This window comes from Hemicordylus capensis, chromosome 5, assembly GCF_027244095.1.
Source record: "Hemicordylus capensis ecotype Gifberg chromosome 5, rHemCap1.1.pri, whole genome shotgun sequence".
In the NCBI taxonomy this organism is placed as follows: Eukaryota; Metazoa; Chordata; class Lepidosauria; order Squamata; family Cordylidae; genus Hemicordylus; species Hemicordylus capensis.
In genome coordinates, this window is record NC_069661.1 from 221,386,531 (window position 1) to 221,530,709 (window position 144,179).

General features: G+C 45.1%; 2 protein-coding genes across 10 annotated transcripts; both read right to left on the reverse strand.

The window, feature by feature from the left end:
- Positions 1 to 369: 369 nt before the first annotated feature.
- TOM1 (target of myb1 membrane trafficking protein) lies at positions 370 to 48,387 on the reverse strand. 2 transcript variants are annotated; one of them, XM_053257698.1, is made up of 15 exons: positions 48,230 to 48,387; positions 38,535 to 38,619; positions 36,707 to 36,785; positions 31,256 to 31,405; positions 30,060 to 30,194; positions 28,905 to 29,051; positions 26,116 to 26,232; positions 25,744 to 25,877; positions 25,606 to 25,639; positions 23,892 to 24,006; positions 22,631 to 22,751; positions 14,214 to 14,289; positions 5,479 to 5,538; positions 4,323 to 4,362; positions 370 to 2,156 (listed from the first exon to the last, which is right to left on the reverse strand). In XM_053257698.1, the coding sequence occupies exons 1-15, from the start codon at positions 48,279 to 48,281 to the stop codon at positions 2,002 to 2,004; spliced, it is 1,500 nt and encodes a 499-aa protein (XP_053113673.1). In that variant the 5' UTR covers positions 48,282 to 48,387; the 3' UTR covers positions 370 to 2,001. The 2 variants fall into 2 exon arrangements, with proteins under 2 accessions (XP_053113673.1, XP_053113674.1); XM_053257699.1 differs by lacking the exon at positions 48,230 to 48,387 and adding an exon at positions 47,655 to 47,784.
- A 3,295-nt stretch (positions 48,388 to 51,682) lies between these two features.
- Positions 51,683 to 76,937, reverse strand: HMGXB4 (HMG-box containing 4). Of its 8 annotated transcripts, XM_053257009.1 has the most exons (12): positions 76,127 to 76,818; positions 72,985 to 73,130; positions 71,254 to 71,375; positions 70,897 to 70,975; positions 69,315 to 69,659; positions 68,196 to 69,244; positions 67,119 to 67,200; positions 57,471 to 57,535; positions 56,815 to 56,920; positions 55,720 to 55,889; positions 54,137 to 54,259; positions 51,683 to 53,715 (listed from the first exon to the last, which is right to left on the reverse strand). In XM_053257009.1, exons 6-12 carry the CDS (start codon positions 69,153 to 69,155, stop codon positions 53,671 to 53,673), a joined length of 1,551 nt encoding a protein of 516 aa, XP_053112984.1. In that variant the 5' UTR covers positions 69,156 to 69,244; positions 69,315 to 69,659; positions 70,897 to 70,975; positions 71,254 to 71,375; positions 72,985 to 73,130; positions 76,127 to 76,818; the 3' UTR covers positions 51,683 to 53,670. The 8 variants fall into 8 exon arrangements, with proteins under 8 accessions (XP_053112984.1, XP_053112979.1, XP_053112977.1 ...); XM_053257004.1 differs by lacking the exon at positions 76,127 to 76,818 and adding an exon at positions 76,829 to 76,937 and having other exon boundaries at positions 68,196 to 69,659; XM_053257002.1 differs by lacking the exons at positions 69,315 to 69,659; positions 71,254 to 71,375; positions 76,127 to 76,818 and adding exons at positions 73,726 to 73,831; positions 76,829 to 76,936.
- Positions 76,938 to 144,179: the final 67,242 nt, after the last annotated feature.

Sequence of the window (144,179 nt, forward strand, 5' to 3'; positions counted from 1 at the left end):
ATTTTCCCAGCACTCAAAGCAACAATATTTAGGTGCTGGAAAATCTCATTTAATCCCCTGCTAGCAGTTATTAATTGCTTTTGGAACTGCTGTGAGGAATACAATTGTACAGATGTCAGGCACCTGCAAGACAGTGACTCCAACATCATTAGTGAGAACCAACAGGACTCATTCAGGCACATGCCATTCTATGGATAACACTATTTTTGATTAGCTTAAATCTTTCAAGACTCAGCAATTTCCCAATGCACCATCTAGTTCTTTGAACACAGCCAATTGGAAAATACCATGCTTCAACCATTTCGTGGTTTGTTTATACACATTCCCAATAACAATGACCGGGTTTCTCAGAAAGCACACATTTTCAAGTGAAATCAAAGACTTTTTTTTAATACGGAATATAAAAGGCATGTCTCCCAGTTACATGGAATAATTCAGCATTTCATCTCCAACAAGCTTCTCACCCATTAGCCTTTAACCCAGTGAATGCCATTTCCTCAGTGTCTCTGCTAATGCACTAAGAGAGTTCGGGCCCAAGCGAAAAAAGAAGTTATGGGGCGGACTTCTAGGGATAAATTATAGTGGGGGGAAAGAGATCATGATCCGTTTTTTATTTAAGGAGAGAGGAAGGGAGGATTTTTTTTTGATGTTTCAGCTTTGGGCTCTCCCTATCTTGGAAGAACTTGGTACTGTTGATAAGTGTTTGCTGTATCAGGAATTCCCAGATGATGTTGACTACAACTCCCAGCATCCCCAGCTGCAATGGCCTTTGGCTGGGGATTATGGGCGTTGTAGTCAACAAAATATAGGAATCCCTGTTACACGGAATCCTGCTGTTGAAGATGCCACACACTCCCTTCCCCTGCATAAGATGGGATACCTGGATGGGCTACAATAAGCTTGCTTGGCCTGCAGGTAGAGTTTTCATAAGCAAGAGGAGTCCTACAAGAAGTGCTTACTGTGAACTTGTTTCGCCTTCAGGCAGAGTTTTCAAAAGCAGGAAGGCTCCTACAGGAAGTGCTTACACAACAGGGAGGGGTGTAAGAGAGGCTTTTTGGTGCCACTGCCCTGCTTCCAACAGCAATCCCTTTCTCGCCACTGCAGATCACATTCTTGATTCCTGTTCATCCAGGAGAGGCCAAAAATATATAGAAGAGTGGAGATGAGGTTTGAGGGTTGCTGCTCAGCATTACAGCCAAAATGCAGCTGCTTGTGAGACGGATAGGAAACAGAAGGCTTGTTCACATGACTGCCAGCAGGGTAAGAGAAGTGCCCAGCCTGGGTAGGAGAGCTGGGTGTACTCCCGATTTTTGGTTGTGTGCTTGCAAACATTGAGGAGGTAGGGGAGAAAGACCGTGCGAGAGGCGGCAGCTGTGTAGGATGAGCACACCCTACCCAGATGACAGTTTTTTATGGAGAGAGGAGAAAAAGTAATCCTATCTAGTTGACACACACAATCATTCTCCCGCCACCTACCTTAATGTTTGCAAGCACACAACTGAAAATCGGGAGCACACCTGGCTCTCCTTCCCAGACTGGGCACTTCTCCTACCTGTGGGCACTCGAATGAACAAGCATTCTAGATCTTAATGAACAAGCGTTCTAGATTCTATATGACCAGTTTCCAGCCTGTTATGGTCATTTCATTGGAGGAAAGGGGGGGAAAGGGGTGGGGGGAACTAACGGAGAAAAAGTTATAGCTTGTCTAGACCATGCAGGAGAAATCCCAAGTCTGTCAGCTCATCTGGCAACACATTTGGCAGCTTTATAGCCTCTTCCCGCCACTTGCTTCTCTCTCTCAGGCTCCCAAATGCAGCAATGATTAACTTAATCCCAAAGCAGCCTAGAAAAAGGAGGTAGGAGGGGAAGGAAGGAAGGAGGATCTCTTCCTCACTCACACCCCTCTTGCATCCCACCTCCTCCTCCACCTCCAAGGAGGGAGGAGAGCAGTGCAGCACACAGGTCCTCTTGCAACCACAGCACACCAGTACATAGTAGAGCTCATAAAGCAAACATCATGTCCTCTCCTTTGTCCTTCTTCCGGTGGGGGCCAGAGTTGGAGCCAGTGGGCGGGGAAGGAACTCCGGTCGGGGGACTAGGAAATGTGGGCAGCTGATCCGCTACCTTTGCTCGCTCTTCCAGAAACTTGTCAAACTCTAGCAGGGAGGAACAGAGGAAAGGTTTTAACAGAGAAAGAGGAATACAATCAGACCAAACCTCTGCTAACTGAGCAAACAGGTAATTTTAAATGTGCCGATTCTCTTATATTTAGCAAGGGGAGAGCAGCTGTCCCTATCCAACCCCAGCACAGCATCTCTCCAGTGGTTGTTGCTGATGCCCACTTTATGTTTCTTTTTATTGATTTATTGTTCAATTTCTATACTGCCTTTCATAAGACATCCCAAGGTGATTTACAAAAGTTAAAATACAATACAACTCCATAAAAATCACATTTGAAATCAGTTAAACACCACAAAACACCATAAAAAAAGAAGCAAGAAAGCCGAGACCCAGCAGCACCTAAGGGGTAAAACCCTGATTTTTAGATTGGGTACCTTTAATGAAATGCTTGCACTCACTGAGTGCAAACCTCTAGCTCTTATGCATTGCTACTCCCTTCAGTTTTCTGTTTAGTAAAAAGTTGCAAGTCAAGTTTTGGATGCCTTGCACAGCTTTGTAGTGATTGGCTGGGCCCTGCCCCCAGGAGTGCCTGTGTCCCAGGAAAGGTTAATGGAAGAGAAGTAGGAATCCGTCTGCCTGGTGGAACTTGGAGGCTCAGTGTGCAGTCTGCTTTGACTCCTGAATCAGGCCACAAGCCTCTGATACTTCAGGCTAGTTAGTTTCTCTGTTTTCTTTGGGTTACTGTGTGGTGTAATTTCTCTTTCCCTCATTCCTTTTCAAACTCAGTTCTTCCTTTCCCCTTTCTAAAATAAGCCACCTTTTGGTTTTGTAACTGCTGGTTTGTGTCTAGTGTGTTAAATCCTAAAACTCCCCATGGCCTAGCTGTGTGGGGCACACTGGTGTAAACAAGGGAGTAGCTCTGGGGTTAGCCATCCTACCTTGTCAGGAGGGTAAGATGAAACATCTTATTTATGATTTCCCCATGTAAACTGCTTTGAGAACTTTTGTTGAAAAGTGGTATATAAGTATTCACACTACTACGAGTAGATCTGGAAGAGCCTACGGGTTGGTTATGGTTTCCATAGATGGGATTATTATTATTATTAATTACATTTATAAACCGCCCCATCCAGAGGCTCTAGGCGGTGTACAAAAACTTAACATAAAAACACACAACTCAAAACACAGTGCTAAAACAATATAAAAACAATTCAAACACAACTAAAACCATTTAAAACCAATTAAAATGCTTTTTAAAAACAACCACACTTTGTTGTTGCATTCATTCCAGGTAAGCTGGAGACTTTATCTCTCTCCAGATAAATCTTAGAGATGTATGGGAGAGTTGTGTGCATAACTGACTCCCCGGCAGACATATGGTCTGCTGAGGGGTCAATTGCACACATAACTCCCTTAAACGTGACATTTCTGCATATGCAGAGATGGTAAAAACACGGAATGTTTGGAATCACAGTTATGCTGGGTGCAGAACACCCAGCAGGGGCCCAAAGGATGCTTCTCTGCCTGTGGTGCTAGAGTATAGAGAACTCATCCCATCCTTGGCCCCAGTAGGCACTCTCCACCTTGCAAGTTCCCCTAACCCTACCTTGCTTGTGTCATAGCTGCCCCCTTTCCCTCAAAGGTAAGTGCTTAGTGGGAAGGGATGACCTTGTCTTATGCCAGGCTCAGCTGGAGCACCCAAGCTGAGAAAAACTGGAGCCACTTCAAACTTCACTGCTCCCATCCCCAAACTGGTTTCTTTGGCGCTCTGCTGCCTCTTCACTTTCCCATCACTGGGAGGGCTCCTCTTTTCCTTTTTCTGTCCTTCCTGAGATACCTCATGGCTCCCTCACTTCTCTCTGCTCTTGTCACTTCTGTAGCTGAAAAGCTTCCTGTGCTGACTCGGGGATGCCAAAATGCGGACCCAGCAACTCTGCCTCGTTTCTAGAAATCGAATTAATAATAATAATAATAATAATAGTAGTAGTAGTCACGTTTCTATCTGGGCAAGCCGGCTGCACTGTTGTGCCTCTACGAGGGCAAGCCGGTCCCTAGCACTGGGGAGCTATCTGCAAATATTGCTTCTTCATGTGATGGATAGTATAACGTTCTTGTGTGTATGTAGACATGGGGGCAATAGCTGGGGAGCCAGAATTTGCAGAAAATTTTGAATTTGCAGGGCAGGGGGCAAGGCAACATACCTTCACTGGTGACACCCTTTGGATCCTCTGTCTCATTTCCCTGAAGAGAGAGAACAAATGGCAGTGTGGAAATCAAGGAAGACTGAATCAAAGTATATGGGGCACAGATTTATGTGGCTAGTGAATTTCATTTGTATTGACACAAGAATCATGGCATAATTTTTTACATTTATATGTCGCTCTTCCTCCAAGGATCCCCGAGGAGTGTACATGGTTAAGTTTTATCCTCACAACAACATCCTGCGAGGTAAGTTAGACTGAGATATAAGTGACAATCTCAGAGTCACCCAGTGAATTTCATGGCTGAATGGGGATTTGAACATGGGTCTCCTTGGTCTTAGTCCAACACTCTAACCACTACACCATGCTTGCTCTCCAGTCTATAGAGGAGTTGTTGTTTCCCCCCATTTGGGTTGTATCTCCCAGACCAGTAGAGGCAAAGAGCATTCCCTGAAGAAGTGGGCTGGAATATATGTATCAAAACTCTGCCATCAAAGACTACCATTTAGGCTACAGTCACTTTGGGTCCCCAAAGGGACAAAATGCATAGAGGCAATGGCCAGGAGTACTTTCTATCAGCTTTGGTATGCCAGCTGCATCCATTTCTTGAGATAAATTATCTCAAAACAGTAGTGTATATGCTGGTAACCTCAGACTTGACTACTACAAAACACTTTATGAAAGGCTGTCTTTGTATGTAGCCTGGAAACTGCAATTGGTGTAAAATGCAGCAGCCAGGTTGGTCTCTGGGTCATCTTGAAGAGACTATATTATTTTTATATTAGAAGAATTACACTGCTTCCAGGCAAAATACAAAGTGCTGGGTATAACCTATAAAGCCCATGACTGGTCTGTGATGATGCAATACTAAGCTGGAAAAACCGGAGTAGCCCATTGAAAATAATAAGGCTGAGCAAATCAGCCCTTAATTTAATACACTGCAAGGACCAATTTACATTTAAAACTGGGAAGCAAGGAGAAAGTGGAGGGGCACCACTGGGTATTCAGAGGCAGAAATGCCAAGAGGTAGACTTACAGCGTTATAGACAGAAACTGTCCAACAGAGCATTATGGATCCGTTAAAGCTCCCCAAAGGCCTGACAGGATGTTCAGCCAACCCTTAGTAATGTTAGAGTGCTTCTGCTCAATCACTTACCACATCAGTGGAGAGCCACTGCTCAATATCCTCCATGAGGGCAGCCTGGGGGACAGGAATCTGGCAAGGAACCAGCAGAAAAAGATGAAAGCATGAATTGAACCCATCCTTGCAGAGACACCCTTTATATCTTGTGTCATCATTAACAGACTGCTGTTTCCAAAGCTACTTGCAGTATCTTCTAACTGAGCAAAGAGCTAACTGTTAACTGAGCAAAGAGACGCCTTTTAAAAAGTGGCAATTATCTTTATTTAGCAGGGGGGAACAACTGGTCCTATCCCTCCCCAGCATAGCATCCCTCTAGCGACTGTTGCTGGTGTCTATCTTAGGTTTCTTTTTTAGATTGCAAGCCCTTTGGGGATAGGGAGCCATTTTATTTATATCAATGTAAAACACTTTAGGAATGTTTGTTGAAAAGTGGTATATAGATATCTGTATTAATATTACTATTACTAATAATAATAATAATAATGGAAAAATAAGCCACTGCATGGTCAATATTTGCACAATATAAGTGGAAAATCAGACATCACCAAGACCTGGCAATGGCTTAAGAATGGCAACTTGAAGAAAGAAACAGAGGGTCTAATATTGGCTGCACAAGAACAAGCACTAAGAACAAATGCAATAAGAGCAAAAGTAGAAAAGTCAATAACAAACAGCAAGTGCCGCCTTCGTAAAGAAGCAGATGAAACAGTGGACCACCTAATCAGCTGTTGTCAAAAGATCGCACAGACTGACTACAAACAAAGGCATGACAAGGTAGCAGGGATGATACACTGGAACATCTGCAAAAAATACAAGCTACCTGTAGCCAGGGACTGGTGGGACCATAAAATTGAAAAAGTGGTAGAAAATGAAGATGTAAAAATATTATGGGACTTCCGACTACAAACAGACAAACATCTGCCACACAATACACCAGATATAACTGTAGTCGAGAAGAAAGAAAAACAAGTTAAAATAATCTAGCAATACCAGGGGATAGCAGAATAGAAGAAAAAGAAATAGAAAAAACAAAATACAAAGATCTACAAATTGAAATTGAAAGGCTGTGGCAGATAAAGACCAGAATAATCCCAGTGGTAATTGGTGCCCTAGGTGCAATTCCAACACAACTTGAAGAGCACCTCAACACCATAGGGGCCACAGAAATCACCATCAGCCAATTACAAAAAGCAACTTTACTGGGAACAGCCTATATTCTGCAACGATATCTATAATAACAGCAACAACACTGATAATAAAATTCAGCCATCCCAGGACCTTGGGAAGGACTCGATGTCTGGATAAAACAAACCAGTCAATAACACCTGTCTGACGGTGTAAATAAATAAATAATAAAATCTGTGGTTTTTAAGACCCATCACTTAAACAGCCTGCTTAAAATAAATAATAATAATAATAATAATAATAATAATAATAATAATAATAATAAATAAACATAGTAATACCAGGGGATAGCAGAATAGAAGAAAAAGAAATAGAAAAAATCACCAAATACAAAGATCTACAAATTGAAATTGAAAGGCTGTGGCAGAAAAAGACCAAAATAATCCCAGTGGTCATTGGCGCCCTGGGTGCAGTTCCAAAAGACCTTGAAGAGCACCTCAACACCATAGGGGCCACAGAAATCACCATCAGCCAATTACAAAAAGCAGCTTTATAGGGAACCTTTACCTATATTCTGCGACAATATCTATAACAACCGACAATAAAATTCAGCCATCCCAGGTCCTTGGGAAGGACTCGATGTCTGGATAAAACAAACTAGTCAATAACACCTGTCTGACTGTGTAAACAAGAAATAATAATAATAATAATAATTCGATTTCTATACCGCCCTTCCAAAAATGGCTCAGGGCGGTTTACACAGAGAAATAATAAATAAATAAGATGGATCCCTGTCCCCAAAGGGCTCACAATCTAAAAGAAACATAAGGTAGACACCAGCAACAGTCACTGGAAGTACTGTGCTGGGGGTGGATAGGGACAGTTACTCTCCCCCTGCTAAATAAAGAGATTCACCACGGTAAAAGTGCCTCTTTGCCAAGTTAGCAGTTAGCATTTCTCAATATGACTTGAGAAAGGTCAGATGTTTGGCAATTTGACTCCTCAAATGGCTTGAGTCTACCTTCTGAGTGTGTAACTTTGAAATGACATGTGTATGAACTTTTCTAGAGCCACACCAACATGGTCAAAAGATCTGTTATCAATTAAGCAGAAATTTCACAAGTGATACTTGAAGATGATAGAATTGTTCAGCCCCAAGCAAACAGTGCAAATGTTAACATGGAAAAATGGCGACATTCTTGATTTAGAATTTCATTCTGAAATTTTGGTTTTTAACATGCAACATCACGAGGGGGGTGGGGAAGGAAAGTGTTTTCATATAGTATTAGACAATTCGGAATTGCATCAAGCTGCCTATCAACAAGCTGGAGTGTTTGCCAGTAAACCTAAAATATTCACAAATTGTGTAGCAGGCTCCCCTAGGTAACAACCACCACCTGATTACCCCATAATTTTCAAGACCCAAGTATTGTAGGTCTCTGTTTCTGGCCATTTCAGGGCACATCATCATATTTTCAGGCTCTCTTTCAGAAGCAAGAGGGCTAGAAACTTCCAGGTTTGAAAAATGAAAGCAGAAATACCCACATGTTGAACAAGAATTCCCAACATAAAGAAGCATGCCTCTGTAGGCTTATATTTTGCCACCATTTCTTGATGTCAGTGCTAGTATTCTCTCTCAGCAGTCATTTTTGTATGCACAGAATTATTAGTGTCCAATTGAGATCTACCATGTCAGTCTGCTGGGGTATCTTTATTCTTTGACCTCATTCACACAACTGTTTGAATCTAGGGTTAATGTGTGATTATGTGAACATCAGTGTGATTATGTGAACACACACTAAGTGGTTTGCGGCCCAAGATGAATTCTCAGATTCTTGCCTTGACATGGGTTCATACAATTATACTAATGTCAATAATCCACATTAAACCTAGCTTTGGACAATTGTGCGAACCAGGCCATTCTTTCCAACCATTCACAGCTTTAAAAGGGCGAAATTCACTAAGGATGCTAGCACAGGTGTTACCTGGAGTTCCCCTTTCATATTCCTACTTAAGAAAAACATTATATTTACACTTCCAGTTGATGAAAACTTTTGAGCAGATGGGCAAGCCCTATATTGCTTGTCAGGAACGCAGGGTTCTCCTTGCCTATCTGTGGGTATTGATTGCCTTCTCCAGAGGTATGTCTTTGAGGTTCCGTTATTGCATGACTGGATCTTGGGCACTTGAATGTCTCCCCAACTCCAGCATGCCTCCTTCAAGTTGCTTAGACTGATTCCTGGAAGACAGGTGGATGCTGGCGACAAAAACGGCAGTAAATAACCATCACCTTCATCCTCTGCTTCTGAATTTCCAGAAGCAGCTGGCTGCTTTTGGAAACAGAATGCTGGATTAGGTGGACCTTGGTAGGATCCAGGAAAGCAATTCTTATGTTTCTAACAACAATAGAAAAGCAAGGCCACGCTTAAGCACCCTGGTGTTTTAGGTCATCAACTGTGCTATTGCTACAGAGTGCAACCTGTATGTGTTGACTTTGAAGATATTGAGTGCACAATCAGTCCTATCAGTCTCACAATCAGTCCTAGGCAGGGCTAGCCCACGTAAAGCTGGATGTAAGAAGCACCAGGATCACTATCGATCTCACCACTCCTCCCCAGGTAGCCTGCTTTTCTACCCAGTCTAAAAGTGAGGTGGGAGGATGAGGGCGCCCCTCCTACCTCAATCCCAGGTCGTGTGATTGCTTGGGCTGCTGGCAGCCGTCTTTGCCATTCAGCCATGGTGGTGGGGAGAGTGGCCTGGCAACAGAAACTTTCCCAATGCACCAAGGTGCATTGTGGGATTCCTGGCAGCCTGGTTTCCTTCCCCCTCACTCCTGCTCGTCACACCTCTCATCTGGTCCTGTGGATGGTGGAGCCCTGTTCGAGTTCTGATCATGTGGGAGAAGGCAGGTAGGCTCCTGCCTCCCCCCGACTCGCCCCAGCCACTTTGGTCATGTGAATGAACTACATTCATGACAGCCTATGCACTACATTGGATTGTCAGGAATTATCATTCCAAGAAGTAAGGAAGAGGTAAATGTGAAAGGGGGCGGGGAGGCTTCGATCCCACACCGATCCCTTCCAAAACCAATCATTGTGCCAAGCCATGCCGAAGGAAAAGGTTTAAGGTGGAAAAAGTGGATTTAATTCCGTCGTAAGAATTTTCTTTTTTTTACTATTTCAAGAGTTTTCTTTAAGACAGTGAGATCTTTTTTCCTTGAATTTTTTTAAGCATCCAAGAGCTACCACAGGTCTTCAGACTTTACAGAGTAAAGGGTAATTCCTAAATAGCTTAATAATAATAATTTTAAAAAAGCAAAAGGAAAGAGCTAGAAACCCCAGTAAGTTACCTTAAAGCAAAAAGTAAAACCAAACAGGTTCTTGCTATTTAGTAAAGGAAAGTTTGAGGACCTTTTGCTTTCAAATCCACAGAAAAGGAAGACAGTAAGAATAAATCAACAGGATAAATCTTGCTCAAGAAAAGAAAAGATTTCTTCAAGCCGCGACCCAGCATCTAAGCTACACCTGCTGCACTCTCTTTCCTCTGCCAGGGTAAAGCTCTTCTTCTCTATCCTGCCCCCACTGGACTAATTATCATAAACAAGGGGGCTAGGATGGAGACACAATGAAGATGCGGTGGGGGGGGAGCAAAACATTATTTGTTCTCAAATGAGCTTTCTGGAACAGAGGGAAGAGATTTACCCAAGCCAATTTGAACAGCATGTGAGGACCCCTAGGCCAAAGCACCTTGGCAGGGGTTTCCAATGTTGTGGCAGTTTCCCTGGCTGGTTCAACTACATGTGGCGAATTTGGAACCTCAATGAAGATGACAGGCAGGATGCTACTGGTGTTAAGTTCTCCCTGAGCTGGCATTTTTATTTAGGGGTTAGGGAGAGAATCAACTGAGGCAGCAAAGTCCTGGAAGGGAGTTTGATAGTAGACGATGGTATGGAAAATTGCTTGCCATTTTACAAGTGCAAACCCCTGTCTATGGTATGGAAGCCTAACATGTGGGTCACTCCTGACCCTTCCTCGCTCAGCTGATGATCTTTCTTGGTGGGAGAAATGTCTAGTGCAGGGCAGCAAGGGATCACTGAGGCTATTACAGGTTGAATATCCCTTATCCGGACATCCAAAATCTGGAATGCTCCAAAATCCGGAAACCACCATGGCACGCGCCGTAACAAAACAAAAAACACCTCAGCTCACTCGCTCGCAGATTCCCAATTTTTCTGCTTTTAAACATGCAGTCAAAACTTACTTATTTCAGAAGGCTGTTAGTGACAGGGGTTTTCTCTGTAATTCTCTCTAGTTGTGGCTCTGTTTTTATTGTGAAGCTTTTAAATGTTTTTGATGTTTTCGCTTTGGCACTAGAGGGAAAAGGGAAAGCCCCCCTCCTCCACTCCCTACTCAGTTTGGCGCCTGCTCTGTTGGACCTAAAAAAAATAAAATACAGTAATCTTGTGTGTTTAAACTTGGATCCCATGCCCAAGATACCTCATTATGCAAACATCCCCAAATCCAGAAAAAATCTAAAATCTGGAACACTTCTGGTCCCAAGCAGTCCAGATAAGGGATACTCAACCTGTATTATAATACTGGTATAGATCCCTAGCACATACTTGTGCTAGCTGAAGAAGCAGAGGCATGTGCTGAAAAGCAGCATATAAATATCCAGACTAATGCTCATATTTATAATGTGTGATCAGATTCAGGGACATCACCTTCATGCCTTGCTTGTGGATCCAGAAGCAGCTGGCTGGCTGCTTTGGGGAGCAGAATGCTCTTAGATGGACCTTGATAGGATGCAGGAAAGCAATTCTTATATCCCTGAAAGGAACAGAAATGCAAGGCCATGCTTAAGCACCCTGGTCAGCAACTGTGCTGCTGCTACTGGGCATAACCTGTATATGCTGAGATGTCTCTGTTTTTAGTTGGCAGGCTAAAGACATTTTTAATCTTACTGAGATCATGAGAATAAAATCATGAACTGTTTTGCTTGGATTCCTTTTGGTGTACTGACTCTTCTCCAGCCCACAGACCCTTCAGAAATGTGGATGTTAGAACCAGAAAGGGCTCCTCGACTTTCAGCCCAGCCATGCCACTTTGTCGGCGGTGCATCCTCACATGCTGTTCAGCCAGCACCACACCCTTGCTTAGCAGGCTCCGAAATCTATTTTTACGCTCTCCCAGCAGTGGCGTTTTCTCACCATTCCTTGCCGCACCATCCAGTTTGAAATCGGGGCTCCATCAGTGGAAGCACTGGGCTCCAGCTGGTTGAGAGAGAGTTTGCTTTGAAAAAGTTGGGAGATGCAGGGTAGGGGAGAAATGAAAGCACCTTCCAGGAGGCAATGCTCGTGAGATTAGCAGGGAGACCAGCCTCCCCACCTTTCTACAAATAAAAGGATTAAAGGTTGAAAGAAGTTTCCCTTCTATTTCTTGGAAAGACCCATGAGGTGAGGGGGAAACTCCAAACACAATTTAGGGCAAAGAACATAAAAGACAGGATAGCATTGCCTCTACAGATACAAAAGTAAACCAGTTCCTTTGCCTGTGGAAAGGACGGTCTGGGTGAAGGAGGATGGCTTGCTAGCCTGCCAGTCCAAGCCTTGGAAGGCAGCACTGCTGGGACTAGACTCGGTCTTTAGCTTGGGTCCTTATAAAGTCATTCCAACCTCATAAGAACATAAGAACAGCCCTGCTGGATCAGGCCCAAGGCCCATCTAGTCCAGCATCCTGTTTTGCACAGTGGCCCACCAGATGCTGCCGGAAGCCACAGGCAGGAGTTGAGGGCATGCCCTCCCTCCTGCTGTCACTCCCCTGCAACTGGTACTCAGAGGCATCCTGCCTGTGAGGCTGGAGGTGGCCCACAGCCCTCCGACTAGTAGCCATTGATAGACCTCTCCTCCATGAAGTCATCCAAACCTCTCTTAAAGCCATCCAGGTTGTTGGCTCAAGAAGATGAAAAACTTAAAAGAGTTAAGATCGTCAGCCTGCAGAGTAACCATTCCTGTGAAGTGTTACACCTCATTTGCTCTTTCCGTAGAGGTTTGTTTTTGTTTGTTGTTTTAAAGGAGTAATGCTTTCAGCTTTTATTGTTCATGGGAAGGCTACGTGACTTTAAATGATCACATTGCCCTTGGGTTGCCAGGTCTTTACATTGACAGGACTCCCGTAGCTTTAAGAGCGGTAGAGCAGAGAGCATGTGGCTTCTCCCATCACTGCAGCACTGAAATGGGGAAAACTGCACCTGGTGGTCTTCTGTGCAATTCTCAAAGCAGGTTTGTATATAATGCTGCTGATCTTTTAATCATGGTTAAGTGGAATAGCAAATTCCTTTCATGGCGAATTCCCTCTTCCCAGCCTAATCATGGGACCTCCATCATCATCATCATCATCATCATCATCATCATCATCGTTTGAATCATATTTGCAAATCCTAGTGAGTGGGGAACCCAGTTAATGCTGCCTGTGGTTAGAACTAGAGCAGATATAAAGATAACCAGGGCTAAGACAGAAAAAAGAAGAAGGGGAGATTTGCACAGGAGAGGGAAGGACAGCATGCATGTAAGAGTCCATGGCTACTTCTGATCTCATAACCATGGTTAAGATTTAGCAGTGCTGTATCTGCAGTGGGGCTTCAAGTTGCAGGTGTCCACACAGAATCTTGACTCAGCAACCTTATCTAAACTAGCACCTAGTTGGGAAAAGCAGACACTGGCTCATGCCTTGAGAGACAGTGTGGTTCAGTGGATAGAGAAGTGGACTTGGATCTGGGAAAGCAAATCCATTGCTGACTTGGAATCACTATGTGGCCTTAGCTAAGCACAGCATCTCAGGCTCAGCAAAGACTTGCTTTACCAGGCTGTTGAGGGGGCAAATAGTAAAAGAAGAAAGAAAGTCATGTTGCAAATTAAAATAAAATCTGTACAAACAACAGTAATAGCATTCTGCTGGATGTGTTGGAACCAAGGATATTGTAGTTAATGATTATGATTGCTAAGAACAGCTAATTAAAATGATTAAGAAGAACTTCAAATGGATAATTGTGAATCCAAGATGAATGAAGCAGTTATGTTGAACACACATACAGTTTGTTATTCACATATTAGGTTCAATGCACACACAGCAATATACTTCCTATCTATATCTTGTATTTGAGGGGGCCTGTACTCAGGTTCTCTTTTAAAATGAACACATATACAGCCATTCACACAAAAATATGTACAGGCAACTGTTTGCATGTACAACATAATGTTTGAATATGTCTTGAGGGTGTCACACTTCCTCTATCTAGAGCACACCATTAACATCCAAAGTAGGGATTCATACATATCCCCCATTGGAAGATGCAAGTGTTGCCACTGTGGGGCACAACACACTGCAGAGATATGTGACCCACACTTTGGATGTTAATGATACATGGCAAAATGCCGAAAGTCTTACTTACTTGCACTTCCTCTTTGCATGCATATGTCCCAGCTGCTCCAATATGAGTGAGTGAGCAATGTTCTAAAAGGACCTATAACTGCACTTGCATCTTCCAATGGGGGACATGAACAGGAAGAGGCTGCTCTATTACAGAAGGAGCTCACGGAACACCTTTACAGGTAAGCTACTCACCGCTCCTGTATTCTGCTGCCTGGCATCTAAGGCGCCTGCTAGTCCTTTTGTGGCCAGAGGATCTTCATACTTGACGCTGGAAAAAAGAGAGAACCAGGTTACAGGGAGCACATCCAAGCGGAGAATGAAGCTGGCACCTGCATTTGGCACCTTGGGCAAATCCCAGGGGCCCAGCAGTCGTTGGACATGTCACTTGCAATCCACTGGGTCTTAACATTTTGTTTGCCTGTTTACAGTTGGCACACTGGAGCTGCTATGTTGATCCCCGCCCCCCAAGTAATGTTACACTGGGGGCATTGTAGGGAAATTAAGGTGGCAGCCCCAGCTGCACCAGGCCCACCTCCACAAGAGGGGCCATCAAAAAAGGTATGTTGCCCAGGGCTGCCTCAAACCTCCCGTCAACCCTGGCAAAGCAAAGATTACAGAGTTGGGTAGCTATTTCAAACCATAGCTATAAATATTCACATCTCCAGGGGTCTTGCTTTTCCTATGTACATAGCATTATTATTTATCATTTAGCATTATTATTTATCAACCTCTGCTAACTAAGCAAAGAGGCACCTTTTGAACATGGTGATTCTCTTTATTTCGGAGGGGGAGAGTAACTGGCCCTATCCACCCCCAGCACAGTACCTCCAGTGACTGTTGCTGGTGTCTATCTTATGTTTCTTTTTAGATTGTGAGGCCTTTGGGGACAGGCATCCATCTTATTTATTTACTATTTCTCTATGTAAACACCTTTATTAAAAAGCGGTATATAAATATTAGTTGTTGTTATGTTACCTGGAATGTGCAAAATTTGGTGAACGTCAACATACACACACATGTTGCTAAGAAGATCAAGCTGAAGGGGGGCATTTCATAACACTTTTAATAAAAATAGTATTCTTAAAAAAATTATTTGAGGCTTATTGAGGCTTATTTGAGGACCCTGATTGGGTAGAATCACCTGCATACAAAGCACTTAATCTGGGATTGACCTTACTGTAAATGGGCTTCCTTTGCACTTAGTGATGTCACATAGTGCATAGCCAAATCTGACTGGCTATGTGGAATTGTGATATCATCTTGTCCAGTATGTGATCACTGATTGGCTAGGATCACTTGAGATCGACTTAAACAGGATTGCTGCCCCAGCATCAGAGAGGAAGCAGTGACTTGAATAGTTGTAGACAGCTATTAGATAAAATAGGATTACAGGATTTTTATCTCCCTCGCTGTGCTGCACACAATTAAAGCAGTGTTCATCTGAAGAGGCAAACACTGCCTGTAACCATGATGGGCATTGGTCTAAATCAGGTCCTGGATTAATAAAATTCCTATATAATTTACAGTTATTTCTGTACGGATTTGGTACGATAAATAACTGTGTAGCCATATAAGTATTTTTTTGTCTTATCAGAATGATGTCTTTTAGTCCGTCCCCTCCCCCCCAAAAAATCTGCTTTATTTTTCAACTAATTACCGATATGTTAAGCCTGAAATTTAGTCTTTTTTTTGGTATTCAGAGGCCCCTCGTAATGTGAGCCCTAAGTTGTAGCTTGCTTAGCTTGTGCCTAAATCTGGCCCTGTCAATGACTTGCCGAAACATACCCAATGAGCATTCAAGGTGAGCAGGGATTTGAGCATGGTTCTCTGACATGTACACTTAATACTTTTTATACTTCATCTCACTGGTTCATTTGTGTGCATATGCCTGGTTGAAGAGCTCACTGCAACTAAGTCCAGTTCTAAGGCTGCACTAATACCATGTGACAGTTCTAGTGGAATTAATTACAGATTTGGGAAAGTGGTCCAGCAGCACAAGTGTCAGCCTTGGTCCTGGGATCTAATCTGAGCTCAACCATGTTCTGAGTGGTTCTAGGCAAGCAATTTCTCTTCAGCCCCAGTTCTCTGCAGCATAAAAAGGGATCAACCTTAGTGAGTTGGCATAATATATAATTCGATAAGGCAGTCCATCTGTCTACCTTGAACTCTAGGGACAGGCTATACATCAAAGTTACAGCATGTACATATTAGGAGACCCAGCCCTCACAAACCGTTCCTTGCAAATATGCATCCAGGGCTAGAAAATAAATAAAAGCCTTTATCCAGGCATTCCAAATACTGCACTAGGGAAATACAGATTTTTCATCCTGGATATCAATGCAACTCAACGGTATTTATATAATTTATATTATGTTGCTTAATTTATCCTGCAATGTTTGCTATTGTGCATAATTTATTCTGGCGCTCATGGCTGTGAGGAGAGGTAAAGAATTACTAAGGAAACCAAAGCCCTGTCCCCAGCTACAGGAAAAAGATAGCCACTGCACTGATTTCTGAGGTTTCTGCACCTCATTGCCCACATACTTTCAAGCATAGCTTTGCAGCCACAATGGTTAGAATTATGGCCCGCACAGCCTCCCCCAAAACAAGCAAACAGATAATCATGAAGCTGACTTCTACTCCCAGAATCACATTCTGCACTTTCTTCCTGGGCACCTGAAGAACTGCAGCAGACACAGCTCTGCATAATTCTACCAGGGAGTCGAACGGAACATGAAACTCCCCAAATGGTTCCAAGCAATTTTTCCCCCAGTGCCCCAGAAAGAACTGAACCTGAACCCAAAATCTCTTAGGTACCTTGAACCTGAATTGAATCCCTAAATATAAGCAGGAACTGGTTCAAAATAAATGGTCCAATAATTAGACATTTAGCTTGCAAGTGTAGGATTAGGATTCATTTTCCTGCTTTATACCCTGTTGCATTTTGTAAAACTTAAAGAATAATAATTTTAAAAAACTAAATATTTTTGCTCAAGTTAAACAGCTATAAAGTTAAAGTGTGCCGTCAAGTCAATTCCGACTCCTGGCGCCCACAGAGCCCTCTGGATTTCTTTGATAGAATACAGGAGGGCTTTACCATTGCCTCCTCCCATGCAGTATGAGATGATGTGTTTCAGCATCTTCCTATATCGCTGCTGCCCGATATAGTACCAGCGGGGATTTGAACTGGCAACCTTCTGCTTGTTAGTCAAGCATTTCCCCACTGTGCCACTTAAGGTGACTTTAAACAGCTAAAGTCATATTCATTTTATGAGTTACAGTGCAAGCTAAGAAGTCTGACATCCTTCACGAAATGCATCTAAATCAGTTCAAAGGGTCTAAACTCGTTAGGTTACTGAACCATTTTTTAAAGTCAGTGTCTGAACCACAGATTTAAGGAATGCTGATGAGACTGAGCTGGAATAGAAACCACATTTTTAATGGTTCAATTCCTGAGTACTTACCTAAACACACAACCTCAATACACATTCTACATTTCTGACATTTCTACTTTAATACATGAGGTATTGTGGGCAGATGTATTACGGGTTGCAACTGGACTTAGCTGTTATCAATAACCAGAGCATGCACACAACTATAGCAACACCTCTGCACCCAGATATCATCTTGCAGAAACCAACCTGTTTCCACTGGAACCAGGAGCTCCATCTCCTGCCATATAGGATGCTCCTCTGCTGACCAGGCCCCACCTCTTGCCCTCACCCTCCCACCTATGTAGATGATTTCTTACATGGGAAGAACAAGGCTCTCGTGGGCAATGATGTCCCAGGAGTGAGCTCCCCCAGGCCGTGCCTCCACCCCTCCCATGGTCATTGGGAACTGTTCCCTCTCAGGGCCAGGGGGTTGGGCCACCTTTGCTCAAACTTTTCAAAGAAGTGCTTGTCGGTGAAGGGCCCACTGTGCACGATGGCGTCAATGATGAAGAAGAGTGCCACCACCATGCCGCTAACGAGGCAGAAAGGCAGGAAGGGCTTGAGATGTTGCCAGAAATTCTGCACGCAGGTATTCATGGGGTTCTGGAAAGACACTCAAGTCCAGCTACTGCAGCAGGCGCCCTCAAAAGATGCCTTGATCAGTCGGCAAAGCCACAGGAAAAGGCAGGCATCGGAGTGCGTGAGGGCTGTAGAACAGGCAGTCCCAAGTTCCTGGCAAGAGACTGATAGTGGGAGGCAGCGAGTCCAGCTGGAGAACGAGGAATAAATAGAAGGTGCCTCTTTATTGGAACGATCACGCCCGCCTTGGTCACAGGAGGATCGGGTTGTCCTGGAGAAGACACACTGCCCAGCTCCTCTATGGCTATTCGGGGTAGGAGGGGAGTGCCCAGAGTGTGCGTCAAGAGGTTGGGTTTCAGCACATCAGCTGCTTCTGGCTCTTCCTCTGCCTTCTTTCTATACAAATCTGCTCCACACTCTGCTCTCTGCAAACGGCACCCTTTCTACAGCCCAGTATGTGTACAAAAGCATCCACATTCTTTGCCTGGTGTCTTCCCTTCAGTTGGTGAACCAGCCAGGCTCTGAGAAGTCAATCTCGGAGTCAAGTATTATAAGCTTTTCAGCAGCAGTGAGAAGGCTGATGCCACTCACATCTAGAAGCAGGCTGGCACCCAGCCTAGTTTTTGCTAAGTGTAAGGTGGGTGTATTCTGTGCTCCAACATAAACCGCCCGTGCCCACAACAAAACATCTGTTTCTAGCATCAGCAGAGGTCACTCATAGAATTGGTGCAGGCATATGCTGCACAATCTGGGTCTTCTCCAAAGACACAGCTGTTGCTTTTGGAAACACGGGCTGGGAGGGACTGTGAGATTCGCCAAGTAGCATCGCAAGACTCACATCAGTCTCCTGAAGTCTATCAGTGCTTAACATTTCTACAGGATATTTTAAATTTGAATTTTGTTAATGTATATTGTTTTACCCGTTTTACTAATAAGGCTGGTATTATGACAGGAAGCATGAAGTGTCCCCTTTGCTAAGCAGGGTTCACCCTGGTTTGCATTTGGATGGGGGACTACATGTGAGCGCTGTAAGCTATTCCCCCTAGGAGATGGGGCCATCGCTCAGTGGAAGACCATCTGCTTTGCATGCCGAAGGTCTCAGGTTCACTTTCACTCCCTGGAATCTCCAGGTAGGGCTGGGAGAGACACCTGCCTGTAAACTTGAAGTGCTGCTGCCAGTCAGTGTCGACAATACTGAGCTAGATGGTATGACTTGGTATAAGGCAGTTCCCCATGTTCCTAGGTATGTTAGTCACCCCGAGCAGTATTGTACTGGAGGGATGGGAAATATTTTATTAAATAAAACAATCAGAATGTGTGCCCTGCCTCTGAGCTAGTTTGGTAGGATGTTCCTTGAGCATCTCGTGTGAGTACCTGAAAGGCACATTCAGGCCCTTGCTTGCTTTTTTGTTCTGTATGGCTCACAGCTGCAAAGCCTCCTTCCATGAACCCAAATACTTCTGCAAGTGGTTGGGCCTTCCATATGCAGAGTGCAGCTGGGAAGATGGGGCTCTGATCAGCAAGACTTTCCAGCACTACACTGACAGCTTCAGCAGTAGGAACAAAACTAAAACTGTGTGTACTTGGGACTGCAAAGTTCACTTGTTTCCTCCTTTTCTCTCTGTATCTTTGATTTGGCGCCAAATTTTACTACTTGCAGAATTTCTATCCAACCTTAGAACACTAATAAACTTTACTCAAAATAGTAATCAGCATACAAATGACAAACCCAAAACTATAAATAACTAGCTGATCCCGCACAGAGCATCTGTGCGGCAGTACACTCCCCCCACCTTCAGGCCCAGTTTGTTCTCCCCACAACCTTCTGCCCAAGTTAGTTTTTGCCCCACCCTTCAGGTCCAGTTAGTTCTCAGCTTTCTCTCCCAGTCTCCCCAGCCCTCCCGCCACCGTCGGCCCCATTCTACTCCCCACCTCCTGCTCCAGTCTCCCCCCCCCTTCTGCCCCAGTCTCCCCCCCCCTTCTGCCCGCCAGCCCACCCTCCTCCTGTCATGCTCCTCAGGGAGGTGGGGCTTCGCTCACCACCCATCCTCCTCCATCCTGGCCCATCCTCCTCTGTCCCAGCACTCGTTACTGGTGCATGGGTCAGCGTGCTGGAACTCTCGCGGGATCTCGCGAGAGTTCCACCACACATCCACATGCATTCTGGCTTAGAGAATTAATTATATAGATACTTTGTTGTCAAAAACATAACCGGACTGCTGAAAATATCATTTTTTATTTTCCTCAGTAACCTGCATCACTTTGAACTCAAAGTCCTTTTCACTTTTGCAGTTTACATGGGTGTGTCTTAAAAAATCTCTCTACACATATAAAGATTCTGACTTCATGATAATCAGCCTTGAACTGTGGATTTCCTGGCTTACAGCTCATGCTCTTAGCTATTACACCAGGTCTCGTATAACCCAGATTACTGCATGCCATAAGAAGGCCAGCAGGAACAAACAAGGTGCATGACTTAAGGAATAAGCAATGCTGCACAGAAAGCAAATGCTCCTTTCCCTGCAGGAAAATTCCTTCCCAGCCAAATATACAGAGATCCATGCATGCATGGCAGCTTCTTCAGAGGTGTGTGAAATTTTTCCAGAAGCACTAAAGGGAAAGGTTGTCCTGTCGAGTTGGTGTCAACTCCTGGCAACCACGGAACCATGTGGTTTTCTTGGCAGAATACAGGAGGGGTTTACCATTGCCATCTCCTGCGCAGTAGGAGATGCTGCATTTCAGCACCTTCCTATATCGCTGCTGCCCAATATGGGAGTTTCCCACATTCTGGGAAACACACCAGCGGGGATTTGCCAGTAGAGGGGTACATTCCAACAACAACAACAACAAAATGAAAACGAAAAAAAAAAAACCTACAAAATTCCACTCCATTCTATCTCAGAGGTACTGCAATATAAATAAGGTGTGTTATGAGAGGATGGTTTCCCTCTCCAGGCCAGTAGCAGAGGCCACCATGGGAAAGAGAACACAAGACTAGCTGTAACACAAGCCTTGGGTTGAACTGGGCTTGTCCTACAAGATTGGCCAGCATTCTGTGAGGCACCAACACACAGCTTTGCTCTGCATTTGGCAGATGCGATTAAAATGAATTATCAATTTCACGGCAGCTGCAATTCCGGGAGACCATTAGAGAATGAGATCAGGCCAAAAACGAAAAGGGGCAGGGGAAGCATATATATACATATACATATATATGAATACATGTTAATGAAGGTTGAAGTCCACCTTGACTAGTTCTGTGTGGGGAAGAGAAACACACAACAGTCTCCAAAAGAATTTCCTCTTGAAGTTTGGAACCCCATCACCAAAAATAACTCGAAGTGGAAAAGTAAAGATGTCAGTGAAGCTGAAGAAACACCCCTTCCCTGCAGTCTGTGCAAAATGCAATGGAAGCTTGCAAGAGGGCAATGACAAAGATATGGGTGTAAAACAAGGTTTCCTCCGCCCCCACCTATGCAAATAAGGAACAAGCAGTTGAGCAAACACAATTTAACATGAACAAGGGTCCTGACAAGTCCCAGATGCCAGCTTGCAATGGCGCCTGGAAATTTAAGTGCAGCACCTGAGTCAGGAGAAGGATGAATGCAACCAGGAGGAGGAGTGAGCAAGTAACCTGGTCACGTAGGCCCATTGCTTGCAATAGTGAGACAGATGTGAGGAGGAGTAAGCAAGCCAGGTGGGGGCAAGCAAGGCAGAGTCTATCCCTCCATGGAGTGGAAGGGATTAAGCCCATCTCCCCATGGAGAGAGGGAATAGCTGGGGGCAAATGATGAGTCAGACCTCCCCACTATGGAACACAGAGTAGGCTGATCCCTACATTTTCGGACTGGCTCCTACAGCCAAAGAAAATGTGTTGAGACCTGTACTAACACAACACAACCATAACTATGCATAGCAATGCACTGGAAATAGAAACCACACTTTTCCAAATCTGCTCGTGAACGGGGTCCCATGTCTCTAGGGTGTTTTATCATCACTTATAGAGATGGCTTGCCTCTTCAGTCCTTTTGCCATCTCTTACTAAAAACTTCTCCATCCCTACAGGGACACTCGATTTCAGTTTCTTGGTTTCTCCCTTTCTCTCTGCTTATGACACACTGGAATGTAGGACACAGCAAATTGCTTAGCCACATGGAAAATATATCATGCAATTGAAGGCCACAGCCTTCTGGCTGAAAAAGACCTGTATGTTTAATACGACTACTATGAATATTTATATACTGCTCTTCAACCAAAGTTCTCAAAGTGGTTTACATAGAAAAATAAATAATACATAAATGAGATGTCCCCATGTCCCCAAAGGACTCACAACCTAAAAAAGAAAGATAGACACCAGCAACAGTCACTGTAGGGATGGTCTACTGGGGGTGGATAGGGTCAGTTGCTCTCCCCCTGCTAAATATATTATTTAATAATAATTTTAAAACCCATATTTCTCAAATTTTTGTACAAAGATCAAATTCTGCATCCACAAAAGTTGAATCCTGCAATTTTTATACATTAAGCAAATATTTATATTCTCTGGCACTGTTCATTGAATGATTTGAATCTATTACAGCAGGGGCTGCTACTCACTCTTTGCGCTGCTCAGCCAGTGAGCTGCCTCGGGTCAGTGCAAACATATCAAACTCTTCTTCCAGTTTCCCAGAATGGTCCAGCGACTGCAGCCCTGCACTCACGCTGCCGGAACCCAGATCTGCACAGGGTAAGAGACAGGAGTGGCGTAAGACACAATGCCCATTAAGGACAACCAATCATATGCCAAGATGTTGGTCTGAAAGTTTGACAGGAAGCGCAAAACGACGATAAAAACAACTATATGAAGGGTCAGATATACCACGCTGCCCACCCATCCAAATGTTGCTGTGATAATGAGGCTGTTGCCAAGAGGAAGGCTAAGGCAGCCAGGCCTGCTCTTGTGTGCTCATGAGAAGCAGCAGGAGGCAAGGGGCTGCCAACGCTGTGGCAAACCTGCCTGCAGCTTAAATGGGGCTAAGGGAGCAAGCCTTCCCTTAGCCCCATTTTTAAAAAATTGTCTGCCAGCCCTGGCTGCTTGCAGACTGCGGGGTGCCTGGCCAGTGCCGGGGGATACCCATAATACACTGCGCACTCAGGCAGTGCATTATGGGAGTCCCGGGGGTGGGGTGAACAACGGGTTCCAGTCCCTGACCGTCCACGCTGCTGGAGGTAGTGGAGGATCATCGGGGTACACGATCTTCTGCGGGGAAGGGAAGGTAACGAAACCTTCCTCCCCACCGCCTGCCAAGCCCTTCTCACAAGGGCTCGATAAGTGATGAGAAGTACCCCAAACTGCATATATTTGCTGCTTCGGTGTGCTTGATTCTGCTACCTCCAATTCAAATTTGAACCACCTAGAGATCTTTTTGTTAGGCAGTACAGAAATGCAAGTGAGCATGAGTTGTCCTCTTTGCTAAGCAAGGTCTGCTTTGATTTGCATTTTGGGTGACTACTGGTGAGTGCTGTAAGAAATTCCCCTTTGGACAGGGCTGTACAACTTTGGACCTCCAGCTGTTTTTGGACTACAACCCCCATAATTCCCATCAGTGGCCAACAGTCGGGGATTATGGAAGTTGCAATCCACCACCTGCAAAAGGGCGGGAAAGACTCTGGCCTGAAACCTTGGAAAGTTGCTGCCAGTTAATGTAGACAATACAGTACTTTGCAAGGTGGACCAATGATCTGACTCGGGATAAGGTAGATTCCTATGTTCCAAGCAAGGACTGAGGAAACGGAGGGAGAGGTAGACTGCAGGTTTAATGGCTGGAAAACTGAGCCATGGGGCTGCACAAACAAGGAGCACAACTGGGTTACTCACTCATTCCTGCAAGCTGTGATGAGAGGGTGTTGGTGGCTTCAGGCTCCTTCCCCACTGGAGCAGCACGAAGCTCCACGTCAGGCACGTTGCTTGCATTTTCTGCACTGCTCGGTTGCTTTCAAGAGACATAACATTTACTTGCCATTCTTGCACTGTTCTCAACAGTCACAGTGTTTCTGCCCAGATGTGGTTCTGTTTAGGAGATCATGTGTGTTGTATGGATGGTGAAATCTAAAATGCCATCCATTAAATACAAGCCTTTTAAAAGCATGCACCATAAACTAAAGTTCTGCTATGTATAAGAGACCCAGCCAGTGAGCTTGACCACCCAGGGTCGATTTTTGGTGGCCCTCACTATTTACTGGAAGGCCAAGAGCACTATGGGCACAATCCAGAGAGCGCCAGGCCATCTTCAGTTCCACTGCAATCAAGGAAACTTGAATGCCTAACTGTGTGCTTCAGTCCCCATGATTCAATGGGATCCAAACACAGAAACTTGCATCTTATGTAACTTTACCCTGGTAACTTTACCCCTGCTAACTGGGCAAAGAGGTGCCTTTTTAATTTGGTGATTTTTATTTAGCAGGGGGAGATTAACTGGCCCTATCCAGCCCCAGCACAGCACCCCTCCAGTGACTGTTGCTGGTGTCTATCTTATGTTTCTTTTTAGATTGTGAGCCCTTTGGGGACAGGGAGCCATCTTATTCATTCATTCATTCATTCATTCATTCATTCATTCATTCTCTATGTAAACGGCTTTGGAAACTTTTGTTGGAAAGCAATATATAAATATTTGTTGTTGATGTTGTTGTTATGACTTCAGGTTTGCACATGTGGTTTCAACTTTGCTTTGCAAGGAGGATTGGCTTTAGCACATCCACCCCCAATTCCATCTAAATGACTCCAGACACATTTTCTCCTCTGCTTATGGATACTTACAGCCTGAGTACCAACTCAGATTAGGACTCAATAATCCTTTCAACTGAGCAGGATGAAAGGGACGAAGTATTTACCTGTTTGCAGCCACTCCAAGAATGCTAACCATAATGATATAAAGGCAAACTTAGCAAATGAACAACCGGAAAACAGGTGTGTACTTCTACACTAAGGTGGCATTGGGCAAGCAATGTATGAATCTCCAAGTCATATTTTGTGACCCCCGAGAAGTGAAAGATAGTGAAGATCTTTTAAAGCTGCTGTGAAATGCATGTTGCACAGTAGACTGTCATGGAAAGTGGACAGAACTGCAACATATATGGCAGATATGCAAATCGCCTAGCACAGAGTGCAGATGAAGGAAACATGGCCCATTGGCTGCTCGTGCAGGCCAGACCCCGATTTCATTAAAACAAGGCTCCCAGAATTTTCTTTTGTCTCCAGTCAAGACAACAACAGGATGGGTGAGATACAAGCTTCAATACACTGATATCAGTGAGATGCCAAAATGTATCTGGAGTTAGAAATTCAGATGTATGGTTATGGTATGTCCATAACGGAGTGATTTGATTTATGTCCCTCCTTGATATCCCCAATCCTCAGCTGCTATTTGATGTAATAATGGAAGATGCCTCTCTGAACGCAATATCAAATACTTGAATTTCCCACACAGAGGATTCTGAAGCGTCACAACAGCAGTTGTCTACAGCATCATATGAATCTGTACAAGCGATAAAACATTGTTAGCATGCTTTAAAGGAAAAGAGTGCTGAATCACCTTTGTGGACTGGCCAGATCGGAGCCGCTCAAACCTACGAGAAAGAGGGAGATGAGCGTCAGTGGGAGGCAACGGGCTGCTCTGTTTGTGCAAAGTGGAGGGGGAAAGCAGGGGACAAAAGGAAGGACTTAGGGATACCGTTCATGGCGCAGGAAAATGTTGTTGAGGTTGTCATTGACAATGAGAAGCTCCTCCGTTAGTTGTTCATTGAGGATACGGGGGATCAGCTCCAGCACACGCTGCTGCATCGATTTACACGTCCGGTTCAGTTCCTATTTGTGGCGAGAACGTAAATCATGACCAGTGAACCAAGGGAGCTCGGTTAAGAAGCAACAGCCAATAACTGGCCAGGACTAAAAATCCATTCTTACCACTCAGGTCACTGATACGATGAAGTTATTTTTGCTGCATTGCTTGCATCCCAGCAAGCCGCAATGTTTGCTGGAGTGTATCAAGTCAAGTCCCCGCTTACAGCAGCAATGGCAAACTTACATTCCAGCCAATTCCTACCTGGAGCAGGTCAATGTCGGAGGCTTCAGCCTGGCCCGGAACCAGTTCCGTCAGCATCTCAGACATCACTTTTACATTGCCATTCACCACTTCCAGCTCACTGCGTAGTTTCCCGATCTGAAATCACAAAGGCATGCATTAAGCTAAACTTTTCATTACCAGAGTAGGCGAGGGGAAAGGGGAAGTTAGAATTTCTGAACATCTGAACCTGCCTTGTACAGAATAAGACCACTGGTCCATCTAGCCCAGCACTATCTACTCTTGTCTCTCAGGGATCTCAGGAAGGAGTCTTATTCTACCCTGTTTCCCCAAAAGTAAGACCTACCCCGAAAGTAAGACCTAGCAGTAATTTCTGATGTACCGCTAATTGCCCTAGTGCATTTTTTGGGGCTAAAATTAATATAAGACACTGTCTTATTTTCGGGGAAACACGGTATGTGATATCTTCATTGGAGATGCTACGGATTGAACGCAAGACCTTACGTAGGCAAAGCCTGTGGTCACAAGGTTCTTGACTTTAAATACAATTACTTTCTAGGACGCCCTTTAACATCATATAGACTTATGAAACAGTGATAAACTTGCATTTCTCCTTCCCCTGCCGCCTCATATTAATACATCTTGTGTTTGTCCATTTTATTTGGCAGACATGATCAGCAATCATACGGATGGCTGCATTTCGGGCGGGGGGGAAACATAACTGATGGACAGAACATACAAGTCCAGGTTCTATGGCTGAACAGGCAACTGGAACTTTGTTCCAATGTTATGTTAATGCCAGTGCTCAAATTGCAGTGGGGGGTGGGAGAGAAAGGGCCACCTCCCTTAGGTTTTATTACAATTCCCTTAGCTACTGTTTTTAGAAGGGGGGGGAGCATGTTTGGCTAAAACAGGTGAATCGGAAAGTGGAGCTTGTGAATTTCATTAAAGGCCACCATATCTTTCCCTCCATATCCTGAATACAGTTTACATCACAGAAGGTGTACCACAGAGGCTAAGAGAAAGAGCCAGAAAGTTACCAGTTCAAATCTCTCATTTGCCATTAACTTGCTAGATGCCCTTAGGCAAGTCACTCTCTCTCAACCTAAGTCCTTCATCTGCAACATAAGGGTAATACTACTGACCTACCTTACAGGGTTATTCTAAGGATTACTGAGAAGTGCTTTGAACTCATGAAATGTGCTATATAAATGCTATGAAATAAGCAGGGTAGATTCGCTTGCCACCTCATTTATGTTTTGATGTGATAAATAACATAAGAAATACTAGCTGAGCCGGGCGCAGAGCATCTGCACCTCTAGATCGCCCACCACCACTCCCCCCGCCCTTGCCACTGCTTTTTTGCCCACCCGCTCACCATCTTCTTCCCCCGCCAGCCATCTTCTTCCCCCAACTGCCCCAGCCCTGCCGCCATTGTCTTCTTTGGCCTGCTGGCCAGCTGCCCACCACCATTCACCACAGTTTTCTTTGCCTGCTGGCCACTCAGCTACCACCACCACCATTTTCTCCCCTGTCCCTAACCGGGCAACTGCTCACAAACTCTTGCGAGAGCTGCAATGCATGGGATTAGCAACGGGTATGCCTTAGAGAAATATATATAAAGATAAAGATGTTGTGACCTCAATATGAAATCTGATACCTGTAAGGAGTTGGACTAGAAGATTTGTGTGGTCACTTCCAACTATAAATTACATGACCCTAGGATTTTATGGCCAGGCAAATGGGCAACATGTGCAGTTGCCAGTGAACTCTCTATACTACTAGAAAAAGCCACCTCGCAGAGAAAAATAATGGGTTTTGCAATGAATTCCCCAACAAACCTGTAAAGGATGGCTTCCTGCACTCATCCATGTGTTGTTGTTTTGATCTGCATGTTTATAGCATTAACATTTCTTTAAAAGCAACAACTGTAAAGTAACCTGGCTCATGCAGAAGGAGTGGTAATCTCTAGACAGTGGCTTATATACTGCACAGTCCGCATCATTCCAAGCAAGATGCATACAGAGACGTGAGTTTGGGGCGGTATACATTTGTGATAGATAAACAAACAAACAAACAAAACAAAACAAAAATAAACTAAATTAAAAGTGTGGGGACGCTGATTGCGGAGACAGGGCTCCTCTGTGCCCACTAAGCACTATGTCATCACTGTTCTGATGTCGCTTCCATTTGGAAGAACAGAAGATGCATTGGTACCAAGATGACACTGTGCTTAGAAGCCACAGAGGCACTCCACCTCTGCAACTGGAGCCCAAGTGCTTTTGCACAGAATGCTGCAGTTCATCCCGCTTAGAATAATGGGGGGGGGGGACTGCATGGTATGTAAGCCACTGAGACTAAACAAGCAACTACAAATACCAAGCTCCTATTTGGAAATATAATCTTTAGAACAGAGCACTGCTTGTAGAGCCTAGCCACAGAAGCAGTATTTATAAAGGGATGCGCAGGGGTGGGCATGGAGAAAAGTTGAGAGCAAGGCACCATGGGAAAGCAAAATGACTGAAAGCACAGGGCCAGGGATCTACCCATCTATATCCCATTCTATCATATGTTCCCACCTCCATGGCCTGTCTGGCACTACATCACATACCTTTTCCAGGCACATAGGACCACTCTGACAGTGCTCCCTTGGACACACTGCCATTTGGAGATTGTAGAACTTGCAAACATAAGTTTTCCTTGAGTGAGACAATCTCTTTTATAAGTAGGGCGTCTAGTGGTTGCTAGAATATAGAAAGTTTCAGGCAGGGTGTACTCCAAGAACAGCACTAGGCTCACGTTGCTTTTACCTGCTCTGATGTTGGTGTGATGGGGGCATCTGTGGAGGCTCCTGGAACACCTGGCAGGGACACAGGATGCAGAATAGACTCGATTGTCTGAGGGGAGTCTGCTGCTGGCGAGTTCAGTCCTGACGGGGAGTCTGTGCTATATACAGTCTAGAAAGGAATCCACAGTAAAAGAGAAGTTATTCTGTTATAGGCAAGCCTGCACAAGAAATCTGTATGGATTCCCACTCAAAGAATTTATTCCATGCAGATTCTCTTTCTCTTATCCACTCTGGTCCTTGAGGTTCCTCTTTGTAATGAGCTATGTGTGCAACGTATAACCTCTCTTATGTTTTCTCGACAGAACCTTAACACTTTCCTATGGTTTCCAGATAGACAACACTCACTCCTGCTTATTCCAACCAGAAGTCCTGGTATGCTGGACGTAACCAGGGTCATGCATGTTTCACGTCTCTGCATGTGTTGTGAGGAACCTGGAAAATTGGGAATCGCTCTTCAGTTCAAAAGCCAAACAGTATGATGCTAGTCCTTGTATATATAGAGAAAAGGTTGGACCTACACAGGCAGTTTCTGTTCAGAAGTCAAAGTAAGTCTTGGGCAAGGCTCATAATCATTACAAAGTGAGACTCCAAAGCTCCAAATAGCTCCTATGCTCTGTTCAAGCATGGGAATAAAGAGTTACAAAAATCTATGTTTCATCTGAAAAGACAGTTTATGGATATTGACCTACAAGCCTTTTCTCCATTCAGCCTAATGAACTTTCCAACCTAAGGCTTATTTCTTAAGAGAAAGACATATCAAGTCTGGATTTGTATAAAACACAGCAAACTGAGCAGTATTTTAATTTAAACTAATACTATACATTTAATCCAAGATAAATTTAAATCTTTCCAAGAATCCATATCTCACTACATTATGAAATAGTGCACAGGAGGAGGAAAAAAGAAGTATGCCATCTTTGAAATCAACAGCAGTTTATATACCATTGTTGATAATATGCATAATTTGCATACTTTACCTTGATAATAGAATTCCACGCCCCAAACTAATTTTTATTTTGGTGTTCCAAAAATCTCTGGCCCTTTGTCTTCCCTAGTATGCCCTTTCAAAAAACAGATTTTAAGAAGATCTGTGCACAGGAGGTGGCATTAACCTTACCCTCTGTGGTGTATGGATGGGTGACAGCATATCCAGATCAGTCATGGGAAATTCCAGGCCTTTTCTTCTCAAGTCCTCATAAACAGCTACGACCCCCGTCAGGTCTGGTGTACTGCGGAATGCATCTGCCCAGGACTGGAAAGACAGGAAAAGGTACCATCTCAGAATATTATAATTCACATTGTTCTATATCTAATGAAAAGAAATAACCAGGACTGTGTAAATGCCATGATTCCATAAGAGTGCAGAGAGAGCACAGAATTCAGGTGCAGAATTAAATGTCCCAGATCTCTCTCTCTCTCTTTTAAAAACAAGTTTCTACCCCTTCAAGCAGTGAAGATATGCTTAGAAAACTGAATACAATGCCAGCTAACATCTCAAGTGCCAGAGGGATGGCTGAACAAGATTTTCATTCGTTGGATGTAGGGCTTTAGTGGCCTAGATCAGAGGTTCCAAACCTGCTGGTGTTGCTGAACTGCAAGTCTCATCATCCTCAACCACAATTTACTGTGGCTGGGAATGATGGGAGGTGGAGTTCACCAACATCTGGAGGACCACAGTGTGGGAACCCTTGTCCTAGATAATGCCTTGCTCCTCCCCATGCCCAACAGTATCAGAATAAATTAAATGCAATAAGAGAAATGATAGGATAGAGTCAATTTGCATAATATATATAGGTTGCAGAATTCAGCTTCTCTTGGCAGATTATTTGGATTGCATCAGTGTTCCCTCTAAGGCGTGCCCGCTCACAAGTTTTTGAATGTCTGTTCAGTTAATTTTAGATCCCGCTCAGGTTGAATCAGGAAGGCCCCATTCTGAATGCATGTGTGCACACACTGCCTTGATACTGCCACCCAGAACAAAACTCATTCCGCACACAGATTAAAAAAATTAGAGAGAACACTGGATTGCATAGAAGTAGAACTTTTAATTTCAAGTATGGCAGACACTTAACCCTGAAAATAACTTGAGCTTCAGCCATAGCCCTTTGTGGTCAGAATTTAATTCTCATCGGCCACTCTAGCACACAGCACAGGTGGGAGTACTCCGAGAAACAACCACAAGATGAAACTTTGAAACATCCGAACTTCATTTGACTTTCCTTGCTCCTCCTTGTCCAGCTCTTTGCCAATAAAGGAAGACCTAGATCTCCTGGATAGGCACTTGCATGTGCAGCTCATTTCATGCACACTTACCTGTATGAGGGTCAGCACCTTGTCATGAACAATGGCAGGTGGGTTGTTTTTGGGGAGAATGATTCGCACCAGCACACCTTCTACAAAGTCCTGGCTAGCCACCAGCACATGGAAGCGGTGCCCACAGTTTTTGACACAAGTTTCAAGGACCTGTAGAGTCAAATAAAAGGTTAGGGATGGTGCTTCTCTGTCCCACTCTGCTTGCTTTCCCTCTAGCCTAGGGAAATTAGCAATTTAGATGTATACACATGCCACATGGAGACTTTCCACTCAGAAAAATCCAAGGCTGCAGGCACTGGCTTACATACAGCACAGCGCACTGCTTCTGCAGCAGTTGAGAAATTGCCCCCACTGTTATGGGGCTGGGGGCTGCTGCAAGCCCACTAAGCCATACCATATTTACCCAAATAGAAGGCGACTCGGAATTTAAGAATTCATTAAAAGATAGAGATTAAATACAGGTTACACCTGTATTTCCCCCAAAAGAAAGAAACCTGCCCCCAATATTTAATAGGAAAGAACTGGGGGGAAACCTCATCTTGGATTCGGATAAATATGGTACGTTTTTGCCCCAGTTTAGCTCCTGCCACTTAGTGCACATGCGGCAGCCTCTATCCTTGCTAACAGTGGGGATGAGCACTCAGATGCTGTGGGAGCCACAAGGGTGCATGGCCCTTCCACTGGTGGCATGCTATTTATTTTATTTTATTTCTATACCGCCCTTCCAAAAATGGCTCAGGGCGGTTTACAAAGAGAAATAACAAATCAATAAGATGGATCCTTGTCCCCAAAGGGCTCACAATATAAAAAGAAACATAAGATAGACACCAGCAACAGTCACTGGAGGTCCTGTGCTGGGGATGGATAGGGCCAGTTACTCTCCCCCTGCTAAATAAAGAGAATAACCACATTAAAAGGTGCCTCTTTGCCAGGTTAGCAGGGATAACAGCTATGCTGTATGCAAACCGGCAAATTCTTCTTTATTTCATTTTCTGCCAACTAAACATTAATGGCATACCTGTTACAGTATTTTGGTGCTTTCCCACTACTTAATCCAAGACTTAACATTCCAGCTCTGAGGTTTATTTAATATTTACAGGCTGCTTCTAGCCTCCAAAGCAGCTTTCAGTTAGAAATACATAACAACCACAAGACCAAGAAAACAAGAAACAACAGTAAGCCCATACTAGCAGGGCCGGCGCGTCCATTAAGGCGAACTAGGCAGTTGCCTAGAGCGCCAAAATGGAGGGGGCGCTGGCGCCAAAAAGTCCCCCCGCCGGGACAAAGCTCCTTCACACGCTCCGAAATGCTCGTTGCCCCTTCAGCGGCGCACGCCCTCCCCCATACCCCTGGGCCCTCTGCACGTGCTCAGAGGCACCCCTTCGCCCCGAAGGAGCCTTGCCCTCGGGATCTGGATCCGGGCACAAGAAGAGGCTGGCTGGGCCTCCCGTCCCGTCAGCCCAGCGCTGGGCGGGGGTGTGTCCTGTCGGGTGGGATGGGGAGGGCGCCACCTCTCCGCCTTGAAAAGCCCCTCCCTGGCCCCGCCGCTGCCAGAGCAGCTGCCGCGCGATGAAGCCGGGCCCGAGGAGCAGGGGGGTGCGCGGAGGCGGCGGCGGCAGGAGGCGCCTGGGACAGCCCCGCCAAGAGCGCCCCGCGGCGCAGTGAGCGGCAAGCCGAGGTGAGCGGGCTGGGAGGAGGCTGCTTGGCGAGAAGAGGGCGCGCCGGGGGAGCCCCATCGCGGAGCCCCCGGCCCACCGTGGTCCGCTCCCGGTCCAGGAGGCGGATCCGCCGCCGCGCGCTCTAAACTTCTTGGCGTTGGGGAGTCGTTCCGACTTCCCAGCGTGTGCAGAGGGCCTTCCCCGGCTCGGCTCGGCTCAGCTCCACTGCAGGCAGGCAGCCCTGCGCAGATAATAATAATTTTTAATTATTTTTAAAGCAGATAATAACCAAGCACTTCTGATATGAGAGCTGTGTTGCACTAGAAAAGCTTTAAAGAAAAATTAATAATATGGTACTAAAATCAGTCCACTTGGATATAATTCATGACCTTTATTTAGTGTTTGATAGTCATTGATTGATGACTCTCTCCCTCACTTCCTATCATCTATCTATCTCTTTCCTTCCTTCCTTCTCTCTCTCTCTCACTCGCTCTCCCTTACTCCTTCACTTCTTGTCTAGCTATCTGTCTATGTATCTATCTCTTTCCTTCCCCCTTCCTTCCTTCCTTTCTCTCTCTCTCTCTCCCTCACTCTCCCTCACTCCTTCTCTCTCTTTCCTTCCCTCTTCTCTGCCTTTCTTTTTCTCTCTCTCTCTCCCTCACTTCCTATCATCTATCTATCTATCTATCTATCTATCTATCTATCTATCTATCTATCTATCTATCTATCTCTTTCCTTCCTTCCCTCTTTCCTTCCTTCTCTCTCTCTCTCTCTCTCTCTCAAGCACTCGCTCTCCCTTACTTGTCGTCTATTTATCTGTCTATGTATCTATCTCTTTCCTTCCCCCTTCCTTCCTTCCTTCCTGGCTATAAATGTTTGCTTTAAGTGAAATGCAATTTGATGTTTCTTTACCTGACTTGGCTGCTGGCTTGTTGGAACACTGAGAAGGGGGTACAGAGGCTTATTGGAAAGTTGGTAGCCCTGGTGTGGTTTCTTGTGCTATCAAGTTGGTTTTGACTCCTGGCAACCACAGAACCCTGTGGTTTTCTTTGGTAGAATACAGGAGCGGTTTACCATTGCCTCCTCCCACACAGTATGAGATGATGCCTTTCAGCATCTTCCTATATCGCTGCTGCCCGATATAGGTGTTTCCATTCGAACCAGCAACCTTTTGCTCCCTAGGCAAGTTACTTCCCTGCTGTGCCATTAGGTGTGGCTTGTATTCCTTGTCAATCTAGGAGTAGGCAGTTGTGGGGTGTGTGTGTAGGATCTTGATTATGGAAGTTGGCTGAGTGTCAGGATGGGACAGGTGTCTTGTGTGTGTGCTGCAGTAGTATTTAGGAACATAGGAAGCTGCCATATACTGAGTCAGACCATTGGTCTATCTAGCTCAGTATTGTCTACCCAGTCTGGCAGTGGCTTCTCCAAGGTTGCAGGCAGGAGTCTCTTGCAGCCCTATCTTGGAGATGCTGCCATGGAGGGAACTTGGGACCTAGATGCTCTTCCCAGAGTGGCTCCATCTCCTGAGGGGAATATCTTCCAATGCTCACACTTCTAGTCTCCCATTCCAATGCAAACCAGGGTGGACCCTGCTTAGCTAAGGGGACCAGTCATGCTTGCTACCACAAGACCAGCTCTCCTCCTCCACAACATAGGAGTATATACTGCATGTTGGCATCTGATGTAGGAATCTGCTTATGGTGGGCAAACATGTGTTATGTATGCACAGTATGTTGGGGGTGTGGCGGGGGCGCCAGAAGGTGATCTCGCCTAGGGCGCAAAAAACCCTAGCACCGGCCCTGCATACTAGAGCAGTAGCAACAAACACTACACAACATAAAACCAGTCAGATGCAAACTTTATGTCAAGCCAGATGCCTGACATGTCTTAACATTCTGTCAAAAAACTGACAGAGGCGGGATGGGGGTGGGGCTAAGTGGACTTCCAATAGGGGTTCCCCAGCCTTGGGGCTGTCATCAGAACATGTCACCACCAATCACACTTCCAACCACAGCAGGACATGGAGCAAGGTCTCTGCTGATGATCTCAACGTGCAGACAGGCACATAAGGTTACACCTCTTGTCCAGAGACACCCCGGACACAGCCAATTTCTAGAATGTTCCAGTCCTTTACTCAATTACTGAAGTCAACTGAGTTGTGCTGTAATGACAGCTGGTCTCATCAGCTAAAAGGTGGTAAGAAATAGACATATGACTGGGGTGGGGGAAAATGATGGCTCTATGTTAACTGAAGAAGAATCAAAATAATGCACCAATATAGAAGCAACAGAAGCAGAAGCCTCAACGGTAAACTGAAATGTGTGGGTTTAAAAAATAAATAAATAGCAGTAGTAGTATTGATTTTATTTGCATTTAGTCCTCAGACCATAGCAAAACAGATGAAACAAAACAAAACAGATTATACAATCATACCAGCAAACAGCATGCAAACTAAAAAAAAACACCCACCACCCTAATAAAAATACAATAGTCTAAAATCCCATAAAAACCAATTACCTAACACATACAAAGAATATAAAATACAGGCCCTATTAAAACTGCAACTAAAAAGATTACAACTAAAATTCAGAAACCCCCCTGCCCCCATTTGATTTGTTGAAGACCCAATGAATTTCTTCTTCAGGGTAGTAATGGAGCAAAGCAGTCTTCTATATTGTCTCAGAGGAAGGGTCAAACCAGGCATTGCAAACACATTATTATGACCAGTGTACTTGTTTTTTATGCAGGAAATAGCAGCTGGACTGTCAGGGAGAGGGGCTTGCCTCTCCCACAATCCCAATTGTGCCTGCCCACATGGCTGCTAGCTGTCTCAGAAAAAGAGCTCCTGTTGACACCAAACAAAAAGCAGGTCTGTGTGTGTGTGTTTTCTGCACTGAAATCACGTAGGGGTTAAGCCCCCTTCCACATGATCCTGATCCGGCTGCTATTTACTGGATAAGAAGCAAGCATGTTATCCCCAATCATATGCTTAAAATAGTGTGTAGATCGATTCTTATTCTACTTTGAGGTAATAGAGAAGGTTCCTTTGCTCCGTCACTGCCCCAAATAGGAATGTGCACAGAACCAGTGGGGGCCGGTTCGAAGATGGGGGTAGGGTAACTTTAAGGGTGGGGGAGGGTGCCCCCCCATACGTGTTTTCCCTGCTGGCGCTCACCTAAAAAGCGCTCTGGCGGGGTGGCAGCATACCTCTCTGCTGCACCGTCCTCTCCTTGGACCGGAAGTAGACCGTGAGCATATCGGCATGCACACGTGCAATGTGCGTGCACATGTGCCCGACGTACACATGGACACGGGCTACTTCTGGTCACTTCTGGTCCGAGGAGAGGATGGGGCGGCAGGGAGGTACACTGCTGCCCTGCCGGACCACTTTTAAAGCGAGCGTCGGCAGGGGAAACAGGAGGCCTGTAAAATTCTCTTATATTTAGCAGGGGGAGAGCAACTGGCCCTATCCAGCCCCAGCACAGCATCCCTCCAGCAGCTGTTGCTGGTGTATACTTTAGGTTTCTTTGTAGACTGTGAGCCCTTTGCGGTCAGGGGACCATCTTATTTATGTATTATTTATTTTTCTATGTAAACCTCTTTGAGAACTTTGGTTGAAGAGCAGTTTATAAATATTTGTTGTAGTAGTAGTAAAAGGGCCCCTGAACAGGTTCGTGCACATCCCTACCCCTGAAGACTAGTCTGCTTGAAATGTGTTGGGCCTTCAGTGAACTATATTTCAACCTATCATTAAGGTTTCCTCGTTTATTGAGAAAGGGGCCAGACTACTCACTGTCAAAGCCAGCATCACTTCATGGAAGTTCTTATTCCCAACGATCCTTTTCTTTATGGCTCGGAAGGCATCTTTGGGCCTGAGGGCCAGAGAAGCACAATTAGAAAAGTGATCGCACTGGCAAAACATATAGCTGCAGTTTGCCAATACAAGCAGTAAGGCTCGGCCGGCTTTATTCCTCAGACCTTGCCATTTTGAAATCACACAACCAACCAAGTAAGCTAAGCTATAGCTTCCCTTGATGCTAATAGCGACTGTTTTTAAAATCCACATATTTCATTTGCTTGAGTGAGAGAAGTGTATGTATTAACAGAGCTAAGGAGTGCAAAGAGCAAGATAGGCATACAGTGAGATGCAGGACATGTGCAAGAAAAGGTGCTATTTCTAACTACAACTGGGCAAAATCCAAGGGTGGTGGTTGGTTTGAAGTGAGAGGGAAGATTTGTATCCACAGTCTGCCAGAAGGGGACAGCAGCTGAGCAAAGACAAAGCAGCCGACTCACAGGAGAATATCTTGTTTTCAAACAGAAAAGATATTCTGCATCTCGAAATAAGTTCCACTGCTTTCTCTATAGGTGGTGTATGTGCTACCTGTTGCCAGGAGTCTCAGAGCATAGTCTAAGGGCACATGATCAAGCTACCTTGCTTCAGCTAAGGAGGTCTTGATGTGGTCAGTACCTAGATAGGAGACCCCTGTATGCCACCTTTGGGGCTATAGCTCAGTGGCAGAGCGTACGACAGTTTCAGTTCCTGGCATCTCCAGGTAGGCCTATGAAAGACTCCTGCCTGAAACCCTGGAGAAGCTGCTGCTAGCATGTGTTGACAAAACTGAGCCAGATGGACCAATGGTCTGCCTTGCTATAAGGGGGAGAGGGAGAGTTTTGCTGCAGAGCTAAGCCAGGTACACACTGGGACAGAGACACAGGACTGGAACGGGGCAGGGCTATCATTTCGATATCAAATATTGTTGACTGAAACAGATGACTCCACTTCAGAGTTCACGAGAATGAGAAGTACTAGGAGGCTTCCCTCAGAGTGCATGTATTAGTAGCAGTCACATAACTGCTGCTTTGCATTTCACAGAGCACCACTCCTGTTACATGCTGTTATTACACATAACTGAGGTCACCAGCAAACCCACCATGGGTTATTTATAGGGTCCAGAATGAATGGGTTTGGCATTCCTCCGATTTCTGGGTTGTCTCAGTGTTGTGTTGTCAATGTCTCTTTCCCTCTCCTTAGGTGTATAGGATGGTGGTGACGGGGGGGGGGGAGGGGGGATTGAGGCGGAAGCTTTACACTTCCCTATTGCATCTCTCTGATTTTACAGTATTATCAATATACCTGAAAGAAGAACCCTAGCACAAATGGGATAATATCAGAGCACTGAATGGGTCAGCTGAGATTTTCCAGTCTCTTAAACGCCTGAAGCAAGCGAGCTAGCTTTAAAGAAGGAATATTCCGCAACAAGCTGCCTTTCATGAGAAAGGGGCAAGAACAATCTTGAATTAAAACATTTTAGAGAAGGGACAACAGCCTGAGTTTATCCCCATGCAACCAATTATGGGTAGCAGCTAATGGTGTATTTGGCAAATGGTGCAGCATGTTACAAGCAATATATTCCTCCGCTGAAAGTGTCAAGGGACACAGGCTTTGGCTTTTAAGTTCAATAACTCACAATGACTCCCTGGAGAACTTTTCCCCCTATACTTGATATACAGAGTGTGCCTGCATTTGGGAAGACCCAAGCACAGCAGACCTGTACAAAATGCATTAGTGAGCACGTAGATAACTTCATCTGCCCTTCTAATACTATCAGCAAACGTACCCTTCCTCTGTCTCATTAATGATGTCGCAGATCTCCATGTTGAGAGCCCAGTCTTCGCTCTGCAGGGAACCATCAGTAGCTTTCTCTGGGGGAAGAAGAAAGAAAGAAAAATAACCCACAAGCACGACAAGATTTCTAGATGCGTTTTTGAAGCATGAAAGACTGCTACAAAATAACTCTCCTAACCTCACATCCCAACAGAGAGGGGAAAAATGAGGGGTGGTTGGTTTTTTTTTTTACATCTTCTGTCAAACAGACAAAAAGAACCTCCATGTGATCAGAAGCAGCTCATGACACCATGACACTGATGGCAGTGCATGGCACACAATATTCAATAAGAGCTAACACCCAGAGATGAGGGTTTTCTGGAAAAAAAATTCTGGAAATTTCCCCCTTGCAGCTTTTTTCTCATTTGCATAAAATATACATTATTTTTCTTCAGAAAATTTTACTATGCAATTTTCCCTGAGGCCCTAAGATTGTGGTCTGATTTTGCAAACTATGTTACCCATTTATTTAGTAAACAAACAAACAAACAAACAAACAAACAAACAAACCCCCACCATACTGATTTCCCACACTGTAACTCAAAAGCTTTTCAAGTAACCAAGTAGTTGAACTGAAATATTTTATTGGCAGGAGGGGAGAACACTTAATGTGATTTAGAAGTCATACTGAAACAAATTCAAAGCTTTAAGAAAAAAGAAATTATTTTTATTGAAATACTCAAAATATATGTACTCTCTCACACACTTTGTAGGGATAATCACTTGAAAAACATTAACTGCAACTTTGAAATGGCCAAACATGCCTAATACTGCACTGGCACCCATTCACTGTTACTAATAGATGTTATTTAACAAAGACTAACATCTACACCACCACTCTATGGGCAGAGCAGTGAAAGTTCCAGCTGTGTTGTTGCCCTGTGAGTGAAGGAAGGGGCGATTTTCACCGACCTCACTGTTTCCCACCAAAATATGTCCAGGAGGGTCACACAGCTCTCAGGAACGTACTCTGGTGATGCACAATGGGCGTCAGATGAAAAAAAAGATCAGCAAGAATCACTCCTTTCCTTGCTCAAGTGACAGTACGGCATTAGTCAGGAATGCATACTGCTGCACATGTGCAGTGCTAGTCTGGATGTTAGCCAATTAATGCTTAGAAATGGATATGGTAAGTTGTTAAAACAGTACCCCTCATTTCTGCTAACATCCTCAGTCAAGGTGCAGAGTTTTCCTGGTAGCCTCCTGCAAATCAGCACTAATCAGAAGTCTTTGACTATGGTAACTGTAAATTGTATACTGCCCTGAGATTTTATAAAGGGATGTATAAAAATATGATATAGAAAATAGAGAAATAAAAAATAAACTGCAGCAATTCCGGTTGCAACAGCTGCTACCATCAGCCAGAGAGCCCCATTTCACCTCCCACTCGAGGCCACTGCTAGACCACTCACTACCCTCCAGGAGTTCAAGGATTCTTCTTCTTCTTTTATCTGTTTAATTTGATTCCCACATCAAAGTGGCTTACAGTAAAACAAAGACACAAGATCACAATAAGACAGTACCATAAAATGCAAATAAAATTATGGGATGGTTAGCAAGGGCCAATCCAGTCCTCCACTGAATGTGTCCCCATTTCAGTTAGCAGTTCCTGCATTTGACATGACATTACTCTTGGCAGTGCTGTACAAGCTGTTATTAGCAGAGTTACCAAGTGTCTCCACCCTGTAATCAGCTCAGCCTCAAACCCTTGTGCCAAAGTGAACTGAAAAAGGCCAGGCGAGAGCACTGCTAGGCTGCAAAGGGAAAACTGATACCAGACCAGCAGCAGGGACAACTGGGAGTGGACAAAACGAAAGACTAAAAGGATAGAGGAGGCCAACTCAATCTACTGTTCATGGGAACATTTGCAAAAACTAAATGGAGTAAGTCAAAGGCTTTGTTCAGAAGTACACAATAGGGTTGCCATGTTTTTCCTGGCAGTGCTCCTGTGCCTTTGCCGGATGATAATGAGCAGAACTTCGACGTTTCAAGCCTTTCTCATCAATGCATCACAAGGAAAAGCTCTCTCACTGAAATGGGCTTGTTGTTGCTTCAATCTACTAGCCACCTCCTACTCACTATTTGAAAGAACATCCAAATGTGTCAATCCCCAAGAGATGGCAAAGCCTGAATGTATTTGGTACCAAAGAGATTTGGCAACAGTAGACCTGGGAGGGTGGTCTTGCTCTGTGAAAAGACCATTGTTCTTACTGCCTACCTATTTCTTTTAATCGGATAATAAACCTGTGTTAGTGAAGTGTGCTACTCTTCATTTTGGGTCTGCCTTAGTCACATGCTTTTGGAGGCCTAGGACTGCTCAGCCCTTCTAGGGAGGGGTTTGCCACCCCACCCCCGAAAGATGGCCTTTGGCCATTGTGGCTGGGGATTATGGGAGTTGAAGTCCAACAACATCTGGGGAACCAACCAAGTGTGAGAATCCCAGCGGCAACTGTTTTTTAAAGCCCTGATGCTAAATTCTGGCTTTGCTGCAGTCCCGCAAAGAAGTATTATGACTCCAGGCCATAGCTCCTACTAGACCCAGATGGGGAGGGAGGAGTTCACTGGGGTGAATCCTTGATTGTAAGGGATTCATACTAGGCTGCCACCATCCACTTTATTTTGATGTGGGAAACCCCACTCTCAATATAAGATTTCTAGGGTGGGTGGGGTGGGAAGAGCAAAACCCTCCCGAGAAGGGCTGAACAGTCCTAGGCCTCCAAAGGCATTTGACTAAGGCAGACCCCATGGGTAAAGGCCATTGTGCCCGGAGATTATGGGAGTGGAAGTCCAAAAACATCTGGGAACCCAAGTGTGAGAACCCCTGAGTTACCACATTTATGCCCAATAGGGACAAATGCTGTAATGCTGCTTGTGCAGCAGCTGGTTTTTAAAAGCACTGGGACCATCTTCGGACTTTGATGCAGCCCTGCAATGGAGCCCTATGGCTCTGTGAGTATATGCACCACATCAGCCATTTTTAGCCTACTTTCCAGTAGGCTTATGAGATCACCCGACATTCTGGGTGTGTGCCCCGCCTCAATCAACTTTGCAAGACCTGGACCAATATGAACCAAATCAGGTATAGATATAGGGACACATAGGGACACCTCAGTGGCATAGTTTGTGATGATGTCATCCAACCCAATCCAAGATGGCAGACGTGTAGACAGTTGAGGCGCAAGTGGGCTAACTTGTGAACCGTCTAACTGATTTGAACCAAATTTGCTACAGCTCTAGGGACACATAGGGATGCCCAAATGGCGTGGTGTGTGATGATGTCATCCACTCCAATTCAAGATGGCAGCCATGTGAACATCTGAGATGCAAGTGGGCTAACTTGTGGACTGTCTAACTGATTCAAGATGGCAGAAACATTAACTTTTTGAGGCGTAAGTGAGCTAACTTGTGAACCACTTAATCGATTTGAACCAAATTTGCTACAGCTTTAGGGACACATAGGGACACCTCAACAGTGAAGACTGTGACAATGTCATCCACTCCAATTCAAGATGGTGGACATATAAACTTTTGAGGTGCAAGTTCACTAACTTGTGGACAGTCTAACCAATTTGATCCAAATTTACTACAGCTGTATGGACACATAAAAATGTCCCAATGGTGTTGTTTGTGATGATGTCACCCACCCCATTCAAGATGGTGGACGTGTGAACTTTTGAGTCACAAGTGAACTAACTTGAAGACTGTCTAACTGATTTGAACAAATTTGGTACAGTTGTAGTGAGTGACACACAGGGGCACCTCAATGGTGTCGTTTGTAATGTCATACACCCCAATCCTAGATGGCGGACACATGAACACTTGAGGTGCAAGAAATCTAACTTGTGGACCTAGACTGGAACAAAATTTAGTCCAGTTGTAAAGGTAAAGTGTGCCGTCAAGTCGATTTCTACTCCTGGCACCCACAGAGCCCTGTGGTTTTCTTTGGTAGAATACAGAGGGGGTTCACCATTGCCTCCTCCCACGAAGAATGAGATTATGCCTTTTAGCTTCTTCCTATATCACTGCTGCCCAATATAGGTGTTTTCCATAGTCTGGGAAACATACCAATGGGGCTTCAAAACAGCAACCTTCTGCTTGTTAGTCAGGTATTTCCCCACTGACAGTGAAAGGAAAGTAGGCTGATTCGTTCTTTCTAGGACAACTTGTATTTATTGCTGACATGTTTATCCTGCCCTTCTTCCACAGACCTAAAGGTGATATATGTCTGCATATGTCCTGTCCACATTTTGTCCTCCTAACTGCTGAGAAACACTCAGTGAAAGTCACTCACTGAGCTTTACTAGAGAACAGCGAATGAATTTAGCTCCCCTCAAGTCTGTGCAACAGTGTCAACTACACTGTGCCGACTATCTTATCAAGCTAAAGAACGGCAGAAAAACATTCACCCTGTGCTCAAGCCAAAAGAACTCCCAGTTATTAAGTCATACTTTTCAAGGATGAACTCTGGCACTGAACAGGTTCTTCTGAGACAAAGCTTTGGCTCAAACTAAACCTCACTCAAGTCCCCAGCCTGTAAAAAAGAAGGCAGCTATTCATTCACACTCCATTTTCCTCAGTCTGAGTTTTACAGCAACTTTGCTAACCTATGCCCCAATGCAAAAAAGAACTCTTGTGTAGGTCCCAAAATATTTACTTTGCATAAAGGAATGCAAAGAAGCTGCACACACTCCTCCGGCTGCCTGGAGAGAGGCCTACTAAGACAAAGAAAATTCTAAGGAGTTATATCCTGCCAAATGGCTACAACACAAGGCAAAGGCTATTAACCCACCAACAGGGAACCCAGTTTCACCAGCCAACAGCAATTTTAAAAGGTGTGTGTGTGTGTGTGGGGGGGGAATCCTAGTACTTCAATGCACATAAACTACAACCAGAAAGCAACTCCTTGGCAGAGGTGCACCTAGGTAATTTTAGAGTCTGGACCTAAAGGTCTTTGGAGCCCACCCCTGCAAGTCAAGCATCATTTTTAAACACTTAGGTTCTTGAGGGCACAAACCACACCATTCAGAACAGAGTAAAGAGGATGGGGGGGCAGGGGTGTGTGGAGGCCCTGGACTTCGGCCCCCAAGTCCAGGGGTAAGAGCACCTCTGCTCCTTGGAGCACGTGGTGAGAGAGGAGTTCAAGAAGGAAAGAAACCCAAGGACAAGGCTCAACAGTATAAATGCAGGGCTGGGGATTTCCTTTTCTCCAAGGGACAGGATAGAAAATCCAGACTCCTATCTCAGAATAAGATTGGCATATCTGCATCCTGCAAATTGATTGCTACACACAGATTTTTTTTTTTTACAGTATTGAGACTATTTTAATGAAAGCCAAGATTCAGTCTAAAGATGTGACTACACACAGCTCTACATATGGATGTGACAGGTGTAGTTTTACAGCCAGTGGCTAAGAATCTCCATTTCAAATCACGCCTGAATTGTGAACTCTCTAAAGTGACTTCGACAAGCCAGTATCTATTAGCCTCAGTTTACAATATTTACAACAGAAGTGGATCATAATATTGGGCTACTCTGCAGGGCTATTGTAATAATTCTTGAGATAATGTATGTTATCTCAAGCACACTGAATTCAAGTGCTCTGTGTTCCATGTTGATATTAATATTTATATTTAATATTTAAATGCCACACTTTTCAACAAAAAGTTCTCAAAAGAATAAGAAAATGGTTCCCTGTCACAAAGTGCTTACAATCTAAGAAGAAGAAATGTAGACACCAGCAAGAGCCACTGGAGAGAAGATATGCTGGACTCAGTAGGGGCAGTTATTCTCCTTTCACCAAATACACTTTAAAAATATGCTTCTTTACAGATGCAGAGTATTTAGCATTTAGTCTGCTGTTGATCCTTTTTTATAGTCTGTTTCTGTTTTTATTTTTGAATTGTAACTTCAAGGTTTTCACTTTATTGTTTTATTTTTATCGTTAGTTACCCTGAGAGTTACTGAACAGAAAGGAGGGATATCAAATTTAGTAAATAAATAAAACATTCAGTTCTGGGAGGAGTTAAATGCAGTAGAGCAAAAGAGGATCTGTACATGAAGATGCGGGACAATGGATTTTGAGAGGCTGGGCAGCAAGCTACTAGGGCTGGAGTTTGTAGATGAAAGGATGGAACCTGTGCCATGGTTGGTGCTGAGAAGTACAACCTGGGACAGAGTCCGGCTGCCAGCCTGGGAAGAGGATCGCCATCAGATTTCTGCCATCAAAGCAGCCATTCTTTCCTTCCCTGGTGGGCTGGGGACACGGTTAGGAGTCTTGTATCCTTGTATTTTCAATACAAGGAAACACAAGACAATTTCAATACAAGACAAGAAGTCTTGTATTTTCTGAAACACAACGGCATCATATCCCAATGGGTGATGTAGGCTTGCCATCCCATGAAACTCTTTAATTTAAAATATTATTTAATTTAAATACTGCTTTTCAAAAGTTCTCAGAACTTTTACATAACAGAAGAGAGATTAGGAGTGATATATAATTTCTCTCTCTCTCACGCACACGCGCGCGCACACACAGAGAAATCTCATAGCTCTCATTTTCCTTTGGTTGTGGGGATGGACAGATGAAAATTAAAGGATGGAAAAAAAGGAGGGACCACTGGGAGGGACCCTAAAAATAAATGATTGTCTCAATGAATCCCTACCCCAACCGTGGAGAATCCGGTAAAGAAGTGGAGCGCACTGAAGCTGAGAGTGCATTATTGAATGGGGATGTTGAATTGCCCCATATCTGAGCATTCAGATTTACTGAGGCAATTGCTCTCCCTCCCCCCACTGGAAGTTGAAGAACATGTGGTGTAGTGGTTAGAGTGCTGGACTAGGACCGGGGAGACTCGAGTTCAAATCTTCATTCAGCCATGATACTTGCGGGGTGACTCTGGGCCAGTCACTTCTCTCTCAGCCTAACCTACTTCACAGGGTTGTTGTGAGGAGAAACTTAACTATGTACACTGCTCTGGGCTCCTTGGAGGAAGAACGGAATATAATTGTTCAAACAAACCCCAAGCAAGTAGCACCAGTCTGATTCTAGCCTATTCTACAGGCCTTTTGGACATTGTGATTGAGCATTTTAAAGAGCACCCTTTTATTTCACATACATCCAGGCTGAACACTTCAAAGGGCTAGAAATTTTACCTCTGCCTAACCCCCCAAATAATGCTCTTACTCTCCTAAATCCATGGAACAGATTGTGAATTAGTGATGCTTAGTATATGCCCCTGCCCCCCACTTTAATATGAATAAAGGAACTTCTGGACTTTACTCCTTTGATGGTTCCCCCCCCCCGCCCCATCACCAGAAATACAAAGGCTATTCATTGGTCACATGAAAGATCTGGACGCTGGGCTCAGTTTCGGAAGCTGTAATTAGAACCATCCACCCCTCCTGAAATCTAACCCAGGCCAACAACATGGCTTCCACACAGAAGGGTGACTCAGAAGGCACAGCAGCACCAATCTCACTCAGCAACAAGTGTTCCAGATTATAACTACTGGTCCGTGGACCAGAGACTAAATTCATCTGGCAATTTGAACATTGCTCCACTTGACAACATGTGTGGAGCGTCTCTGGCAAACTTCAAAGGCAGTTCAGAAGGGTGTTCGTCTGCCTCCAGGGTGTGGTGGTGATACTGGCAGTTTGGCACATAGCACTGAAGCATTATGTTTTACAGGCTGGTCAGGTTATTTCAGAATTTGAGGGGTTCTGGTAAACTCTGACACTAAATTGTTTACCCATGGGCCTCAAAAGGAAAGTGACAAGAAAGATTTCAGCCAATATTTTGAGTATCTTAAGCACTAGAGTAGTCCAAGTACAAAAAAAAATCTCCTTTCCTTCCTTTCCTTTCCTCTCCAGCAGGGACTGAGCATCAGAGACTAGAACATTCTATTAATGCCCAGTGCATTACTTAAATGTTGCAGCTTTAAAATATGGATTTTAAATAGCACTTTAACTCTATCTGTCCACTGTGAAAGGGTGTTCAGTTCCGATGAGATGGATGTTAATTTATGTGCTTGAATTAAGCAAATGCCTTTAAATTGCTTCCTCAAATCATAGAATATTTTATTAAACTGGCACTCATTTCAAAAATATTACATATATTGAAACACTGTATTTCAGTTTACTTTGACTTTACTCATTTTTTAAATTATTAATCATCAAAACTACGTGGCAATAGTTCTAATTAGTGAGGCTGCTTCAAATTAGTTTTTAATAGGAAGGTCTTTGCATATATGGGGCTAGCGATCTCCCAATAAGCTTATGTCAAAATCAAATCCGCGTGAAATAATTAAGGAAACTACAGACAAAAGAGAACTGGTGTAACACATGCTAACTCATACTCTAATTTTAAGTTCTGAATCATCCTTTAGTAACCAGTTGCCGTCCCAAGGCCAGTCATCATTAAAAAAAAAAGTCTGAACTTTTTTTTTAACCAAACAAAATATACATTCCTTTTATTAAACAGTGTTTATCATATCCTCTCAAGACATCTTGAATCGAGTGATCGATCCCCTTCTGTGAATCTATGAAGTGGGCTAGGGCATCACCACATGTGGAAGGAATTTGCATGCTGCAGGAGTAGGTGACTCACGCAGAACATGATTTTATCTATGTATATATCTATGATCACACACACACTTTTATTAGAAACAAAAAAAGCAAGGCTCTCTAGCAGCAAACAGTGGTTCCGAAGCAAATGCTTAATCTCCTCTCTTCCCGTGCAATACTTGGCACTGGAAGGCATCCGGATCAGTGAACCGTAATCCTTCTTGGGCTCTTGCCTTAGAAAGCACCTGGAGTGCACCTTCTATGCAAGCCCATGAATTGCTTCTGGGATTAACTCCCCCACCCCGCCCTTACATGTGCAGACGGGGCTATTCTCTCAAAACAGTTTACATTATTGGAAAGGAGATTTTCCCGCTACCGGGAACAACAATTTCAGAGTGGTTTTTAGAAACAATGAAACAGTTTTATCTCCACAGTCCTCCCAGTCACTAACTAGCTTTCCTGTTGGACTATTTCGAGAAACGAGCGAGAGCCGGAAAGCCACTGCCAGCACCTCAGTCTCCACTCCCTCAACCGGTCTGCCAGCAAATTCTCTTGCAACGCACGCTGTTTTCTCCACGCCTCTTTTTGTCTCTAAGCCAAGAGTTTGGGGGGGTGCTGAGGGGAGTTGCATTCTTTTGGTGCCTCCAAAACACTGTCACCTATTGTAGGATCACCTCAAATCCTTCGGGGGTGGGGTGGGGGGGTAGAATGAGCGGCAATTAAAGTGGCCGGTCGTTCCATGGAGCATGATACTAACTTAAGTGGGCGCGGCTCCTTTAAATAAGCAAACTTTACCCTCAGCTCAAGACCCCTCCCGTTCCCTAGCCACACTGGGATTGGCTGAGAGGACAGCCCCAAGAGGCTGCCTCTTTGCCCGGTCTCCATTGACAGACATAGCCTGTCAATCAAGGCAATCTCACGTTTCCATTGGCTCCGGTACCCTTTAGCCCGCCTTTGTGAGCTAGCAGCACCGCCCACCCCAGTAGCCCCTGGCTGCGGTAGAAACCTCAGTTAAGCAACCGCAGAGTAGCCGAATTCGCGGAGTGAACAAAGCGAGGGGTCCAGTGAGGTTTGGCCCAGGCTTACCTATACGCTGCCCCACGGGAGAGCTGAAGGGGTTACCCAGGAGAAACTCCATCGCCGCAACAGCACAGCAGGGATCAGCTGACACGGCCGCGAAAGTGCGTCACGTGACCACCTCGGGATCGAGCTGGCGTGTCCTGTGCCTTCCCCCTTTGCCCGTGACGTAAATCCCTGGCGCGTTCCATATAGAAGTTAAAAGGGCAATGCTGATAGTGGGAGTGAAGCCATGTGGTGACTCAGCGGGGCCAGAGAGAAGGAACTGCTGATCTCAAGTAATCTTACGCTAGGATAGAGTAGGGGCTAGAGTGTTGGACGAAGACCAGGAAAACCCGAGTTCGAATCAACCATGAAACTCACTGGTGACTCTTGGCCTTTCATGTATTTCTCAGCCTAACCTACCTCACAGGGTTGTTGTGAAGGTAAAAATAAGCATCTGATAAAAATGTAATAAGTAGTATGGCCACATGTTCAGTGCCGCCAAAAGCAATTGCAGCGGGAGTTAAGTTTTTCTGCAATTGAACCCACTCGGGGTTCAACCCTTTGAAGCTTCATAACCGTATGCTACACATCTCCTAGCCTTGCCTTACTTAGGTTTTTGGTGCCTGCCAAACCATGAAGGAGGGTTTCCTCCATTTCCTTTTCTTGCCCCAAACACAAACATCCGGAATAGTAGTTGTCATTAATTTTGTGTGCTACTTTGGCACCCAATTTTGGCTGGAAAAGCACACGCTAAATATTTATCTCTTGTTTACACAGCCAGACAGGAGTTATTGAGTGGTTTGTTTTATCCAGTCATACCACCCTTCCAAAAATGGCTCAGGGTGGTTTACACCGAGAAATAATAAATAAAGAAGATGGATCCCTGTCCCCAAGACACCAGCAACCGTCACTGGAGGTACTGTGCTGGGGCTGGATAGGGCCAGTTACTCTCCCCCTGCTAAATAAAGAGAATCACCACATTAGAAGGTGCCTCTTTGCCAAGTTAGCAGGATTAAATATAAGATGGGTCTCTGTAACCTGCGTGCTATACTACTCAAGAAGAAAGGCAAGGTGCTGGGTAGTCTGACACCAAAGGATATAAATGTGGAGAGGCTGGTTTTTGTATTTTGTATGATAAGGGGTTTTTAATTCCTCCCACTTTCCAGACTGCGGGACAAACTGGTGTAAAATCCCACAGCTTTTATCCTCATGTTTTGAAGCCATGGGGATTTAACACCATCTCTGCCACCTGCAGTTGCTGAGGCACAATTGCCCCATGTGTCATCATGGGGTGTCTGTGTGTATGTGCACGCTTGAGCTTGTGCAGAGTGCAATTGCAGACAATACTCCCTGCACATCAAGAGACTAGAGGAAAGGACTAGGGTGTGGGTGGTGCAGTACAGAGTTCTTCTGTTATACTGGGGGTTGGGGTCTTGGAGTGCTGGCCCTCCCCCCACCCCAATCAGGGGAGAGCATGTGTGATCCGTTGCTTGTGTCAACAACTGTTACAAATGGTTTTCTGGGTGTGTGTTGGAGTGGGGGCAGTGGCTTGTACTTATTCTCTGCTTCTGTTCAAGCCAAACACCTTCCCCATCAAATAGAGAAACAGAAATAAATGTGGAAACAAGTCTAGTACTTAACTATGCTTTGGGAAAGAAAATACTCTCATCTGTTTTTTGCAAGACACCTTCTTTCTTCTTCTCATTTTCCTAGCCTTCCTATTTCTCTTAAGTCCTCTATCCATTCTCATTTTCCCTTCCCTGGTTTCCCCCCTCAATTAGAAATAGTTTGGGAGACACTAACATGTTGGGGATGGAGAGAGAGAGAGTGTGTGTGTGTGTGTGTGTGTGTGTGGAGGCAGGGGCTGCAAAAGCCTCTAGGTGATGCTTAACTTGCAGCATGGAGGTGGGGCTCCAGAGGCCTTTAGGTCCAGGCTCCAAAATTACCTAGGTGCACCACTGGTTGCACAAGTTGTGCAACATGTCAACATCTTCTTCTAACACAAGAAGTAGCCTGGAACAAATGTTTCTTTCCAGAATATCATTGCACTATGTCCTTGTGCTAGTGTGACAGCATTACGCAAATTCAACACTAGTTTAGCTTGTAGGCCAATATTTTGAGCACTGATAAGTACTTCAACCAAAGTCTGCTTTGTTTGTCTAGTACAGCAATGGGAACAGCAGAATTTCTTGGCTAGAAAGAGAGATAATTTCTTTTTGCATAACATTACATGTTTAGGTTTCAAACAATCTGTTTACCTAAAGCAATTACCAGCTTCACACTCGATACAAGACAGCACCACATCAGAATATTGCCATTTCTTGTTCATAGAGGTATTTTACTCCAGGAATATGGTACCAATGATTTTTCAAAATTGTCATGTCTATGGAGTTGAAAGTGAAGCCCCCCACCAAATCAAGTATTCCTCTTGCTAGAGCTTTCCCCCTAAAAAACAATACAAGCGGTGTGTTTGCCTGGTATGTTGAAATATCCAGGAACAGAATTTTCAGTTTTAAAACCATCTCCCTCAGACAGGTTTCATGCCATTAATAAGCAAATAACAGAAGCGGTTAATGTATTGCATTCTGCAGCATCATGCTCTATTGAGAAATTGCCCATACATCTGCTCCATGGTTATTTGCTCAAGTCTGCAGAAAATGTAGGGATGAATATAAGACTATTTGAAGCATGATACAGATGCTTCTGAGCCACCGTTAGCTCAGTTTGCTAGAAGTGGCTGCTAACTAATCTCCAAGTCAATGAGGCTTATGTGGGAATTCTACACAAAGCCAATTACAATAGGTTTACGCAGCCACCATTCCTAGTAGATCACACTCCTTGTTTACAGTCTTAAGAAACCTGTAGTGAAATAAGTGAAAACAAGGAGGAAGTCTACAGACTAATGAATGCAGAGGTCCCAGAGGCCAAATAGTACTCTTTGGGGTGGGGAGATACAATGGGAACATCCACATGACCAGGCAGGGGTGGGAAGCATGAACTCACCACGCCCCCCTTGCCATCCTGTGCCATGCAGCACGGAACTCCAGAGGCCGGGATGACACAGCCTGGCCTCCAGACATCCCATAATGCACACCATGGGTTGACAGGATCCCCCATCAGACAGGTGCTCTAGGTGCCCGTCTCTGTGTCTCATCTGGCTTCATGCAGCCAAAGGGGGGAGATAATCCCGGCAGCTGGATTAAAGGAGCGCTTGCTCCCTTAACCTCAGCTAAGAGCCGGGCTTAATGGTGGGGTTAGGCTGGGCGGGAGCACAGGGATCCATGTAGATCCCAGCACTCCACACAAGCAGCCTAGCCCAGCCTAGGCTGCTCATGAGAACAGCCTCAGTATATAGGGAGACTGTGAAGGAGAATAATTCTTCCACTTGTCAGACAATGCAAGAGGAGAATTTGCTAATTTCACCTAACTGTGTGTAGATGAAACAGTACAAATTACAATGTGAAATGAATATGCAAGTTTCAGTTTTTTAAATAAAGTTTATATATACATTAGCAAAAATTTATACAAGCAATTTGAACTAAGAAGCAGGAGATAACAAATGTAAAAAATTGCTAGGGTCTAAGTCCACAGCTCTTCAGTACTAAACGCCACAAGTTACAGATTATACAAATGTGTACAAATTTTAAATAAAAAGTACAGGAATAGTTTTTGCGTGTGTTTAAAAACTTCAAGTTTGCCACAGTGCAGATGGCAAAACTGAAGCAGATCCCCTTTGTTTCATCTGAGATCGACATATTATGTCTCTCCATAATTAAAATCTGGCATCTAAGCCCAGTCTTCCAAGTGTCCTTTAGCAATAAAGATTCTGATAACTGTCCCAGTTTAAAGAGGATCACCAGGAATCTCCCCTACCCCCCATGTTGCTTCAGACACTGCTCAGACAAATAGGATTGGGTTTAAATAGGCTCTTTAAAAACCAAGATACTAGCCGAGGAGTGGCCAACCAGAGGTTCTCCAGCTGTTAGTGACTGCAACTCCCATAATCTCATGCCATAATAAATTGTGGTAGTGGAGGATGGTGGAATCTGTAGTCCAACTGGAGAGCCTCTAGCACATGGATTTGTTTACAGACTAGCTTGGCCTCTTGGATTTACTGGAGGGAAAGAGAAGGCTTCTGCTATCTAAATGCTGTGAAGAAGAAAAAATGGTGGAAACTGTTTTTATATACTTAAATATTGCTTTGCTAGGTGCCTGGAAAGAGAGAGCAGAATTAGCCTGCTTTCTGCCACATTTTAAAATACTCAGCTTCTAAACGGCAAGGGGTCTTGGGCCACAGATTTTTCCACTTCTGTTTCCATCAAGAATCCCATTGCTATTTCCTCTCATTTTGAATCTATGCTTGATAATACAGATAGAGCTCAATTCTGTCAGGGTATCCAGGTGATAATACTAGTTCATGTTTTCTTACACATTGTTAGTGGAAAGAAATGTATGTACAGAAATATACAATATAAATTAAGCCACTACACACAATCTGCAAATGCAAATACACATGATTAAAACAATATATGCCATACTTAAGCCCATGTGAGAACAAAGTGCTTCCCCAAAGAGGATCAGGCACCCAGGACACGAAACCCTGTGTCTGGAATATAGGATCTGTCCAATCAGTGTCTCCCTCTCAGCAATAAGCCCTTAAATGTCACCTTAATCACTGCCTCTAAAATATATACATCAGCACCATGACAAGAGGATCATGTCCATTTACTGCTGGTGATAAACAATGGTACATTCTACAATTCACAGAGTAATTACAAAATGGGAAGAAGCAATGAATGTTTCTACCACATTTTACTGCTCATCCACACCAACAGACCATTGTTTCTCCTAAGGATTCGGGAAGAAGCTCTTCCCCACATCTTATTCTGCATTTAGCCCCCACACTTAGGGGCAGAGATTCAATAATTTCTTCCTTGAGGACTTGTGCTGGCACCAGTAGTCTTCAATATCATTGCTGAGGACTACTGGTGCCAGCACAAGTCCTAAGGAAAGAAACCAACGTTCTTTCCCAGCATTACTTTTAAACAACGTGCATGCCAGCATTTTAGCCAGTGGCCTTCTCTATCCAATGGACTTCTCTCAGAGAAGCAAAATTTAGCTAAAACATTGTTAGAAAAGGGAGTGGCCATGTGTCTATGACACTTGTTTTGCCCTAACTTGTGTTCCAAAGTTAAACCAATTTCATTATTTTTTTGTCTTCCATGTTAAGGCTGATGTATCAAAAGATTTCATAACTCTAGTCATAGAGCAGCAGTTAGCTAAATCATGGATTATCAACTTCAGACCTCTTCATAAAATCAAGTGAAAGAGTTACAACTCTGTACATGTTACAGACAGAAAAATTTAAAACTCTATAGGTTAAGCCCTGAAGAATACCAGTACAGTACATATGTACACGCATCAGTTACTCAGTAGCAGGTCACTTCCCAGAATAGTTTTCCCAATCAGAGTCCAGGCATGATGTAGGCAATGTTGTCTAATGTGTTTGACTAAAAGGAGAGAGAAAAAGTTATGTCCAGATTTATTATTTATTTATATACCACCTGATATGTATATCTCTAAGGTGGTGTACACAATTTAAAATAATATATATATAAATATAAATATTTACTGTATCTTATAAAACAAATATGCTTTGGGCATTCACACAGTAGAATAAGTGAAGGGTTTGTTTATAACCAATTATTTGCACTAAAAATAGTGCAAGTGAAATCCCAAGCATACTTCTCAGAAGGAAAGTCCCATGGAACTCTGTGGGACTTGCTTCAAAGTAAACATGTTCAGAACTGAGCTTTAAAGGAACTAACAAGTTGCAAGGCAATGCATGACTGCACAATGGTAAGTAGTAGTGGCAAGCTACTGTAGAGTTTAATGCCAGAACTTGACATTCAATGGTAAAACAGAACTCACCAAAACATGTTTGGGACAGCCATTTAGTTCAGGTAGCTGGGATGTCAGGCAGGCTAAAGGGCCCAGGGCACAAATAATCGAATCCAGTAGCACTGACAAGCTTCCTGATACAGCCACCATCCCCTGGCAAGCAAGCACAAAAGACAGACTTGTTAAGAGAACAGTGTCAATCTATTCTCTTTGTCTTAAATCTGGAACACACTGAGCCTATTCCCACGACCATGGAAAGCGGGCTAAGCTTAGCCTGCTTTCTGTTGATCGTGGGAACCACCGGGCTCACGGGTGAGCCTGGTGCTCCCAAGGCGACTAGCCCGCCTAAAACACCCTTAACCTTAAATGAGGTTAACGGAGCGAGTGCTCATTTTATTGCTTGTGTCTCGCCGTGGTGCGTGGCGACACATGAGTAGACCCCCGGCCGAGAGGCTGCAAACAGCCTCCCGGGCTCGGGGTGTGTGTGTGTGTCTCTCCAGGATCCTCAAGCTTCCGGGGGCTGGCCTGCTTCCGATCCCTGCCACTCCTGCCAGCTCCGTAACGGAGCCAGTAATTGTGTGGGCGGCCGATCCGGCCACCCAGGGCTCTGGGCAGGATCGTCTGCAGGGAGAGCGGACTAAGCCCGCTCTCCCCGCAGATCCGAAAGCTCTTCTCACGGATTGTGAGAAGAGCTTCACTATCTTGGGTGCCTCCTTATAGATTTGACAATGGGCCGGTTCAGACAAACTTTGGCCTCAGCATGATGTGATCAGGACAGGACCTCAGCAGGTCATGTGATCAGTTCACGCCAAAGTGGGGCCGTGAGTAGAAAAAATAAATTGAGCAAGCTTACTCTTCAGACAACAAGCTGTAGCTGAACCAACAAATGAGTGTAGAATTGGTTTTGGTAAATTATTCTTTCATGCTACTTTACAAAATAAGAGCTTTTCCTTCGTGATGGACGCATCATTTTAGAGCGAACTATTTGGATAGTTTCATTAGTGGTAATAGAGAGCTTGTTGTCTTGTTGAGCACAGCAAACATCCCAGAAAGCCACTATGAATTTGGGGTAGGGGTGGGTGTAGGGAGAGAGCTAATCTGTATAATGTAGAATTTTAAAAAATGCATGGATGCATTCACAATTTTCATCTAATTTTCTTAAATGAGGCAAGAGCTGGTGTTGCAATTAGTTCAAAATAAATATATTCTGCTTTCTTTTTGAGAGCTCTATTGAAAACTTGGTTGAATCAAAAAGTTTGATGTAGGATTAGAAACCACTAGATCTTTCTCCTCCTTTTCTTAGTTTCATCATTTTTGAGTCTGTGTGTTTTAAAAAAATAATGGGAACTCTGCAACGATGTGGGTGGAAAACTAATTTAAACTATGAAAACTGAGACTTTATAGACTAACAAGAGCCTTTATAGACAACAACATAGAAATTGCTCGATGCCACCTATTGTTGTAGTAATGAATGTAGTATGCAGAACAATGGCCTACACTTTCACCTATTCAGCTTATTCCAATTTGTCATCTGAACTTGGTACACGCTACAGCAACTACATCATTTATAAAATGAAATGGCTACATTAGTCAATGAAGGCTCATACACCTACCTCTGTCTCCTGTAACCTGTGGCCAATGAGACTTAGGGATTCTCCCAGCAATTGCAAATGTGCCGCTACATCAATGGGATCAGTTTCAGGAACTTTGACTGGTGAGGAAGATAACACTACAGTACTAGATGGGGATTTCTTATGGGGTGATAGCGTTCCTGTTAGAGAAGCTGAAAAATAGGAGAAAAAACCCTTCACATTATCTTCTGAACTTGTAGTCTGGTCTTTTCATATGAGCAAAAAATTATATTCCTAAGCACAGCTCTTACATATCCACCTTCTAGCAACAAAGGTGATGGGAATTTCCTTCCAACTGAGATACCAAACCTGCATTTCTCTCACTGTATGTAACCCCTTCACCCAATTTCCCTCCCTCCTCTCTCATTTTTGGGCATATTCCACTTATCCACTGTCCATTGAGATCATCAAGAGAAGTTCATCTGCAGTTGCCACTGGCTCTTCTGGTGGCTACTCAGGGACGGGCCTTTTCTGTTGCTGCCCCAAGGTTTTGGAACGTGCTCCTTGCTGAAATAAAAGCCTCCCATCTCTTACAACTTTTAAAAAGGCAGTCAAGCCACATTTGTTCACCCAGGCTTTTAATTAGATACTGTTTTAATAGTTTGATGGTTTTTAATAATTGTAATGTTTTAAATTTTAAATTATTGTAATATTTTCACTTTTGTTGTTGTTGTCTTGTTTTGTTGTAAACCTTGCTCCAGTTACTCTTGCTGCCATTGGTAGTGACATCACATGGTAATGTGAGTCATTAAAAAACTTGCAGACTTGGCCTGAGGCAAACTAACATTAAGGGGGTATGCTTTTGAAACCTTAGCATTTGAATTCCAAGGTCCCTGAATCCAGTAATTCACATCGGTTTTTCATGGGCTTTTGAACAACCACTTGATGGTACAGCTTAAGTCTATAGTCATGGGACACTTTGACAAAAATAGACAGACTGAACTGTGTGATGACCTATGTGACACTCTAATAAGATACAGAACGATTATCTTGGGAGAAAAAGGAGCTTTTCCGTTTCCAATTACAGGCAGCACACTGGTTATTCTTACAAAAAAACCAAGGGAGCATAGATGCTACCTTTTAGTTTTGGAGCACCCTCTGATGAGGTTGCTTTCCTTTTCACTGTTGTAGCCTCTGCTTTATTCTGCTTATGTTGCAAATACTGAGCTTTCTGCTTCCAAACCTGCAAAGAACAGGGCAAAAGAAATGAGGGTTAAAAATAGCATCATCAGCTGTTCTAAAACTAAGGAGGGTTCTAAAACTAACCCAACTGCATGGTAAAACGTCTAACCAAAATAATTTTTCAATGAGTGGATGCCAAACATTTCATAATCTTGTTCACATCTTGCTGACTGGGCTAAGAAGCACCTTTCAAAGTGCTGATTCTTTTGTATTTTGCCGGGGGTGGGGGGGACTTGGGGAACATTCCTCCCAGTGGATGTTGCTGATGTCTCCCTTTTATTTCTTTTTAGATTGTGAGTTTTGGAACAGGGAACCATTTTCTTTCTTTCTATTCCTTTTGCTATGCAAAATGGCATATAAACAACAACAACGAGGAAAGAAACAGTAACAAGAACAATCTTATGTGGAAGTGGGGTGGTAACAGCAGAGCACATCATACATAAACTCAGTCTGGGGGTGAATGAATGAACGAACCAAGCTCGAACATGCCAGGACCAAGATAACACATTACATTAAAATTATTTTTATGAAAACACCTTTCAGAGACTTACTAGTTTATCCTTCTCTGGAAGCTGTTTCCAAACTTCTGCCAACTTTTTACTCAGTTCACCAAAATCTAGCAGGAAATTGAAGGAAGGAAACCATTCAGAGCAAAATAAGAGATTTTGACAACTTCCACAATAAATTTGATTCATGTATATTTATATTGGGTAATAGCTCGACTCATAACTCACAATACACAATACACGAAAATATCTTTACTATTTGTATGGATGCAAAATCTACCCATGTAGCGGGTACAAAACTATTATAGTGTGGCACAGATGGAATTTGCTGCAATCCTGGCTTCGTGATCTCTGTGACCAAGGAATTATCTGGCCCAGAACCCTTTATGTGGGAGGGTCCATCTCCTGGGTGAATGACTAGTGGTGTTTTTGAAAGCTGACTTTGTGCAGTATTGCAAGGGCTGGTGTTTGATAAAGGTGTGTCAAAATTCTTAAGATAGTCTTTTTGACAAACAGAAAGCTGACATTTGATATACATGTAATCCCAAAAGATGGACTGTGAATGTTCCCCTTCACACACAGGAAGCAGCATAAGATTGAGGGAAGAATTATTTCCAGTGTCAAGAAATATATATTGAAGATGGGATGAACAATGCACATATGGGATTTCTCCATTCATACTTTTAACAATCCTCAGGTAGAGAAAGGAGAATTTCCAGTGGGGGTCAGGAACGTAGTTGATGCCTGCACAATGCAGACTGAATTGACTGTGTATATACATACTCCATTTTAAAGTGAACATAGGACAGCTGATTGGAGTGGGCTGTGAGACACTGAAACATTAAAATAAATGGGAATACTATTTAACATAGAGGATGCAATGAACCTGATAACTGAACAAATGATAATGACATTCTACTGATATTGCTTACAGATATGTATATGTGGGGTCAAACAGATGGACAGTGGATACAGCATGGCAAAGTATACAATAAGATTTTAGTCTGAATGTACAGCAGGTAAAGTCATCCTAAAACGAATCATTGGCACTTACCTGAATGGTCATTTTCCTCAGAAGTATGGTTTGTATCTGCTGGAAGTATGGGTTGTCACTGACCTCCTGCTGCAGACAGGGCAAATCAGGAGCTTTTGTCTCCTAGGAGGGAGAGGCAATCCCCTTGGCTTCCATTCTGTAGCCAGCTCTGAAAAGATGTTCCGAAAAGATAAGTTAAGGACTAGGCAAAGAGGAACGGAGGAAGGACACCCTCTTGACAGCAGTGGGGAGCAAGGCCCAAAGACACGATCTGAACAAGGCCTTCCATGGGAGGTGGTGGTTTGCCTTGGAAGAGACACCTCCCAATGCCTATATCAGAGGACAGGGGAGTGGACAGATAGGGTAGAGGGACCAGACGAACAGCCGGGTAGGGCGGATACAACCCATACTTCTGAGGAAAATGACCATTCAGGTAAGTGTCAACATTTCATTTTCTCTCAGAAGAGGGTTGTATCTGCCGGAAGTATGGGACGTACCATAGCCACTATAGAGAGTGGGTGGGAGTCTGGGCCTCAGGTGGAGACCACTTGCTGTAGGATGTGCCGGCCAAAGGATGTGTCAGCGGAGGTCCAGTTGTGTATCTTGTAGTGTCTCACAAAGCTAGAGAGCGAGGCCCAGGTGTCTGCCCGACAAATGTCGACCAAGGGCACAGGGGTGGCTAAGGAGGCGGCACTCCTGATTGAGTGGTCCATGATGCCTTCGGGAGGAGAAATGCCGGCTGGGGCATAAGCTATTTCAATACACTGCTTAATCCAGCGGGCTAGGGTGGATGTAGAAACCTTCTTTCCCAAGGAGCAGTCTCTGAAGGAGACAAAGAAAGACTCTGAAACCCTGAAGGGCTTGGTGCACCTCAGATAAATTCTTACTGCCTAGTGCACATCCAGGATGTGCCACTCCTTTTCCTTAGGGGAAGAGGGGCTGGGACAAAATGAGGGAAGCATTAACTCCTGGGCTCTATGGAACACCGAATTGACCTTAGGGATGTAGGTGGGGTCTGTGCGTAACAGACCATAGTCGGGATAGACTAGGCACAGCTCTTTCAGAACGGACAGAGCCCCCAAGTCCAAGACCCTCCTGGTGGAGGTGATGGTGACCAGCAACAAGACCTTAAATGAAAGTATTCGCAAGGAGACAGACCTCAGGGGCTTGAAGGGAGGATTGGTGAGAGCCTGGAGCACCAGGTTCAGGTCCCAGGTGGGGAACCTATGCACCGTGGGTTTTTTTTAGGATGGCCGTGCCCTTGAGGAATCTTTGAACATGGGGAGTGTGCAGCCAGAGAGGGGTCTCCTTGCACCTGCAGGACTGAGGAAATGGCGAAGACCTGTCGATGCAGGGTGTTCGGCCGGAGACCCTTGTCCAGGCCGCTCTGCAGGAAACCCAGCACCTGCGCTATGGAAGCCGAGAGAGGAGACGCCCCCATAGCACTGCACCACTGTGAGAAGGCCCTCCAAGTTGACTGGTAGACTCTGACTGTTGAGAGATGTCTAGAAGCTAGGATAGTGGCCTGAACCATGGTGGAGTACCTGTGGGCCCCTAGGGAGTCCCACTCAACCTCCAGGTGAAGAGGTTGAGCCACTCCGGCTTGAGATAAAAAGACTGCTGTGGCACCCCAGGGTCAGAGGTGGTTCTCTGGACAACTCCACTAGGTCCGAAAACCAGGGCCGGTGGGGCCAATGTGGTGCCACTAGGATCACCTCCGCCCGCAGTTGGCGGACTCACCGAAGCATCTGGGGGATTATGGCGAAGAGCGGAAAGGCGTACCCCAGGCCGGGAGGCCAGGGGAACATCAGGTCATCCATCCCGTTGGCTCCTGGAGTCCAGTATCTGGACAGGAACCAGGCCGGCTTGGCGTTCCCTGGGTTGGCAAACAGATCTGTTACTGGGCGACCAAACCTTTCCACTATCTGCTTGAACACCAGGGGATCCAGAGACTATTCCACCAGGTCGAGCTGAGACTGGTTTTGCCAATCTGCCATGGTGTTTGAGACTCTGCTGACGTAGTCAGCTTCCAGGGAGAGAAGATGTTTCTCTGTCTAAGAGAGAAGGGCCGATGCCTCTCGCATCAGGGTGCAGGACTTTGTCCCGCCCTGTCTGTTGACGTGCGCCTTGGCTGTGGCGCTGTCGGTCCGGACCAGGACATCCTAGTTCCGAACCGAGGGAAGGAACTCCTGGAGGACATACCGGATTGCCCTCAGCTCCAGCCACTTGATGGAGTTTGACTGCTTGGAGCTGGGCCAGACACCCCCACCAGGCACTGACAGTGACCTCCCCAACCCTGGAGGCTAGAGTCCATGGTCACCTGGATGCGGCTCACTGGGAGAAACCCGAGGCCCCTGTTGATGGCTCAGGACGTCCACCAGGTCAGGGACCGTCAGACCCGGAGGGAGAGACTGATCTTCATCCTGGACTTTTGAAGGCTCTGGTCCTGGTAGGGCAGTAGGGCCCACTGCAGAGGGCGGGAGTGAAAATGACCCCAGGGGACTATGCCTATGGTAGATATCATAACCCCCTGAAGCTGGCTCAGGGACATTAGGTCTGGCTTGGGATGTGACATCAGCGCCCAGCAACTGGACACCAGCTTGTCCCTTCGTTCAGGGGGAAGGGACACGGTACCCCTTGATGTGTTTATGGTCGCCCCAAGGTGGACGATTTCCGTGCTGGGCAGGAGCAAGCTCTTCTGGAGATTTACCATGAAGCAGTGTGCTTCCAAGATGGAATGAGAACATCCTCTTGACCCCTCTGAATATCCTCCTGAAGCGAGGGGACCGGATCAAAAGATCATCTAGTTAGGGGTAGAGGTTGACCCCCTCGTCCTCAAGTGTGTCACGAGTGCCACCATGAGCTTGGTAAACACACGTGGCACAGTTGAGAGACCAAAGGGGAGTGCCCGGTATTGGAAGTGGACCTGCTGGTAGGCAAACCAAAGGAAGCGCCTGTCCTGGGGGTGAATGGGGACATGGAGGTACACTTCCTTGAGATCCACTGAGGCCAGGAAGTTGCCCCCTTGGAGAGTCATGAGTATAGAGCGCAAGGTCTCCATACGGAAGCTCCTCCTGCAAAGGAAGTGGTTGATGAATTTCAGGTCCAGGATGGCCCTCCATTTGCCGTTCTTCTTGGAGACCAGGAACAGAATTGAATAAACACCCTGTCCCTGTTCCCCCGGGGCAACCGGTCCGCTCGCCTGGATATTGAGCAGGTGTTGTATGGCCTGCAGCATCAGGTGGTGCTTTTCTGGCTTGCAGGACTGGAGCGATGGGAAGAAGTGGTCCAGAGGCTGGGCGGCTAACTCCAGGGAGTACCCGAGAGACCGTCTGGTTTCGACCAAAATGGGCTCCAGCACTTCCCCGAACAACTTGCCCCCCTTGAATGCAGAATTAGCCAAAACTACTTCTGGACTTCTGATCAACTTTCCAATTCTTGAGCCACAGAAGGCGGCGGACTGTTATGTCAGAGGTCAGGGCCCTGGCAGACAGCTGGGCTGCATCCAGGGAAGATTCTGCCATGAAGGCAGTGGCTTTCCCCAACTTGTTGAGTCCCTGACGCAGGACAGCTAACTCAGGGGGAACTAGAGGAATCAACTCCTTGGCCCACAGTATTGCCGCCCTTGCAAACACGGAATTCGCCATTGACGTGCACATAGAGAGGGCTGTGCAGGGCAGCATCACACTTCTTATCATCCAAGTTCTTCAAGGCATCCTCCCCATCCCTGGGGAGCACAGCCCCCATAACCAAGGCGGCCACCTCAGCATCTATTGGCAGCACTTTAAGCTTATCCATAACTGCCTTTCTGGAGGTGTCGAAGTGCCTAACAGCAGGGGGAGGACACTTGCTCTCTATAGGCTTTTTCCACTCAGCCTGGATGAGTCCCAGAACAGCTGTGGGCACAGCATGGCAACCTCGGGGGACCTGAGGAGCGGTAATACAGCAGGGTCCCCTTCAGAAACCTGGGGGGGAGGGCTGAGCCACCCCTTCTAGCTTCAGGGTATTGCGGGCCTTGTGCAGCAGAACTGGAAAGTCTGTGCTGGACAACAAGCAGTATGGGGGGTGCTGGGGGCCAGAGGCTTCTCCCTCGTCCCCAGACAACTCCCCCTCCTCCTTGTCTGACTCTGAGGAGTCAGTGCCATTGTTGGACCCCAAGTCCAGTGGCTGCTGAGGGACAAGAGGGTCCGGGGGCAAGAGGGGCCGGCAAGGGGAGAGGGTGGGAGGTTCCTGGTTTGCATCTATTGAGCTTGCCTCTAGGGGGCTGCGTGACTATGCCTCCTCCCGTTCCCCATGTTGGGATCCAAAATGGCCACCACCACAGACTGAGGGGGCCCCGAAGAAAATGGCTGCTGCTATGGGCTGGGAGGAGGAGGCCAGGGCAATGGCGGGAATGGGTGGCCAGGGAAGCTTACCGAACTCCTCTGTGATGACCCGGCAGAGGAGTGCAGTGAAGCTGGCTGGGATCTCCTTGGCCTCCTCCAATGATGTGGCGGAAACTCCGGTAGAGCAGAAGCGTTTGTCTGGTGGGGCTGGGGGGCCTGTCTGGCCGGCAGTGCTTCCCTTTCCCCCGAGGAGGCCTGGGCCGAGAAATCCATCTGCAGCGAGGTTGCAGCCGCACCCGTTGCACCCTGTGGCAGACTGCCCCCGGATGTGGCCATACCGGCCGTGGCAAGCTCGGGGTGATTGGTGCAGGCGGAATCTACCTTCTTGGTCTTCTCTTTGTCCTTCGCTGCCTTTTGGGCCCAAGTCTTGGGTGCGGGAGAGGTCGCCGCCACCCACTCGTCCCAGCACTCTGTGTGGGCCACGGAGTCCTCCGAGAGAGAGGGAGAGACCTCTCTCTCACTGCACAGGGAAGCCGCAGCCATCAGGAAGGCACGCTTGTGGCCGCAGCGGAGACACGGGAAGAAATGGGTGTGTGTATGTGTTTTTTTATTTTAAGCGCCTGGCTCCCTGGTTTCCCCTGACTGCCGACAGCGATGGGGGGGAGCTGACGGTAGCATGGAAGGGAGCGGGCTGACCAAAAGGGAGAAAGAAGGAGAAGAATCCGTGGAGCAAGGGGGGTGGAAAGGCACCTGCTTGGAGCGAAGACAGTGCAAAGAATGGAAGCCGAGGGAACTGCCTCTCCCTCTTAGGAGGCAAAAGCTCCTGATTGGCCCTGTCAGGAGCAGGAGGTTAGTGACAACCCATATTTCCGGCAGATACAACCTTCTTCTGAGGGAAAATCGGGCTACATAAGAAGCCATTACTTTTGACTGCTATTTAATATTCAAACTGGAAGACTAAAAAAGCAATGTTCAAAAGGGCCTGAGTTTAAGACACAGGTACGACCTGATTACCAGAAGAACAGAAGGCGGTTGTGTGCCAAATCTGATTTATATTGGCCGGATTGAAATTACAGGCCACCATTTTAAACTAAATAACTCTAAAACTCTTTTGTGGCAATCAGTAACTAAACTAAAACCTTTTTGTGGCAATCAGCAAAGCAGCCAAACCTATTGCTATAAGTTTATGTGCCATTTCTTTGTTTAACCCTAACAAAAGGGTTTAAAAAACCATACATCTTTTGTCTGTCTATATGTGTACTGTTTATCTGTCCACCCTCTTGGTGTTCCCAGTTTAAATCCCAAATACTTCTTGTTACTTAGAATGGATGTGGTCAACAATTTCTGGTATATGATACAATTTGTATTTCTGCAATTCAAACCAATTTGGGAATCTGAAGGTCTGTTATCAAGGTGGGAGATTTATTACAATTTAAAACACAGAGTTTGCTCTTTGTGCTGTTCTGTGTAGCTCTACCAGTGCACGGAAAGCCTAGAAGCCACATGAGTAAGTGCTATATTGGATTATTTGAAATGTCCGACATATTGGACTTTTGGAACAGGTAATTTTGCGAGTTCTTGCTTGGCAATTCCACTTTAACCAAGCATTGAAGAAAAGGATCTACTCAAGTGATGCTTCTTTTGCTAATCTGCTCCCTCTTTACAATAACTGACCTTTGTTATACAATGGCACTGCATGAGGGTGTAAAGTTTTGCACCCATGCTTTGGCTAAAGAGGTGGCCTAGACTGCATGGTTACACACCTTCCTGAAAAGGGCTTCAGGTCAGATAAGCAAGGGGAACCCAGAACCTCAACTGGGACAGACAAGGTTGTCTCAGGGCTTAAAGAAGGTCTTCTTCTCAGGTTGCATTTTGATTTCGGGGTGCCCCATATGCCTTAAGTCTTTGGTGGTGACAGTTATGGAGAATTAGTCCTCACTAACCATTTAAATTGCTGAATGAAGTGGGCTGAATGTTTTTTGCCAATGGAAAACTAAAAGGGCAGTACAAAAAAGTTTGAAGAAGATCAACTGGACGACTGGAGCGCAAGTGGAGGAAAACCCGACTTGAATCTGACAGATTACAACATAGAGCAATTTGAAGATCTATGCTCTGGCAATACGGGTGGCAAAGAAGCAATTCTTTTCGGCCCGTATTGCATCCACAAGTTCACGTCCGGCGGAGTTGTCCAGGGTTGTGAGAGGGCTAGTGAGTGCCCCTCCTCCCTTGAATCGGAATTTGGAACCATCTATTACCCTCTGTGATGTGTTTAATGATTTCTTTGTGGATAAAACCTCTCATATTCGGGCCGAGTTGGATTCAAACTCCACAATTACTGCAGTGTCTGAATCGGAGGTGTCCAGCTCCTCTTATGTGGTTAGGCTGGATCAGTTTCAGTTTGTGACTCGTGAGGATGTGGACAAGCTGCTTGGAGCGATGTGGCCTACCACCTGTTCTCTTGACCCTTGCCAAATGTGGCTAATACTATCTGGCAGGAAGGTTGTTGTTGAAGGCCTGGTAGAGATCATAAATGCTCCTCTGAGAGAGGGCAGGATGCCTCATTGTCTTAAGGAGGCAATTATTAGACCACTTCTGAAGAAGCCTGCCCTGGATTCCTCAGAGTTGAACAACTATAGGCCTGTCTCCAACCTTCTGTGGCTGGGCAAGGTAACTGAGAGGGTGGTGGCCTCCCAACTCCAGGCAGTCTTGGATGAAACTGATTATCTAGACCCATTTCAGACTGGCTTTCAGGTGGGCTATGGGGTGGAGACTGCCTTGGTCGGCCTGATGGATGATCTCCAATTGGGAACTGACAGGGGAAGTGCGACTCTGTTGGTCCTTTTCGACCTCTCAGCAGCTTTCGATACTATCGACCATAGTATCCTTCTGGAGTGCCTGAGGGGGTTGGCGGTGGGAGGCACTGCTTTGCAGTGGTTCCACCCCTATCTCTCGGGCAGATTCCAGATGGTGTCTCTCGGGGACTGTTGTTCTTCAAAAACTGAACTTCAGTATGGTGTCCCTCAGGGCTCCATATTATCTCTGATGTTGTTTAACATCTACATGAAAACGCTGGGAGAGATCATCAGGAGATTTGGTGCAGGGTGTTATCAGTATGCTGATGACACCCAAATCTATTTCTCCATGTCATCATCAGGAGAAGGCATAAATTCCCTAAATGCCTGCTTGGGTACAGTGATGGGCTGGATGAGAGGTAACAAGCTGAGATTGAATCCAGATAAGACAGAGGTACGTATTGTGCGGGGTCGGAACTCGGGAGATTAGTTTGATCTGCCTGTTCTGGATGGGGTCACACTTCCCCAGAAGGAACAGGTACGCAGTCTGGGGGTGCTTCTGGACACAAAACTCTCTCTGGTGTCCCAGGTTGAGGCAGTAGCCAGAGGTGCCTTTTATCAGCTTCAGCTGATATGCCAGCTGCGTCCATTTCTTCAGATAAATGACCTCAGTACAGTAGTACATCTGCTGGTCACCTCCAGACTTGACTACTGCAATGCACTCCATGTGGGGCTGCCTTTGTACGTAGTCCGGAAACTGCAGTTAGTCCAGAGTGTGGCAGCCAGGTTGGTCTCTGGGTCATCTCAGAGAGACCTTATCACTCCCATCTTAAAAGATCTACACTGGCTGCTGGTAAGTTTCTGGGCAGAGTACAAGGTTTTGGTTTTAACCTACAAAGCCCTAAACAGCTTGGGCCCTGGGTATTTAAGAGAACGTCTTCTTCGCTATGAACCACACCGCCCATTGAGATCATCTGGAAAGGTTCATTGGCAGTTGCCACCGGCTCGTCTGGTGGCTACTCAGGGACAGGCCTTCTGCATTGCTGCCCCAAGGCTTTGGAACACACTTCCTGCTGAAATAAGAGCCTCTCCATCTCTTACAACTTTTTAAAGGGCAGTCAAGATGCAACAGTGACTGTTGTTGGTGCCTATCTTATGATTCTTTTCAGAATGTGAGCCCTTTGGGGACAGGGTTCATCTTATTTATTTGTTATTTCTCTGTGTAAACCGCCCTGCACCATTTTTGGATGGGCGGTATAGAAATCGAATTAATAATACTAATACTAATACTACTAATAATTTGTTCACCCAGGCTTTTAATTAGATACTGTTTTAATTGTGTTTTAATTATGTTTTAATAGTTTTAACTTTTTAATTTTAATTGTTGAAATGTTTTAATCCTTTGTTGGTTGCTTTTATTGTTTTGTAAACCACCCAGAGAACTTGCATTTTGAGCTGTATAGGAATGTATTAAATAAATAATAAATAAAATAATAAACAAACCAAAAAAAAGGCAGCCCTTACACAGCTGTCCTCTTATTACCTATCCCTGGATGATCAGCCACAATGTTCACTCGATATTCCTTACAGAATACTTGGTAGGCAGACATGTTCTTCTTCTTTGGCTAACCACAAAAGACAAAAAAAGGAAAAGAAACTGATATTGGCATATATTGTAAGATGTTCTAGCTCCTATATAAATCTCTGAAGGAAGAGCTCCCAGGGCCTTCCTTGAGAAGTTGTTAGAGAGTTGCTTTCAATCTTCTGTTCTGCATGGTGTGCGCTAATACTTAGGGCTCTATTCCACAGATGATCCAACATGACAGGGAAACAGAATCTCCATACAGGAGGAAAAGACCCACCGAAAAGACCCACTGGCCCCAAGTCAGAAATGGCTCTAGCAACCCCACCAGAGGCATCAGTCAGCAGGCAGAGAGGGCAGCTGGTTGGTTACCTGGGCAATTTAGCTCTCCCTCTCAATGTTCCACATGAAGCCCAGCTGTCTCAGGATATGGGCACAGTTTGATGCATTTGGGTTAAGAGCAGAGAGTTGAGGAGACTCACTGTAGCCTGAAACTGAACATAAGCAGCAAGGGGACTGTAGCTATGGGTAACATTAACTCTATATATGGGTAACATTAACTTTACCCCAATACTGAGGCCTGGGGTAAAAGGCCTTAAACTCCTTTTCAGTGGCAGAAGATGGGGGGGGGGAGGCTAGAAGTGGTCATGGGGTGGTGCCCTGGGCCCTACCCGGCAGTGGATTAGCTTATACAAAAATATTTCTATAGAATAAACTGTCAGTGTTGTCTCTTGACTTGTTTCAGTGTCATGTTCCCTCCAGGGGAAAAAAGCAGGGTGGGGCACTTCTCAAAAATGCAGTGGTTCTGGCTGTCTGCAGGTTTAGGAAGACACTAGTTTATATATTGGTTCATATTCTGAATTTATTTAAAAAATAAATAAATCTCAGCCACTAAAACAAATTGCCAGAGAAAATAACTTGGAACAAAAAGTGAATTCTGACTCCCGGACTGGGGCTGGAAACAAGGTCCCCTATTAGAATACTACAGCCACTTAAACATAATTTTTAGCACCCATTTGCTCTGCAACAGTGTTTCACCTTTTCTTTCTCCAATTTCTCAGCCTTCTCTTTTTCTTCTTTCTTCTTCTTCTTCTCACTTGAGCCATCTGTGTGAAAAACAGGAGGAGGAGGAGGTGGAGGAAGAGGAGGAGGAGGAGGAGGAGGAGGAAGAAGAAGAGGGGCTGGAGGAGGTGGCGGTGGTGCAGGAACAGCAAACTGTGTGCTGCTTGGAGAGACTGGCAGCGATGCAGTGACTTCTGACACCACCAATGAAGTTGAAAGCCCAGAGCTCTTTTTAGATTTTGAGTGTTTCTTTTCTTTGTGTTTCTCTTTGTCCTTTTTCTTCTTACTTTTCTTTGATTTCTTCTTCTTTTTGATCTCCCGATATGAATCGTCAATCACCAGCTCTCCAGCTTCTAGCTCACCTCCAGAGGACGAACCAGATTCCAGTTGCTGTTCTAGGCCCGAAAGCTCAAACTCGTTGCTTTGGCCTTCTGGGAAAAGAGAAGTGTCTGGGCTAAAGCTCTCAGCAGCTGGAGGGGTGTGTGGGTCTGGAGGTGGTTTGTGCTTCTTTCGGGACGATTTCAAGAAGCTGTGCATATCGTGACTTGGAAGGAATGAGCCTTGTTCATCCCGAGATGACTTTTTGGAGGACTTTTTTAACATTGATGGTGCAGAATGTGGAAAGGGCTCTTCTGCTGTGCTTCCCCCCTTCTCTTTAGGTGAGAGGATAAGCTTCATCTTTAAGCCATCAGGCTCACACAATGTCAATGTTTCAGTGCTCATATAGGGGGGCTTGATCTTTTTGGACTTGTGGAAAGTGCCATCTTCCAGCGACAGGTCACTACTGCTCCCACTTGGCTTCTTCTTGTGGTGCTCCTTCTTGCTCTCTGAATAGTTGGAGGCAGAGAATGAAGAATGGGATGATTTTTCAGATGATCTTTTGGAAGACTTGGAGCCTGTGGCCAAAGGTGATGTGATGGCCTTAAGGAGATCCATGGCAGTGTCAGTAGAGGGTGGACTCCCTACTTTCTTCCTCTTCTTTGAAGATGATTCCAAAGGCAGGGATAGTTCAAAAGGAGAGAGGTCTGGAAGAATCCAGAGGAGAAGGATCAAATGAGGTACATGCATACCCAATATCAAACATACCTAACATACCTTCACCTAAACACCAGCTTCAGGGTCTCTCATGCCAGTGGACCCAGTCTGGAAGCTTTAAGCAGCGATCCCCAGGATAGATTTGGTCCCAGGATGGGGCTGTAAGTGGTAAAGCATCTGCTTTGTAGCAGAAGGTCTCAGTTTTAACTCCTGGCATCTCGAGGTAGGACTGGGAAAGTCTTCAGGCTGAAACCTTCGTGAGCTTCTGCAGTCATTGTAGACACTGAGCTAGATGGACAAATGCTTTGTCTCAGTATAAGGCAGCTTCCTATGACTACTAGATGCTAACTTCTATTTTTCAGAGCGTCCGTTTTAACTGATGAGGGCTAATTCTCTCTGATGGGTCTGAAAGATAAGGACATGCTTCTTTATTAATGTGGAATACAGTACTATATTGGTCCTTTAACTGGAAATAAAGAAAAATTGAGGTGTTTTTTTAAAAAAAATGGCTTATCCTTTTAACAATGAGTCTTTAATTCTAGGTTCATTCTTCCCTCAATGTTTCCTCTATGTTGGAAATCAATTTACATGTAATTGAGTAATCAGTTAAAAGACTGACAATTAAAAATGCTTTTAATTAATGGAGAGTCATATTTTCTCTCTTCTCTAAAACAAAACAAATCAATTTAATGATTATATTTTTACCCAAAGTTTCAGTCAAGAAAGGCTCCCAAAGCAATGAAAGTCTATCACAATATAATTACGTGAGTGTAAAAAAGGAGGAGAGAAGATTCAGAGGCAAGATACCTCTAAATACCAGTTGTAGGGGTGCAACAGCAAGAGACAGGGCCTGCCCTCACCTCTTGTCTGTGGGCTCCTCAGAGGCATCTGGTGGATCACTGTGTGAAACAGGATGCTGAACGGGATGGGCCTTGGGCCTGATCCAGTAGGGCTGTTCTTATGTTTGCAATATACTGTTCTTTCTTGGGTATGGAGTTTCTCTTCCATAAGCAGCTTAGTTAGTTGATCATTACTATTGTAGATTTTTAATTAAAGCTAATAACTAAATCTTCAAAGAAAACTAAACAAAAAAAATCCCCACCTACAATAAATATTCCAATGACTACAGAGAGATGTATGGCTGTTTCCTTTATGTAATGAAGAAATTTCACCAAATAATCAACATCTCTTAAGACCTTTTACTTTAAGTAAGAATATGTAGCTATCTTCTCTTCACCCATTAGTTCTTTTCCTTTGCCTACCTTTAGACAGGAGATAACCCCTGATAACTGGGCAAAGAGGCACCTTTTAATGTGGTGATTCTCTTTATTTAGCAGGGGGAGAGTAACTGGCCCTATCCAGCCCCAGCACTGTACCTCCAGTGACTGTTGCTGGTGTCTGTCTTATATTTCTTTTTTAATTGTGAGCCCTTCGGGGACAGGGATCCATCTTATTTGTTATTATTTATCTATGTAAACTGCTTCAGAAACTTTTTTGTTGAAAAGCGGTATATAAATATTTGTTGTTGTTGTTTATGGAAAACGGCCCAGCCTCCTTTACTTCCATAACAGAGCCAGAAGCTGTAAATCACCACCCAACCTTCCTTCCTCACATTCCTTGCGGTAATGTTTTCCACCCTCACCTCTGTAATAGCACTCATTGGAGGAATGCTTCCTCTTCTTTTTGTAAGATTCTGTCCCCAGCAAGAAGAGGTCACTCTCCTGTCGGGAGGAAAACAGGATTTTATTTAATTTTTAGAGAGCAGAGTAATGACTTTTTATAAGCAAAAAGCAAAGCATAATTCATACTTGGTTCTGATACAGATTATTATTATTCTTTGCTAGTATATATATTCTCTAGAATCTGTGCTTTGAAAACGGTTTACAGAATAATTTAAATTCTGGAAAATGTATCCTCAAGAGAGCGGAATTTCCCCCTTTACCATAGAAAACAAGTTTTCCTAGCCGTTTTTTTTTTTAAAGCAGAAACAAATAATCACCTCTGGACTGACAGGAGCAATTTCAGCTCAAAGGGGAATGTTTTGAGGAAAAGCTGTCTGTGCTAACATCCCCAAGGAGTTGAATGAGGTAGATCACACCTCTGAGTTATTTTTCAGGCTATCTGCAGAATCAGGAAGACAACAATGTGTCAGTTTGCATTCTAATAACACTCTAAAAATGATCTATGCAGTCATAAAGGTTCATAATTTAATGAACATTTAAATTTCAATTCAAGTGCCAATTATTTTCCATCATTGCAACGGGAACTCAGCAAACAAGATGAATGGAAAACAAAAGTTACATCCATCTGACCCTGGTTTCTAACGAAGGAGAACAAGATTCTATTAAGATTGTCCCACAATGGAGACGTAATAATACTTCTAAATCTATCTTCCAAAATCCTATTGTCTCAGTTCTCTCAATGTGATGTTCACTACTACAAAGTACAGAAATAGCCAATAGCCTTGAGGACTTTAATAAAAAATTAGACGAATTCACATCTAAGCATGATGGTAACTAAATGGAATTTTCATGTCAGGATATCTCTCAATAGCAGATGCTAAGGACAAACAACAGATGATGGTGATCTGCCTAATGTTCTGTTTGCCACCTTCCAGGGGTATCTGGCTGGCCACAACTGGTAACAAACTTGTGGACTAGTTGGTCTGGGACAGATCCAGCAAGGCAATTCTTGTTCTCAATGCCTTTGCTAGCTGGTTTTATATAATGGCTCCATGTGGATCCATCCACTGGTGACCCATATCACAAAATGAACCCAACTCTTTTGTGATTTCCTAGCTTCTCCCTGACATGACTATAATTTTCCAATTATAACACGTCTTTCCCCACTTTAATAACAGCTTCAGCCCATGATGCATATAATACATTTTAATGGAAATTGGCGGGGGTTGGGGGTTGTCTTTACAAGCAATTCCTGCTTCATAGGGCCACTTCTTTTTCAGCCCCTCAGCCACACACTCCCACTGTCTGCATTCCCTGTACCAATGGGCTTAAATAAGCTCTGAAGGACTGGATAATCATTCCAGTCAGTGATCTGCCTGCCTCCCCATCAAAATGCACTGTGAATGGTGGAAAACAAGTGCAAACAGTTCCTAACCTTGCCGACAAAAAAACGGTTTTTTACTTCCTGCCAAGGCAAGTTACAGAATTTGTACTAATTAGCAGTAACTCTCCTCCTCCAGGAAACTCAGGAGCAAGGAAAGGGGAAAGAGAGACTAGTCCCAATTTTGTGGTGTGTATAACAAATTGAAACAATCATTTCCCTCAATTTTTAAAAAATGTTTGCACTGCATGCAATACATGTGGGGAGCCAGCGTGGTGTAGTGGTTAGAGTGCTGGACTAGGACCGGGGAGACCCGAGTTCAAATCCCCATTCAGCCATGAAAACTAGCTGGGTGACTCTGGGCCAGTCACATCTCTCTCAGCCTAACCTACTTCACAGGGTTGTTGTGAAAGAGAAACTCAAGTATGTAGTACACCGCTCTGGGCTCCTTGGAGGAAGAGCGGGATATAAATGTAATAATAATAATAATAATAATAATAATAGGAAAATCATGGCAAAACATTATTTTGAAGAAATTATGCACATAATATTGTACATAATAATAAACAATTTCCTAAATGTTGTCCAACACATTTCTGACTCATCTGCAGCTATTTCTACTAAGTGAGAATGGCAAACTTCCTATTCTGATCATGGATCCTCTCACCTTCAGCCTTTTCTTTGAATTCTTCCTGACTTGAGCAGCTATCTCCTCCTCTTCCCGAAGCAGATCCTTGTAGGAACGTTTTTTCTCTCGCTGAGTTCTGCCTGCTACCAGCCCTACGTCGTCAGTTCGGTCACTCTCTAAGCAATCTGAAGGAAGAAACATATTTAAATTAAGGAACATACTCACTGCACCCTAACACAACAGTGGCCAAAGATAAAGCACGAGGCACAGAAGAAAGAAAGCAAATACATGGACAAACAAAAGAAGGACAGAATCTAAACATTACATGGTTCCAAGGCTTTGGGGAAATGCACTGTACTTTATCCTGCCACCTAGAAGGTTGTTTTCCTGCTCTTAGTATTTTCTCAGGCATGGCAAGAATAAAACAAAAGAAGGCTGCTCAACCAAATAAGGGCCTAGGGATCAATGTGGTGCTGTGAAGAAGATCTGGATCCAGTCTGCAATCCAGAATTCTTATTCCATGGAGCTGATAGGGTAAGGAAGTGCTGCTTATAGCCAAGCCCAATCATGGAGTTAATCAGCACTTTGAACGATACCGTTTGTGAGACTCGTGTTCCAATCCTGGTGTTCTCACACCGCTTGAGGATAAGGGAGGGATCTGGAATGCTGCAGAAACCCAATCCATGCAGGACACTGGCTTTCTTTTCTAGTCTCTCACTCCAAGGGCCAGGGAATGGTACTCTCTTTGTAACACCTCTCAGATTTATGAAACAATCCTACCTTCTTTTTTCCTGGAGTCATCATAAGCCATGGCGGTCCTGCAGGGGCCTGGGAATGTGTTGCCACTTCTGGGCTCCTTCCCCCGTTCCCGTCTACAGGACAAGGTCTAAGAAACAGAGAATGAGAATAACCCTCCCATAAAGTGGAATCAAAATGCAGAAAGGGGCGGAGTGGAGATTTTATGGATGAAATGGGAAGGAAGAGGATGAGGAAGTGTGTCTGATTGGCCATTTATCTTTTTCTCTTCAGAGATACCAGGGCTCAAAGAAAGAGACCTAATTCTATGGGCAGTTTGTTTTAGCTGACTTTCATGTTAAAAGTCGGGGAGAAATAATTTTCAAGGCAGGGCTCAGAAAACCCACTAGTCTACTCGTCTGTGACAAATGAAAAATGATGTCTTGACGAGTAAAAAAAATCCTGACGAGTAATGTACCAACATAGCTCTAGGAACCATCTGATGAGTAAAGTATTTTGTCTGGCTGGTGAACTGAGTTAACATTTCTTGACTCCAGTTTCAAGGTGAAAACAAAGCTGCTGTTCCATTAGTTTCAAGTTGATTAACACCATGCTATATAGTTCAACAAGGCACAGGGACAGAGATCAAATTTTTTGCTGGATTTTCAAAAGTGGCACAAAAATTCTCTGTAAGCTGGTGTTAAGTCACCTGTCTCTTATGTGAGTGTTGGAATGGAGATGGACACATTGAGGATATCTTATTCTGTCTAGGCTACAAAGGACTGACCGGACAAAAGAATCCAGCTTGGTATCAATCTTGTGCAATGTACAACAATGACGAACTTTAGGGAGCAGTGGGGATAGTGCCCTACACTTGCCTCAGATGTTGTTCTGAGTATCAGCTTGGGGAAGGGAAGCAGGGGAGAAGGAAAGGAAGGAAAAGTGGGAGGAAGAGGAAGAGAGAAGACTGAAAGAAGCAGTCCTTTTCCCGGGGCCTCTGCAGCATTTCCAGCCTCTGTCACCTCAGATGCTCAGGATTCCCTCCACCTGGTTTATTCTGGCCAAGGAATTATACAGATGCAGGTAAGAGAGGCAAGTTGTCATTTCTGCTATGACAGAATTCATTCTTGCCTCTCAAAATGACAGTCACCAGCAGCATGATAGACATGCAATTTTTCTCAGTGCATAGTTGTAGTTTTTATTTTGAGTCTCACAATATTTTAAAGATTCAGCTCCTGGAAAGACTTGATTTTTACCTCATTTCTATGAACAAATAAAAGCATCAATTAGTAATGCATTTATAAGCAGCAGCCGTAACATTCTCAATTAGAGCTTATGCTGTGAGGCAGATAAATATTCTTGCGCATTCCTTACAATAGTGCATTTTATAAATAGCTTAGGAATACCAAATTGTAAACAAATAGGTACATATGAAGCTGTCTTCTACCAAGTCGGACCATTGGTTCATCTAGCTGAGTACTATCTACACAGACCGGCAGCAGCTTCTCCAAGGTTGCAGGCAGGAGTCTCTCTTAGCCTGATCCTGGAGATGCCAAGGAGGGAACCTGAAACCTTCTGCATACAAGCATGCAGATACTCTTCCCAGATGAGCCCCATCTTACAGTGCTCACACATGTAGTCTCCCATTCAAATGCAAACCAGGGTGGACCCTGCTTAGCAAAGGGGACAATTCATACTTGCTGCCACAAGACCAGCTCTCCTCAACTGTTAGTTACCTTTTTTCATTAAAAGTGCATAAGGTAAGTTTCGAATACAATTCATGAAGAATTGAGAACAACCTTCCATCTGTGAATATTTTAAAGCAGGAGTTCCCACCCTTGGGTTGGACTACAACTCCCATCATCTCCAGTCACAATGGCCAGGGGGGATGATAGGAGTTGTAGTACAACATAATCTGTGGACACAAATTGGGAACCTCTGTTTTAAAGAAAGCAGTTGTCTATATACAAGATTTTCCCACAGTTGTATGTCCAGTGGTTTATTTGGCAGTAGAGTACTAACATTCATGACTAAATTTACTGACAGAATGAAAGTAGCCCAGGAACCATGCTTTTGTGTACAAGCCAAAAGACATGTCTCTGCTCCCAGAGGTACTTAACAGCTAAAATGCAGAGAGAAGGGAAGGCACCAAATGCAAGAAAATAAAGGAGAGAAAACCTCAAAAGCCGCAAAGACAGTTTATTGCCCAATACGTCAACCCTGGGTGCGGGGACCCAGGGTGACTGATTTAGTTCCTTATAGGACGAAAATCAAAATGGTCTTGTCTTCCACACTGTCTCATAACCCCCATAATACTTTGAAGTGGTGTGGAAGGCAAGACCAATTTGCTTTCTCTTTGTAAGGGTTGAATGACAGCAGCAGCACCACACACACACACCCCATGGAAGAAAAGTGCTGGGCAATATTTTGCTTTTGGCGCACTTACAGAGATCTCTTCCCCTTTTGTTCTTACAACCAAAAGGACAGACCTCACAGAAATAAGAGGCACAAACAGCAATCCAGCAGCACTGATCCTTGTGCACAGCAAGGCTCCCTGGCTATGGGTTGGGCAGAGTGAACAGTTCTCAGAAGAACCGCCCGTTTCATCAAGAGTTTTGTAACTGCAAAAGAGGATACAGCCCAGCTCCCGTATCAGAGGACACACCCCTCCGCACCCCCTAACTGCAGGAGCAAGCAGGCTTCTCAGAGTCACTTTGCCCCACAGCAGCAGGCAGAGCTGAAGGATGGGCACCCACAGGGCGACGAAGGCTCTTCGGTCCTAAACCAGCGGTCTTGATCCAATAGGACTGGAACCGCACTGTAAATGTATTTTATTTCATTTAGAGGACGTGAGATTTTTTTTTTTTTTTTTTTGCAAAGTGCAGCTTAGCGATCAATTCGTTAAATGATGATAAGATTTCCGCCCACAACGAGGTGGCAGCTCTGGGTAAAGATGGGAGCCTTCTTCCACCACCCGCTTGGTGGGCACAGGCGACCTGGAGTGCAGGCGAGGCGAGAGGAAGAGCTTGGTGCGGCGAGCGATGGGGACCAGCACTGTAGCCCCGCACACCTGCTCTTGCGGGCCGCCAGTCGCCGCGGGCTACTGCTCGCTCCTCCCCCCCCAACAGGGAGATTAAAGGGGACTCACCCGGGCTCTGACTGACGGACCGGCTACGGCTGGCTCCGCCCCTCCTCCTACCTAGGGGCAGCGCAACTCATGCGGCTCCTTCCCGCGCTGCCGTGATGCGGGACGGGCGGGGGGGGGAAGAGGAGAAGAACAGTCAGCGCAGAGCCCGGATGTCTCGCGAGTGCGAGGCTTAACGACCCGCATGCGCAGTGCTATATAAAGCACTGCGATGGATGGCTTGATGGTAGCGGTGTGCGGGGGTGGTTTCTTTTTTATTTTTGCCCACAAAAAATAGTTCAGCGAAGGCAGCAAAGTGAAGTGGTCTGTGATTTTTGGACGTCTTCGTACTTTTTATTGATTATAAAAAGCAGCAAGCTGGAGTCTGGACATCTGGGAGTGCTTCCTGCACAGTTTTGGCTGCAAAAAGTTGTCAAGGAAAGGAAGTGGGGTGCTAGAATCTATGAATCTGGGTTCTCTTTGTGCTGGTTTTTTTTTTTTTTTTGGCTGTAGAATGCGGCTAAAGCAGATTTTGGGGGGGCTAAAAGCAGTTCATTAAAGAAAACGAGTCTGGAGTATGTGAATCTGAGACCTTTTGTGCTATTCTTTGGCTAAAAAAAGAAGGGGGGAGCAGGGTTCATGGGGAAGAAAATGGGTACGAAGGTCTAATAATCTGGTACCTCTTTGCTCTGGGGACAACAAATGTAGGGACCAATTGTTTCCCCCCCCTGAGGTATCTTTGTGGAGCTTCATATAAGCAGTTCATGAAAGGAGACATGGGGTGCTGTGTTCTATGAATCTGGGATCTCTGCTTTTTGGCCTACAAAATGTTCATCAAGGAACAAACTGGGCTATAGGGACTGGATTGCCTTGAACAATTTTTAACACTACAAAGAGCAGTTCCTATAAGAGAACCAAGTGAGGCACTGGGATTTGTGAATCTGGAATCTCTCTGTGTTTGGCAGAAGGACCTATAAAAGCAGTTCATTAAAAGAAACAAACAGGTGCTTGCGGTCTAAATCAGGGACTTCTTGGTGGGGGCTTATCAAATAGGTCAACCAGAGCTGCCTCTTCTGGTCAATTATTCAGCACAAAACCCTCAGTATCCTCCAAACTGTGCATTTTACAACTGATCAGCATTTTTTCCATCAGGAGGATTGTGTGTTGGAGGTTGGCTTCCTCCTATATGTGTGGAAATCTAATGTCACCTAAAATTCCTACTGGTTAGGATATGTGGGCAAGTTTGTCATCCTTATCTCTACTCCGCATCATTACCCTTGCATCTTTAGTATACCTAACCACTCCATTGCCACTTCATGATAGGCAACTCTGGTCAAATATCATCTTTGCTTTACTACTACTATGATGAATATTTGTATACTACTTTTCAACAAAAGTTCCCAAAGCAGTTTACACAGAAATATAAATAGATAAAGATGGATCCATAAGAACAGCCCTGCTGGATCAGGCCCAAGGCCTATCTAGTCCAGCATCCTGTTTCATACAGTGGCCCACCAGATGTCTCTGTGGAGCCCACAGGCAAGAGGTATGTGCATGACCGCTCTCCTGCTGTTGCTCCCCTGCAACAGCTACCTCGTGCCTCTGAGGCTGGAGGTGGCCCACAGCCACCATACTAGTAGCCATTAATACCTATCTTCCATGAATTTGTCTAAACCCCTTTTAAAGCCATCCAAGTTGATGGCCATCATGACATCCCATGGCAAAGAATTCCATAGATGATTATGCGTTGTGTGAAAAAACACTTCTTGTCAGTCTTAAATTTCCCGACCTTCAATTTCATGGGATGACCCCTGGTTCTAGTGTTGTGTGTGAGAGAGAACGATTTCTCTCTGTCCACCCTCCACTCCATACATAATTTTATACACCTCGATCAAGTCTCCCCTTAGTTGCCTCTTTTCCAAGGTAAAGAGCCCAGGTACTGTAGCCTAGCCTCATGAAGAAGGTGCTCCAAGCTCCTGATCATCTTGGTTGCCCTCTTCTGCACCTTTTCTAGTTCTAAAACATCCTTCCTAAGATACGGTGACCAAAACTGTTAACAGCTGAGCTCATTCTGACCACTCTCCCTGTTTGTGTCTGCACCTCCAGGCTTGGAGATTGCACCTTTGCTATTCTCAAGAGTTGCTCCACAAATTGAGCTCCCAGTCTATGTTATATGTGGAGACAAGTTGCTTAGTTCTCGATGGACTGGTTGCCCCCAGTTCTGGCTACAAGCACCACAAATTGGAAAGGGGATAAGATTCAGACTCCCTCTTTCTATGAGGGGGCCCCAACTAAGTTTTGTTTTAGATTGTGAGCCCTTTGGGGAAAGGGTTCCATCTTATTTATTTGTTATTTCTTTGTGTAAACCACCCTGAGCCATTTTTGGAAGGGCGGTATAGAAATTGAATAAATAAAATAAAATAAAATAATAAGCAGACTCCAGAACTAGATACTACGAGTGTCTGGCATTCAAGATCATATCGGCCTTGGAATGAAATCTAAACTCCCTTCATCCTCATGCAAGAGAGGTAACACCTGTTGCCAACAAAGCAATTAGGCCAGGAAGGGAAGGCACATAAGACAAGTGCAACAGCAGACTCCTTTACAATAGGGCTGAGTCAGTGTCAGACTCCCAGTGGTCAAGGTGGGCTCCTAGCCCTTCTTGAACTCCAGAATGAATGGAGCGACTCCAAAAAGGTCAGCCTCAGGAACAGCTGGGGAGGAGATTAGTTTGTCACCTGATCCTCCTCCTGGCTTGCTGTATTTAGCCAGTTCCCTCCCCTGGAGAACTCCTGGCTCCCATACTCCAAAGCAGCCCCTCATCATCAGCTACCTTGTCTTTGAATACCCCAGTGCAGAGCTGGAAGTCTACTTCCAGCCCCGCCCCCTTCCTGACCTTGCTTCCTGTTTCCTGCCACTCTCAAGCTAGCTGTCTCCCTGGAGCTGTTTCCTGCAGCTCTCCCTGCCTTGCCCTCTCAACCTCACTGGGATCCAACCAGCCTGGACCCTTCCATGGTAGTCTCCAGCTGCCCGAGTTAGATCTTTGTGAGGACAGGTGATATAGCCTCTTGCCCAGCTCCTTCAGGGCTGAATCTATCCCTTTCTCATATTTCCAAAACCTTGCTCCTCTGTCTTAAAATACCCCTTTCCAGCCCACCTGAAAATTTACACACATTAGAACTTTAAGCTAAATTGCCTGTTTTTTAAACATATTTGTATTGCTTTTATTTTGGGACCACCTAGTAACTTAGTCTATTGCTCTTATTATTTCTCTGCCAATAAACTCCTTTTTGTTAATTAAAATATTTCTCAAGCGGATTTTCTTGAATTCATATGCTTGCACAAATTAAGGCTGATTGGAACTGTCTCCCCTTTTGAGCTAAATTCTCCACATTCACCTGAACTGGGAGTGTCAACCAATAGCCCCTGAGACAGTTCCATCAACACTGTACTCATTATTCCAGATGTAGCCACACCATAGATTTGTATAAGGGCATTATAATATTAGCAGTCTTCTTTTCAATCCCCTTCCTAATGACTACTAGTATGGAATTAGCCTTTCACACCTGCTATGCACTCACTGACACTTTCAATGAGCTGATGACTTCAAGATCTTTCTCCCCTGATCTCTCTCTCCCCTGCTCAGTCACCGACAGCTCAGATCCCATCAGAATATATGTGAAGTTGGGTTTTTTTGCCCCAATATGCATCACTTTACACTTGCTTACAATGAACCACATTTGCCATTTTGTCACCCACTCCCCCAGTTTGGAGAGATCTTTTTGCAGCTCCTCACAATCTGTTTTGGATTTCACTACCCTAAATAGTTTTGTGTCATCAGCAAATTTGGCCACTTTGCTGCTTACCCCAACTTCTAGATCATTTATGAACAAGTTAAAGAACGCTGGTCCCAGTACCGATTCCTGGAGGACCCCACTTCCTACTTCATTGTGAAAATCCATGTCCCCATAGGGCTCACAATCTAAAAAGAAACAAAGTATAGACACCATCAACAGCCACTGGAGGGATGCTGTGCTGGGGTTGGGTGGTGCCAGTTGCTCTCCTGCTGTTCAATAAAGAAAATCACCACTTTAAAAAGGTGTCTCTTTGCTCATTTAGCAGGGGAATTATCCCTCTTTTTAAGGTCTTAGCTGTTGCTTAATAAAATGGTTATTCAACCCATAGCCAAAGCTATCATCAGCTGTGTCTGCAACTGATGACACAGATTTTGTAAAATGCAAGAAGCATAGTGTTACCAGCACTGTACAGAAGTGCTTGGCTATATGCTTTGGCTATGCTTTTGGGCTGAAGTGGGGAAACGAACTCAAATTGAAGTGCAGTCCTGATGCAACATTAGTTTAAGCAAGTAAGGTGTAGTGGAAAAGTCAAAAAGGATAAGAGAGACTGAGTTATGATTTCACAACTTTATTAAACTTAAGGGGTTACAGAAAGAAAAAGGGAGTTCAGTTATGAATCTTACTGAATTGCCTGGTGTTCTAGAGAAAGTAAAAGAGAGCTTAATTAGAAGTCTTTAATAAAAGTGCCTGGCGGGGAGGTAGGTAAGGAAGAGGTGTAGAGGAACCTGGAGAAAGATAGCTGAGTTGGAAGTTTACCTAGCCTTCCCAATTTGGTGTGCGAAGTTTGATCTGGTGAGATTCCTAGGAGTAGGGCAGGTGAAGAAAGGGAAAGAGCAAGCAGCTGTAGCTGGCTGTTTGAGAGTCCGTCATGTAACAGATTCTGAACCATGTGGACTGTCAAAGGCAGATATTCTCAGTCATATCCTTGGGCAGTTTGGGGCAATAAAAAAAAAAAAAACCCTTCCCTAGAGGGCCAGGAAACTGAGACAAGACAATAGTGATCACTGCTAAAGTAAACTAATCAGTGCAGGTGCACATTCTGTTGCAGTACAGTGTGACAAAAGAGACAAAGGAAGTTGCATGTATGACTGACTGTTTCTATGTTTGAAACGTGAGATCATGGAGAGGGGGTGCATTTCTGTGCGACCCCAAAGTATTGCTGTTGGCAACAGTAGCTTACATATAGTTTGGGTCAGCAGTCCTTTGACCTTAACGCCTTGACACGGTCTAGCTCCCAAATGATTATCTAGGTTCAAGGGATTGGGGAGGCCAAGTACAGATTTGCTAGATACCATTTTCTTTTTAACAGCTGACCAGGGCTTCCTGAATAGAATTCGCTGTTCCTCCTGCACTGTGTCTTAAAAAAACTGAGTTTGAATGTGTTTGTTTTCTTCTTCTTCTTCTTGTAGAGGATAATGGCGTACCAGGACCGTAAGGTCCCACTAACGCCACCTGCTGGAAACCTAAAAGAGAACTCAGGTGTTCAGGAAAAAAAAAATTCTTTTTTCTACAAATGTTCAAATAAACGTGAAGACTTGAGAAAATTCCAGAGGAGGGAAGTAGCCAATTTCCAATTTTGACGATCCGAAAATAACGCTTGAAGAGACCTACCGCTAAGACCAGCGGATTGAAGAGAGAGAGAAAAAAAATACTCGAGCGTCACTGAAGCGAACGCAATCCCACAAAAGATGGTCCACAGTCTCAGACACCCCACAGAGCGAGCACAAATCGTCCCCAGATTTCCCGAGGAGAAACAGCCTATCCCTAGTCGAGCAGTGGCCCGATAGCACCCTAAACAGAGCGACCTGCCGGGACCTACCCAGAACATTAAACAGGCCAAAATCACACAATTTCGGACAAAGAGCATAAACCCTCCGACCCGTGGAGTCAGCATCCCACTCCGCTTGCCAGACTTTCCGCAATTCCGACCGCACCCAAGACCTAACCTCCATACCATTAAAAGGGATCTTGCAATCCACATCCAAACGATCCAAAGACTTCTTCGCTGTTGCATCCGCAAGCTCATTTCCAAAGATCCCAATATGCGACTGTACCCAGTGGAACCGGATACAAAAGCCCCCTAAGTGAAGAGAATTACTCAGATTCCAAATGGCAGCAACTACTGGGGATTTATTCAAAAAAGCACCTCCTTGAATAGCCTGCAAACCGGACATTGAGTCCGACAAGACCACAAACCTCCCAGGGGACAGATCCTGGGCCCATTCCAGAGCTAAAAGTATCGCGGTTAGTGCAGCAGTCATAATGCTGACACCTCCAGATAACCTATATCCCCTGCTCACGCCCAAACTGGGAACAACAAACGCCGCAGACACCCTATCTCCCTGGATAGTCTTGGAACCATCCGTATAAATTCTGCAAATACCAGAATCAGCTGACATCCTTTCCAGAATCAAGGATTTCATCACAACCCCAGACCCCCTAAGTGGGCCATCCTCCAAACCGTCCAGCTGAACCACAGGGGGACTATAGAGCCAAATCGGATAAATCAGAGGCACATTCCTCACCTGTCGCAACCCCTCAGTGAGATCTGACCCAAGCCATTTAGACAGTCTAACCGCGTGAGGGCAACGGCCTCCGTCAAACTTTCCAGGATCACTAAAGGATCACTTTTTTTTGTTTTTGAAGTGCATATATACAAGGACACCAGTATTCAGAATATATCTGAATAAAAGATATATAAGCAAAAATAAGCAAAGACAGAACAATAACAAAGAGGTGAAAAAGGAGGAGGAAGAAAAAACACAAAGGGAAAAAGACACACCCAAGCTCCAAAGGATATAGCAGAACAATATTCTCATAGGCATCATGTAGCCTACAAAGTATCTTAGCCATTAATGCCACTAGTAGATTCAAAATAATCTGGTGAATAACTTGAGAGATGGTGCCTGATAGATAAATGGATTTTCTCTTATTGTTCCTCATTTCAGATTGCTCCATCTCCTTCAATAGGTCATATGTGCATCTGTCATGTAATTGATAAAACATATTCTTCTAAATTCTCTGGCTTATATTTCACTTTTTAGAATCTTATAAATGTTTGTCATTTATTTTTAAGGCTATTCACTTTCTCATCCTTAAATTTAATTACAGCAGTTATTTTGCTAGTAATCACAACCCACCTAATTTTCCTATGTCATTCTTCTAAGGTGGACATGTTATTAGATTTCCAATATTTGGCTGTATTTCATAGATGCCACTAGGCAATTAATCACTAGCTCTCTGTTAGCTCTTTTTGTACACAACCTTTCCTAAGAAACAAGGATTGTGGCTTTAGATCTCTGGGGTCTCCTGTAAAAACTCATAAATCTTATACCACCCAAGACCAGAGATATTTTGCCTTTGAATATCATACTTGCAAAAATCCTGCGTTTGATATGTTGTGTTTCCAACATTGTCCCAAAACTGCTCTATATATCATTTTAATCCTTGCTGGGGTATAGTACCATTGTAATAAAAGATTAATGCTGGTTTCTTTTATTGCTGTATTTGATTTTACAGCTCTAAGTTAGCACTTATGTTTTCACTGTTCTGCAGACAAAGATTCTCCTAATCCTCTCTCCTACTTCAGCCTATATGTATCACAGTGGTTGGTCCCCTGTATTATTCCATCGATTTTTGCTAGCACTCCTTTACACACATTTCCTGATCTAAATATCTATAAACTAGATTTTTAATGGTTCAGATAAGTTTGCTGTGACATCTTATTTACCAAATTGTGCACTTGCATATATTGGAACCAGTTAATGTAATATTAGTCTTAATATGTGTTTTTTTAGTCCACAAATTGTCCAAAAAGCTTACTAATCTGTATAGTCAGCCCTTTCTCCGTGAGAGAAATCTGAAACTCTTCTTGAATAATGGCATACCAGAACCAAAAAGGTCCTGTTAACGCCACCTACTGAAGAATTTCAGTATTCTTCACAATTTTCCCACTAAGCGGGTATCACAAAGAAATCTCCACAAATCTTTCTTGGCCAATGCCCAATGTTCAGGGTCCCTGAATAGTTCCTGTAGCAACAAAATGGGAGGTCCAAGAAACCGAAGAGATGATAGAAGACTTTCCCATTTGTAGCACAACTAAACACAATCCCAAATCAGGTGATCGATCAATTCGAAACCCCATATGTTAGACAAAGGTCGCTTTCCGATTTTCCAGTGAGATAAAGGTTTCCCTTGACAGAACAATGACAGGACAAAACCTGAAAAATTACTACTTGTGTTCTGCCAGGACCATTAAGCAGCCAAAAGTCTTCCAGTTTTGGGCAGATGGAATACATCCTACGACCAATGGAGTCGTTTTCCCATTCATTTTGCCACATATTTCTCTTAGCCAACTTCTGACTTCAGCATCATTAAACGGTAACACACAATCCACTCCAGCATGACCTAAGGCCTGTTTAGCGGTTTCATCAGCCAACTCGTTCCCATGAATTCCAACATGAGCTGGTACTCACTGGAACTTAATATTAAAGCCTCAAGAATGTAAAATACCATACAGCCTCCAAATCTCAAGCACCAAAGGTACTTTGCCCACAAAATCACCGGTTCGAATAGCTTGCAAGCCTGAAAGAGAATCAGACAAAATTAGGAACTTTCCAGAATGAACATCCTGCATGCACTCTAGAGCCAGGTATATGGCTGACATAATGCTAATTCCATCAGACAGCCTAAATCCTTTCACAGTCCCTAAACTGGGTATTGCAAATGCTGCTCAAACTTTGCCAACCCAGAAGGTCTTAGATCCATCAGTAAAGCTTTCACAAAATCCTGAGTCAAAAAGTAGCATTTCAAAGGTCAAAGACCTAATTAATTCAGTTCTTAGTTAGGTTTTTCCCCCTGGGACTTCCTAAGACAACCACAGCAGCGTAAGAGAGCCATCTTGGATACAATCCTCAACACATGAGGATAACACACATTATGAATTTTTCAAGATCACTAAACACCCAACAGGGCTCATAAACACCACCCCAGTTTCCAAAATATAGGTTGCTTATTCTATTCGAAAGTTGAATATCTAGAAATTGTTGCCGCAGTTTCCCAGGTAATTCCCCAGTTGCACCCCAAAGAACACTACAAGGGGTAGTTATAAATGCTCCGCAGATAATACAGAGCTTTAGTCTGCATTACATCCAACTTTTGTAAAATCGTTTTGGGTGCTGATGAAAAGGCCTTGCATCCATAATCTAATAAATATCTAACTAAAGCCCAGTACAACATCAGAAGAGACTTTAGATCCATCTCTCACTGACTACTGGAAACACTCCGCATCAGGTTAAGATGTGATTTACATCTATTCTCAACATATTTAATATGAGGAAACCAACTAAGTTTACAATCAAAAACAACACCCAAGAATTTCAACTGAGGGAAAAAAACTCCAGTGGAGAATCATATAAAAAAGGCCTAGGAGCCAGTACAACTCTCTTATGAGAGAATACCATTGTTGTGTAATGCTGTGTCCTTGGTTGCGGCAGGGAGTCCAATACACAGACGTCCATAATAGTGACAAGGCAGTTTATTAACTAAAAGAGGAGAGAAGACCAGGACCAAAGCAGTCCAGCCAAGTAAGGCGTCCAGAGTAGAAGGCATGCCTCTCCCCAAGGACCAACTGCATAAATACCTTTCATACACTGCAGGTGTGCTGGAAGACCATTTAAAGCAACATACACCACATCTCCCTTCTCACAGAAATAAAACAAATATACCATTAAAATCATGAATACAAATATATACACAATAAAAGAAACACGAACAAAATAAAACAATTACCCAGGTACATATCATTCTGGCAAGAAGACACGCCTGCCATATGACGTTATGTATCTGGGACTCCTTTCCTCAGATTGAACAGCTCGTGTTTCATCTACTGCATCATTTTCTGACTTAACCTCTTTCATACTCCCATTAGACATGTTCAACAACTGATCATGCTGCGTAACTATAGGCATGCTCTGTACTATATCCTCCCCCACATCATTTTCTCCCTCATTCCTCCTGCGATACCTACACTTCCATCGATTTCACCAATAACTATGTCCCTCGGAAGTCATCACTCAATATGTATGTGGTTGATCACCCTTCTCTGTTACCACCGCAGGAAACCACCCTTCTTTATTCTCTACCCATACTGCATCCCCTTCTTGCAGGGGCTTAAGAGGTTTTGCGGTCTGATCATAAAAGTATTTTTGCCTCTTCTGAACTCTCTGTAAACCTTCATACATTCCAGAAGGTGTCTTTGGGCGTAATAAATCAGTCATCACTGGGAGTTTACTTCTCAACATTCTACTCATCAGCATCTGGACTAATGAATACTCCATCCCCTTTACAGGTGTATTCTGATATTCTAGCAATGCCACATATAAATCTACCTGGGCATCTTCTGCCTTTTTAATGAGTTGCTTTATAGAGCAAATCGCTCTTTCCATCATCCCATTAGACTGGGGATACCCTGGACTACTGAAACACTGTTCAAACCCCCATTCCTGAGCAAATTGCCGAAACTCACAACCAGCAAAAGGCAGCAAAAGTCACTCACAATTCTCCTTGGAATCCCATGGTGAGCAATCACTGTCTTCAGTCTAGTATAAGTGAAGAGCGAGGCCAAAATTGGAGCCCACCAATCTGGATTGTTTTTAATTGCCTCTGGGGGAATAAGATCTTCCCCAGGAGCCTTGCCAGAACTTTACTGAGCAATTAGAGAATGACTCTCAGAAATCGATACTGGGGGCCATGAAGGAGTGGTCTCAATATCATAGGGAGGGAGTCCACAGCCAGCGTTTGGATCTTCTGTCTTCCATGATATAAATCATGGAAGTATTTCTCCCATGTTTCAGAATGAATATGGCAGCTTAAAGAGCTAAGACCAGATCTAGGGGAGTGTCTGATTAGGCACTAAAATAGTGCAGTGTCTCTAGTTCTTACCACCTGGATGAGCCTCTTCCAGCTCTCTTTTATTGCCTCTTTTTTCTTACGGGCCAACAAGGACTTATAATTCCTTTTTTGGAGAAGCAAATTCTGTGCATCCTGCAAGCTAGAATTTCTTTTATACATCTGATAGACAGTAATAAGAGCTTTTTTGGCACTGATACATTCCCAGTCAAACCAGTGCTGAGAGCCCACCCGACGCTGCTTGCAAGGCTCACGTTTCTTACTGATTAAAAATTGTTGAAGTTCAGAAACTAGGGTGCTATAAAGCGCTAAAGGGGCAAATGAAAGATCATTGCTTAGGATGGATGCACGAATATCCTGTAAGTGGTCAGAGACTAACAGATCTTTGAGCCCCTATTCCAGATGTAATGACCATCTTATTCGACAGAATGAGCTCCCAGCCTCAATAGTTAGGGGATATAAGATCTCTGTATGAGGATGGTGTAAAAGGGACCTCAGACATAGTGAGATAGGGAAGTGATCGCTGTTGAACCTAGGGGTGACCTCTAGGCTTTCCACATAAGGCAGAAGATTCTTAGAGATAATAAAATAGTCAATTACACTCATCTTAGTACCTGCAAGGTAAGTAAACTCGGCAGGGTAATCTTTGGGGCATGATCCATTCAGTATGGCAAAATTAAGGTTAACGGTCATGCGGCTCAAGCACAAACCTGCATAATTAGAACTTTTGTTCCTTGAGAGACGGGTAAAATCATTCTCCAGACTATTGGGAAAAGCCTTCTGTTGTACATATAAAGTAGGATCATCTGGACCTATCCTCACATTTAAATCCCCACCAATCAGCACAAAAGCATCAGCAAAGGACAGAAGAAGGTCTGCAATATAATTTTCCAGCTCAGACCATATTACTCCAATTTGCGATTTCTTTTTTTGTGGTGGAAGGTAAATATTAATAATCAGCAATTTAAGCCGACTAAATTGAATCAGGACAGCCATAACGTATTGATTAAATGAGGAGAGTAGTCTTTAAGATGCTTGCAACAAGGTGGCCACCAGAACACACAGGCCACCTTTACACCTGCCTCGTCCGGCCCCTGACACCGCTTTAAGGGTATACGATTGAAATCCATTGAATGTTAGATCTACTGGGGACCAAGTCTCTTGTAATAAGGTGATATAGTAAGTAAGGAATTCCCTGAATGAGGGGTCTGATACAGAGGAAAACCAGCCTGGCACATTCCACGTTAGAAGCTCTATTTTACATTGGTTTTTAGGAAGTCATTGTATATCCATTAGAGCATCCCCGGATGCATGGTCATCCATCCTATTGAACATATTTAAACTACCAACTTTATCAGATTGAGTTAATGATCATTGAAAATCCTTTGGGACTTCTGAAAAGGGTACTTCTATTACATTATCTGACAAAGGTAATATTGCAGATTTTTTTATGACAGTATGAAATTTCTCAGGAGGCTGAAGCCCTCCAGGAACATTTCCATAATCCAGGCTTCTATGAACCAGAACATCTTTTAAATAAATTAATTTAGCTATAATTTCATTTTGCTCATTAACCGGTAAATTCCCAAAACTCAAAATCAATGCTTTCTCTTCTGGTAGGAAGCCATCGAGGTGTTTAACAACAACCTCCGGTAATTGAGTTTGAGATCGTCTAATATGCCTTATGTATTGATCATGAAAAACTCTGGTAACTCGTATATTATAACCCTGGAACACATATTTATAGCTTAGCAATTTAAAAGCCATTGCCTTAGAAGAAAAGGTTACTATAGCATGAGCAGTTTGATAGTTATAAAACAAATATTGAATATCAAGAATATCTTGAGAAGTAAGAAAAGTTAGATTAAATGTTCTCATTAACTGAATAAGATGCACCTTACGATCTTCCTGATGTAAGAGCCCTCTAGGCTTAGGAAAATTAACAAAAGCTACTTTGTGGGGAATCAACTGCAAGTGACATAGATTTCTGTCTCCTGAGTCTTTAAAGTTTGATGATTCCAGTAATGGAGGCAGCATCCTTGAAGGGGGAAGCTCCTGAGATTTATCATCAGTGCTTGTATTCTGGGTTAGATCTTCAAGTCTCTCAAGTGACCCCTCAAAATGAGTACCCGCCTCAGAGTTTTGTTCTGGGTGACGAGTTATTACATTCATAATAGAGGGCTTCCTCTCCTTCATACAGTTCCTGGCTTTAACTTTTTTGTCACTTTGAGGTTTTTGCTGTGCATCTAGAATTTTGAACAGTCTATTAAAATTCATCTTTGCTCTCTGTTTTGATAAGGTAGGAGACTTCATGTTTTTACTTTTCTTCTTCATTGTGCTCTTTTTCTTCTTCATTTCAAGTAAACTTCATGGGGAATTGTAAACAGCAGCAGTGCTCAGGGCAGGGTGTGTGTGGGAAGGAAGGACTACTGCCATCGGTCATCGGTTTGCATGATTTGTTGTCTTCTTCTCTCCCTCCCCTCCTCCAACCAAGTTACTAGAGAGAGAGCCTCTGCAGCAGGAGGCAGCCGCTGCCCGCCTGCTGCTGCCGTGTGGCCAAGGTGACTCAGGGATGTCTGGGGGCCCGGCCATCGTGTGTGAGAGCAGCAAGATAGTAGCCCACCCTGCGCCCTGTGCAGTTGGGAAACGGCGCCCGGGCCAGACGGCAGGGCCTCAGCGTTGCTCGACTCAGAGGCTTGCTCGCCTCTGCTCTCATTATCCGCCGCCGATGGGAACGGGGTGCAGTCGGGAAGGATAGGGCGGAGGGCGGGCTACTATCTTGCTGCTCTCACACATGATGGCCGGGCCTCCAGACATCCCTGAGTCACCTCGGCCGCGCGGCAGCAGCAGGCGGGCCAGCAGCTGCCTCCTGCTGCAGGGAGGAAAGGGCAGGACAGGATCGCTCTCTGCCAGTGCCACCGGCCCCAGGCGCGGCGTGAGCCAGCCACCGCCTCCACCTCTTCCATCTCGGGGTGGAAGGCCGCCCCAGCCCCACCGGCCGCGCCGCCACCTACCCAGCCAGCCAAGAAGAACTTGAAGCCAGTTGTAAGCCCACTGCCCTCCACGCCGCCCCAGTATAATTATTTTAAATAAAGATATAATAATTGGGGGGGGGGGACCACACACACACCTTGTCCACTGAACACTTTATTGTGTTGGCGATGTTGTTGTTTGGTCTCCCCTTCTCCTTGTCCTGCGCAGGAGCCCCAGCCAGCAGCAGCAGCGAGCACAAACAAACGCTCGCTCTCTAGTCGTCGCCTCAGACAAATCCACGTGCGTGCAAAGCGACGAGAGCAGTTGGACTCACGCATGCGCAACTCAGTGGGGGGGCGGGGAGTCGAGTACCAGCCCAGGAAGAGATCCGCGCGTGTGCCCTGCCAGTGAAGGGAGCAAGGGCACCCTGCCAGCCGGAGATGAATGATCGTGGGGGGAAGGGGGCGCCGCGCGCTGCCGCAATGAAAATTTTTTTTTGTGGGGAAGGAGGGGATCAGGGCGCGGGGCGGGGTCATGGCACTTTTTGGCGCCCCCTACGTGACCCACCAAGTGGCTCCCAGGGTACGTGCCCTGCCTGCCCCCCCGTAGTTACGCATCTGCTAGTAACCACCGCTCCTGCAGTCTTATCTGGCAAACTCGACACACCCAGATACATTTTGGCATTCCCACTGCCCAACTTTACATACTAACAAATCTACATTTTTACAAATCTACATTTTACAGTCCTCACCCCGCCCCCACTGCCTCCCCCAAAGTCACTTATTTACATGCTTACAAATCTACATATTTACACATCTACACAGTGCCACACTGGCACAAACCACTTAGTGTCTATGTGTGCCCGAACAGCCCCCCCTTGAGTGCTGTGGTCAGGTGGAACCAGGAGCTAGTTCGGCATCGGGTTACACCAGTGGGGGTGTGTATCCAGTTGCCAAGTCACAGCACTAGTGGGCACACTGCGGCATGGCACAGCTGAAGGAGGAAGGGTAGAGATGAGCAGAAGCTGCTGCCAGGCAAGTGACTGGCACCATGGGTCAGCCATGGGCCAATCACTTGCCCAGCTTAGACTCCAGTTTGGGGTAGCCCAACAGGGGGAGTTTAACCTTGAGGAAAACCAGCTGCTCGACCAAGCCAGGGTCCAACCAGGACCGAGCGATGTTACCACATTGCCAGCACGTGACAACACCCACTCGCTCTGGATGCTGGTTGGCGGGCAGGAGAAGAGGCACGCGGCAACCACTGCCAGGTCCGGCCAGAACTGGGTTATCCATCTCAGGTCTTCCTCCACAGGCTCCTCTAAGTACTGGGCAATGCATTGTACAGTGCTGGTAGGCCAAGCCTCCCACAAACTGAACAAGGCACCAAAGCACACTCGCTTAAACCACTGGGCTGATTTAGCAGACAGAACTGCCTGTTGTGTTGGCGCTGCTGCCTGGGGAGCTGAAGGGTCATCCAAACTGCTGCTGGGTGTGGGTCGTGCATTCTTGGGAGATGCACCATCACCCCGCTCCTGGTCTCTGCCGGTCCTAGAGACTTCCTCTTCCCTAACTATCGACCAGGAGGCCCCTCCACCTGAGCAAGTCATCAGCGCAAATAACATTGCCCTTGATGGTTGGGTCACAGAGACAAGCCAGGACGTACTCCTCCCTGTGACCCAACTAATCGATCAGCCTGTCCACAACCCCGACTCTCAGCCTTCCAGCCAGAGTATGCCGCTCTGGCATGGTCAGCAAAGTCTGGAGTTCACCCATCAGCTTCTCCAGGAGGAGAGCCGCGTGCAGGGCCTGGCCATAGGCAAAACTAGGAGGGCAGCCAGGGCATGTGTCCTAGGCACCACTGGGGGGAGCACCAGTGCCATGCTGCCCTCCACCCCCTCCCCAATTCACGGATTTTTTAAAAATACAAATTAAAAAATTACCTGTAGCCCCTTCGGGGGGCTTCTCATCAATAACTTTTTATTCAATTTTTCCACAGTGTAAGACACACAAACAGACGGGGGCGGGGGGAGGAAAAGGGGGGGGGAGGACTTCCATCTCATCATTAGGACAAGTATCAATTACAATACCCAGGTCTTGCCTGTAACTTAGTCGTTCTCCCCCTGTTAAATCATACAAAAGTCAGCTCTAGGGCATTTAAAAAACATTTTTATTACCACTCAAAAGCCCGATACAAATCCATTTTATAATATGTTTTTAGGGAAATAAGAAGAGAGTCCCACTCCCTTTTAAATGCTTCAAATTTATTTCTTAATAATGCCGTTAGCTTTACCATTTCTGTCAGCTCTAGCACTTTAAATATCCAATCTTCTGTACTCTTACAATCGGTATCTTTCCATTTGTATGCAAATGTCAGTCTTGCTCCTGCTGTTAAATACATAAAAAGGATCCAGTATTTCCTAGGCAGTGAGCTATTATGCATGCCTAGTAATATTGTTTCTGGGCTCTTAGGTAAAGTCATTTTAAACACTTTCTTAAGCTCATTGTATATCAAATCCCAATAACCTTTGGACTTATTATAAATCCACCATAAATGTATATAGGAACCCTCCTCCTTTTTACACTTCCAACATTTGTTTGACATGTTCTTGTACATTAAAGCCAACTTCTTAGGAGTTAGATGCCATCTATACATCATCTTAAGGTTATTTCCCTTTAAGTTAAAACAGGCCGTATATTTCATGTCTTCTATCCATAGTTTTTCCCAATTCTCCAACTCTATATTATAACCAAAATCCTGAGCCCATATAATCATTGTTCACTACTTCCATTCTTGTATCTTCCAATAATAACAGATCATACATCCTAGAGAATTTGTCTTCCTTGTCACACAACTGTTGTTCAAGTTCTGACTTTGATTGATTGAAACCCTTTTTGCAATCTTGCTTGAATAAGGTGTTAATCTGATGATACTGAAACCATGAGATATTCCATTCCTGCGTAAAATCTAGTTTTTTAAGTTTGTATTTTGCACCTTGGGGAACAAGAAGTTGTCGATATGGAGGCCATATCTGTTGCATATTTTTCTGTTTTCTAGATACAACTTCCAGTGGAGATACCCAAAGTAGAATTTTTGGTTCTAACACAAATTTGTTTTTCATCCATACCATATATAAACTTTTTATGACATAATGATTTAAGAAATCTTTATTTATTTTCACCTTATCATAAAATAGATATGCATGCTAACCAGTCTTTGATTTTAAAAAATGTAATCCATTCTTTCATCCAGCTTAACCATATTGCTTCAAAATATAACTTAAAATTCGGTAACGCAAATCCTCCTCTCTTCCTGTCATCCGTTAGGTTTTTAAAATTTATTCTTGTTTTTTTGCCCTGCCAAATAAAGTTCTTTACGTCTCTATGCCATTGATTAAAAATTGACATTGTATTTATTATTGGTATTGTCTGGAAGAAATATAGCATTTTAGGAAGAACGTTCATTTTGATAACAGAAATTCTTCCACTTAATGATAAATTCAATCTATTCCATCTAAATAGGTCTGTCTTTATTTCCTTCCAGATTTTAATATAATTCTTTTGAAACAATAAGGCATTATTTGTTGTAAGCATAACTCCTAGGTATTTTACCTTTCCCCCCACATTGAAACTAGATCTCAAGACAAATTTTTCAATATCCTCTTTGTTCATATTTTTAATTAATACCTTTGTCTTATCCTTATTTATATAGAACCCTGCCCAATTCCCATATGATTCTAATATTTCCAATAATGCATCGATTGACTCTAAGGGATCTTGTAAAAACAACAGTATATCATCTGCAAAGGCTCTTAATTTGTATCTTTGTGTCCATATTGACAATCCTTGTATTTTGGTCTCTACCCTTATCATCCTGCACATAATTTCCAAGACCAATATAAATAATAATGGAGACAAAGGACAACCTTGTCTGGTACCTTTTTGAATACTAAAATAATCTGTAAGTTCTTCATTAACCTTAATGTTTGCTTTTTGTTCAGAATATATAGACCCAATTGCCCGTATACAATTAGCTCCAAACTCTACAATTTCCAGGGTTTTCAACATAAATTGCCAGGAGATGTTATCGAAAGCCTTCTCTGCATCCAAAAATAACACAGCCAATTGCTTATCATTATGTTTTTCATAATATTCTAGTACATTCAAGACAGTTCACACATTGTCCTTTATTTGCCTTTTTGGTAGAAATCCAGCCTGATCTTCATGAATTAACTCTACCAGGACCCCCTCCATTCTTTTAGCAAGTATAGAAGCAAATAATTTATATTCATTATTAAGTAAAGAGAATGGTCTATAATTTTTAACAGAAGTTTGATCTTGGACAAGTTTTGGTATTAAAGTAATAGTCGCTTGCCTCCATGAATCAGGGAACCAACCCTTCATTATAATTTCATTCATTGTCTGTTGTAATGGTTGAGACAATATTTCACTAAAAACTTTGTAGTATACAGTGGTCCCTCGACTTACGATGTTAATCCGTTCCGAACGCACGTTCGGAGGTCAAAATTTTCGTAAGTTGAAGAGCGCATCCACGGAGGTCTGAAAACATTCGTAAGTCGAGGAAGCTGCATCTAAAAATTCGTAGGTCGAGTAAGCCGCATCTAAAACGGCAACGACTTCCGGTCTTTTTTGTCATTCGTACCTCGAAAACAGCGTAAGTCGAGTAGTTCGTAGGTCTAGGGACCACTATATAATAGAAAGACCATCTGGTCCAGGAGATTTCCCCCACTTTGCTCGCTTAATAGTATCCTTAGCTTTGTTGGAAATTGGAAGATTCAGTATTTCCTGTTGTTTTGGGTTTAATTTTGGTAGATTCCTTAATTGTAAGAATTGATCTACTTTATTTATATCAACTTTTCTTTTTTGATAAAACTCCTTATAATATTTATAAAATTCTCTTTTAATTACTGACTGTTGATTAATAATACCACTGGACGAATTCAGACTTGTTATATAATTATTTTGCTGTTCAACTCTTAATTTCCAGGCAAGATATTTGCGCAGTTTATTTGCCTGTTCAAAAGATTTCTGTTTTAGAAATTTTAAATTTCTTTCCATCTCCTTCACCGTCAACATGGAATATTTTTGTTTTAATACCTTTAATTGTATTAAAGTTTGATCACCTTTTTTCCCCAATTAGTTCTTCAAGTGCCGACACCATCTTGGACATGAGCTTCCACTTCAAGTTGGATAGGTTGCACACACCCAAGGACACATTCCTCTCCAGGTCGTTGAGGGCCACCTCCTTCTCTGGCAGGCGCTGGAACAAAAGCAAGGTGGATTTCCACCGGGTATCCGCATCCATGGGGATGAGATGTTGTGGAAGCCCATGGACATGCTGCCGCATGCGAAGCAGGCGCCTGGACTTCTCACTCCGGTGGAAGTGGGCTGCAATTTTGCGGGACTTCTCCACAAGCGCAGCTGTGGCAGCAACAGCACCTACCATGGGGTGGCCACGTTCCCCAAATGCCTTTGCCTTCTTGAGGCCAAGGGCAACCCTGACAGCCAGGTGGAGTGTGTGTGCCATGCAGCGGATGTTCACAAACTCCAACACTGATTCTACTGCTGCCGTAATACTGGAGCCATTGTCTGTCACAATGAAGCCCTAGGTGAGGTGTGGCAACACACCTATCCACTCCTCAGTTTGGTGGCCGCATACGGCTGCCACCCCTTCCCCTGGTGTGCTTGACATCCAAGGTCTCCACGTGCAAGATGACCCACCTGTGCCGAAAAGCGATGTGGGGTGCACTGGAGCCAGAGGCAGCACCAAAGATCCCCTCTCTCTCCAGACCCCAACAGTAGGCGGTCAGGGCCAGGAAAGCAGTGTGCATCCCACTCACACTGTTCCACAGATCAGAGGTGAAATGCACACTGGTACCAGCCGGTGCTGCATGCAGCATAGCTGACATGAGCTCCCTGCACTGCCTGTGCAGAGAGGGGACCATGTTCTGGATGAACATAGTCCTTGAGGGGATGGTGTAGTCAGGCGCTAGCAGCTAGAGTATCCGGCAGAAGCCAGAGTGCTCAACCACCTGAAAAGGCTGGTTGTCAGTGGCCATCATCTCCCCTATGAGGCCGGTGAGGAGATGTGGGTCCACATGACCAGGGCACTTCTTGCCCGATGACTGCATCCACCGCTTGTCTGGTAGCGTGCCCTGCTTCATGGAAACTGGTGCACTGCCCTTGTCACCGCTAGATGCGGGCACATGAGGTGCACTAGCCCTGCCAGCGGAGTCAAGGAGATCTGAGTGACACCGTCACATGTGTCACCATAAGGAGGTCATCCCCAGATGCTTAGCATCCTTGCCCCGACTGCCCTGTGCCCTGCAGTGGACACAGCATGCAGTGGTCTTGAGGGATCTCAAAATGCCGCCAAACATCACTGCTCTAGGTGGCCTCCAATGCCCTGGGTGCCGTTTTGGGCCTCTTGGGTGACAGCGGACCTAGGGGGCTGCTGGTGCTCGCCCACTGCTATCACCCACCCCCTTCCTCTCTGTGGGGAAGAAGGGCCTGACATCACTGGGGGAGGCCCGACATCACTCCACCTCAATAGCAGACCCTTACCCCTTGGAGCCAGACTGGGAGGACCCAGCATTAGACTCCACCATGACCTGGGTATCATCAGCCTCCCCCCACCGTTGAGTGGTGAGAGGCGTGTTGGAGGAGCCGCCCTTAGGCCAATGGCTTTGAAATTCAGGTGGTAGCTGCCACCCATTGGGGCACTACCACCCACCCCACTCTTCTGCCCCCAGAACCCTTTTTTGCCCTGAATCTGCCCCAAAGACACGTAAACTTTAAAAATTTGTTTTAAAATCACCCCTTTGGTCAATTGCTTTGAATTTTGGGTAGTAGCTGGCACCTATTGGGGCACTACCACCTGACCCACTGTGGCACTCCTAGGAGGCACCCACAGGTGGAAATGGGCACTCTCTGTCCCCATTGCCCCTTATGGGTGGTTGCAGAGCATATCATCAACAAATGTTTATATACTGCTTTACAAAGAATGTTTTCAAAGATCACACACACCACAACTGTGTCCCACCATCACCTCAACAGAAATGCAATTGAGCTACACAACAATGTGAAACAACAATTAAATGCACTGTCCATGCCCCCCACCCCCACAAATGCAGGATAACAGCAAAAAGCAAGTGTGATATTGGAGATGCAGACTACTAGGGCCAATATCAAATGCCCTCCCTCCCCCAAGCATTTCATCAACAAGCAACTAGCACAGCTACATTGGTGGCACCCAGCCATAAGTAGATTAAGTTCTGATCCCTGGAGGATGCAGAGGATCCCTGGAGGGCTGGCAGAGGAACAGCAAGGTTACTCGCCTCCCCCCCCCCCGAACATAAGTAGAAGAGTAATGACAACAATGGCATGCATTTCAACAAAAAAATTCTGCAACAGATCCGAGCCTGTCGCACCAACAGAACCTATTGTAGATGCGAGTCTGGTTTGAATAAAAATGAGGATCCTTCACAAGTCACAATATGACCCAATCTTCATTGCAAATGAACCAAGGCATTTTATTTATTTATTTATTTATTTATTTATTACATTTCTATACCGCCCAAAACTTGCGTCTCTGAAATGAATTGCATATACTGCTAGACTAGTGATTATGGAGGGGGAGGAAACATGTACCTGTGTGTGTGTGTTCTGCAAAAGGGTTAAGGTTGGGTTCGAGTTAATTTTTGCCATGGCCTCAGAATGCTATGTCCTCTGCATGACAGACAGGCTGACACATGTGACAGCACCAGCATCAAGCTCATCCTTGGCCACGGTTGGGGGGTTGGGGGTAGGTGCATATGTGTATGTGCTGCTTCAGTCACAGTCCTTACATGGCAGGGGGGTGGGGTGGTAAGCAAAGCAAGGTTGCATACAAACATTAAAGAAACAAGTGCAAAACCACATTACAAAATGAAATGTATACAAAGAAATCAAATCATCAGCATCATATATCATGTTCACCATTTTCATATCAGCATGCATCTTCCCAGCAAAAAAAACCAAAACACCCTCCTCCCTGCCCCTGCCAGCCTCTGATGGATGGGTGGTGCTGCTGGGCTATGGTGGCACAAGGCCACCACCCACCCCCGTCATGGGCCTTGTAGTGTCATGTGTGGTTGCAAGACAAATCAAACAATATGCAATTCAACATAAAGGCAAGGCAAACCAAACCAAAGCCTCTGTGACAGTGTGCTCACACACCAGCAGAAGACACCAGAGCCTCTGATGGATTGGTACTTCTGGGCATGTGTAAAAATATGTCTAGTGAACATACAGAAGCATGTGTGAAAAATAGCATCCAAAAAACCAGCAGAGCAGCACTGCACAGAACGCAAAGTTCCTGTGCCTCCACACGCAGCAGCCTGCCTCTGTGATGGATAGTGTGCCACTTCTGCCTTTCGGTCCTCAGGACTGGGCAAGTGAGTGTTCCTGCAAGAGGTAGGGATCCACAGATGTATGATGCTGAGAGTGACTAGTCTCAATGCTGGCCAGCCATTGCAATGGGCGGGCGGGGGATGGGAGTTGTAGTCTCGCTCAGCAACATGTCGTAAATCTGTCAGGCTAGCCAGACAAAGCCAGAAGCAGAATAGTAAACTTCAATAGGAATAAATTATCCAAACCTCAGACATGGAAACAGACGCAGGTGGTACCCGTAGGTCACGAAAAATGGGTTTTGTCAGATAGACACATGAATGGAGTTATTATAAGCAAATTCGGCCAGGGACAAGAGTTCTCTCCAGTTGTTCTATTGGTAGTTGACATAACAACGGAGGTACTGTTCAAGAGTGGCATTGGTTCTCTCTGTTTGACCGTCAGACTGGGGGTGGTATGTGGTGGACAGACGTATATTTACGTCTAGGAGCTGGAATGGCCTTCCAAAACTGGGCGGTGAATTGCACCCCCCTGTCAGATACTATATCATCGGGAAGTCCATGCAGTTAGAATATGTGGTGGACGATCAGTTTGGCGGTTTTCCAGGCTGTTGGGGTACCTGAGCAGGGAATGAAATGTGCCACCTTGGTGAATAGATTCACCATGACCAGTATCGAAATTCTACCTTGTGACGGGGGCAGGTCAGTAATAAAGTCCAGTGACAATATTTTCCAGGGACCTTCTGGGGTAGGGAGGGGTTGTAGCAAACCTGAAGGTTTTCCTAGGGTACTCTTAGCTCGCCGACAAGTAGGGCAGGCTAAGACATAATCCTCCACCTCCTTTTGCATTTGCGGCCACCAGAAGTCCTGGCTGATCAGGTGGGAAGTATTGTACAAACCGAAATGACCTGCGGACCGACTGTTGTGGCATTGTCATAACACTTTTGCCCACAGCGGGCCAGCAGGGATGTAGAGCCGATCTTGATAGCGCAGGAGGCCATCTCTAATCACAAAAGGGGAGTAGGCCCCGGGTCAGCAGTTCTTAGTACCTGACAATGTGTTTGCACGAATGAATCTTGGGCTTGGGTCTGTCGCACTTGATCTAGAAAGGGGCTCAGTAAGGCGGAGGCTGCCAAGGCCCGGGCTGGCAGGACCGTGGACTTCACTGCTGGAGTGTTGTCAGCTGAGTACTCAGGTTTACAGGACAGGCATCAGCCTGCCGGTTCCGTGAACTGGGGATGTACTTAACTTGGAAGTCAAAATGGGCAAAGAATTGACACCATTGGATTTGTCTCTGGTTTAACCTACGAGCTGTTTGTAGATATTCTAGGTTCTTATGGTCTGTCCATACTTCAACAGGATGGTGAGCGCCTTCCAATAGATGGCGCCAGTTCTCGAATGCTGCTTTAATGGCAAGGAGCTCTTCCTCCCAAATGGTGTAGTTCAGTTCCGAGTCTGTGAGTTTGTGGGAGAAGAACGCGCATGGAAACAAGGCTCCTTGTGGCAGACGGGGTTGCAATAAGACGGCTCCAATTGCGACGTTGGATGCATCTGTCTCCAGTATGAAGGGTACCTCTGAATCAGGGTGCTGCAAGAATGGTTCCAACACGAAGGCCTTCTTGAGGACCTCAAAGGCCTGTTGAGCGGCGGATCCCCAATAGAAAGGGCTCTTAGAGCGAAGCAGGTCGGTCATCGGGGTTGTGAGGTCTGTGAAATGGATGAAACGACGAGAATAGTTAGCAAATCCCAGGAACTGCTGTACCTCCTTTTTATTCCGGGGTGGCTGCCAGGAGTCTATGGCTTCTATTTTGGCTGGATCTATCTCCAGCCCTCTTGGGGATATCCGGTACCCCAAGAAGTCCACAGAGCGAAGGTCAAACGCATATTTTTCCAACTTGGCATAGAGGTGGTGTTTGCGCAACCTCTGTAGAACTGCCCAAACATGGTTGACATGGGCCTGTGGGGTCAGTGAATAAATAAAAATGTCATCTAGGCACACAATTACAAAGTGGTCCAAGTAGTCCTGGAAGACGTCTTTGTCAGGGTCTGGCCAACTGCCAGGGAAGATCACGGGACAAAACGGAGATGCTGCAACAGGATACGGCTCGGAAAGTGCATCTTGACCAGACTTGGCTGCACGCTGTCGACACGGAGGTTGACAAATGTTGATTTTCAGCAGTGAGTAGAAAGCTAGTGACGTAATTCATAGTGCAAGCCGAGAGCTCCCAGCTGGCAGGAATTCAAGGCTTATCAGCCCTCTGCAAGAGGCGTTTGCTCCTCCTAATAGTCTCTAGTTGAGTCCTACGTCTCGTAAGACGCCGCTGTTGTGGAGTCAGTGGAGGTTGACTGCATAGCTCCTCTTCGGATTGGTCCTTCACGATTTCTGCTCTCTCAGGTTGTTGTGCCTGCTCTGAATCATTAGCTGGATCTACCACAGCCGTTTCTTGAACACTGACAGCCGAGCTCTGCCCCTCAGACACTCCTGCATCGGAGGGAAAGTTGGCAGCTTCCCCTTCCTCCTCACTGTCTGAGATTGAGAGCATGTCACTACACCCCTCCCCAGGGTGCTCCCCCTCCAGGGCCGGGGGTCTGGGTTTGGCGGGATGAGACCAGTGAAACTGGCGCACGAGCTCAGGTGCATGAACATCACTAGCATTTTCCCATGAACGTTCTTCGGGCCCGTACCCTGACCAGTAGATCAGGTATTGTAGGTGTCCACACCGCACCCGTGAGTTCAGGATCTCTTTGACTTCCAATTCCTCCTCTCTGTCCACCAACACCGGAGGTGGAGGTACTTCCTGCCCATGCCAGGGATGGGTAGGGCCCGCTGGGACTAGCAAGGACCGATGGAAGACTGGGTGAATGCACAGGCCGGGGGGTAGGCGAAGGCGGTAGGTGACTGGGTTGATTTGGGCGACAATCGGGTAAGGCCCCATGAAGCGGGCGTCCAGTTTTCTGCATGGTCTACGTGTCTTGAAGTGTTGGGTCGACAGCCAGACCTGATCCCCCACTTTCAGGACTGGACCTGCTTGTCTTCTGGCATCCGCGGCATGTTTGTATGCATTCTTTGCGCGATCCATTTGTTCTTTTAGGATGTCTTGTATGGCCCGAAGTTCCTCAAGGAACTGGTCAACTGCAGGGACGGAGGAGACCGAAGTGCAGGTGTTTGGGAAGTAGCGGGGATGGTACCCATAGTTCGCAGAGAAGGGTGTCTGTCGGGTGGATGCATGCATGTGGGGTATTATTGTAGGCGAATTCTGCAAGAGGTAATAAGTCCACCCAATCTGTTTGCTGGTAACTTACATAGCACTGTAGGTACTGTTCCAGTGTGGCATTTGTCCGTTTGGTCTGACCATCAGATTGCGGATGGTACGCCGAGGAGAAGTGTACTCGCACGTCAAGGAGACAGAACAGAACCTGCCAGAAACAGGCGATGAACTGGGGTCCGCAGTCGGAGATGATCCCTTCAGGCAAGCCGTGGAACCGGACGACCTGCTGGATGATCAGTTTGGCCATCTCTTGGGCTGAGGGGGTTCCCGAGCACGGGATAAAATGAGACATTTTCAACAACAGGTCCACAACCACCCAAATGGTGTTGTGGCCTTGAGAGGTTGGCAAATCAACAATGAAATCTAGGGAGGTCGTTTTCCATGGGCCTCTAGGGTTGGCGGGGGTGGAGTAGTCCTGTGGGCTTCCCACGCTGATCTTTGGCTCGCCGACACGTGGGGCACGTACGTACGTAATTCTCCACATCTCGGCGTACTTTGGGCCATCAAAATTCCTGGGCAACCAGGTGTAGGGTCTTGTAGAGGCTGAAATGACCTGCTGGGCGGCTGTCATGACATTGTTTCAGGACCTGAGCTCGGAGGTCTTCTGTTGGTATATACAATTGATCCCGGTAGTACAATAGACCATCTTGGAGTAAAAAGTCCGATGAATTGTTCGGTCTGGCTTGGTTCAACTCTTGGATACGGTTTTGCGCGAAGGGGTCCTGTGCTTGTTGAGCTTGCAATAGGTCTTTGGTCATGGGACTCTGGATTGTTGCAGCGAAATTCTCGGTTCGCATTACAGTGGCTTTCTGTTCCGTTACAGGTTCTATGGCATATTCCGGTTTCCGGGAGAGGGCGTCCGCTTGTTTATTGTGGGTGCTAGGAATGTACGTTACTTGGAAATCGAAGTGGGCAAAGAACTGGGACCAGTGAATTTGTCGCTGATTCAGTTTACGGGCAGTCTGTAGGTATTCTAGGTTACGATGATCGGTTCTCACCTCCACGGGATGTTGTGCTCCCTCTAGCAAATGCCTCCAGAATTCAAACGCTGCCTTGATCGCCAGCAGTTCCTTGTCCCAAATGGTGTAGTTCTTTTCTGAGGAGTTCAGTTTTCTGGAGAAGTACGCACACGGTAGTAGAGTACCCTTGGGGAGGCGAGGTTGCAAGAGAACTGCCCCGATGGCTACACTGGATGCATCTGTCTCCACAACAAAGGGGGTGCATGGGTCAGGATGCTGTAAGATTGGTTCAGAAACAAAAAGGTGTTTCAGCTTGCTGAAAGTTCTTTGCATCTCGGGTCCCCAATGGAACGTTGTCTTCTTCTTGAGCAGATCCATGATAGGAGCAGTAAGATGGGCAAAACCGGGGATGACTTTCCGATAGTAATTGGCGAATCCCAGGAAGCATTGTACGTCTTTCACGTTTCAAGGAGGTTGCCATGACACCACAGCCTCGACCTTCACTGGATCCATCTCGATCCCCCTGTGTGAAACTCGATGTCCCAGGAAGTCCACCACAGAGAGATCGAAGGCACATTTCTCAAGTTTGGCATAGAGTCAATATTCTCGTAGCCGTTGTAACACTGCCCGGACATGGTTATGATGGGTCTGGGGGTCTGGGGAATAAACCAGGATGTCATCTAAGTAAATGATCAGGAAACGGTTGAGGTAGTCCTGGAAAATGTCGTTCATCAGATGCTGAAACACGGCTGGGGCGTTGCACAAGCCAAAAGGCATTACCTGGTACTCAAAGTGTCCATATCGAGTTCGAAAAGCCGTCTTCCATTCATCCCCTTTACGAATGTGCACTAAGTTGTATGCCCCCCGTAAGTCCAGTTTGGTATAGATAGTAGCTCCTTGAAGCCTCTCCAAGAGTTCCGGAATGAGCAGCAGCGGGTACTGGTTTCGGATGGTGATTTTGTTCAAGGCCCAATAATCGTTGCAGAGCCTCAGTTCCCCACATTTCTTTTTTACAAACAACACAGGGGTGGCCACCGGGGAAGAAGAGGGTCGTATGAAACTCCTCTGTAGGTTTTTCTTCAGGAACTCCTGCAGAGTGGCCAACTCTGGTTCAGAGAGGGAGTAGATTCACCCTACCAGCAAGGGCGCCCCCGGTACCAAGTCGATAGCACAGTCATAGGGCCGATGTGGGGGTAGCTGGTCTGCTTCCTTTTTGTCAAAGATGTCAGCAAAGTCCTGATACTTCTCAGGAAGTTCCGCAATACTGGCAGAAGGTTCGACTTCCACCCCTGCCCTGGCAGTAACCGGCCAGCAATGCGTCTGACAATAGTCCAAAGTAAAGACCACCTCACCTTGAGACCACGTGATATGAGGATCATGGAGGGCTAACCAACTTAGCCCCAAAACCATGGGTTAAGGCCCCACCTTGGTTCCCAAGAAGTGCAGCATCTCAACGTGACTTTGGATATCGAGTTGGAGTGGCTCTGTCTGCTGGGTTACAGGTCCTGTAACCAGTGGCTGACCATCAATAGTTTCTACTGTCAATGGTACATCAAGGCATTCCCATTGTATCTGGTGTGCGTTTGCAAAGTCTAGATCAATGAAACAGTTTGTGGCTCCCGAGTCGATCATGGCCATGGCTTGGACTGGCCGTCTCCCTAGACTACTGAGGGTGACTGGAACGGAGTGTGGAAGAAGGGGATCTCAGGAGTCCTTTTTCTCGTCCTTCACAGCCCGGGTGTAGGATTCCTACTAAATCCGGGCTTGGTTGTTTCCCGCAGCCACGGGACGGGACCGCTTTGCAGGGCAAGCTGATGCGTAATGACCGGCCTGCCTACAGTAGAGGCACAAGCCAGCCCGTCTGTGGCGGTTCTTTTCTTCTGTAGTCAAGCGGGGCCGGGCCCTGCCTAGTTGCATGGGTTCTTCCACCAGCGGTTCCGTCAGCATCAGGGAGTCAGAGGGAACACCACGGGGTAGCTGTCGAACCTCTCTCCGTACTCCTGTAGCACGGCGGGTACGCCAACGGCTCTCCAAGCGGCCATCAATTTGGGTACATAGTTCAATCAGGCCTTTCAGAGTAGGGGGGCGTTCCACCCTTGCAAGTTCATCCAAGACCTCATCCGATAGCCCCTCCTGGAACTGGTCCATCAGGGCGGCCTCATTCCAGGCCAGGTCTTGACTCAGCAGCCGAAAAGCTGTAGCATAAGTTGTTACAGAATCCTTCCCCTGGGTCAGACAACGGATCTCTCGGTTAGCTGTCTCTGGCTTTAAGAGGTCTGCAAAGGCAGCCCTAAACTCAGCCATGGATGCTGCATAGTTCTGCAAGAGGGGTGCCCCCTGGCACAGGAAAGGAGTAGCCCACCTGGCAGCTGTTCCAGTCAGGAGGCTGAGCACAAACCCCACCCTGTGCCTTTCACTGGGGAAATCCTCGGCTCGGAGGAGCATAAACAGTTCACATTGTGCCAGAAAGGTCTGGAATTTTTCAGGAGACCCGTCAAATTTATCAGGCATGGCTTCTGGACACTTACGTCTGCCAGTTTGTCCTTGGTTACCCAGCTGTGACTGCAGGGCTGTAATGGCAGCGGTGGGTAGGTCTACCTGGCTCTGAAGTTGCTCTGCCATTTCCCAATCTCCCGCTGCAAATGTGGCTGAAAAGCAAACTGTCAGGGTCTGGCCAACTGCCAGGGAAGGTCACGGGACAAAATGGAGCTGCTGCAACAGGATACGGCTCGGAAAGTGCATCTTGACCAGACTTGGCTGCACGCTGTCAACACGGAGGTTGACAAATGTTGCTTTTCAGCAGTGAGTAGAAAGCTGGTGATGTAATTCATAGTGCAAGCCGAGAGCTCCCAGCTGGCAGGAATTCAAGGCTTATCAGCCCTCTGCAAGAGGCGTTTGCTCCTCCCAATAGTCTCTAGTTGAGTCCTGTGTCTCGTAAGACGCCGCTGTTGTGGAGTCAGTGGAGGTTGATTGCATAGCTCCTCTTCGGATTGGTCCTTCACGATTTCTGCTCTCTCAGGTTGTTGTGCCTGCTCTGAATCATTAGCTGGATCTACCACAGCCATTTCTTGAACACTGACAGCCGAGCTCTGCCCCTCAGACACTCCTGCATCGGAGGGAAAGTTGACAGCTTCCCCTTCCTCCTCGCTGTCTGAGAGCGAGGGCGTGACAGTCATTAATGAAATGCTAAAATACTGCTGGGGCGTTATGTGGTCCAAAAGGCATAATGGAGTGCTCGTAATGCCCAAATCGGGTTGGAAATGCAGTCTTCCACTCGTCTCCCTCCTTCATGCAGATCAAGTTGTAAGTTCCCCGTAGGTCCAGCTTGGTGTATATGGTTGCTCCCTTGAGACGCCCCAGAAGCTCCGGAATGAGGGGTAACAGATGGCAATTGCGGATTATGATTCTATTCAGGGCTGAGTAATGATTACATAGTCGTAGTTCACCACATTTATTTTTGACGAACAGGATGGGGGCTGCTGCTGGAGATGTGGAAGGTTGGATGAATCCCCTATGTAGGTTCTTGTCCAGGAAGTCTCACAGTGCCTTTATTTCTGGTTCTGAGAGGGTGTAGATCCGGCCGGCAGGAATATGGGAACCAGGCAAGAGATCTATGGTGCAGTCGTAGGGTCTGTGTGGCGGAAGGTGATCGGCCTCACCCTTGTCGAACACGTCGGCGAACTCCCAATATTTATCAGGTGGTTCTGGGACATGGGCAGGGGCCTGTGGCCTCACCATAGGTCTGGGGTGATGGGTCGGTGATTTGGGCTCTATGCCAGGAACAGGTTGATGTGGGTCTGCCTGTTGTATGCCCGCATTGGCTTGGCACATCCAACAGTTTTTTTGACAGAACTTGGAGGAAAAAAATGATCTTGGCCCAAGTTCAGGTGATCCTTGGCCCAAGTATCATGACGCACCCAGAGGCGTAACTAGGGGAAATGGTGCCTAGGGCGAGCACTGAAATTGCGCCCACCCCCATCCAAACATCTGACACACCTCTTTCAGAAAACTTGTCTTTTATCATAATATTAGCTCACACTGCCAAAACATTTAAAACTAGCTTTCATTTCTGAACAATAATGCATTTCCCCATAGAAACCTCAAATATACACTTGCATAGGTGAAAAATCAAGAAAAAAATCAAGTTGAAAGCTTTGCCAGTACAAATGAACTAAAAGGAGTGGAGGGAGTTTTCCATGGCTTCTGAAGCCCCATTGAGTTCAGAGGTCAGCACACTTACTTTGGCAGCAAGACAGTAAGGTCTTAGGATAAAACGCTGCACAGGACTCAAAGTTGCCTAAAAGCTATACTGGCTGACTAGGAAGTCCTTCCACTGAGAACAAGGACACTTAATTTAAGGTAATTTTTAAAAGTTAAATGTCTGAGGTGCTGATTTTGTGTGCTGGGATGGAGTGTCTACCATTTCTGAATTTTATAAGCCCTTCAGTGTCCTGGTAGGTATGGGGAAGTAAGAATTTTGGAATATAGGAGACCAAGCCACAAACTCACACAGCTATCACTACAGCGAACATTTATATACAATTTTTCAATCAACATTCTCAAAGTGGTTTATATAGAAAAACAAATAGTAGATAAACAGATGATTCTCTGTCTCCAAAGGGCTCACACTCTGAAAAGAAACATGTGGTAGACACCAGCAACAGCCACTGGACAGATGCTTTGCTGGGGCTGGATAGGGCCAGATGCGCTTCCCGTGCTAAATATATAGAGAATCACAACTTTAAAAGATGCTGCTTGCTCAGTTAGTGGGGTCTCTTAGAATTTATATATTCAGCATTTTGTATGCTATTGGATGTCAGTCTCATAAAAATTTAGAAGAAAAAATGGAGGAAACCTGCAGAAACAAGCAAGCATATTACCTGAAATCTAAAACTAGGTTTTTTCCAAGTCTTCTGCTGTTAGAAATTGTGGGGTTGTCTTAACTTTAGAATCATCTTTTATATGAATAAATATGATGATGTGATTTTTTTGTGGGGAAAGTGTTTTCAGATTTCCTACTTCTACATGAAGTAGGAAGGGGAGAGAGTAGAGAAGGGCTGTGGTGAGAGTAGAGAAAGTTGTCTCCCCAAACTAAACACATACCTGTAGGTCTCCAATCTGAAGCTTTGGAGGGTGGGGATTTCAAAATATTTTCATGAAACAAATGAAGACAGCAAGAGAGGTCACCACAAAATGGAGTTCCAAATCTACAAATCTTTCGGGTCCAAAATTTGGGCAATTTGTTTTGGACCCGAATCTGGCCAGCTAGCACAGGGGTGATTTTGTTTTGTCCACAAATCATCTGAAATGGGTAAATTCAGGTACAATTTCTTTTTTAACTTGAATTGACTCATTAATCGATTCGCACATCCCTATTAAAAACCTTCAGATGATTCACTGTCTTTCCCTCCACATTTTATGGCTGTAACACATCCACTAAATCCACTTTTAAAATAGGCATTTTTTAAAAAAACCATGGCCTCTACCCCCATCTTATGGCCATTTTCAGGTATTGCAGCAGAATTTTCTTTATTATTTACCTTGACTGTTTTAGGCAAAAGTTCAACGTTCTTATTAAACAAACACACACACACCCCAAAATGGTACCAGATTATTCTTCATATTAAAATATGCCCCTGACACTCCTCTTTTAAACACAAGTAGTCCCATGAGAAAATTCAGTCACTGAGCTAGAAGCCACTGGCTGCCCCCCCCCTCCATTATTTCCTATGGGAACCACACCTGAAAATTCCAAGATTTTTTTGAACAGAATCCAGGGGTTCTTGAGGTATCCCTGTGACAGTCTTATCATCTTCAGTTCCCTGGGTGGGCAGGGAGTGGAACTTTCAGAAAAGCTTTAAGTCTCCAGCTGCTCCAGAAACAGAGAAAAACGATTCTATCACAAAGTCTGCTATTTGATTCTTATTTCTTGCACACCAGTGTTATCAGTACAGGCTCAGGCTCTGTTGGTCAGTGTCATGCAAAGTTCTTTCTGGCCTTGATGGATCAGCAATACCTGTCCTGACCTCTAGGCCTAGCCTCACTGATGTTTGTAGGGGAATAGGAGAGGAGAGGGAGGAGCAGGGGATACTTTTCATTCCAATGCAAACAAGTGCTGCCGAAGCCTTGAAGATGTGTCAGTTAGCAGAACAACAAGTGTGAATTACTTCTGCTCATCTGTGTCTGGTACCTATGGGAAACATCTAGGTGGTAACAAGCTGGCATTCTGCTTCAATCTTAAAACACTGACACAAGACAGCGATGGAATGTCCTGCTGTGCAGCAAGTCAGCAAGGTCATCTGTTTCTCTTGGTTCCATAAACATTAGATTATTCAAACAGTAGGCTTCATGGCTGTTTCCCATAGTCCTTGGCTGTGGGCAGATCTGGCTCAAACAATTGGATTCACGTATAAGAATATATAAAATACAAGCATAAACCAGTTAATTACAGTATTTCATGAGGGAGCCACCTAATAGCTCAGCAGGAAGTGACTTGACTAGCAAGCCAGAGGTTGCCAGTTCGAATCCCCACTGGTATGTTTCCAATACTATGGCTTCCCATACTATGGTATGTTTCCCATACTGGTATGTTTCCCACAGTATGTTTCCCATAGTATAGGAAACCATAGTATAGTATAGTATAGTATAGTATAGTATAGTATAGTATAGTATAGTATTTCCCATAGTATGTTTCCCATACTATGGGAAACACCTCTGTTGGGCAGCAGCAATATAGGAAGATGCTGAAAGGCATCATCTCATACTGCATGAGAGATGGCAATGGTAAACCCCTCCTGTATTCTACCAAAGACAATCGCAGGGCTCTGTGGTCTCCAGGAGTTGACACTGACTTGACGGCACACTTTACATTTACCTTTATAGTTAAGGGAGGGCAAAGGTTCACAGTTTAATTATATGTTCAATTATTGCATGCACGTACAAAAACAATACAAAAAGGTCTCTGTTAACACACAGATTTCACCAAAGTTTGAATAACCATACCTCATAAGATTACAAATGCACATACTAATTTACTTACAACTACCAATAGAAAAATCCTGTACATTCCTGAAAATATGTGTAAGGAACTCCCAGCCAAGCCCTGCTCAGGAGAGAGGGATTATTCCTGGGTCACCTCTCCCTGTTAGCTGGCGAGCTGACTGGGGTTTAAAAATTAATTAACTCATCTCTGGTAGATTGTATCGCTGCCACCAACTGCTCCTTCTCTCTGACCAAAAGGGAACAATATTCCTTCAGTCCCCTCTTGTTTTGCTAACAGGCAAATATAAAAATGTGGTTCCACTTATATATGTTTGGGAGGGGAAATAGCAGGCTTTGTGGTCCTTTTTGGGGACGTGTGGACTAGAGCACCCCCCCCCCCCAGATTCAGTCAAACACTCTGAGAGGGCTTGTAAACAAAGAAAACAATTTATTTATTATCGAAAAGAAAAGAAAAAGTCAGTTTAGAATTTCAAGCATAGCTGTTGCAAATAGGAATGGCTTCGTAGTGGTTACAATAGATTTTCAAAATGCCCAGATGTTCTCAAGTGGTACCTGAGTTGAAATATGATACCTAAGTTGAAATATGATAGCTATCATCCTGGCCCTTTGGGAAAAAATCTCCTCCAATGTTAAGATTGAGAAGGAACTGCAGTGATTTAACATCCTTTTGCAAACAGGCTAACATTCTTAAAATACACTTTTTAGAAAAAGGATACCCCTGAAGCTATTATTAAAGAAGCCTTTCACAAGGCTAAAGCGAAGGATAGATGGATGTTGTTGAACCCCAGAATCCAAAAAAGAACCACAGGCAGGATGATTATTCCGAAAACATTTGACACCCATATGCGAGGTGTGGAATAATCAGGAAGCATTGATACTTTATTACAGAATATTCTGAGGTGCAGTGAACAGCCCATGCTTGCGTACAAGTGGAATTTGAATGTAAAAGATATGGTGGTTCACAGCAATATGAGAGTTACAGGAAATATTGGGCAAAATACATTGGATGGGACATCACCTACAGGCCAATTTCCCTGTGGCCACTGCATGGTTTGCCACAATTGAGAGAAACTTAAGAAGTTTAGGAACCGTTTGAATGGCTAAGAATATCTTATTGGGGACTTCTTTAACTGCAATACCCAGGCAGTGATTTATGTCATTTATTCCCTTGAGGGTTACTATATGTGGGAATGACTAGGAACATTGAGACCAGAATCATTGAACACAAAAGCTGCATTAAAAGAAAAGTAGTTGGGATCAATATTTTGACATTAATGAAGTGATCTTATTCAACACTTATATTTGATTAAATTGTGGTATCTTATGATCTATATTTATATATTTGAATTGAGAGTTTTCACTTGGGGTTCTTTTTTGCATTCTTCTTTCATTTGTGAACCTCCCAAGAGGTTTTCATTTCATCGTGATTAACCTTATTGAAATCAACCGCTTCATCAGTGGGAAGAAAATGTATGACAGCCTGTGCAGGGCCAGACAGATAGGAACTCAAGATTGGGGCTGTCGTAAATCTGTTGGCACAGCTGACCCGACAGGATTTATGATCCCTCCAGCTCTACTTCTGTGAGTCAAGATTGAAATTCTGTAGATAAGAGTAGCAGCTTAGCTGCATGGACGAAAGCAAAGAATGACTGTCAAAGATAAAGTAGTAGAAACAAAAATAAAGTCCCCTTGAAACTAAACTCTAGGTACCCCCCTCTAACATATCTGAGCAATAACTGAAACAAAGGAGCAAGAGAGGAACAGAACAAGGACAGGCTGAAACAAGAAAGGATGAACAATATTAAATACAAGGAACACTGTCTGTGGAAGGCAATGTTGCTGACAGTACCGTCTCAGGAACAGCATCCACTTGATATAGGGCTCGAGATAACCGGCAGCCAATCAGGCTTTCCTGGCTCAGCATTTCTATTTCCTCTCTTGTGAGATCTTGCGCCTACGTATCTCCCACTGAGCCTTTCTCTTGAGACGTCTTCTTAACACAGGTGAAATTCTAGCTTCCTCCTGATCAGTCTCCTCAGCCCTCATCTCTGCCAGCTGTTCAGGTTCCCCTGTCTGCTGCCGCCTTAGCTCAGCTCTAGAGTCTATTCTCACAGCCAGATCCTCCTGCTGTGCTTCTGAGCCTGCTCTCCCAACCAAGTCCTCCCTCTCCTCTTCTGACTCAGAGGTCTGGGCCTTGACAGGGGCCAGTTGGCCACTAAAGCTGTATGTTCAAAGCTGGTCAAGAATGCATCTATGTCATCTTCCAGCCCCAGTTATGTTAACCAGAACAGAGGCGTCATGTCTCCCTGCCCTTCCTCTGATCCTGTTATAATGGGAATAGTTTGGTGTGCTTCCATCCCTTCGCACAACTCCTTCACCGGGTCTGTGAGCACAACCAATTGGTGCCACATCAATTATCTCACCAGCTGTTTCTGCCGGTCAACCAGCCATTGCCAAATTGCTCCATGTCCATGGGACTTGCGATCGGATCCAACATCCTAGGGGAACCTCCCCCTTTTTGCACTCCCTGGTCCCTTACAGTCAGGTGTCTGCAGCACTCCTGGCTGGTTCCAGATCATTTTCAGGTGGCGTCTACAATGGTTCCAATTCCGATTCCAGATGAGCCCCCATAAGTCTGGCCAGGTATGCCCTGGACCCCTGCAGGGGCAGTTGAAGCACCTCATGCTGATCCCCGCTCCATCTCCTGGGCAACCCCTGCCTCCATCAACTGTCTCACTGCTCTGTCTTCAGAGGGTGCTGCCTGGCTGGTCAGGCTGTTTACCCGAGTCTGGCTACCCGCACTGCTCCCGCCCAGCCCAGAACTGCCGCCAGCTCCATCCAGTCTCCCATCTGGCCTCCCCACCCTCGCTTTGTCTCCGCTCAGCTTGCAGTCAGCCTGGGTTGTGGGCAGCACAGCTGGACAATGTGACAGTGGAAAATACAGGGTTGTTAAAGAGGATTTCTACCAAGTCTTCAAATGCTGCAAATCATCTAGTTTACTCTAGAATTGATGTAGCAGGTTACAGAAAATTGGCAACATGTCAGGAAGGTTGTATTGGAAGTTTTCAGTGTTACATCATTAGGAAGGGAAGTTATTTCTCTTGAAATTCTGCCAGTAACTCAGCTCTTAAAAGGTTTCGGAGCCTGCCTGCAAAGATGGTAGTCCTTCTGTGCAGGCTTGTATCCTGGGATCTCTCTCTCTCTCTCTCTCTCTCCACTTGTGCAGTGCATTATTGGGGCTCCGGGGGGCAGGGTGCTGCAAGGCAGCACTTCCCTTTGTCCGACCCCCAGAGCTGCCGGGCAAGGCGTAGGAGAGCCGCAGGTGAGCCACCACTCATCTGGACAGATGATCTGCCCGCCCGAAGCAGGGTAATCAATGGTCTGTGGGGAGAGTGGTTCAGACCCGCTCCCCCCACAGACCTCCTTTCGGCGCTTCACACTGTTTGTATGAAGCGCCTCATTCATTGCTTAAGACTCTGTGTGGAGTAGCAGTGAATTCTGTGGAAAGTGCCTTTGCTAGGGGAGGAGAAATGGGTATGCTTGATCCACACCTGGCTTTGAGAGGGACTATTCACTTCATGTTCCTCATTCTTGTCACCAGTCACCTTTTACATCATTTAACATAAAGCAACTTTTTCACGACCTAGATTTTTTGCACGGCACTAATTCATGCACTAGATTTTTGCACTGCGCTTTTAGGAATGTACTTTTTTTTTTTTTAGGTTTGTATGTGATGTGTCTGAACATTCAAATAAATAAATGAAAACTCTGCAGTGTGGTGGTTACAATGGCCACTTCCCCCTCTGGCAAAGATTGAGTGCCAGCTTCGTAACAAGCATTTTATGTGATGTATGGGAGCTGGGTCTTCCAGGCCTGGGGAAGGGACTGGTGGAGGAGAAAGTGTGTTCTTATACTTGCCTGGGTGGAGGACCTGATTCTGTGATGTGAGCAGTCACCAGGAACAGCCGGTGCAGGCATCGCTGGGGCAGCGGCGAGAGACACCTTTAAGCAGAAATTAATAGGTGCTTACCTCTGCTCCGGCTGCAGCTGCAAACTACTCTGAGCGGCAGCAGCAGCACGCTGCCAAGCACTCCATGGGGCGGCAGATCGGCTCTGACACTCACCTGGCTTGTGGCCAGGTGAGTGGCAGAGCTGATCTACTGCCACAGAGAGTGCTGGGCAGCTTGCTGCTGCTACTCGCAGTAGTTTGCAGCTGCAGCTAGAGCAGAGGTAAGTACCTTTTGATGTGTGCTTAAAGGTGCCTCTTGTTAGAGGTTGTTATTTTTTTACCCTAGTGGGTAAAACAGCAGAGCACTAAGGAATGGGCATACTCTCCAGTTACAGAGTGGGTAGCAGAGGATGGTTTAGTTATTGCAGCTATTTAGAGAAAACACATGGAGATCCTTGTAGAACTAAATACTAAGTATTTATTGGTTAAGTATACTTGGATAGGAAAGACCTAATCCGAATCTAAAGGACTACATAATGAATAGGTAAGGAGAGAGAGAGAGATGTTTCCACCTGCTCTCTAGGAGGAAGGGAAGGATTGTGACTCAGCACAGGAAGTGCTGAAGAGTCAGTCTTGGGGTCATAGAATAGAGACAGGTAAGGAGACCCTTACTCACTACCTCTACTCCATGTCCAACACCTCTTGCTGCACTCAGGTGCCCTCACCGGCCGCTCCTGGCAGTCGCAGTATCTCCCTCTTGGGTAGGGGGCATATGGAGATAGAAGTCTTCCACTGATTCCCCCCCTCAAATATAAAAATCAGATCCTATCTAAGGAAATAGATAAAGTACCAGCCTCATCCCGAATCTTTATGCCCTGGGTGTAGACCTAATCCACAGTCTGATCTAATGAGACCTAATTGCAGTTATGATGTTTTGCAGTCCTTGTAGTGAGCATCTCTTCTGTTGCATGATTGGCGTTAAGTTCAGCCCCTTCAGATATATTTGGAATGAATCTTGTCTGATGGTCCAGACTTCTCAATTTCACAAGCACACTGCCAAATAAGTTAGGTCACAGAAAATGTTTATCATCATTATTGTAATTTTTCATGATTTGATTTTGTAGTATTGCATTTTCGTTCCGTAAGATGCTTTCAGGACCAAAAGACAAAATGAAAGTCCTCCCACAGATAACTGTTAATGACACTGGGAAAATAAAAGCAAGTAATTGGAAATGACTTTCTCCCCAGGGCCTATTATGTGAGCAGCATACCACTAATGGCCAACTAATATCTGCTGACATGGTGCTAGCTAGCATGCAAGTTTTTCTTTGGAATTAATTAATTTTTTTAAATTTACATTTTATATCCCGCTCTTCCTCCAAGGAGGCCAGAGCAGTGTACTACATACTTAAGTTTCTCCTCACAACAACCCTGTGAAGTAGGCTAGGCTGAGAGAGAAGTGACTGGCCCAGAGTCACCCAGCAAGTATCATGGCTGAATGGGGATTTGAACTCTGGTCTCCCCAGTCCTAGTCTGGCACTCTAACCACTACACCATGCTGGCTTGGTTAATTAATGGCATTTAGCAGGTGGAGAGTAACTGGCCCTATCCACCCCCAGCACAGTACCTCTAGTGACTGTTGCTGGTGTATATCTTATGTTTCTTTTTAGATTGTGAGCCCTTTGGGGTCAGGGATCCATCTTATTTATTTATTATTTCTCTGTGTAAATCACCCTGAGCTATTTTTGGAAGGGTGGTATAGAAATCAAATAAATAGATAGATAGATTTCGTGCTTGTACAACTCTCCACTTGATGGTGCTGTTAACTAAGGTTTCCACTCTAGTTTCTAATTCTGCAATTCCCATTAAAATGACTGAATGTCAGCATGCCACACATTTTCTTACTTGCTATAGGTGCCTAATGCATAATCAGAGCAAGACATAAGCAGGTTTCCAGTCTGAAATTTTGCATTGACCATTAACCAATCCTATTGTCGAGGAAGAAGAACGCCTAAGTTTTCCTTTTAGCAAAACTGTATTCATTACCCTCACTGCAATATTGGTATTTCTTGCTTGCTTCACAATTGATTCCTTTAACTAGCTTTCAAATGCTGGGAAATAGGAGCAATTGACTTGAGAGACTTGGAATGCTTTGCCAAGAGCAGGATCTTTAGATAGGCTATAATTTAATGAAATTGTAGTACTAGACCTAACTGAGTTGTTCCAAAATTCTTGGAAATACCTCATCTTCTCATAATTCAGAATGTAAATCTTTATAGTTTGAGGCTCAAGACCATCTATGGCGAAAGCTTAAGAACATAACTTAAGAAAAGCCCTGCTGGATCAGTGCAAGGCTATCCAGTCCAGCATCCTGCTTTATGTAGTGGCTCACAGGTACACTCGGGAAGCCCACAAGTGGGGAAATGAGGAAAAAACCCTCTCTTGGTGCTCCCAAGCACCTGGCGTTCAGGGACATATCACCTCTGATCCTGATGGAAGTATATAGTTGCCAAAGCTAGAAGCCATTGATAGCCCTATACTCCATGAATCTGTCTAATCCCCTTTAAAACTGTCTAGACTGGTGGCCATCCCCACATCTGGTGGCAGTGAATTCCATAGTTTACATGGCATGTGCTTAAAGAAGTACTTCCTTTTGTCTGTCCTGAATTTCCTAGCACTTAGCTTCAACAGATGACCCCAGGTTTTAATATTACGAGGTAGAGAGAAAAACGTATCTCTATCCACTTTATCCATGCTGTGCATAATTTTATACTCCTTTATCATGTCCCCCCTTACCCACCTTCTTTCTAAACTAAAAAGGCCCAAAAATTGAAGACTAAGCCCTTTTAGTCTGTTTAGGAAAAACATCAGAGAGTTGTGGTACATTGAAGACTACCAATGTTATTGCAGCAGAAACATTTGTAGACTAGGGCCCAGGTCATCAGACATATGCAGTGTTGTCTTTGGAGAGAGAGAGATGAACTACAATGTTTAGCTTTCTCTCCGAAGGCAACACTTCATATCCTGTATCTGATGAACTGGGCCCTAGTCTACAGTGGCCTCAAAAAGCCATGAAGTGCAAGAGGTCCGTCTGTAACATATATATGGAAGGTTCAAGTGTACATAGGAGAGTCAGAACTAGCCAGACTGGCAGTGGTCTAGCTCAGACAGAAATGTCCTGAAAAGTTTTGTTTGCTTATTTATTTGGATATTTTAAAACCCTGCCTTTCCACTCAGAGAGCACCCAAGATGGCTTCTAATGAAAATAAAAAAACCCAATCAAATCAAATCAATTGCTAAATGGCTAATCAGGTGTGCAGGTGTCAGTTGACAAAGGGGGCAGCATCCTGTTTCACTGGCAAGTCAGCACCCTGGAGAGCTCCAATGAGCAACTTGCTCCAGCAAAGGCCACAGGTGGGTTGAGGTCTTAAATACCTCCAGGCAACCTGAGTGACTGTTGCTTTGGGGGATGATGGGAATCATAGACCAAGAACAGCTGGAAAGTCTCTGCTTGGCCACCCCTGGCATAGTCAGATCACAATATCTACTTCACATACCCCATGTTATCAAAATGCATAGTACTGATATCATGTTCAAGAATGTCCAAAGCACTTTCACGTACATATCAGTAATCCTCTCAACAGTGGCCCTGTTCAGTGTACACAGGTACAGAACTGTACACAGTTGCAATTACTCCCATTATATTGAACACAGCTACAGCAGTACACTTGCTATCTGCATTTGAGGGACTTGTAGTCAGATTCATTTTTTAAAATCACTTTTAAAATGAAAAGGTACAGTCATTCATAACATCAATAACCTGCGCTACGCTGATGACAACACTCTTATAGCTGAGAATGTGGATGATCTGCAAGCTCTAGTAATGAAAATCAAGGAGCACAGTGAAAAAATGGGACTATGGCTAAATGTAAAGAAGACTAAACTAATTACAATGGGTACAGCAACCAGCCTCAGAATTGATAATGAAGATATTGAAATGGTGGATAGCTTCTGCCTTTTAGGATCGGCCATCAATGGTCAAGGATCCAGCAAACAAGAAATATGTCACAGACTAGAACTTGGTAGGGTTGCAATGAAGGCCTTGGAAGCAATATTTAGATGCCGTGACGTGTATATACCTTAAAAGATTAGGATCATTGGGACAATGGTTTTCCCCATGACACACTATGGATGTGAAAGCTGGACTTTGAAGAAGCAAGATAGGAATGGTATTGATGCTTTTGAACTTTGGTGCTGGAGAAGACTTTTGAGGATACCATGGACAGCCAGGAAAACAAACAAATGGGTCATAGAACAAATCGATCCAGAATTTTAACATGAGGCACAAATGATCAGGCTCAAACTATCATACTTTGGACACATTATGCAAAGATCCAACTCCCTTGAGAAGTCCATAATGCTGGGAAAAGTTGAAGGAAACAGAAGAAGAGGAGGACCAGCAGCAAGGTGGATGGACTCGATTACGACAGCAGTGGATATCTCACTGAGAGACCTTAAAGGCCAAATTGAAGACAGATCATCCTTGAGAGAATCTATGTGGTTTCTAAGAGTCGACACCGACTTGACAGCACTTAATCAATCAATAAATCACAGTCATTCACACAAAAACATATATGTGTGTACAGACATCTGTACTCTTGTATAACATAATGTCTGAATAGGGCTAGTATGTATAGTGAGTATTATCAACTGCATGCTGCAGATGGGGGACTGAGGGTATGAGAGGCTGTTTGTCTATGGCCATCTAGCGCAATCATAGCAGATGCGAGTTTTGAATGGGCAATTCCCTGTTTCACAGCTCAGTCACTATGCTACCCCATCTAGGGAGTAGACATTTCACAGGCTGTTGGAGACCAAAAGTAAATGTGTCGATATATTTTGCTTGCTAAACATGGTATGTTAACAACAACAATAATAATTATAACAACAACAACTAGCTGGGCTGGGTGCAGAGCATCTGCACCTCTAGTTTGCCACTGCCATTTCCCCCTGCCTGCGCTGTTGCGCTCACCTGCTGCTGCTTCCACCCTGCTCCCACCCGCCATCATCATTGTTTTCTTCCTGCCCGGCCTCTGCTACCTTCTTCCTCCCACCCCCCGCCATTTTCTCTGCCTGGCTGCCGCCATTCACCACCATCTCCCCCACCCCCAGCCGGGCCCCTGGCCCCTGGCCCGGCTGCTGCTGCCAACACCATTTTCTTCCTCCCGCCTGTCCCCATCACCATCTGGCAGCTGCTTGTGAACTCTGGCACACATGGGGTTAGTGACGGGTACGCCTAAGAGAAATATATAGTTAGTTAGTTGTTTATTTACGATCTTAGATCAAACATCAATATACACAGAATATACACAGTAAAAAGAGAAAACAATAATGGAAACAAAGTCTAAAATGTCATCAAATATATAAAATCAGGAATCTTTGACAGTTAAGAGAATATATATATATATATATATATATATATATATATATATATATATATATTCAGATAATTACATAATTATCTACCACAAGCATTTGTTGTACACAGCTTGTACTACAACCACAAGCATTTGTTGCTCTTCATAGGTGATAACATGGTGGTGATGCACAATTCTTACACTTTCCAGTGTAGCAAAGCATGGTATTTTATTGCCCTTAACCACTGTGCTATCTGGGTGCCTTCAAAGGGTATCTGCCATGTGTTGTTTGTCTTTCTTCTCATTCTCTCTCCAGGGGAAAGTTCCTTGTATGTATCCACATGTGGGCAAAGATTCGCTTGAAAGGAAAACATTTGGATATCCGTTGCTTAATATTAGATCCAGAATATTCTGAAATTAGTGCAGGCAAACAGCTCAGCATCCCCCATTCAACAGCAAAAGAGAAGAAGAGCTAGAGGACAAGGATGCAAGCTATTGGCCCCCAAGAAAGCTAGGAGCTCAGTCTTTTCTGTCTCTGCTCTGCCTTGCAGGAGAAGACAGGTAGGGCAGAGAAGGAGCAGGGTGACAAGGTCTCTAATAGAATCTTAGACTGTGGTTTACTTTTGATGACTCCAAATATTTTGTAAGTTGGAGTCCCATATTTTTCATCTGGTCACCATTGGCAAGACTCCTGAAATCTGGCATCCATATTTTAACGCCTCAGCTGGAGTAGGATCTGGGAATGCTTGGCTGGAAAAGTATGTGTGTTCCAGTAAGCCAAAGAATGAGCCAAACTGATGACCAACAGAAGACCAAAACTAGACATTTGAAACAAGCTAGATCTTATGACAGGTGCACAACTGCCACCAAACGTGGCTACCATGGATCTAGTCCTCTGTAAGGACTCTGCCTTTTGTAAGTGTCCAGATATCCTGTTTTAGACCAAACCAGAGTCTCTACTAAGGCAGGGATCCAGAAGCAACACAGACCTCTGACAGCTCTGAGGGAAAAGAGATCCGGACTTTGGACAATTCAGAGCAAGAACACAGGAGAGCTAGTTATGTGAACATAAGAGGGATGTTGCTCCAGCAGCTGCATGGAACAGACTGCTGGCTTTTGTGGGTGCTGCCTAAGCAGAGTTGGGTGACCCCACCCCACCCATTTCCTCAGGGAAGGCTTTGTTGTTTAAAGAAGGTTACTTGATTTTCTAAATGCTGGCTAAGTGTTAACCTCTCACGGTTTTTAGAAAACAGGTAAAGACCTGGCTTTTTACCCAGGCCTTTATATAAAGGATGCTGTTTGCCTCTTCTGAGGATGCTACTTTTTGTGTGTGGCTCTTATTGTCTTATTGGGTGCCTGTTTTTTAACTCCTTAACAGATTTGTAATTTTTAAGTCTTGAATTTAATATTTCTACTGTTTTTAGTATTTTTGATAGATTTGTATTGGATTATTTTTGCCTTATTATTTCTGCCTTGGATTATTTTTAATGCAAGTAGTGTTACGAGGCTGTTGGACCCCTTTCGGGACCTTGTAGGCTAGGTCATAAAACAGGCAGTTTTCCTAAGAAAGTCACAACCAGAGGTTTAAAATCACATAATACATTGAAGAGGCTTAACTATAATGAGAATGAGAGCTTTGTGGTAGCAAGCATGACTTGTCCCCTTAGCTAAGCAGGGTCTGCCCTGGTTGCATATGAATGGGAGACGTGATGTGTGCGCACTGTAAGATATTCCCCTCAGGGGATGGAGCCGCTCTGGGAAGAGCAGAAGGTTTCAAGTTCTCTCCCTGGCTTCTCCAGGTTAGGGCTGAGAGAGATTCCTGCCTGCAACCTTGGCTGCAGCTGCCAGTCTGTGAAGACAATACTGAGCTAGATAGACCAATGGTCTGACTCAGTATATGGCAGCTTCCTATGTTCCTGAGGGGTTTCCCATGTGACTTGGAAACTAAGATGGGCATATGTCCAGGCTGAGTGCTTTTCCTTCACTATGACTATGGTTATGGCTGTGATAGAATGGGATGGGGAAGGGAAGTGGTGGTGGTTGGTCTGCTTAGTGGAGAAAATCAGTTGGGAAATGGGGAAAGGGAGAGGGAGAAACCGGTAAAGGCTTCATTGGAAGAATTGGGGCAGAGAAGAGAGAATCCCAGGAAAGCTGGGGGAAAGGAGGAGAGGGAGACAGGTAAACAGGACTGGCAGCAAGGCCTGAAGGAGGGAACCACTGCTCCCTCTAAGGTGTGTGGCTGGGTTCCCATGCACAACCATCTAACTCTCCTAAATGCCTGCCTGGAGGTGGTGGTGGGCTGGGTGAGGGATAACAAACTAAGACTGAATGCAAATAAGATGGAGATACTTATTGTGTGGGGTTGGAATTCAACACATGATTTCGATCTGCCAGTTCTGGATGGTGTCACACTTCCCCAGAAGGAACAGATATTAATGTTGGCAGCTGGGCAATCTAAGGGTCTCACCCTACACTGCAATGGCTGCTTGTTTTTGTCTTCATTTTGTTTTCAGCAGCAGCACAGCAAAAGGCAATGCAGGTTGTCTTGCTGCCTTCCTTACCTCTGTTCTTCCTGGCTGGCTTGAGCTCCTCCCTCCTCCTACCATGCAGGAGGCAGCTGCAACGCCCCATGAGCAAGCAGCAGCGGCAGTAGTGAAGCAGTTCACTTCTCACTTTGATACCTGACTGCGTTTGCCTTCTGCCAGCTCTGAGCTCGTGCTTGCGGCGTGCACGGCCTCCAGGTCAGCTGCAGCAAGCGCAGAATGGCGAAGTGTGGCGTAGCAACTCAGGCGAGGCGAGGTGGATGGAGCAAGGCTGACTAAGTCTAGAGAGAGCTGAGCTGAGCTGAGCTCACCTTGGCGTGTTTGGCCCCTGGGAGCTGCTGGTCCCCAACCCCAGCGGCTCTTCTGAGAAGGCCTGGCTGGCTGGATCCTCCTTCCTGTCTCCCTGCCGCTGCACCAGACCAGTACACCTCCACAGTCCCCAAAGCACAGCCCACCACTCTGCGCCAGTCTTCTTCTCCCCAGTCCCACAGCCTCCATCCATGCTCCTCTGCAGAAGCCTGCTGCCAGCCAATGCCACCACTCCAGCATTTCTCCTTCCACTGGAAGGAGATGATGGACTCTGAGACAGAATGATGGACTCTGAGACAGAATGACAAGGACTGAGTCATCATGGAGGGCAAAAGAAGGACTCACTCGAGAGGGAAGGGAAGGGAGAAAGGGAGGAGAGGGGGATGAATAAGGGTCCCGGGGGACTCGGGAGGCACCACTTTCTAGGGGTGGGGAGGAGGGAACCTGCTTTGGGGCATGTTGTTTTGGAATTCTTGATCTAATTATGGAGAGTGAACAATCTGTAGAGAAACAATGACACCTAAAATATGATGATTATGCCCAGAATGTTGTCTTTAAAATATGTTTTTAAAAATTCAAGCTTTTCCTCAGTATATCTTAGTAGTGCATTCAGCTAATTTAAGTGGCAGGATTGTCAATGCAAAATTTGGTAGCCGAAGGTCATCAGGAAGTATGTTGTTCAGAATTTCTTCTTAGAAATAAAACAAATATTTCTATGGGGCTATGGGGTGGAGACTGCCTTGGTTGGCCTGATGGATGATCTCCAGTGGGGAATGGAGTTGTTGGTCCTTTTGGATCTCTCAGTGGCTTTTGATCATAGTATCCTTCTAGACTGTCTGAGAGGGTTGGGAGTGGGAGGTACTGCTTTGCACTGGTTCCACCCCTACCTCTCAGGCAGATTCCAGATGGTGTCACTTGGAGACTGTTGTTCTTCAAAATCTGAACTTTTATATGGTGTCCCCATCCCCTAGGGCTCCATACTGTCTCCAATGCTCTTTAACATCTACATGAAACCACTGGGAGAGATCATCAGGAGATTTGGTGCAGGGTATTATCAGTATGCTGATGACACCCAAATCTATTTCTCCATGTGAACATCAGGAGAAGGCATAATATCCCTAAATGCCTGCCTGGAGGTGGTGGTGGGCTGGGTGAGGGATAACAAACTAAGACTGAATGCAAATAAGATGGAGATACTTATTGTGTGGGGTTGGAATTCAACACATGATTTTGATCTGCCAGTTCTGGATGGTGTCACACTTCCCCAGAAGGAACAGATATGCAGTTTTGGAGTGCTTCTGGATCCAAACCACTCCCTCAGTTTGAGGCGGTGGCCAGAGATGATTTCTATCAGCTATGGCTGATATGCCAGCTTTTTCTGTTCCTTGTTATAAACAACCTCAGAACAGTAGTACATGCTGGTAATCTCCGTACTTAACTATGCACTCTATGTGGGGCTGCCTCTGTACATAGTTTGGAAACAGCAGTTGGTACAGAATGTGGCAGTCAGGTTTGTCTCTGGGTCATCTAGGAGAGAGAGTTAAAAGAACTACACTGGCTAGCAATAAGTTTCCAGGCAAAATACAAGGTGTTGGTAATAACCAATATAGCCCTAAACAGCTTAGGCCCAGGGTATTTAAGGGCCTTCTCTGTTGTCACCCGGAGCTCTAGAATGTGCTCCCTGCTGAAATAAAAGCAGGGGTGGAGCCACCATTGGGCGAATGGGTTAAAAGAACCCTGGCCGCACCCAATCAGGGGCTGCACCTCGCAGCCCCGACACGCCCCCCGTGTCTAACGACAGATGGGGGGTGCTGGTTTAGCTCCCGAGCGGGGGCCACATGCCCCCCGTTTGGTTGTTAAATGGCCGCTGCATTGTGGCGTGGCCAGGAGCGGCTCTTCCCTGCCTTTAAGTGTGCGGCCCCTTTGGGAGTTAAATGGCTGGCATTTCATTCGTGGCGTGGCCAGGAGCGGCTCTTCCCTACCTTAAGGCAGGGAAGAGCTGCTCCTGGCTGCACTGTGAACACAGCCCCAGCCCCAGACTAGCTCCCGAAGGGGTCACACTGCCCCTTCGGGAGTTAAACGGCCGGTGCTGCAAACGCAGCGCCGGCCTCACACACACTCCCGAACGTAGCCACAGGGCTCTGTTCGTGAGCCAGACCATGCCCCCCTGAGTCTGACGTCAGACTCGAGGGGTGGGGTGAGCGGGGCCATCACCACGGCCGCACATGGGCACTGTCAGTCAGGCCCCATGCCTGATTAAAAGCCTCCCCATGTCTGACCATTTTTAAAAAGTCTTGAAAGACACATTTATTCACCCAAGCTTTATAACTTGTAGATTTAAATTGTTTTAAGGTTGTAATTTCTGTTTTAATTTGTTTTATGCTGCTGTAAACCACCCAGAGACTGAAGTTTGGGGTGGTGTACAAATATAATGAAAAAATAAATAATCACATTCTTCATTTCCCAGGTATTGTTTCACATAATTCCCTGGTAGCTAGGAATAGGGAAATTCGAAATATCATGTACTAGATACTGTGGAAAGGGGAAGTAGAAAAATACATTTTAAAAAACATATTCTGTTCAAGATGTATATTGGTGCACTATCGCCACCTAAAATCTCTTTCTACTCTGTTCTCTGAAGAATTGAAGCCCTTCCTAATTGTCCATGTTCAACACAATCCTACTTCACCCCTTGACACACGTTCTTTTTATTCTAAGCCCTGTTCATACCAAGAGCTGAAATTTGCAATAGTTGTACAATTTTTCCAATGTGCTGTTTGGTTTTCTTATCATTGCACATTACTAGGAAATTAGATTTTCCGACCCTTATTGGTCTAAATGCACTGAGCACCATCGGATTTTGTTTTCCTTTAACCAAATAAAGCTTTATTATTAAAATAAATACGGCTGCCACAACATCTTATCCTTGGGGACTGTATCTAAGTTCATCAAGAAGAATCTGGCAAGTTAAAATTCACTGTACCTGAGGCATCAGGATGAAAAAATGGAACTAAAGTAAAAGATGAACATTAATGGAGACTCATCAGCTTCAGAAAGAACTCAGAAATAGACATGACATCTTGTATTTGCATAACGCTGCCAACTGCTACTATAGAGACACAGATCTATTACCTCTGTTTATGCTGCTGCTAACTTAATTTATAGCAATTTATTCTATAAAAGTAGATAGTAACTCTGCTGGCTGGGTGGGGGGAAATCACCTTAGTTGCTCTGCAAATAAAAATGGTAATGTGTGTAATAGATTTCTGATAAAGTAATTTGAATGGCTAGCTAATATCCAGGCTGGGTTAAATGCATTTTAGTGAACCTCATCACACTCCAGTGGCTCACTGAGTTGCATTTATAGATAGAATGATAATTTGATCACCTGACCCCATACTGCTTTTGCTGAATGGGACAGGATAGAATTCCGCCTTCCGAAGCATACCCCTTTTGAATTCTGTAGGGATTAGTTCCAGGACAACGTCAGAAAATGTTTCATGAACCTTTTTTTTTTTAGTGCTAGAAATAAAACAAATATGAGTTTTATATATTGGAGAAAACTTTTTAAAACTTTATTTTCATTGAACAAGAGCTCTTTTCCATCATAGAAAGCAAAACAAAAGATATACACAAAAAAGGAACCAAGCAATCTACATCGTCAAGTGAAGAAATACATGTGTCGCACTCTGCAAAGGGAGACCTATCCAGAAGAGCTGTCAAATGGGCTTATGTGATGAGTACATCTGTCCAAAAGGAGGATTCAAAAAAGCTGTATGGCTTGATGCCTGTTTGCATAGGAAATAGGTTGATTCTACTAGGGATGTGCACAGAACATCATTTGTGTTCCATTCTGAGCTCAAAATGGAATGCAAATGGCCGGAACATTCCATCGGAACAACTGGTTGAGCTGGTTGTTTTAACGGAAAGAGCTCTAAACACTTGAAACATTCCGAGCGCCATTTTGGACTCAAAAATCGCTGACTATATAATGGTGCTGACTATACAAATGGCTGCTGCACATGGACAGAGGACAGAATAGTGCTATTTTGGAGTCCATTTTGAGTGTTCCGAGCTTGGGATGGGGTTGTTCCGTTCCAAGCTCAGAAGAGGTCCTCCATTTGAAGGGTGTTCTGTTCTGAGCTCAGCACACTTGAAATGGCATGTTCTGAGCTAGGAACGTTCTGCACATCTCTAGATTCTATCTTTCTACAAAGGAGTCCAATTTCTTTAGTTCCAATGTGACCTGAACCTGTTTGATAAGCTTGCCTACAAGGACTAGTCTCCACAGTCTTTACTGCTGAGATATGGTTGGGAGAGCAGAGTTTCCACTGAGAGGAGAGTTCTAGTCTGATTGCCAGCATGCAATATGCAGTAAAATATTTATACCCAATGATCAACATTCCATACAGTGTCATTCTGGCATTAGGGACTTGCCGGGGCTGCTGCACATGTGCCAGTTCCATAGTTTCCAATGGAAGTAGTGCTGTGTAACTGTGCAGATGCTGTTTTAAGTCATTGTGTAACTTTCCTGTTGCACAACACCACCTGGGCTGCCTGCCACATGCACAGTAGCCCCAGCATGTCCCCAATGCAGGCAGTCCTCTGTGTGGAACGTTGGCCAGCATTTTGCTCATCATAAGCCTCATCATAGCTCCATTTGAAGAGCTATGCGGTCGCGGTTCGTGCAGCAAAAAAGAGCTTTTGGTCTGCGCACATTGCGGCTGCAGGTTCGCGCTCAGTGGAGCTATCATGGGTTGTGAGGAGTTTGATTTCTGCTCCTTCTACCTCAAATCAGTCCCCAGGGTCGTTCTGCTGTGATGCCTTTAATGGGTTTTTTGCAAGTAATATCTCCTGTATTCGGGCCGACTTGGACTCCACTGTTTTTGCAGGATCTATGGAGGAGGTGTCCAGCAATCCCTCTTGCAGTATTAGATTGGATCAATTTCAATCTGTGACTCCTGAGGATGTGGACAAGCTGCTTGGGGCAGTGAGGCCTACCACCTGCTCTCTGGATCCTTGCCCAACTTGGCTGCTTCTATCTAGCAGGGAGATTGTTGGAGATGGCCTAGTTAATATCATAAACGCATCACTGAGGGAGGGTAGGGTGCCTCCTTGTTTGAAGGAGGCATTGATTAGACCACTCCTAAAGAAGCCTTCTTTGGATCCCTTAGTGATGGACAGTTACAGGCCAATCTCCAATCTCCCTTGGTTGGGCACGGTGACTGAGTGTGTGGTGACCCACCAGCTCCAGGCAGTCTTGGAGGAAACTGATTATCTAGATGCATTTCAAACTAGCTTTAGGGCTGGCTATGGGGTTGAGGCAGCTTTGGTCGGCCTGATGGATGACCTTTACCGGGGAATCGACAGAGGGAATGTGACTCTGCTGGTTCTTCTGGATCTCTCAGCAGCGTTCGATACGATCGACCATGGTATCCTTCTGGATCGCCTGGGGGAGTTGGGCAAAGGGGGCACTGCTTTGCAGTGGTTCCACACCTATCTCTTGGGTAGATTTCAGATGGTGGAGCTTGGTGACAGTTGCTCCTCAAAACGGGAGCTGCTATATGGAGTCCCCCAGGGCTCCATTCTATCACCAATGCTTTTTAATATCTACATGAAACCGCTGGGTGAGGTCATCAGGAGATTTGGTGCTGGGTGTTATCAGTATGCTGATGACACCCAAATCTACTTCTCTTTTTCATCTTCAGGAAATGGCACTCATTCTCTAAATGCCTGCCTACAGGCAGTAATGGGCTAGATGAGGGAGAACGAATTGAAGCTGAATTCAAGCAAGACGGAGGTGCTCATTGTGGGGGCTCAGACTCTGAGGGGTGAGTTAGATCTCCCTGTGCTGGATGGGGTTACACTCCCCCAAAAGGAGCAGGTGCGCCGCTTGGGAGTATTCCTGGACCCAGGCCTCACCCTGATGTCTCAGGTGGAGGCCATGACCAGCAGTGTGTTCTATCAGCTTCGGCTGATTCAACAGCTGTGCCCATTCCTTGGAGAGGATGACCTCAAAACAGTGATGCATCAAATGGTAACCTCCCGGCTCGACTACTGCAATGCGCTCTATGTGGGGCTGCCTTTGTACGTAGTCCGGAAACTTCAGTTAGTTCAGAATGCGGCAGCCAGTTTGGTCTCTGGGGCAACCCGGAGAGACCATATTATGCCTGTTTTGAAACAGGTACACTGGCTGCCAATATGTTTCCGGGCAAAATACAAAGTGCTGGTTATTACCTTTAAAGCCCTGAACGGCTTAGGTCCAAGTTATCTAAGAGAGCGCCTTCTTTTACATGATCCCCACCGCACGTTAAGGTCATCTGAGGAGGTCCGTCTCCAGCTGCCACCAGTTCGTCTGGTGGCGACGCAGAAGCGGGCCTTCTCTGTAGCTGCTCCTGGGCTGTGGAATGCACTTGCGGCAGAAATTCGTAATTTGAGATCATTGCTGTCCTTCAGGAAAGCCCTTAAAACCTATCTATTTGGCCGGCCTTCCAGGGTTTTAAATGATTAACTGTTTTAAATTGTTGCCCTGATTTTCAGGGCTTTTAGCTGTTTTATTGGTTTTATTGTGTTTTAATAGTTTGATTTTAATTGTTAATTTGTTTTAATTGTTTTTATCATGCTGTGAACCGCCCTGAGCCATTTTGGAAGGGCGGTATATAAATCTAACAAACAAACAAATAAATAAATAAGCAAGTTTGAGGTGGGTCCGATATTGTCATTAAGGATTCAACAAAAATGCTAACCCAGTAATGCCAGCCCCCACAAATCCAACTTAACAAAAAAAGATTTGGAAAAGATATATGAGTACTTTATTGAACTGTGGGTTGCAGTCCCAATGAGCCCAGAAATGGATCACATTAAAAACTCCCCCAGTAAATTGTTTCCTGCAGAGAACCTGGTGTCTTTAACATCAGTTCCACTGATTACATTAGGGGCTGTTCACATATTTTAGATGCACACCTATGGCTTATATCTCAAAATGTAAAGGTGTGGATATGACTCAAAGGTGTTGTAAGACTCATCGTTCATACTGATATACTCATCAGAGATCCAAGATTGGCTGTCTCTCTCCCTAGAATGAACACTTAGTGACAAACGTGGGTTTGTTGCCATATAATATGTGAAATAGCTCTCACACTGCATATTTTTACATGCAATTAAAACAAACTGCCCGCCAATGTGCTGCACAGCCAAACCACTTCTGTAGGTTTGGTAACACTGATCCCAACGGGAGACTTTTAAACTTACCAAATGAATGCTCTCCAAGATCCTTTGGCTTTTGATAGTTGGAGATCTGAACTAAGTCATGACTGAGTGAGGCAATTCTCACGACTGTGGGAAAGTGGGCTAAGGGAGCCAAGCCTGCTTTCCCATGGTCGTGTGTTGCCATGGGAGCCACGTGGCTCCTGGCAGCAAACTACAGTAAGTACCCGCCCTTTAAATGATGTTAGCTGAGCGAGCGCACCGCTAACCCCGTTTTGGCAATCGTGAGTTGTCACAGCATGGCTCCATGCCATGGTGACTCATGAGGAGACCCCTGACCGGGAGGCTCCAACAAGCCCCCCCACCCGGCCTTGGGGGTCTCTCTGGGATGTCCCACGCACTTGTGCGGGGCATCCTGGGACTCCCCCCTTATCCCTCCCATCCCTACCGGCTCCACGACTGGCCACCCAGGGACGGCTCCCTGCTCGTCTGTGAGGAAAGTGAACCCGTTCTCCCTGCAGATACCCTGCAGGCTCTACACACTGATCATCTGTAGAGCCTCAGTGTCATGCCCTTGGATCTGAGACCTACTCAATTGAGGCAGATAGTTAAGAGGATAAGACAGGGTGGGAAGTCCCTATGACTCAGACCTTGGGCCACCCCATGCTGCCAGGACACCCACACCAGGTGAGCCAGGACCAGTATCTCATCACAACCCAAGAACACAGCTCTTGGGCCAAATCATTCTCTGATTTGGAGGAGTCCCATGAGACCCTGCCAACCCAAGTAGAAGTCCCCGCCCTTTGATTGGATGGCAGAAGAGCCGCCGCTTGTCTGCGCTGTAGATCCGCCCACCCAGAGCCCTGGCTGCGATTGTCTGTGGTGAGATAAGCACCTTCGTGCTTCCTCCCCACAAAAGAGGGTAGCCATCTCACCTGATCTCATGAGGATTGCTTCTGTGTCTGTGACTCTGTGTGCCTACATGACACAAAAGCAGGTCTACAGAGAATCTATTTACATATAAATCCCCCCATCATCTTCAGGTCTAAGGTAACCCCTTACATTCTGGTGGGAATAATCCAATTGCCATTGCCACCTCCAACAGTTGACAAGTAGTAGATTTATTCAATTTATTCAATTTGATTCAATTTTCAATTTATAAATTTATTCAATTTTTAATTTATAAACACATTTGTAAATAGCTAACACAGGAAAATAAAGCTAACTGTGAGTTTTCTATGGTAGTTCCATAGCTCATATATCTGACTGAATTGTGCCAGACTTGAAAAATGGAACTGCTTTGTAAAAAAACAGCAACTAACATCTATTCTCGTTTCCGAGCTGAAGAGAGATAATGCTTTAATCCTCCTAGGGTAGGATCCTGACTCAACTGAAAGCAGCCCAGTCCTCAATGGTTTCAATGTGAGATTAGTTTTTTCAGGAAAGGTTTTAAGAAGGCTCTTCTAAGCAGCAGAAACAGCATGAAGGAGGTCCCGCTGGGCAATGAATTTCTTAACCTCAAAGGCAATCTGTTTCTGACCTGACATTTTATTTCCCTCATTATTCTTATTGCCTTGCTAGTCAAAAAATGTTATTAGCAAACATATAAAATTAGCCAGCCCACTCTAAAGTCCAGTTCTGATGTTTGTTGGAGTGACCTCTGGGGGCAATGAATTCTATAGGTTAATGCTATGCAGCACAAAGAATTATTTCTTGTTTTATTGGTTCGCAACCTGCTGCCCTTTAAATTCAGCGAGTGGCGGCTTGTTTTCGTAATGTTGTGGAGTGAGGTAAAACGGAAGAATCAGTCTATTTTGTAGCAAACCTTTAATCATCCCAAATGTCTCCAACAAGCCACCTTCTCACCATCCGCCCTTGCGGGCTAAGCAGCTCTCATCCAGCGCAGTCAGCCCTTCATCTTATGCAAATCCAGTCACATCACTCTGTTGACCTTCACCAGACCTTCACAACGACTTCTACTTATCTTTCTGTAGCTGAAGAAGTGAAAAGCAAGCTGTTCTGACTCACAGGGTCAATTCTCATGTCTTTACTGATTCGTGATGTTAAATGTGATGAACATGAGGGATTTTTATAAGCAGTCTTCATTGCCTCCCTAATCTTCTTGGAGAAACAGATGCCTGGCTTCTTCAAATTAAGCTAAAATATACTCATTTATTGCAAAGCAAGAGGTCCCTGTTAAACTTGGGTTGTCCCAAGGATAAGTGGCTGATAGATGGGAAAAAACCACAAAACTTTGATGCAGGAAGTATTTTGATTCATTATTGATCAGATATGGGACAAGACATTTGGGTGCCTGAGGCAGAAAATCCAAGTGGCATCACTTCCCATGGTAGATGTGCATGAAATATTTATTTATTTGTTTGTTTGTTTGTTTGTTTAAAATATTTTTACTCCACCCCTCCAGTGAGGGGCGGGGTATAAATATTTTAACAATAAGATAGACACAGATACAAGTAATAAAATTAGTATATATTTTTAAAGTCAGATTAAAAACAATTATTAAGTTCAAATTAAAACTGAAAATGCTAAAGAAGCTAAAGAACCTACCAGATAATCAACCTACCAGATAATCAACGTTTTAGTTGTCTTTTGATTGTACCCCAAAATCTGCTTCCTGAAACATCTCTATCTATAATTGAATGTCTTTTTGTCTGTTTCCTATACATTCCCACATCCTTTAAGCTATCAGCACCAAACTTTGCAAAGTGACTTCCTAGGACCCTACGAGTAACATAAGGTACCCGGGAACCACCTCACACAGACAGACAGATGGATATATTCACAAAATGGATATGGATGCAGTAACAAAGAGAAACGCACCATAAGCCCGATCAATGCTGGGTACTTAAAGCTAGTCTTTTTAAAATATGAATTTTCCTCAGATCATATGGGACCATCCATAAATGCCCCCCCGCAACAACTGTTAAATCTGCAGATGGAGATTCAGGCATGCAGGAATATGAGTGGATGCATGATGACCCTGGACCTCGCCCAACTGGAACACAAGGCAGAAGGTTCCGGGGATGAGAAGTGGGAAGGACCCATGATCCAGAACCTGGGGGACCCTATGCCACTAGGGATCCCCACACACACATACCTGGGGAACCTGAGCCAGCATCCACACCACAACCAGAGGACACAGCCCTCCATTCATCCTCAGAGGGGTCCCTTGAGGGTGTATTAGCCTTAGCAGAGGGCCCCCAGCAACGTCAGAGTCAGCACTTAAGAAAATGGGCATGACCCATTCCCTCTGTTTGGGCAGCAGCTATAAACAACTGCTGAGTGCTGCAAGAAACTGCTGGAGCAGCATTCCTTCTGTGTTTCCGAACCCAGCTCTTGCTCTGTTCAGTGCTAGCCAAGGTTTTGTCTCTTGCCGTTGGAGCTGTCCAATGGCACATACACGCCAGGATGCTTGCCTTGGTGGAGACCCTGGTTCAGCCTGGAACAGGATAGCATGTCAAGAATGCTATAATGTAGGGAATCCGATTTACTCAACTCTAAGGTACACATGAGCCACTTAATGGTGCAGCGGGGAAGAAACCTGCCTAGAGATCAGGAAGCTGTTGGTTCGAATCCCCGCTGATGTTTTTCCTAGAATATAGGAAACTCCTATATTGGGCAGAAGTGATATAGGAAGGTGCTAAAAGGCATCATCTTATACTGCATGGGAGATGGCAATGGTAGACCCCTCCTGTATTCTACCAAAAAAACCACATAGCTCTGTGGTCTCCAGAAGTCAACACCGACTCAATGGAACAACCTTACCTAAGGTACACATGAGGAGAGTGCTTTAGCCCGATCTGGTCACTGCTGGCCACAGGTGTACCTAGGTAATTTTGAAGCCTGGACCCTGAAACATGGCTATTTATTATGTTATACTGCCCTATAAAAAGAAATTCAGTAAACACTTCTGCGTAAACCTGGAAGAAAAATCCAGATCTGCTCAGGTGGGCTATGTCATTGTTCCTATTACTAACACATGCTCAGCTCCAAACCCTGACATGGGTAGTGAAAAACCAGGGGGGCATAAGAAGCTGCCTTATACTGAGTCAGAACACTGGTCCATCTGGCTCAGTATTGTCTATACTGATCGGCAGTGGCTCTCCAATCTGGAAAGCACCCAGGAAGCTTTTCACACAGTGCTTTTGAAGCCCTTTAACTCACATCTCCTCCAGAATGGAAGGGGTGAGTTCACTTATTGGCTAGATTTACCCCGAAGTCCCTGCAAGTTATTGGGGAGCAATTCACACACAATTCAGGTTTTTCACTGTGCATTAGAGAGTAACCCAATTTATAGCCAGGGTAAAAAATAACCCACTATTTGTGTTGGGTTTTTTGGACAACTTTGAGTTCACAGTAAAGCCTCCCTGTAAACTCGAAGGTAAAACCTGCTGTGCATAAAAGCCCCTGGAGTCACCATTCTGCACATGCCTCTTGACGTGAAGCATATCCAGAGTGGTGACATATGCAGCCTTTATATTGTGGGGAAAATCTGTTCCAGGCAATTGTGAGTTTGTTGATGTTCCCTTACTGAACTGTGTAGTTATTTGGACATGACCCCTTAACGGCAAAGTGGTTGCTGTAATTTAGTCTCACTTTCCATTCTTGTGTTCAGTCTAGTAGGAAAGTGCAGAAGCTCCCTGGGCAATTTCCCTTGTCTTATAGAAACTTGTTTGACTTCCCTTGAAAAATACTCAAATGCTTTGCCTGAAGAAGAACCGTGACACTGTCCAAGCTTCACTTTTTCCAAGTTTCTGTGCCAGCTCTAGTTGTTAATTATGCTCAGGACAGGAGAGGCCTTCCTTGGGTTTGGTTCTAATGAAATTTTAAATCCTTTCGTATGAAACATTTGTGGCAATAAATGTCAATAATGTAAACTGCTGTTCACATTCATTCCCTGCCCTGCTCCCCACCCCACCCCCGCTCCACTGAGCTCAGCATGGCTTATGTGGAAATGGGTTCCCTCACTTTATCCTCTGAGGAAGGTTAGGCTGAAAGCGAGTAATTGCTCCTGGGTCGTCCAGTGAACTCCATAGGCAGGGGTGGATTTGCTCACCATATTTAACCCTCTAACCACTGACTCTCAGTGACGGACAGCTTTCTCCAAGGCCAGGGAATTCTACTTTGTCCAGTAGCAGCTAGTGTGGTTGCCGCTAGGGAGGGGGCAGTGAGAGACACCTTTAAGTGTAAATTACTCGGTGCTTACCTCTGCTACCGCCACACATGATTGCTGCTCCGAGCAGCAGCACATTGGCCATCACCCCCTGCTGGCAATTCATAGGAACATAGGAAGCTGCCATATACTGATTCAGACCATAGGTCCATCTAGCTCAATATTGTCTAGACCAGGGATTCTCAACGTTGGGTCCCCAGAGGTTATTGGACTTCAATTCCCATAATCCCCAGCCCCGGTGGCCTTTGGTTGGGATTATGGGAGTTGAAGTCCAATAACCTCTGGGGACCCAACATTGAGAATCCCTACTCTACACTAACCCTAACCCTAACTCCTGCTAAATTGGCAAAGAGGCACTTTTTAATGTGGTGATTCTCTTTATTTAGCAGGGGGAGAGTAATTGGCCCTATCCACTCCCAGCACTGTACCTCCAGTGACTGTTGCTGGTGTCTGTCTTATGTTTCTTTTTAGACTGTGAGCCCTTTGGGGACAGGGATCCATCCTATTTATTTATTATTTCTCTGTGTAAACCGCCCTGAGCCATTTTTGGAAGGGCAGTATAGAAATCGAATAAATAAATAATAAATAAAATAATACACAGACTGGCATCAGCTTCTTCAAGGTTGCAGGCAGGAATCTCTCTCAGCCCTATCTTGGAGATGCTGCCGGGGAGGGAACTTGGAACCTTCTACTCTTCCCACAGTGGCTCCATCCCTTAAGGAGAATATCTTACAGTGCTCAGCACATGTAGTCTGCCATTCATATGCATAGGGAGGAGAGCTGGTCTTGTGGTAGCAAGCATGACTTGTCCCCTTAGCTAAGCAAGGTCCATCCTAGTTGCATATGAATGGGAGACTAGAAGAGTGAGCATTGGAAGATCTTCCCCTCAGGGGATGGAGCTGCTCTGGGAAGAGCAGGAAGGTTTCCCTCCCTGGCTTCTCCAAGATAGGGCTGAAAGAGATTCCTGCCTGCAACCTTGGAGAAGCTGCTGCCAGTCTGTGAAGACAATACTGAGCTAGATAGACCAATGGTCTGACTCAGTATATGACAGCTTCCTATGTTCCTTCCTATGTAACCAAGGTGGACCCTTCTTAGCTAAGGGGACAAGTCATGCTTGCTACCACAAGACCAGCTCTTCTCTGCCTCCACATCGAACTGGTTCGGAGTCAAACCTGCTTGCACATCTCTACCAGCAGGGGAAATGCGGGGGCGGGGGTGGGGCAGGGCGGAGTGCACCCTCTCCAGTCCTTAAAGTTACCCCCCCTTCAAACTGCTGGTCTTTTGAACCTGTTTGGAAGCCCTTTTAAGGGCCTCCGAACAGGTTTGTGCACATCCCTAGTGCTGGGTGGTGTGCTGCTGCTTGAAGCAGCATTCAGGTGTGGCAGTAGCAGAGGCAAGCACCGATTAATTTATATTAATGCGCTCAAGTGTAATACCTCTTGCCGCCACCCCACCCCAGCAGTGCCCACACCGGCCACTACTGACTCTATCTCATCTGAGGGCAGGGAATCCTGCTTTGAGGGCTAGGGGTACTGCTCTGCCTCCCCTGAGGTAGGGAATTCTGCTCTGTTAGAAGTGACTGAATGATCCAGTCACAACCAATGCAGAGACATGGCAGAATGACTTGCCCAGAATGGAGAGGCTGATTGGACGGAAGAGAGACCAGAGAGCAGCAAATCATGCCAAGGCACAGCAAAGACACTGCTGGATGCTCTGGGGTCACAGCAGCCTCCATGTATTTCAGATCTTTCTCCTAGAACATAAGCAACATACTAGTACACGCTGGCAGAAGCTTTGGGAATGATTGCCCTAAGTGTCGCACATTGTCATGAACCACTGACACGGCAGATGAAAGTGTTGCTATGGCATACATGTAATTTGAGCACCTCGGCTGATCCTTTACTGCTGGCTTTTGTTTATTGCTTATGTCTGTCAGAATGCTGTAGGGGAAAAAAATTAATTACAGTGCTGTCGTCTTGTCCAAAGAATCTTTTCATATCACATACCCTGAAAAGTGTAGCTCAAGTTTGAGACCATCAGCGGGAACGTGAAGCAGGAATACAAGCTTTTTTAATCTCATCCAATTCATATAGCAGTTAATGCTTCTCCCTCCTCTCTCCATTGAATGGTATTTGCATAAAGGTTTTTCAAAAAGGAAAAAGAAAACCTCCCGCATAAAGCCCCACACACAGAAAAACAATGTCCTCACATTTAAAACCTAATTGCAGTAGAGCAGCTGAAAGGAGAGATTGGCATAACGCCTTTTTTTCCAGCAAGCAGAGAGGCATTTTCTGTATTCATTTGTGACTGTAAGATAAGCAATTGGTAAGCCGTTGAATGGCACAAAATCTCCATTAAGTGCAGATGTAAGGTTAGGAGAATAGAAATGTTAAAAAATAAGAAAATGCAAAGCAGGCTATTCTGAGCAGTGAGTAGGCAAGGGTGCAAAAGTCCGGGCTCACAGTTGCCAGTGGCCTGGCAGCTAACACTTGCATTGCTGAAAAGGGCAAGTGTCAAGTGGTGTGGTGGCACTCACTCTGTGATGGCTCAGAGATTGGCTGCCTTGGCCCTCATTCTTTATTGAGGGCTCAGCACATAGAGAGAAAATAGCTCCTGCTGGAAGCTGTCCGACTGAGCATGAACACTCTGCCTTCAGTGACAGGAAGCATGACCTCCAAAACTTCACTGGGGAAAATAAGGATAACCCCAAAGGTGGAGACCAAGGGGAGCAACTCCTCACTTAAATGTTTTGCGAGGGAGGGGGGAAGAAGAAATGTTTTGGTGACTGAAGATATGGGTTATTAGGAAAATTAGAGGGGAAACTGCTCAAATGCCTAGAGGTGGGGATCTGCACCCCTGGATATGCCTGTGGATGTGTAGGGGGTGTGGCTGAGCAGCCGGGCGGGGGGCATGGCATACAGGTTATTTATTTATTTATTTATTTAACATATTTTATACTGCTCTGGGCAGTTAACAACACGATAAAAACAACATTAAAACATTAGTTAAAAACAACAAGAAGAAATTAAAACACAACAATTAAGAAAAATTAAAAACAATATTCTAAAACAACATTAAAAACAATCAAAACAAAACAGTTCTGGTGGCAAGCATGCCATAAATGGAATGCAGGCAAACAAGTGCACACAAAGCACATTTTTCATAACCAGATGAGCCAACCATACCCTTCAACATTTTGCAGATGAAAATAAGGATAGATTTGTAACAACAACCGAAGCCCCTCACCCACTATTACACATTGTTGAATACTGGTATATATATATGCGCCATCCTTCATCTGAAGACCCCAGGGTGGTCCACGTACAGTGCATTGCAGTCCCATGTACAGTGCGTTGCAATAATCCAAGCACGACATGACTAAGGCAAGGGTGACAGAGGCCAGATCAGCCCTCTCAAGGAAGAGAGTGGCAGCTGGTACACAAACCAAAGTTGAACAAATGTGCTTCTGGCCACTGCTTTTCTAGAAGCAGTGCTGGATCCTGGAGAACTTCCAAGCTGTGAACCTGCTCCTTCAGAGGGAGTGTAACCCCATCTAGAACAGCTGAAACCCCATACCCTCATCTGGCTTTTTACTCATGATCATCACCTCTGTCTTGCCAGAATTAAGTTTCTTCTTGTTGCCCCCATCCAACCCATCACTGTTTCCAAACCATTGCTCAGAACCTCCTTAGCCTCCCTGGTATCAGATGACATAGTGAAGCAGAGCTGGGTGTCATCTGCATATTGTTGGTACCAAATCCCAGATCTCTGGATGTTCTCCCCCAGCTGTTTCATGTAGATTTAAAAAAGCAAGTTGACAAAATCCAGCCCTGTGGGACCCCACAGGCCAATGGCTGAGCAACATTCCCCCCCACCCCAGGTGACACCTCTTGGGCTGAGCAACAGTCCCCCAGTAACACCCTGTGGATCTGACCCCCCAAGTAGGACCAGAACCAGTCCAAGACTGACCCACTCAGCCCCAACCCAGAGAGGTAGACCACAAGGATATCATGGTTGATGGTATCAAAAGCCACTGAGCAGTTCAGCAGAAACATCAGGGATGCACTTCTCTGTCCATTTCCTGGTGAAGATCATCCACCAGGGCAGCCAAGGCAGTTTCTGTCCCATAACCAGGTTGAAAACTAGATTGACATGGGTCCAGATACTGTGTGTCACCCACTATACCTTATGCACTGCATAGTGCCTTAAGTGTCTTAAGTGTTGTGCACCCATTGATATGCAGATGCACCAGAGTCACAATGTGATCCACCCATTTGGAGATGTAATTTCTAGAGTAGATAGAGAGAATTCCTCCCACTACAACATTAGAACCAGGGGTCATCGCATGAAACTGATTGCCAGGAAATTTAGAACTGCCCCAAAGTAGTACATTTTCACACAGCTCATAATTAATCTATGGAATTCTCTGCCATGGAATGTGGTTGTGGCCACCAGTTTGGGTGGCTTTAAGACAAGCTTGGACAGATTCATGAAGAACAATGACTATTAGTCTTGATAGCTATAGGCTACCTCCAGGACCAGAGGTGGGATGCCTCTGAATATCAGTTGCAGGGGAGAAACAGCAAGAGAGGGGGCATTCCTTCATCTCCTGCTTGTGGGCTTCTCAGAGGCACCTAGTGGGCCACTGTGGGAAACAGAATGCTGGATTACATGGGCCTTGGTCCTGATCCAGCAGGGCTCTTCTTATGTTCTTAGTGTTGCTAACTGGCCAGAAAAAAAATGTCCTGGCTAATTCTTGTCTCTTTCCTAGAGGTTCAATGTACAGAATTCAGCAGGCCAAGTTTTTTTATGACATAAAGCTAAACATTACCACCACACACTGATTGATGCAATCAAACTGCCTTGAAAGAGAAAGCTACAGAAGCTGATCCAAAAGTTGCCAGCACAAATAAGAATGCCAAAGTTGCTCAGCCACATCATGTTACATACATCTGGGGCTCATGGGGCCAGAGTTCTCAACAACCTAAAAGAATGACTTCTCTTGCCCAGGAAGTTCCTTTGTTCTAAAAAAATAACCAAATATAAAAAGAAATTGCACCTGGAAATGTTTTTAGATTATTTCCCCCTGAGTACCACAGTTGATGCTGTACATGGGTTACAAAGAAAGTGGCCACACTGAGTTAGACTGTTGGTCCATCTAGCTCAGTATTGTCCACTCTGATTGGCAGAGGCTCTCCAGGGTTTCAGTCAGGAGTCTCTCTGCCTTACCTGGAGATGCCAGGGATTGAATTTGGGGCCTTCTGCATGCTCTTCTACTGGGCATCCTTCCCCATTTAGTTACACTTAGTAAATCGTGCTGCCCATTCCACCCTATAGAGGCTCTGAAAATCTTTGCAGCTGTTGGGGTAAATATGTGATTGGTGCCTGTAGTCAATAAATGCATTAGCATCCTTATGGCGGGAGTAATCTCTTTTCTCTTCATTGCGAGCTGTAGTCTACAGCCAGCCAGCCTTCATCCAGGTACGTACCTTTTGTGGGGTATGGTACCTAATACTATGAGTCCCAAATGGTCAAAATCCAAACAGCGGAGCAATCAAGGAGGAAAGCCGGAGCCATGGCAGGATAATGGGCATCTGAACCTAGGCTATGTACAGATGGTGGTTTATCTGGAGTAGTCAAATAATCTCCCCCCTTAACCCATGGTATTGGCTACGATCCAGTGTTGGTAGCTCTATAACTTTACACTTGTAAGGGGAGAATGAGCCAATAATAAACTTCACTATGGAGTTAAAGCCAGTTTGCTCTGTTTTTTTCCCATTCCCTATTGCTGCTGCTCTCACTTGTCCCACAGATTCTAAGTCATGGAGAGAAGAGGTCAGAGGAGTTGGTTGAAGCAACTCCTCTGGTTTTTGTTTGCATTCTTTTTTTGTTATGAAGCATGATCCTTAGTATGCTTGCTCAGAAGTCCAGTGGAGTTCAATGGGACTTTCTCCCTAGTATGTGCACTTATTATGTTGGTTTTAAAACTACATGAGCACATACTTGTTATTCATGGGTTCCCCATCTACGGTTTTGCGTATCTGCAGTCAGGTCATAGGGACCTGGTTTCTTTATCTGTGGGGTGAAAATAGGGCTATTTTCACCTATATACGGTTCCTGAGTGGCTGGATATGACTTCTGATGTCATTTTCTGTCTGCCATTTTGTAGCACAGAGCCATTTTGTGGCTCGTTCCTTCCCCCCCAAAACAAAAAGGCCAAAAATTGGAAGACTTGGGGGGCATTGCTGGGGAACTGCAGAGCAAGGTACTGTGCTTATTTCTGTTCCCCTATTTTTCTTGGGATTTCCAGGACATTTCAGTTTGTTTAGGAACCTAAACTGCACCCCCGCCGCCAATCATCCCCATAGTGTTACAGTCTCTTTATTCGTGGTTTCATTACCCACAGAAATAGGTGGGAATGGAACCCTCGAGCACTAAGCCATTCTAATAGCAAGATCAGGAGGGACAAAATGATAGTTTTGCAATATGTGGGATTTATATAATGGTAGACAGCATTCTCTTGGCTTTCCCTGTGGTATATGTGGGGCACATCTTTCTTTGCCATTCTAAATGAAACAAAATCACCTACAAGGAAAAGGGTTATTCTACAGAAAACCACAATCCGCCAACAGTGCACGCATTATAGAAATTATAGCTTTAAAAATTTAATTTGAGAAACTCTAAGCACTTCATATTAAAAACTCCCTGAGATATACTTAGTAGAAAATGCTTGGAGAACTCATAAACTAGCAATGCTGTAGTTATGAAATGTTAAACTGCATATTAATTCTTAACAATCAAGTTTATGTCGAGAATATTACATCCTCTTTAATACAGGATGCTATTTGATAAGCCTTTATCTTGAATTTTATTGTAGCCCCTGTTTTAAACATCTTGCATATTAAATGTTCAACTTGCTTCTGAGCGGGTGGTTTTGCCAGCCTGGTTTTCTCTCCTGAACTGCTTTGCTGGCATAGGAGACTTGCCATTGGAAAGTGCAGTTAGAAGGTAAATAATAGGCCACAGTTGGGGAATCTGTGAGCTTGCACCTGTGAGAGGGTTCCTGTCAGGCCTCTTTCCCCTAAGAATGGCAATAAGGATTACTCTAAGAAATGCTGTCTCTAATGCCGGAAGCTAATCACCTCCCCATTCACAGCTCTGTTCATGTTCAGAAATTGCCTCATGTTCTCTGCCTCTGATCCAGGCATAGCGAAATGTATTTGGTGTTCAGAAACTTCTTGTCAGGCTCTTTCACACTTATGCCAACAGTCTGTATTTACCCAAATCCAAGATTAGGAGGTCATTCACACAATCAAAAACTGTTCTCTACCCAGGTTTGGGAGCTGTGCATGCTCCCATTTTTGGGCTGTGTAGAGGCAAGGTAGGAAAAACAGCTACCCAGGTTTTCTTTGTACCTTTCTTCCTCACAATCACCCAGGTTTTCCTGCTAACTTGCTTCCACACAGCCAAAAATTGGGAGCACACACAGCTCCCAAACCTGGGTAGATCACAATTTTTGATTGTGTGAATGAACTCTAGGGTCCCCCGCCCGCCCCAGGTTCTTTGATGTTAGAAATTGTAGAGTTATCTTAAATACAGAGTGCAGCTCCTTTTGGATAAATACATGTATAACTTGTATTTAAGCTCTATTTTTTAAGGGGCTCGTCAGATTCAGGGCCATCTTCTGATCAGGTAAATACGGGACCGTGCACATTTTAAAGTGCTTTAAATATCACTGGGAAGCTTCCCCCACTTGGATGAATGTGCATGACCACAAGTCATGCTTTTCCTGGTTTAAATATAAAACCTCTTTTCACCTACCCGCCATAAAATGTCGGGGACAGAATGTGGGTGGGCTGCACTCATCCTACCCAGCTCCTGGCTCCCACGTGATCATTCTCTCTTCCTCCTACATTCAGGAGTGCTCTTTAGACTGGACCTCCGGTCCCAGGTCCGGTCCTCTGTGTGTGTGTGTGTGCTCCAAACACCCCCCAGGGGCCGCCTAGATGCCCCTCCATGGGGGGTACATGCCTGTGTTGTGCCGCCGCAACTGGTGAGCAGCCATGTGCTCAGCAGTGCAGGCGGACATGTGCTTGCCCGGGAAGGCAAGACCCAGGAGGGGTCTCCCAGCCCCTGAATGTACCCCTGCCAGCCACTGGTCTCTCTTCCACGTGGCGTGGGAGCATGTGGGCCAGGTGTGGCAGTAGGCAGCTGCCCACCTGCCTGCCTCCCAGCACGGCTGCTCCTCCCGGCTGGGGCCTGTGCACAGACTCACTCACTCGCGAGGGGAGACTGAGAGCAAGTGAATTGAGTGATGCCACAGACATACACGAGGCAGGCATCAGAGAGTGGTGAAGGCTTGACAAGCTGCTGGCTGGAGGCTGCCTGGCTGCGTTGGTATTGGCTGCAGGCTCACAAGAACTGGGGTGGGGTGGGGAGGTAAAATTAACAGCTATTTTTAAGAGCAAGCATGGAGGTAGAGAGAATGGAGAAAAATGAAAAGACGGCAGGGAGGTGAGAAAGGGGTGGGGGCTGCATTGGTACTGCTGACTCACAAGAAGGGGGAGGCAGGCAAATGAAACTGGTATTTTTAAAACTCGCTTTATGTGGGGTTGCCACTGCGCCTAACTCGGAGATTGCAACTGGTGCAGAATGCAACGGCCAAGGTCCTTACTAAGGCGCCTTGGCGAACACATGTGACACCTTTGCTCTTTCAGCTGCACTGGTTGCCGGTTGAGGCCCGGGTTAGGTTTAAGGTATTAACATTGAAAGCCCTACATGGTATGCGCCCTGCATACCTCCAGTTCCGCTTTGTTCGATATGTCCCTCGCCGGGTCCTGAGATCAGCCACAAGTAATACCTTGGCGATCCCGGGCCCGAGGGATATTAAACTGCAATCAACCAGAGCCAGGGCCTTCTCAGTGGTTGCTCCAGCTCTATGGAATGGTCTCCAGGATAATATCAGAGCTCTCCACGATCTGTTGGCTTTCCGTAAGGCATGTAAGACTGAAATGTTCCGTCGGGTGTTCGGTCGCTGAGATAGCTGGTCGTAGAGTGATCTTGTAATCCATGGTTACTATGTCAATGAATGAGTTACTATGGAATGAGTTACTATGTCAATGGAATGAGTTACTATGTCATGTGGAATGTATGGGGTTGGGGTTATGATATTATGTAAGATGTATTTTATAGAATTGTGTTGCTGTATATGTTATTGTTTGTAAGCCGCCTTGAGTCCTATGGGAGTAGGGCGACATATAAATCTAACTAACTAAATAATAAATAAAAGCAAGCATGCTTGAAAGCAAGTCCAGCTGAGCCCAAGGGGGTGGCTGCCTCCTTGATCCGTAAGTGCCCCCATCTTGTGCAGGTTTACTCTGTACT

Coding starts and splice junctions, on each gene's coding strand:
- HMGXB4 (XM_053257002.1), bottom strand. CDS start 73,756: ATGGCTTATGATGACTCCAGGAAAAAAGAAG. Junction 73,131..73,725: donor TGACTCCAGGAAAAAAGAAG/GTAGGATTGTTT, acceptor TTCTTCCTTCAG/ATTGCTTAGAGAGTGACCGA. Junction 55,890..56,814: donor GGGTGCTCCAAAACTAAAAG/GTAGCATCTATG, acceptor CCTATTTTTCAG/CTTCTCTAACAGGAACGCTA.
- TOM1 (XM_053257698.1), bottom strand. CDS start 48,281: ATGGAGTTTCTCCTGGGTAACCCCTTCAGCTCTCCCGTGGGGCAGCGT. Junction 38,620..48,229: donor TCCCGTGGGGCAGCGTATAG/GTAAGCCTGGGC, acceptor TTCTTCCCCCAG/AGAAAGCTACTGATGGTTCC. Junction 2,157..4,322: donor AAAGGGTGTCACCAGTGAAG/GTATGTTGCCTT, acceptor CCTCCCTGCTAG/AGTTTGACAAGTTTCTGGAA.